We start from the raw sequence: 144,179 nt of genomic DNA, 5'->3' as shown, positions 1-144,179 counted from the left end.
AAGCAATTCATAGTTGGAGAGGAATATTTTGCAAAATCTTCCAAAACATCAAGAATTATACAACCGTGGTGCAATGGTTAGCATGACCGCCTTGCTTACACAAGGTCATGGGTTCGATTCCTGGTTCGACCGAACATCAAAAAGTTTTTCAGCGGTGGATTATCCCACCTCAGTAATGCTGGTGACATTTCTGAGGGTTTCAAAGCTTCTCTAAGTGGTTTCACTGCAATGTGGAACGCCATTCGGACTCGGCTATAAAAAGGAGGTCCCTTGTCATTGAGCTTAACATGGAATCGGCTAGCACTCAATGACTCAATGGACTGAATAGTCTAAGTGAGCCTGATACATCGGGCTGCCACCTAACCTAACCTAATCTACCAAACACACCTAGAGAAGGAATATGACCACCTCAAACATATTTCAATAGCAAAATATTATTGTTGGATGGTGACCATTTAACATGTTTATCGCTCCCATGTTTTTATACCCTCCACCATAGGATGGGGGGTATATTAACTTTGTCATTCCGTTTGTAACACATCGAAATATTGATCTAAGACCCCATAAAGTATATATATTCTGGGTCGTGGTGAAATTCTGAGTCGATCTGAGCATGTCCGTCCGTCCGTCCGTCCGTCCGTCCGTCCGTCTGTTTAAATCACGCTAACTTCCGAACGAAACAAGCTATCGACTTGAAACTTAGCACAAGTAGTTGTTATTGATGTAGGTCGGATGGTATTGCAAATGGGCCATATCGGTCCACTTTTACGTATAGCCCCCATATAAACGGACCCCCAAATTTGGCTTGCGAGGCCTCTAAGAGAAGCAAATTTCATCCGATCCGGCTGAAATTTGGTACATGGTGTAAGTATATGGTCTCTAACAACCATGCAAAAATTGGTCCATATCGGTCCATAATTATATATAGCTCCCATATAAACCGATCCCCCGATTTGGCTTGCAGAGCCTCTAAGAGAAGCAAATTTTATCCGATCCGGCTGAAATTTGGTATATGGTGTTAGTATATGGTCTCTAACAACCATGCAAAAATTGGTTCACATCGGTCTATAATTATATATAGCCCCCATATAAACCGATCCCCCGATTTGGGTTGCAGAGCCTATAAGAGAAACAAATTTCATCCGATCCGGCCGAAATTCGGTACATGATGTTAGTATATGGTCTCTAATGACCATGCAAAAATTGGTCCATATCGGTCCATAATTATATATAGCCCCCTTATAAACCGATCACCAGATTTGAACTCCGGGGACTTTAAGAGAAGCAAATTTTATCCGATCCGGCCGAAATTTGGTACATGGTGTTAGTATATGGTCTCTAACAACCATGCAAAAATTGGTCCATATCGGTCCATAATTATATATAGCCCCCATATAAACCGATCACCAGATTTGACCTCCGGAGCCTCTTGGAAGAGCAAAATTCATCTGATTCATTTGAAATTTGGTACGTGATGTTAATATATGTCCTCAAACACCCATGCAAAAATTGGTCGAAATCGGTCCATAATTATATGTAGGCCCCATATAAACAGATCCCCAGATTTGACCTCCGGAGTATCTAGGAAGAGCAAAATTCTTCCCATTCGGTTGAAATTTGGTACGTGGTGTTAGTATATGGTATCCAACAACCATGCAGGAATTGGTTCCTATCAGACCATAATTATATATAGCTCCTGTGGGTCGCAGGTAAGCAAAGATCACGTGCACAAAGTTTCTTTTTAAAAGAAAAAATTTTATTAAAAAAAAAGGATTGCTAACAAAAATGTACAATTGAAGCTTTTTTGAACAGGAAAAATACAAGGAAAAAAATATTAATGAAAAAGCAAAGGTAAATTGATTTTTTTAAAAACTTCTATATTTTAGAAGTGTGTAGCCAAGGTTGTCACCACACTACCCCCCTTCTAGCGGAAAGCGATTTTTTTATTTCTCATTGGTGTATTTCTCGGCAATATGCTTGAATTTGATGAAAATTCAACTTGATGAACATTTTCATTCTCAATATAAGCTGGTTTGAGGCGATCAATTGATACTGTATCTTCTTTGCCATTTATGAGGATTGTAAAATATTTTTCGTTTCTTTTTATAACTCTAAAAGGCCCATTATATTTGAATGTAAATGGCGTATGAGAAGCATCTTTTCTAATCCAAACAAACTCTGAATGCAGTAAGTCTTTACTTATAAATGGTTTGCATTTACTATGATTAGATCCTTTTTGTGGTTTGAAACTGGAAATGACATTCTTGAGGGACAACAGAAATTCATTATGATCTTTTGGCTTTAAACTATCTTGAAAGAATTCTCCTGGAAGATGTAAATTTTCCCCATATAACAATTCTGCCGATGATGACTTGATATCTTCCTTATAAGAAACTCTAATTCCTAATAAGACAGAAGGCAAAATTCTTGTCCACTGGATATTGTCATGGCATAAAATGGATGATTTCAAAGTTCGATGAAAACGTTCAATCATTCCATTTGCTTGCGGGTGATATGAAGTAGTATGTTGGCATTTGGCACCGATAAATTTACAAAAATCATGAAAATATTTTGATGTAAACTGACGGCCGCGATCACATACAATTTTATTTGGGCAACCATATCTCGCAATCCAGTGATCGTAAACAGCTTTGCATATATTCTCAGCTGAGATATCTTTAAGAGGTATAGCTTCAGGCCATCTAGAAAATCGGTCAATCATTGACAGAATGTATCTGTATCCTTCCGATGGCGGTAGGGGACCAACTATATCAATATGTATTTCCGAGAAACGAACTGAGGTGTAACTAAAATTTGCGGTTGGTGAATGTGTATGGCGCGATATTTTCGACTTTTGGCACGTGATCTTTGCTTACCTGCGACCCACAAATTGGTGACATCTGCTATGATGAACAACCATGAGAATTGTCTTCGTAAACCTAGCGATAATTGGAGTATTACGGTACCATGCGTTTTGATTGGTGTTCCATTGGCAGCAAACAATTCATTGGAGACAGGGAAGTTCGAGTTTGTCATATTGAGATTGCTTGGAATGACAGAAACATCTGCCCCAGTATCAATTAGAAACGTTTTCTTTGTCAGGGGATCATTGATAAAAAGGCGGCCAGATTTGTAAATATTCGAGACATCGGTGGCCGCATACTGCGATGTCGAATCTAGTTTTTTGGATAGGAGCATGGCTCAACACATTTCGTTGCCTTAGCTCCCATATAAACCGATCGCCAGATTTGACCTCCGGTGCCTTTTGGAGAAGCAAAATTCATCCGATTTGGTTTAAATTTGGTACGTGGTGGTAGTATATGATATTTAACAACCATGCCAAAAATTGGTCCATATCAGTCCATAATCATTTATAGCGCCCATATAAACCGATCCCGAGATTTGGTTTTGGAGCCTCTTGGAGGAGCAAATTTCATCCGAGTGAGTTGAAATTTGTGTATGACAGTCTTTCGTAGAAGTTTCTCCGCCATCCATGGTGGAGGGTACATAAGATTCGGCCTGGCCGAACTTACGGCCGTATATACTTGTTTTTTCTGGGAAATTATGTATGTATATGATTTCGGCAAGCATGTTATGTTTAGAGCGAAAACAACATTTTTGCGACAAACATGCTACATGGTCACCATCCAAAAATAACATTCTGCTTTTGAAACATGTTTGAGGTGATCATATTCCTTCTCTGCGTGCAGTAAAAAAATGTCATTTTTGGTATACTCATGTTCATAATTGTATATAGCCCCCATATAAAGCGACCCCATATTTAAATTCTGGCTCTATAATTGCCGCACAAAAGTTCATATCGGTTCGTAATTATTTCTTCCCTATATATACCGCTCAAGGACTGAATATATACGTATTTAATCGACCTTTCTTTGGTCTACTATATATCCCGCATGGACTAACTTACAACTTAGAAGATGATGTTAAGAAGTTTTAAGATGCCTTGCCATCGGCCGCAACCCAAGTAATTTAATTGTGGATGACCATCTTTAGTAAAAGTTTCTACGCAATCCATGGTGGAGGGTACATAAGATTCGGCCTGGCCGAACTTACGGCCGTATATACTTGTTTCATCTTCACTATTTCTAGATTAATTAAATTTATTTTGGAATGGGCAAGTTTGGGCAGACAACATTTATTACAGTACGTAAAAGTATACTTCCTCACGAACAATAATAAACAAAGGTTTTCATTAGCAATCGTTTAAAAATCTACATCTATTCCTCACAAATTTACGTATGTACTAAAATTTTTTCACAAATAAACAGGACTGTTGATGCACAAATACAAGTTAAAAACCAAAAATGTTGTTTAAAGTGTTTACAACATTTTGAACTACTTATCTCTTCTCTTAGAATACATTATTCACTTATATTGCGAAAAAAGTATGCATGTAATTTTTAAATGTTTGTAAACATTGACATTTTTGCTCATAAACAGTTTTGTCAAGTTTTAAGTACGATCCAAGATATTCTAATATAATTTCAATTGGAAATTGGGCCTTTATAAAACCCCTCATATGAACAGACCCAGATTTTACTTCTTGAGCAAATTTCATCTGATCCGGCTAAAATTTGGTACTACTTCTAGTTCTCAACTTCTGGTTGTAAGCTTTTGCGAACTTCTGAAGCCAATGATGAAGGCTGCACAAAATTCAACCAGACTGAATTTTCGACCTTATACATGTCGTACACAGGTTTTAGTATTATTTCTATTATTTAAACTTCTATTTAGAAGACTATTGTCGCTAAAGCTTTTGACACATAAATGCCAGCAAATGGTAGCCTGTAGGGTATGTGGTAACATATAATTTGCCATTCGCTGAAGTTATTTCATGAAATACTAAGTAAATCGCCATTACACGTTTTTCATTTGTTTCTGTGGCATCATTACATACCGTCTTAATGTTTCACATTGGCCGCCTAAACTTGTCAGAATCTCTTGAACTTGTAATCCACTGTAAGTACAGGGTAAAACAAAAAATTTTGTCAAATTATTTTCGCTTAGAAATGCAGGATTTTGAAATATGAAAATAATTAAAACTGATGTTTGGAATCAATTGTTTCCAACAATTTATTGATAAATAACACAGGGGAACAAAATTGAACTTTTTTGTGTTGATTTGAAATTTATATAAAATTTATAGTAATTTGAAGTCGCTGAATCCAAATCTGCACTTGGTTTTTTTTTTCTATCAGCTCAAGTTTGCGAGATTTACCGATATGTTCAAAATTAAGGCACTTCCGCTACATATATTGGAATAACTTGAAAACGATTCACCATATTAAAAAATCCAAAAATTCTAAACAATATTCCCTTTAAGCCGTGCTTACATTGTTTTTCAGTTTTCCAAGTAGCTTTAGAGATATCGTTAAAGTTTTGAAAAAAAAATGGGACGCTGAATCCAAAAAATAGCACAAAAATCACAGTTTTGGTTCAGAAACAGTTAGTTAAATATATTTCGAATAAAATGAGCTTGATTTCATTACAATCGGTGCACACTTTTGATTTTGTTCAAGATTTACTGAATTGATATACATCGCGATTTCCGTACAAAAATAACATTTTCTAATGGGTGAGTGTAACAAGTTAGTTTTTTATGGTTTTGTTGATGAACTGAATATTGTCTTTAAGATTATTTGGGACGCTGAATTCAAATCTGCACTTGCCTTTTTTCTATTAGCTCGACTTTTCGAGATATACCATTATGTTTAAAATTAAGGCATTTGAATCAAATACAAAAATTGTGATTTCAATTATGTTATTTTTGTGTTTGATTTTCAGCTTATGACGAAAATCGTAATTTTTATACCATCCACCATAGGATGGGGGTATATTAACTTTGTCATTCCGTTTGTAACACATTGAAATATTGCTCTAAGACCCCATAAAGTATAGATATTCTGGGTCGTGGTGCAATTCTGAGTCCATCGGTGCATGTCCGTCCGTCTGTCCGTCAGCCTGTTGAAATCACGCTAACTTCCGAACGAAACAAGCTATCGACATGAACCTTGGCACAAGTAGTTGTTATTGATGTAAGTCGGATGGTATTACAAATGGGCCATATCGGTACAATTTTACGTCTAGCCCCCATATAAACTGACAAATTTGGCTTGCGGATCCTCTACGACAAGCAAATTTCATCCGATCCGGCTGAAATTTGGTACATAATTATATATAGCCCCCATATAAACCTATCCCCAGATTTGGCTTGCGGATCCTCTACGACAAGCAAATTTCATCCGATCCGGCTGAAATTTGGTACATGGTTTAGGTTAGGTTAGGTGGCAGCCCGATGTATCAGGCTCACTTAGACTATTCAGTCCATTGTGATACCACATTGGTGAACTTCTCTCTTATCACTGAGTGCTGCCCGATTCCATGTTAAGCTCAATGACAAGGGACCTCCTTTTTATAGCCGAGTCCGAACGGCGTTCCACATTGCAGTGAAACCACCTAGAGAAGCTTTGAAACACTCAGAAATGTCAGCAGCATTACTGAGGTGGTATAATCCACCGCTGAAAAACTTTTTGGTGTTCAGATTTGGCTGAAAGTTGGTACATGGTGTTGGTATATGGTCTCTCACAACCATGCAAAAATTGGGCCACATCGGTCCATAATTATATATAGCCCCCATATAAACCGATCCCCAGATTTGCCTTGCGGAGCCTCTAAGAGAAGCAAATTTCATCCGATCCGGCTGTATATGGTCTTTAACAACTATGCAAAAATTGGTTCACATCTGTCAATAATTATATATAGGTCCCATATAAACCGATCCCCCGATTTGGCTTGCGGAGCCTCTAAGAGAAGCAAATTTCATCCGATCCGGCTGAAATTTGGTACATGGTGTTAGTATATGATCTCTAATGACCATGCAAAAAATGCACCACATCGGTCCATAATTATATATAGCCCCCATAAAACCGATCACCAGATTTGACCTCCGGAGCCCCTTGGAAGAGCAAAGTTCATCCGAATCGGTTGAAATTTGGTACGTGATGTTAGTATATCCAGCAACCATGCCGGAATTGGTTTATATCAGTCCATAATTATATATAGCCCCATATAAACTGATCACCCGATTTGGCTTGCGGAGCCTTTAAGAGAAGCAAATTTCATTCGATCTGGTTGAAATTTGGTACGTGGTGGTAGTATATGTTATTTAACAACCATACCAAAAATTTCATCCGAGTCAGTAGAAATTTGGTACATTGTGCTAGTATATGGCCGTTAACAACCATGCCTAACTAGGTCCGTATCGGTCTATAGTTATATATAGCCCTCAGCTAAATCGATCCCCAATCACACAAAAATTGGTCCATATCAAGTTCATAATTGTATATAGCCCCCATATAAACAACCCCCATATTTCAATTCTGGCTCTCTACGTATCGTGCAAAAGTCCATATCGATTCGTAATTATTTGTAGACTTACCTATACATACCCTTTTTCTCTAATATATACCACGTATAGACTAACTCACAATTTAGAAAACGATGTTAAGAAGTTTTAAAATACCACAACCCAAGTAATTCGATTGTGGATGACAGTCTTTCGTAGAAGTTTCTACGCAATCCATGGTGGAGGGTTCATAAGATTCGGCCTGGCCGAACTTACGGTCGTATATACTTGTTTTGTCTAGCATAGACTCCATATAGACTAACTTACAATTTCTAAGACAATGTTAAAAAGTTTGAGGATAACTTGCCAAGTGTTACCACAACCTAAGTATCGCGATTGTGGATATAGTAGAAATTTCTACGCAATCCATACGCATAAGAACTTACAAAGTCTGAGACCCATCGTTTAGTATACCGATTGTCTTATTTAGAATTTAATTCTGAGTCGATCTAGCGATGTCCGTCTGTCTGCCTGTCTGACCGTCTGTCTGACAGACGGACCGACAGGTCTGTCTCTATATGTAATTTTGTGTGCAAAGTACAACTCGCTGTTTAACTCCGATCATCCTCAAATTTTGGCTCAAAGACAAACGCTATTGATTTGAAAAAAAAAATCGGTTCAGATTTAGATGTAGCTGCCATACATATTTATCACTGATTTGGTAATAATTGACGTATTTATCAAAGTACGTTTAATAGTATCGTTAATTGTGCCAAATTTGGTAGAAATCGGTTCAGATTTATATATAGCTCCCATATATATCATTCGTCCGATTTACACTTATATGGCCTTAAAAGCCAGAAGTTTGCCCTGATTTGCTTCAAATTTTGCATAACGAATACGTTTTATAGTAGCATTAAGTGTGCCAAATTTGGTTGAAATCGGTTCAGATATAGATATAGCTCCCACATATATCTTTCGACGAATTTACACTCATATGACCACGGAGGCCAAAATTATTCTCCCATTTAAAATTTTTGCTGAGATAGCAGGATTATTATTCTAACTATGCATGTCAAATTTGGTCAAAATCGGTTCATATTTAGATATAGCTCATATATATATATATGTACGCCAGAGTAGGGGAAATATATTAGAATGTTTCCTATTTTAGACCCATTTTCAATGGGGGTTTCCTCCAATTGACTCGATAGTTTCCACAGAGAATACACTTAATATCCTATTTAATGATCTAATATGGCCAAAATACCCACATTTTACACAAAATTCTGTTATGATTTCCCCATATCGTAGTCATATTCTACACACTGTAATGCCAAACTTTCCACAGAATGATCGGATTTTAAATAAAGCTCCGACTTGTGGAAAAATCGCCAGAATAGGCCAAATAATATATCACAACCCACAATTGACCACATATCTTGGCGAGATTTAACCAATAGCCTTGTAAAATCGCTACTGCTGAGTAGCAAAAATTGTAATTATTACTCAAATTGTCATATATCTCGAATACATATGTATCGCACGATAAATCATAAATGCTCTTTTGTACAATTACATCAAAATTGCTCTGGCTTTATATTTCCCATATTTTTTTACTTACATTGTGTTTCATCCCAGGGTGTTAGCCGATTTTCTAGCGATTTTGTAGAAGTACAAAAAATTGTCTCCAAATCGTTTCAGATATAAATATATGTATATGGGAATATAAACCTTGATAATAACTCCCAACAAATTTGAAGGAGTTGAGATGGTAACACATTTTGGTCTACATAATGGTAAAGGGTATAATATAGTCGGCCCCGCCCGTCTTTAGACTTTACTTACTTGTTTTATTTATGTATTCCATATTTTGTCCTTTTTATTAATATTTTAATATTAATTTAATTAAATGTAAAATTTATCTTTCCACTATTTCGATTAACCGGGTTAGTCGTCGGTGAGAATATTACAATTATTATTATTATTATCAATATTAAGAACTAATTGCCAGTCGGGAACTACGTTAGTCCATATATTAGAAAAATAAATTTTATATTTTATTCACAACTCTAAAAACATTTATTAAAAAGAACCTCAACCCGTATAGGAAATAAAAAAAAATAAATTTTGAATTTTTTCAACAAATCGTATGGAAAAGTTATACTAGATCCATTTTGTTAACACGTGTTAAAATACTAAAATTGGACCCCTTTAAACCAAAAGGTCCTGCTATGCTATAGGACTAATCCTGGTGCAATTTTCATTCTTGATTTGAAAACATTCATATGTTTTCTACAATATATTTTTGTAAAAGATACAATAAAAAACCTCATCTATACTTTGATATTTAGCACTTAACATAAAATTGTCTACATGTGGGTTCCCCTGTAGAAACATATATTTCATTGAAGACATCTGCATCATGATTTTACAATTACAATACTTTATGATCTGCTAATATGGATTTATAATTAATTACTAATGACAGTTTTTTTGTTTGTTTTTCACATCATGAATACATTTCCATGTAAAAGTGTTGGATTAACAGATGAAATATCCGCAAAACCCGTCGTAAGTGTTAAGCATTTTATTTACATTCCAATAACCCTTAATTGCAGACTAATAACAATTAAACATTAAATTTATATAAAGTCTCACCATTTAAGGTGCACATTTAACGGAGGTGCCTAATCCGAGCTTTTGCATGTCCTATGTAGTTCCTTTGGACAAACCGAAGAACGATTCATCATTTTATGCAAAAATTTAATTTTTAGATAACAACATATCGCCAAAAATTGTAGATGCCGTCGAAAGTACAGCCAGACCAAATCTTATGATGCGTACATTAATTGTGTTCAAAGTTCTACTAGAGACATTTGCCGATGGCGAGGTATCTTAATACTTCTTAACATAGTCCCCTAAATTGTAAGTTAGTCCATATGGAATCTATGTTAGACAGAACAAGTATATACAGTAGTAAGTTCGGCCGGGCCGAATCTTAAATACCCACCACCATGAATCAAATATAATAGTTTCCTTTGAAAACTCTTAGTCGGTGCGGGTATCTTGATAATATACGTAGGATTTAAGTGGGTTTGATAACAGATATTCTGCCAAGCAGATCAATTCAACTAGTACACTTCCCGAAGATAAATTTAAAGATTCTACCTATGAAGACTAGATCAGATTCTGGATTTATAAGAAGCAATTTTGTTTGAATTTTAGAGAAATCATACACATGTCGTGTAAATGATGAAAAAAGCCTTGGTATGAAATCTTAAATCCGTAGATTTTTACCGCCATTATTTAAATGATAACGAGGAGTAAAATCTGGAAAGTTTACTTTTAGTTTCAAGCAATTTTTATGATCAGTGCTCCTGCTATATCCTCAAGAAATGAAATCGGTCGATCGATCAATGTCTTACAAAATGAACTGGTGGAAATACATACGATATAAATTTTTGAGGGTCTAAAATACCAGTATATTTAAATTGTCAGGCAAAGTGGATAAAAACTAAAAATTCTAGCAGCCTAAGAAATAAATCCGGGAGGTAGGTCTATATGGGGGCCACATGGAATAATACTCAAAATTTTCGACACACCTCTTAATGTTCCTAAAATACCTATAGAATTCCAATTTCAGACAAATTGGGTAAAAACTACGAAATCTAAAATCGGCTGATCAGTCTATAAAGGGGCTATACCACAACTTGGACCGATACGAACCATTTTCGACACATTTCTTTATGGTCCTAAAATAACTCTACACAAAAAAAAAAATTCTGATTCAATCACCAAATTAATTGATCCAATTAATTTTTAATTGAAATGTCTTCAATCACAGAAATGATAGTATCAATTAAAAAATGAATTGAAGGTTAATTAAAAAGTTAATTGATCCAATTAAAAAATTAATTGATACTATTATTTTTGTGATTGATTTTTGTTTCAATTAAAAAATTAGTTGAATCAATTAAATTTTTAATTGAATATTTTTTAAAACTCAATTAAAATTTTAATTGGAAAAATTTTCGTGAAATTTTTTTGTGTGTAGATTTATAATATCTGGCAAATTGTATAAAAACTACGTATTCTATAAGTCCAATAAGTAAATTTGGGATATAGGTCTATATGGGGGCTACAACGAAACATGGACCGATACACCCCATTTTCGGTATACCTATTTGTGGTCCTAAAATACATCTCGATTTCCAATTTTAGGCAAATCGAATAAAAACTACGATTTGGGATCGGTTTATATGGGACCGATAGTCACCATTTTCGACACACCTATTTGTGGTCTTAAAATACCTCTAGATTTTCAATTTCAAGCTAATCGGATAGAGAATGCAGTTTCTAGACGCCCAAGAAGTAATATCGGGAGATCGGTCTATATGGGGGCTATACCAAAACATGGACCGATACATCCCATTTTCGGCACACATATTTCTGGTCATAAAATACCTCTATATTCTGTTTCTAGACGCCCAAGAAGTAATATCGGGAGATCGGTCTATAGGGGGCTATACCAAAACATGGACCGATACATCCCATTTTGTGGTCATAAAATACATCGAATTCGAATTTCAGGCAAATCGGATAGTAAATACAGTTTCTAGAAGCCCAAGAAATAAAATCTGGAGATCGGTCTATATCGGGGCTATATCAAAACATAGACCGATACACCCCATTTTCGCCACACTCTTTGTTGGTCCTAAAACACCTCTAGATTTTCAATTTCTGCAAATTGGATAAAAACTACGGGTTTTATAAGCCCAAGACCCAATGCGGGAGGTCGGTTTATATGCGGACTATATCAAAACTTGGACCGATATAGCCCATCTTCGAACTTGACCTGCCTGCAAACAAAACACGAATCTGTGCCAAATTTCAGGACGATAGCTCCATTATTGAAGGCTGTAGAGTGATTACAACAGACAGACAGACGGACATGCTTATATCGTCTTAGAATTTATCACTGATCAAGAATATATATACTTTATATAGTAGGGAGCCGATATTTCGATGTGTTACAAACGGAATGACAAACTTATTATACCACCATCACCATTCTATGGTGGTGGGTATAAAAAGGCAGATTAAAACCTGTTCTCGATGGTTTTATATATAGGAGATATGAGGAATACATACTCAAATTTAATGAACGGTTTATGTAGGGGCTATATAATTATAAACCGATATGGAATAATTTTTGAATGATGGGTAGAAAGTATATATCTACTCTATATCACGTATCAAATTTCAAACGGAACGGATGAAATTTGCTTTTCCAGGAGACTCAAGAAATATAGTCTGGGAATCGGTTTATATGAGGGTAACTATGTACCCATTTTTGCATGGAGGTTAGAGACTATATATTGACATCACGTACCGAATTTCAACCTGATCGAATGAAATTAGATTTCGAAATCAAATCGGTGATCGGTTTATATGGGATGATCGGTTTATATGGGAGTTATATGGATTCAGTTTTGCATGGCTGTTAGTGGCCATATACTAACACCACGTACAAAATTGCAACCGGAACGGATGAAATTTCTCTTCCAAGAGGCTTCGCAAACCAAACATGGGAGACGGTTGATATGGGGGCTATACCTAAAAAGTGGTCCGATATTGCCTATTTCCAATACGATCCGCCCTATATGAATAACTACTTAAGCTAAGTTTCAAGTCGATAGCTTATTTCTTTCAGTAGTTAGCGTGATTTGCACAGACGGCCGGATGAACATCACTAGATCGATTCTGATCTGGAGTCTGAGAGCAGCATAATGATGTATTACAAACCGAATGACAAAGTTCATATACACGGACGAAAAAGACTTTTTTTCATATGTTGGGGTGTAAAAATTATATGTTTGGAATTTAAATTTTTTAACACATTATTTTTAAATGCAATCATATAATGTTCATAAACTAGCATAACATGTTTGCGACATATATGTTAATATATTAAAACATATTTGCCTATATGCAAAACAGTTAATTGACAGATTACACCAGTTTACACTGAAAATGTACATTTGATGAGAGTTGACTTTTCTTATGTATTTTCATCTGCTGAATTCTAAAAAAAATTGGTACGGAACAGTTTTTGAATATCCCGTTATTTTTAGTTTTTCGCTTTTTTTCACTAAACAAATTATATCTCGAGTTAGAAGCAATTATTTTTGAGCGTGTATAGACTGATCTCCTGATTTGAGTTGGTAGGGTTGTATACTGAAAAGACTATTGCCACGAGGCCAAAGATTTCTTGTCCTTTAAATACGAAAGCTTTTTTGCTTAGCATCGAAGCCGTATTTCTCTGATATAAAGATTTTTTCTTGTCCAAAAGTCAATAAACTTTTCAATGAAGTCATTAAGTGGTTCGACTCAAAAATGGGTATCTTTACATGAAAGAAAATTTTGTTTGACAAAGGGCTACTTGGTTAAATATTTCTGCAAAATTCTTCAAAATTCTCTTATTTTTTTGCATCAAGACCGCAAAGCTAAAAAGCGTTTAAAATTAGAATATGTCTTCCAATACTTTATATTAGGGACGGTTTTTACTTGCAACATAGCATAGATTTCACAACAAAGCTTAATTTGTACTTGAAGTCACGCTTTTAAGAGATTTTGATAGCACATGAAGAAAAAGTAGATAAAACCAAAAATTTATTTCCTGGTATTATGTACTCCAAACTCAAATTTAAAATAGATTTATGTCTTAACCCTTTTGACCCCGAATTTTTATAGGTATCGCTAAAATTTTTTTTTACTTTTAATCATGTTGAAGTCATTTAAGAAGCGTCTAGCCAAAATTTCGGGTCGCCACGCCCATTCGTTTAGGCGGTAGAGAATGTTGCCTGTGGGCAACTTTGGGCAATTGTGACTACAAACTAAAGGGTGATTTGTTAAGAGCTTGATAACTTTTTTTTTTTAAAAAAACGCATAAAATTTGCAAAATCTCATCGGTTCTTTATTTGAAACGTTAGATTGGTCCATGACATTTACTTTTTGAAGATAATTTCATTTAAATGTTGACCGCGGCTGCGTCTTAGGTGGTCCATTCGGAAAGTCCAATTTTGGGCAACTTTTTCGAGCATTTCGACCGGAATAGCCCGAATTTCTTCGGAAATGTTGTCTTCCAAAGCTGGAATAGTTGCTGGCTTATTTCTGTAGACTTTAGACTTGACGTAGCCCCACAAAAAATAGTCTAAAGGCGTCAAATCGCATGATCTTGGTGGCCAACTTGCCGGTCCATTTCTTGAGATGAATTGTTCTCCGAAGTTTTCCCTCAAAATGGCCATAGAATCGCGAGCTGTGTGGCATGTAGCGCCATCTTGTTGAAACCACATGTCAACCAAGTTCAGTTCTTCCATTTTTGGCAACAAAAAGTTTGTTAGCATCGAACGATAGCGATCGCCATTCACCGTAACGTTGCGTCCAACAGCATCTTTGAAAAAATACGGTCCAATGATTCCACCAGCGTACAAACCACACCAAACAGTGCATTTTTCGGGATGCATGGGCAGTTCTTGAACGGCTTCTGGTTGCTCTTCACTCCAAATGCGGCAATTTTGCTTATTTACGTAGCCATTCAACCAGAAATGAGCCTCATCGCTGAACAAAATTTGTCGATAAAAAAGCGGATTTTCTGCCAACTGATTTTGGTAATAAAATTCAATGATTTGCAAGCGTTGCTCGTTAGTAAGTCTATTCATGATGAAATGTCAAAGCATACTGAGCATCTTTCTCTTTGACACCATGTCTGAAATCCCACGTGATCTGTCAAATACTAATGCATGAAAATCCTAACCTCAAAACAATCACCCTTTATTTTGTTTTGTAATGATAGACGTATTACGTTTTATTGGATTTTTGTTATTTTACAGTAAATATGTACTTAGATGCGCGCGTGAGTGGAATTTCAATAACGCTCAAACACATTCACGAAGTAATATTTGTACTCACGCATGCCATGTGGGTAGGAATTCACGGTCACGAAATGAAAAGTCATACTCGCACACGCTCAAACATGAACAATGTTTATGTCTCACGCTTTCGCACGATTCACAACAATTTTCGTAATTCACGACAAATCTCGTAAGTCACGAATATTTTCGGAACACAACAATTTTCGTGGCTAAATAAAATTCTGGTAATTAACGAAATTTCTCGTGACTCACGCTATTGAAATCTTAAGCGTGATTAAATATGTAAAGGTGATTAAAATCGGTGAGCTTGAATTTAATCGTGAACGTGAATTTTGTTCGTGATTGTGACTTTTTGTGTCTGTCTTACCGTGAGTGCGAATTTTATCGTGAATATGAATTTTATTGTTAACGTGAATTTTAACTTGAGCGTGAGTTGGATCGTGAGCGTGGGTTGGATCGTGAAAGTAAATTTTTATCGGGAGCGTGATTTCGGAGAAAGTTTACTCACTCACAATCACGAACACAATTTGATTTTTACTCGCGCTCACGCGCCACACATTTTTCTTTAATCCCGTTCACGCACATTCACGAGGTTTCGTTTAAATTTCATTCACGAGATTTCGTTTAAATTTCATTCACGACTTCGCGTGACTCACGAAAATGTTTTGTTTTTTTTTTTTGTTTTTAACCCATGTAAATTTAACTGGCGGTGTAAAAAACCAAAGTATTATAAAGCGTCAATATTCGTGCTAATCCACTAATATGTTGCCAAGAAGTGGCTTCCTCTCTTTTTACGATTCCTTCCAAATTCCCCACTGCACTGCTGATATGTTTTCCACATCATTGCCGCATTTCTCGTCACTGGTACATCCCAATTGAAGTTCAAAATTTTTTCAAAACCATTGTTTTTCAAACCTTTTTTCTCCAGGTCTTATGTTCAAAAATATGTATTTTACTACCACAATTGCCCAAAGTTGCCCACAGGCAACTTTTCAATTTTAACAAGTGTATACGGCCGTAAGTTCGGCCAGGCCGAATCTTATGTACCCTCCACCATGGATTGCGTACAAACTTTTACGAAAGACTGTCATCCACAATCGAAATACTTGGGTTGTGGTATCTTAAAACTTCTTAACATCGTTTTCTAAATTGTGAGATAGTCCATACGTGGTATATATTAGACAAAAAAGTTATGTATAGTTAAGTCTACAAATAATTACGAATCGATATGGACTTTTTGCACGGTACGTACAGAGCCAGAATTGAAATATATACTCAAAAAAAAGTGAACCCTATATTTCACTAAAGCTGGTTTAATTCAATTTAAGTTCATGGAATTTTTACGTTTTAAGAAAGTTTCCATGACGTAAATAATTTTTTGCGTACGTTAGTTAAAATAACTAAAATAGAGGAAAAAATTATACACAAATGAAGCATAAAGATGAACTAAATTCGGGTCTCCCACAAAATAGTTCAGAGTTTCTTAGAATTTGTAAATTTTACCATTACTGCGCCCATCATGAACTTCGTATGGTACTAAAGACATTTTTGCAATTTTTAACTCCAATTTTTTCCTTCAAACTTCGAAATTTTCTTTAACGTTTGAAAAAAAAATGAATTATCTCTAATAAATTTTCTTAAATTTATCGAAAATTATTTACTTAGTTTTGTGAAATCGGTGTGACATCTGCGTTTCTAATACAGTTTAGTTAAAATTTTCTAAACTTAAAATATTTTTTCTAAAACTAACTAAAATTTTCTTTCCTGGTGCGTTCACTGTTTTTTCAGTGTGGGGGTCGCTTATATGGGGGCTATATACAATTATGAACTTGATATGGACCAATTTTTGTGTGATTGGAAATTGCTTTATCTGAGGGATATATATAACTATAGACCGATATGGCATGGTTGTTAACGACCATATACTAGCACAATGTACCAAATTTCAACTGACTCGGAAGAAATTTGCTCCTCCAAGAGGCTCCAAAACCAAATCTCGTACCAAATCTCACGTACCAAATTTCAAGCAGATCGGATGAATTTTGCTTCTCCTAAAGGCACCGGAGGTCAAATCTGGGGATCGGTTTATATGGGAGCTATATATAATTATGGGCTGATAGGAACCAATTCCTGCATGGTTGTTGGATACCATATACTAACATCACGTACCGAATTTCAACTGAATCGTTTGAATTTTTCTCTTCCAAGGGGGTCCGGAGGTCAAATCTGGGGATCGGTTTATATGGGGGCTATATATAATTATGGACCGATTTCGACCAATTTTTGCATTGGTGTTTGAGGCCATATATTAACACCACGTACCAAATTTCAACTGAATCAGATGAATTTTGATCTTCCAAGAGGCTCAGGAGGTCAAATCTAGTGATCGGTTTATATGGGTGCTATATATAATTATTGACCGATGTGGACCAATTCTTGCATGGTCATTAGAAACCATATACTAACACCATGTATCAAATTTCAGCCGAAATTTGCTTCTCCTAGAGGCTCCGCAAGCCAAATCGGGGGATCGGTTTATATTGGGGCTATATATAATTATTGACCGATGTGGACCACTTTTTGCGTGGTTATTAGAGATCATATGTTGACACCATGTACCAAATTTCAGCCGGATCGGATGAAATCTGCTTCTCTTAGAGCCTCCGCAAGCCAAATCTGGGGATCGGTTTATATGGGGGCTATATATAATTATGGACCGATGTGGACCAATTTTTGCGTGGTTGTTAGAGACCATATACTAACACTATGTACCAAATTTCAGTCGGATCGGATGAAATTTGCTTCTCTTAGAGGCCTTGCAAGCCAAATCGGGGGATCGGTTTATATGGGGGCTATATATAATTATAGACCGATGTCAACCAATTTTTGCATGGTTGTTAGAGACCATATACTAACACCATGTACCAAATTTCAGCCGGATCGGATGAAATTTGCTTCTCTTAGAGGCCTCGCAAGCCAAATCGGGGGATCGGTTTATATGTGGGCTATATATAATTGTGGACCGATTTGGACCAATTTTTGCATGGTTGTTAAAGACCATATGCTAACACCATGTACCAAATTTCAGCCGGATCGGATGAAATTTGCTTCTCTTAGAGGCCTCGCAAGCCAAATTTGGGGGTCCGTTTATATGGGGGCTATACGTAAAAGTGGACCGATATGGCCCATTTGCAATACCATCCGACCTACATCAATAACAACAACTTCTGCCAAGTTTCAAGTCGATAGCTTGTTTCGTTCGGAAGTTAGCGTGATTTCAACAGACGGACGGACGGACGGACGGACATGCTCAGATCGACTCAGAATTTCACCACGACCCAGAATATATATACTTTATGGGGTCCTAGAGCAATATTTCGATGTGTTACAAACGGAATGACAAAGTTAATATACCCCCAATCCTTTATGAACAAAAACAACGCTGACAGTGAGTCTCAAAACACAAAAAGTTGCCCACAGGCAACTTTAGGGTCGAAAGGGTTAAATATATCCTTATCCGTTTTTGGTCCCAGAATCAATACCAAAATGATTATTATCTTTTGAATCAGGCACGCTTTTTTTTAGTGTAGACACCGTAACCCGATTTGTCTGAAATTCAAAATCGATAAGTTTGGTTGAACCATAAGGAGATATGTCAAATATAGTTTATAATCCTCATATACACCGGTCTCCCGAGGCTATTGCTTGAGGGGTCTACTATTACGTTTGAATAATCATAGATGCAAGGAATTGTCTCTAATTTTAAGACCTCCGTCAAACCATTATTGATATATTTCTTGGCAATTAACAGAAGAACACTTATTCACTTACATCAACATTTTAAAACGGTGAGCACATAAAAGAATCCCAAATATACTCGAACTTAAAACCTAACATTCCCTGCTTTTACTTCTCCATCCAATGATCATGATATCTCTTTCCAAGAAATATTATGTCAGGCTCAGCACTCAAATATTGAATTCCTCTTTGTTATTGAAGTCTCGGAAGTCGACTTCAGCGACCTGGTCCAGTTACTGTCCAATCAAACATTGTTACAGAGGTATACGTATCCAAAGCTCATCAGTGCTCTTGTCCCGATAACCGCTCTGAATTGAGACATTTAAATTGTAGGAAACTAGAAGCAAAGTTTCCCGATTTTTTTTTTTTTCGTTCTGTGGTTAAAAATCTATAGCATTTAGATTTCAAATCATCGTGTTATTTCATCGAATTTTCTGGTACGCTTGTTCTAAAACTCAAAGCAAAAAATGATTCGTATAAATCTAGAATTTGATGGTGTCTCCACATGTAGAAACTTTAAATTTTAATTTGAAACGATCTGCTTGAGAGAGTATCTGTCATCAAATCAATCTAGAATTGCAGAGTCTTCAAAGGACACTATTATATGTGATTCATGGTGGTGGGTATTTGCAATTCGACCTGGCCGAACTTAAGTCCCTATATAATTGTTTTCAATTCGATATTTGTCTTTCTTATGCCAAAAACTCTCCAAGATCAATTTAGTGTCTACATTGATTCGATGATTTTAGGGTAGACCCATTTTTGTTCACGTTTATGAGACTTTCAATCAGGGGATTATTCTAGTTATAGACTAACAAAAATAATTTAATTTAACCTATTTTGCATAATTATACAGAAGGTGACATCACTGATCCATATTGTATAAAATCCTCATTGAACGTAAGTAAATATATACATTAGACACTTGAAGTGTAATAAATTATGAAATAAACCATTATTAAAGTAATAAAAATATTATTAATGTTTAGAAGCTTAATGTATGTATTTCCAATCGATTTTAATAAGATAGAATGCAATTCTGTTAATAATCGTCGTGTATGTTATTCACTGCTTATGTGTACAGTGGTGACGAAAACTATAGCAATTTTTTTGTTACTTTATGGCAATTTCGATTGGGGAAAAAGGTGCAACACGCAGAGAAGAAACATGATTGCAACAATCATATTCGAAGAGCAAAATAATATGATAGGATCTATTTTTGCGGCGACCATGTAATATTTTCACCTGCACCCATGTTTGCTAAGTGAACACGGTTCTAAGAAACATTAAATTGTCCTCATGTAAAATGTCACTATATTGATAAAAGGAATATAGTTTGAATCAAAAGGCAATGGTTACGATCTAAAATATTAAGGTATTCGTCAAAAATGGTTTTCTTCCAGTTACAAGAACATGGTCACAACCTAAAATGTTTTGATCTTTATGAAAAAAAAAAATTTCGTCGTCGAAAAAAGGACGCTACTTGAGAAAAGAAAACAAAAAATTAACTTTATTTATTTGTTTTAATTTATTTATAAGTTAATTCAATATGTGATGCAAGCAAACATCACATATTTTTACACACTCTATTTTGGTTCAATTTCAACAATAAGTAATCATTCCATATTTACTTCGTGCCCATAAAATGTACAAATCCAGACATCATGTAACTGCAAATAAAAATAAATTATACCATATAGCAAAATGCAGAACAAAAACCAGGTAATTTTTTTTTTCAATTGCACTTTCCTTTTTTGTGTTCACCACGTGCCACCTTTGAATAAATAAATTAACACGAAACACAGTAATTCCCTATTCTCTGTCCATTCCAAACCAAAATCAACACACGACTCACGCGCAAAATGAAAATCGTGTGTACCTGCTCATTGTTTTTTCTAAAATTCTTTTCGCTGTAAAAATTTTAAAAAATTAAATGGTCACGAAAACAATGTACATGGTCTTTATGACCATGTAATGATTCTAGATATGCCTTCACGTAACCTATAAAAATACTTTTTCCCTGCAAGAAATTAAAAAAAATTTAATGATCAGGTACATAACCTTCCCGACCATGTAATGGTCTTAAATTCTATAATTTAAATAATAGAACATGTTTGCGGCATTTGAGAACCATTTAAATGCTTATTGCCAGCATACATTTTTCTCTGCTCGAATATTATTTTTACAAAGACAAAATATATGGTTTTCGCGACAATTACATGCTCTAGATAAGCATTAAATGGATGCGGCAACCATGTCAAAACATTTTTTTGCAAAACGAAAACGTCGCAGATTCCATAAAGTATATATTTTCTTGTTTGGGCTAAAATTCGGAATTGATTGAGCTAGTCCATCCATTCTTATTTTTCAACGCTTTTAATACAAACAATGTAGTATTATTATTATTTTTAAGTGCAAGCATATAATGTTCATAAACTAGCATAACATGTTTGCGACATATATGTTAATATATTCGAACATATTATGTTTAGGACATAACATTTTTCTAATGTAATATGTGTGGATGCAAACATATATTAATTTACATATTGCCTATAAACATATATGTGTTTGGAAAGAGAGACCGAGAGAGTATGATGCAAGTAAAAAAAATGGAAGTAACCAATTGGCGCCTTTAAAGTATGTACACACAAATAAAATTTCATTAAAAGGTTTTTCTATCAGTGTATGCCTAAGGTGAAATATAATATGTTTGAACCGTAAAATTTGTAAGCGCACTGAAAAAAACTGTGAACCCAAAGAAAGTTTTAGTTAATTTTAGGAAAATTGGAATAATTTTAGAAAATTTTAACAACACTGTATTAGAAACGCAGATGTCACGACGATTACACAAAAATAAGTAAATGATTTTCTACAAATTCAAGATAATTTATTAGACATAATTATTACTTTTCATTTATTAAAGAAAATTTCATAGTTTGAGAGAAAAAATTGGAGGTGCAACAATCTTCATACGAAGTTCAAGTTGGAAGCATTATTGGTAAAATTTAGAAATTTTACGAAATTTTGTGGGAGACACGAATTTAGTTAATCTTTATGCTTCATTTGTATAAATTTTTTCCTCTGTTTTAGTTAATTTAACTAAAATACATAAAAAAAATATTAAAGTCATGCAAACATTCTTAAAACGTAAAAATTTAGAATTTAATCGGCTTTAGTGAAATATAGGGTTGACTTTTTATACCCACCACCATAGAATGGGGACGGGGATATAATAAGTTTGTCATTCCGTTTTTACCACATCGAAATATCAATTTCCGACTATATAAAGTATATATACTTGATCCGGGAGAAATTCTAAGACGATATAATCCTGTCCGTCTGTCTGTCTGTTGTAATCACGCTACAGTCTTCAATAATAAAGCAATTGTGCTGAAATTTCGCACAAACTCGTCTTTTGTCTGCAGGCAGGTCAAGTTCGAAGATGGGCTATATCGGTCCAAGTTTTGATATAGTCCCCATATAAACCGAGCTCCCGATTTGGGGTCTTGGGCTTATAAAAACCTTAGTTTCTTTCCAATGTGCCTGATATTGGAAATCTAGATGTATTTTATGACCACAAAGAGGTGTGCCAAAAATGGTGAGTATCGGTCCATGTTTTGGTATAGCTCCCATATAGACCGATTTACCGATTTAACTTCTTGGGCTTCTACAAACCGTAGTTATTATCCAATTTGGTTAAAATTTGAAATCTAGAGGTATTTTAGGACCATAAAGAGGTGTGCTAAAAATGGTGAGTATAGGTCCATGTTTTGATATAGCCATCAGATAGACCGATCTCCCGATATTACTTCTAGAAACCGTAATTGTTGTCCACTTTGCATGAAATCTAAAATCCGGAGGTTTTTAGGAATAACAAGAATATACGGCCGTAAGTTCGGCCAGGCCGAAGCTTATGTACCCTCCATCATGGATTGCGTAGAAACTTCTTCTAAACACTGCATTCCACAATCGAATTACTTAAGTTGCGGTAACGCTTGCCGATGACAAGGTATCTTAAAACCTCCTAACACCATCTTCTAAATTGTATACAAGTCCATACGTGGTATATATTAAATCAAAAAACATCGATCCAATACGTATATAATTCAGTTTGACAAAGTAGACATAAAATTTTGACAAAATTTTCTACAGATATAAAATTTTAACAAAATTTTCTATAGAAATAAAATTTTCACAAAATTTTCTATAGAAATAAAAATTTTGACAAAATATTCTATAGAAAGAAAATTTTGACAAAAATTTCTACAGAAATAAAATTTTAACAAAATTTTCTATAGAAATAAACTTTTGACAAAATTTTCTATAGAAATAAAATCTTGGTAGATTATTTGTGGCTCGACTGGCAACCATGATTATGAACCGAATAAAATTTTAACAAAATTTTCTATAGAAATAAAATTTTGACAAAATTTTCTATAGAAATAAAATTTTGAAAATGATGAAAATTTTATTATGAACGGAATAAAATTTTAACAAAATTTTCTCTAGAAATAAAATTTTGACAAAATCTACAGATGTTTAAATCAAGGCGTTATTTCTTTTCATTTCATTTTCTTGCACACGATGTTTATGATTCCTCTAAAACTCAAACAAATATGGTTCTTATAAATCCAGAATCTGATCCAGTCTTCATAGGTAAAATCTTTGAATTTATCTTCGGGAAGTGTACTGGTTGAACTGATCTGCTTGTCACCAAATCCCCTGAAATTTTCACAGAAAACTATCATATTTGATTCGTGGTGCACGGATGAAAAAGACTGTTTTTCATATGTTTGGCTATAAACATTATATGTTTGGAACACAAATTTTTAAACACAATATTTTTGAGTGCAAGCATATAATGTTCATAAACTAGCATAACATGTTTGGGACATATATGTTAATATGTTAGAATATATTATGTTTGGGACATAAAATGTTTGTAAATATAATATGCTTGGATGCAAACATATATTAATTTAGAAATAGCCTATAAACATATATGTGTTTAGTAGCTTGGAGCGCTATTTAACAGGGAGCGATATTGAATTAAGTTGGTGGTTGTTGCTTGTTATTACAAAATTAACATTTTATTTTTCCTTGGGCAATTGATCAGCTACTTCTTTGATCCTTACAAACTGTGTGGTCCGCTGTTCGAATCCCCGTCCGGCAAAAGGTAAAATTAAAATAAAAAAAAATCATACAATTGAATAATTTCTTCTACAATGTTTGTATTACAGAAAAAGGTGCTAAGAACTAAAAAATCTCGTGGAAGTGAGAAAGATGTGGGGGAATATACAATTGGGCAGAAACAAAATTTTGAGCATTCAGGTCGAAAACCTATGTTGTTAGCACCTATATTACCTGTTTATTTTCATAATTCATTATGATTGTAAATATATAAATAAATAAATAAAATTTTGAGCACAATATTGTTTGGGAGAATTTTTTTTAAGCATATAATATTTTTGGGTGCAAAATGCTTCCAAACATATTATATGTTCACATAATAACATATTGTTTTTTGGAAGACAACATTATTGAATTTGGATGCAAAAATACAAAATGTTTGGAACTTAGGCTACCCAAACATATATTGGTTAGACCAATATGCTTTCAAACATATTATATATTGGAAGAGATCAAACATATAAATGTTTGGGCAATACCCAAAAATGTATATGCTTGAAGCAAAATATATTTGGGAGTATATGTTACAGAAGCGATTTTTTGTGAGCGTGTGGTGGGTATTTAAGATTCGGCCCGGCCGAACTTATTGCTTTATATTCCTGTTTTTTTTTTCTTTTTGCGTGTGGGTATTTAAGATTCGGCCCGCCCGAAGTATATACAGCAGGTATATACTTAAGTATAAAACACTAAAGATTAAAACAATTGTTTTTAATTCCAACACACTAACCAATGGGTAATATAACGAATATTGTCATCATCAATGCACAAGCAACGCATACAGTCAATCAATTCTATTTATAGATCAGATTGTTGGATATATACAAGTCGATCTAAAGAAACTTTATTTAAAGCAAACAAACCGCGTTTACATATATTTCGAAAATTTTCGCAAGGAATTGCATAGTACTATACAGTGCACTCGCGGTAACGTGAACTGCTTTTAACGTCAAATTTCATGTTTTTCAGCATTACGGGGTATAGTGTATGAAAAGGCGTGTTCACGTTATGCGGTGTTCACGTTAAGCGGTGTTTCCGTTATCGCGGGTGCACTGTACTATGTTTCTACTATCAAACCTCAACATGTATCTTATTTAAAATATGAAATCAGAAAAAACAATGCTTGATACAAACGAAACTGTGACTGTGATTTTGGAATAAAAAGTATTTCTTTTATTTCAAGTATAAAAAAAAAATGATCATAAAAATTTGAACTTTTCGAATTCAAATAATAATTCAAAAAAATCTAACAAAATAACAACGCTGGATATACCCGTTTTCCAAACGATTTTGTTTCATTATATGTATCGTTGGTGATACATCATTATTTCCAAGCTGGGTGCAATAAAATCAAAATATAATATTGTTTTGACCACAAGTGCTTATGAAAATAAAATTATTGTATTTCCATATCTAGTGTTCCTGTTCATTTTCCGATTTAGCCAGTTTCAAAACATTGTGACCTTGATAAACCACATAGATAGTATGACGAGACATTGCATTTTGCCTTTTGAGACATTCAGAGATTTGTTTATGAATTTAGTTTTTTGTTCAAATCTACAAGTGAATCTTATTGAAGATACTTGTAAAAATGATTATGTTCATTAACCTGAATGGAATAATCATTTATCATTTAGCATCTCCGTAGACCTCACATAGATAAAATATAAATAGCAAATTTAATTCTAGAATATACACGAATATCTTCACTACATTGAGCCTATTGTCGTATAAATTATGGTTGGTCCACACGCAGGAAGTGAGGAAAGTCGTAATTAAAGACTTATCTTTCTTTTTTAAAAGTTGGAGTTCAATAGACACTCTTATGGCTGAAACTTTTGGTAGTTATATACACGCCAAAAGAATCGAAAAATTTAAAAAAATAACAACTTTTGGGATAACCGATTTCAAATCTTTTGTTGCTTTTTTTTGCGTAGTTTCAATGATTTACATGTTATATTTAAGAAAATGTGATGCCCCAAATATAATATGATCTAATATAGTATACATATCTTTCAAACATGTTAAACCAATTTATGAGCATTATATTCTAGGGCTTAAACATAGTGTTGAAAAAGCTTAGCCTCAAGTTTTTATTCATATAGGTTTCCTTTCAGTCACCCTTGAATGGGGATATAATAAGATTGGCATTGCTTTTGTAACACATTCAAATATTATACTGAAGTTTGCCACAGTTTCAATGTGTGGTCTGCAATTAGATAAAGTTCGAAGACTGCCCAGGTTTTCTTGTGGCTTCAATATAACATAATTCGATTCCTTTATTTGATTTCTTGGGCATATAGACGCCGATTTTCTCGATATTCTTGAGATATTTTACAATTTTTTTTTATTTTACAGTTTATATGGGTCCAAGTTTTGATACACAGAAAAAATATCACCAAAATTGTTCCAATTGAAATTGAATTTTAAACAAGTATATACGGCCGTAAGTTCGGCCAGGCCGAATCTTATGTACCCTCCACCATGGAATGCGTAGAAACTTCTACGAAAAACTGTCATCCACAATCGAATTACTTGGGTTGTGGTATCTTAAAACTTCTTAACATCGTTTTCTAAACTGTGAGTTAGTCCATACGTGGTAGAGAGCCAGAATTGAAATATGGGAGTCGCTTATATGGGGGCTATATACAATTATGAACTTGATATGGACCATTTTTTGTGTGATTGGGGATCGATTTATCTGAGGGTTATATATAACTATAGACCGATATGAACCTAGTTAGGCATGGTTGTTAACGGCCATGTACTAGCACAATGTACCAAATTTCAACTGACTCGGATGAAATTTGCTCCTCCAAGAGGCTCCAAAACCAAATCTCGGGATCGGTTTATATGGGGGCTATAGATGATTATTCACTGATATGGACCACTTCTGGCATGGCTGTTAAATATCATATATTACCACCACGTACCAAATTTCAACCAAATCGGATGAGTTTTGTTTCTCCCAAAGGCACCGGAGGTCAAATCTGGGGATCGGTTTATATGGGGACTATATATAATTATGGACTGATATGAACCTGCATGGTTGTTGGATAACATATACTAACATCACGTACCAAATTTCAACCGAATCGGATGAATTGTGCTCTTCCAAGGGGCTCCGGAGGTCAAATCTGGGGATCGGTTTATATGGGGGCTATATATAATTATGAACCGATTTCGACCAATTTTTGCATGGGTGCTTGAGGCCATATATTAACACCACGTACCAAATTTCAACTGAATCAGATGAATTTTGGTCTTCCAAGAGGCTTCGGAGGTCAAATCTGGTGATCGGTTTATATGGGGGCTATATATAATTACACCCTCAAAAAAAAATAGCTTCTTTAACATATGTTCCAAACATATTTTGCAGGAAGCACATATATTATTGGATACTGCCGAAACATTAATATGTTTGTTTTATGTGAACATATTATATGTTTGGAAGCATTTTGAGCCCAAAAATATTATATGCTTGGAAGAATTTTTCCCAAAGACGATTGTGCTCATTCCCTAACATACTCGTTATTTTCACTTCCACGAAATATTTTAATTCTTGGCACCTTTTTCTGTAATACAAATAATGTTGAAGAAATTATTCACTTTTATAATTTTTTAAATTTTACCTTTCGCCTGCACGGAGAATCGAACCGAGTACCATACAGTTTGTAAGCCAACACACTATCCACTGGGCTACGTAGCTGTCATGGTCACCAGCAGATAATTATCGTTATAAGTTACATTTATATAGCATAGTTTGCAGCGCCCACGAGCCCATGCAAACATAACATTATTTAACAGAAACATACATTTGTTTGCCACGTGGAGCAGTGGTTAGCATGTCTGCCTTGCATGCAAAGGGTCGTGGGTTCAATCCCTGCTCCGACCGAACACTTTTTTTTTTTTTTAATTTACACATTTATATTTATACTATTAAATTTTTATAATGAAACTTCGAAATGTGGGTTATTAAAGATTTATAGTCATTAACAGTGCTTGATATAAACGAAATTGACTGATTTTTGGATAAAATATTATTTTTTTATTGCAAAAATAACAATTTTGTAACAAAAAACTGTTTTTGGTACAAAACTTTAAAATTTGGAAGGGATTCAAAAACTAACAAAAGAAGAACGTGGAGTCGAGTATAAACATACATAAATAATTTTATAATATAAACATAAATTTATTTAGGCGTGAACAGTTTTTTACTAGCATTTAACACCATCGGTCTAAAATGCCTTTTATTTTTCTTTAATAATTAATTCATTTTAAAGAAAATAAACTTTTTAAATTGTTTTAGCTGCAAAACTCGAACTTAATGCCCGCTTTTATATTTGAAGGTGTCCGTCAACTCCTCTTGGACTACTTATTAATAAAGAGGAACTAAACTTTGTTTTTATACATTTTACTGTGTAATTTTTCACTATTTCCTCCTTATTTCATTTTACTGTCCCAACTCTAAAAAGAGTATAGTGCCCTTTCGTTATTTTTATGAAGACCCCTGATTTCTTTAAACGAACCAAGAAAAAAATTGTGCCCATAATGCCAAAATGATAAACAAAACACATGTCCACACATACATAAAATGCTGCTCTCAAGGCGAAAACACAGGCTTTTTTTCAAATGTCTATTCTCTTGGTTCCGAATGTCCATTCTCTTTATTCAAATTAAATAATATTTAGACTTAGCATATCAAATTTTTGCCCTTATCATAAAACAATTTTCCGAAACAACATACCAGCGGTTTCACAGAAATTATTCTCTTTTGATTCTTTCGCTGTGTTATGTTGATATCTTTCGTCAACTCTCCCGGTTTCCATCTTTATTTCTTTCTCTATACTCTCTCTGTCGCTTTGGATAAAATATCACAACATATGTATGTTTAGTCGAAATTTGTAAATTTATATATGTTTGCATTCACACATATGATTTTTATGAAACATTTATGCCCCAAACATAATATATTCTAACATATTAACATAGACGTCCCAAACATTTAGTGTTAGTTTAGGAACATTACATGTTTGCACTTAAATATATTGTGTTTTAAAATTGTGCCCGAAACACACTTTGTTTATATCGGAACATATGAAAAACATATTTTTCTAAGAGTGTATGGACTGATATGGACCATTTCTTGCATGGTCATTAGAGACCATATACTTACACCATGTACCAAATTTCAGCCGGATTGGATGAAATTTGCTTCTCCTAGAGGCTCCGCAACCCAAATCGGGGGATCGGTTTATATGGGGGCTATAAATAATTATGGACCGATGTGGACCAATTTTTTCATAGTTGTTAGAGACCATATACTTACACCATTTACCAAATTTCAGCCGGATCGGATGAAATTTGCTTCTCTTAGAGGCTCCGCAAGCCAAATCGGGGGATCGGTTTATATGGGGGCTATACTTAAATGTGGACCGATGTGGACCAATTTTTGCATGGTTGTTAGAGATCATATGCTGACACCATGTACCAAATTTCAGCCGGATCGGATGAAATTTCCTTTTCCTAGAGGGTCCGCAAGCCAAATTTGGGGATCCGTTTATAAGGGGGCTATACGTAAAAGTGGACCGATATGGCCTTTTGCAATACCATCCGACCTACATCAACAACTACTTGTGCCAAGTTTCAAGTCGATGACTAGTTTCGTTGGGAAGTTAGCGTGATTTCAACAGACGGACGGACGGACATGCTCAGATCGACTCATAATTTCACCACGACCCAGAATATATATACTTTATGGGGTCTTAGAGCAATATTTCGATGTGTTACAAACGGAATGAATCCTATGGTGGAGGGTATAAAAAGTATTCAATTAAAAATTTAATTGGCTTAACAACTTTTTTAATAGAAAATTGAATCAAAAATGACTTTGGCGATTCATACTATCATTTATGTGATTGAAGATATTTCAATTAAAAATTAATTGGATCAATTAAAATCGTGATTGAAAGCAAACATATTTGTTTCTGTGTATTATGAGGTGAGCGTAATACAATTTTATTTAAATCAGTATAGACTGCGCTAAAATCTAAAATAATTTTAATTTATTTTATTTTAATTCAAATTTTGAATGAATATTATATCTTACAATTGTGTTTGACTTAAATTTAGCCTGGCACTAATTTGGATAAAAAAAGTAAGGAAAGTCTAAAGTCGGTCGGGACCGACTATATTATACCCTTCACCACTATGTAGACCAACATTTGTGTTACTATCTCAACTATTTCAAATTTGCTTGGAGCTATATATATATAAAGATTTAGGGAGCCACCTTGGTGCAATGGTTAGCATGCCCGCCTTGCATACACAAGGTCGTGGGTTCGATTCCTGCTACGACCGAACACCAAAAATTTTTACAGCGGTGGATTATCCCACCTCAGTAATGCTGGTGACATTTCTGAGGGTTTCAAAGCTTCTCTAAGTGGTTTCACTGCGATGTGGAACGCCGTTCGGACTCGGCTATAAAAAGGAGGTCCCTTATCATTGAGCTTAACATGGAATCGGGCAGCACTCAGTGATAAGAGAGAAGTTCACCAATGTGAGCCTGATACATCGGGCTGCCACATAACCTAACCTAACCTAACCTATATAAAGATTTGCATTTCCGGATACAAATACTTGTAATGGAGACAATTTTTTGTACTTATACAAAATCTCTAGAATTCAAATTTAAATCCGGAAATATGAAGCGAGAGAAATTTTAATGCAATTGTACAAAAAAGTATTTATGATTTATCAGGCGATACATATGTATTCCAGATATAGGACAATTTGAGTAATATTTACAATTTTTGCTACTTAGCAGTGGCGATTTTACAAGGATATTGGTTAGATCTCGCCAAGATATATGGTCAAGTATGGGTTGTGATATATTATTTGGTCAATTCGGGCGACTTGGAGCCTTATTTAAAACTCAACCCTTCTGTGGAAAGTGTGGCATTACAGTGTGTAGGATATGATTAAGATATAGGGAAATTATCACAGAATTTTGTGTGAAATGTGGGAATTTTGGCCATATGTTATTTGTAAAACTGAAAGAACAAATATGTATATGGAGGCTTTATCTAAATCTGAACGAAATTAGATCAAACTTGACGCACTTAAATATCATATTAAATATATTCTCTGTGGAAACTATCCAGTCAATTGGAGTAAAATCCCATTGAAAATTGGTCTAAAATATGAAATCAAATCCAATGTACATATATATAGGATCTATATATAATCTGAACCAGGGATCCGGAGCGTGGAGCGGAGCAAGCCCTTTTTTTGCCAGAGCGGGAGCGGAGCGGGAGCGGCATTTCTAAAATCCGGAGCGGAGCGGGAGCGGAGCGGTTTCCAAATGAAAAACCGCTCCGCTCCGAATAAAATATTACTTGAATGAAATGTGTAACTTTGAAATTACACTGTGTAGGTAATTTCAAATTTAGCTAGTACTAAGCGTAGTGTGAGTAAACGTTTAAAATGTACGATATGTATTTTTGTACGTACGTACATTGAGGAAAACACAACGTGTTTTTTAGTAATTGTTTTCAAAAACGGCAAATGTCAAAATATATATCTAGTATGTGTTGTAAAAGTAACAACAGTACTTTCGATCAATTTCATCCCGTATTACTACAAAGATGTTTGTAATGAACGTCAAATAAATGCAATTAAACGATCTTATTTATATTTAATTTTTTAGTTTTCTACACTGAAAAAAATATTGTCGTGAAGTCAAAGATTCCATGTCCTTAGAATAAGAATGCAAATTTGCTTAACATGGAAGACGCATTTCTCTAAAATAAAGTTTTTTTTCTTGTCCAAAAGGCAATAAACTTTTGAATGAGGTTGTAATGTCCTTATAATTAAGTGATTTTACTTAAAAATGTGTATCATAACATGAAAGATAAAATTTTTGAGGTAAGGTCAACGTGACTTTAATAATTAAGAAAAATTCTTTAAAATTAATAAAATTGTCTTTAAATTTGTTTCCTTTTTGCATCTTGCCTACAAAGCAACAAATCGTTAAAAAATAAGACATGTTTTTCAACACTTTATTTTAAAGACGCTTTTTACTTGAAACATAGCATAATTTCTACTGGAAGTCGAGTCTTAATATGAAAAAAAAATAACTCGTTAACTCGTTTTTAAAGGATTTTGATAACAACTGACGAAAAAAATCTAAAAAAATGAAAAATTAACATTTGCTTCCTAGAAGCAAGTACATAACCCCCAAATTTAAAAGAGAATTACGTCTGTAAAGTATCCTTACTTGTATTCTCCGCTTCTTTGGCTCGGAATTAATACCCAAACTGTTAAAGTAAAGACAAAATCTTTGGAACCGGGCATGCTTTTTTTCATTCACATTTGCTTTACTATTGTACTATATCCTAGCATTCTCTTATTTCTGATATTAGTTCTCGAAAATTTAATTAAAATTATGGATAGTTTCAATTTTGGTTGAAAAATGTGCGCATATACATTTATTATACAATAAAGGGGAAAAAAGCGAAATTAGGTAACACTAGATCTGAGTAAGAATATTCGTAGGTATACCACGGACTGATGTCGATGGAGGTTGTTTCAAACATAAACATACACACACACATTACAAATATAACAAAACCTCTTCTCTACGTCTGTTGCAAAACAAAAAAAAACTTTCGGAGAGTAGTTACTTCTACTCTGTGTATAGACTTTCAATTCCAATCAGCGTTGCCGTTTTGGTCCGATCGGACCAAAATTGGTCCAAAAGATTTCTAATTTTTAAATTTGGTCCGATGGTCAGACCAAACAGAATTTGGTCCATTTTGGTCCATTTTCATAAATTTGGTTTCTATCACATATTAAATAGTAGATGGTGCACCGCAAAGAATATTGTCGGGAGGCCAAATATTTCACATGCTTAAAATACGAATACGAATTTTGCTTAGAATAGAAGACGTATTTCTCTGAAAAAAAGTTTTTCCTTGTCTAAAAGTCTCTAAACTTTTCAATGAAGTCTGTTTGTCCTTATAGCTAAGTGATTCGACATAAAAATGTGTATCCTAACATGAATGCAAATTTCGTTTTAATGAAGTCAAAATGGATTTAATATTTCTGAAAAAATCTTCAAAATTAATAAAATATTTCAACACATTGTTTTAAAGTCATTATACCCTAAACCACATAGTGGTTAGGGTATAATAAGTTTGATCTGCCAAAAAATGTGCCTACAAGAAATATTGGCGTCCGTCCGTCCATCCGTCCGTCCGTCCATCCGTCCGTCCGTCTGTCCATGTATTTGTTGTTCATAGGATTTCGTTCGCAATTATTAACCGATTTTGATGAAATTTGGTACAGGGAGTTTTTTTGGGCACACGGACGAACGTTATTGAATTTGGAAGAAATCGGATCAAATTTAGATATAGCTCCCATATATATGTATTGCCCGATTTCGACGAATGGTGTCACGTTGCACTTTTTTTACTAACCGATCGTCGTCAAATTTAGCACAAAATAATCTTCTGTATCACCCTTTAAGTCTGAAAATTTCATCGAAATCGGTTCAGATTTAGATATAGGTCCCATATATATGTATCGCCCGATTTTGTCAAATTAGGTCATAAAACCCTTATTTATCAACCGATCTTACTCAAAGTTGGCGAAATGTAATCTTCTATAGCACTAACTATATGTGCAAAAAATCATCGAAATCGTTTCAGATTTAGCTATAGCTCCCATATATGTACCGCCCGATTTTTCTAAATAAAATAAAACTCAATTGAACAAATAATACAATGTTTGTACCATAATTTTCTCGAAGAGGAGCGTAGCGGAGCATGGAGCGGAGCGATTTTTTTTTTCTCGGAGCGGAGCGGTTTTTTTTTCTCCGGAGCGGGAGCGGAGCGGAGCGAAAAAAATGGACCGCTCCGGATCCCTGATCTGAACCGATTTTGACTAAATTTGACATGCATAGTTAGAATAATAAACCTGCTATCTCTGCAAAATTTCACGTAAATGGGAGTATAACTTTGGCCCACGTTGTCATATGAGTATAAATCGGGCGAAAGCACAATTAACGATACTATTTAACGTCCCAGCAAAAAAAAAAGCGTCGCCAAAAAATTAGTGAAAATGTTCTTTTTGGATCCGGAATTGGTGCAAAATTGGCGCAGAAGCGATGATTTTAACATGGGCTTGTCATAGGACGAATGTCCACCATTTCAACAGCCGTTGCACTGAATTTGCATCACTTCTTAAGGTTGATGCGAAACCAGTGATTTGGATGTGAATAAAGAAATTTTTGTGATATTTTGACGAATAAATATTTTTTCAATTTTTTTATGATTTTTAATGCATTATAACGCTTGTCTGGAACGTTTGACATCAAATATTTTTAAAAATTCGCAAAAAAAATTTTCTCGAAAGGATTTAGCAGTTTTCGTCAAAATTTAAATAATTTGCACTATTTTAATTTTTACTTTTTAAAATGTTTTTAACCCATTTGAAACAATAAAATTTTAAATTTCCAATTAAAAATATGAAAAAAGCGAATTATAAAAAAATGTACTCAAATGAACTTCCTGTGCAGTTAAAATAAAGAACATCTTTGGGAGGACATAATTGGAAGTGCTTTTAAAGTTGTGCCTTAAGAAGAACTTCCAAATTGTTTTGCTGGGGTACTCTGTGCAAAATTTGAAGCATGTCAGGGCAATGCTCTGGCTTTTGAGGTCATATAAGTTCAAATCGGGCAAATTTTCTTTAAAGTAAAAGTGATTTGATAAAAAGTAAAGTGATTTAAAGATATCCTACTTTAATTATCTGAAATATTGAATCTTTAGATTTAATGACCTTTGGATCCAAGTAAAGTTTTTTTTGAGTGAACCCAATCGCTGTAGGGGTTTTCAGGCCGCGAAGTAATGTTCCAATCAATGTTGGCATAAATATTTCCTTAGAGTTCCTTAATTCGAAAACGTTCATAGACTTCCGCAAATCTCTCAAAGAGATGGCTACACTGTAAATAATATTGCCGTGATGCCAAAGATTTCTTGTCCTTGAAATTCGAATGCGAATTTTGCTTAGCGAAGAAGTCGCGTTTCTGTGATATAAAGTATTTTCCTTGTCCAAAAGCCGATAAACTTTTCAATGAAATTGAAAAAATTAAAACATTAAGATTTGTTTCTCAGAACTAATAACGCAAAGCTCAAATCTAAAAGAGAATTGTGTCATAAATGTATCTTTACTTCAATTCTTCGTTTCTTTGGTTCAGAATCAATATAAAAATCATTAGTATAAAGACAAAACTTTTGGAACCGGACATTAGCGGTGTGCACGTGACACGAAATTTTCGTGACTCACGAAAATTTTCGTAACTCACGTGTGAATCATGAGTCACGCTGATGGCAACGGCGTGAGTGTGCGTGATTAACAAACCAAATGTCGTGCGTGAGTGTGAGTCACGAAAATAATTTCTTCGTGAAATATATCCCGCCCACGAAAATAATCCCGCCCACGGACATAAAACGCTTACGAGTTGAATTCATTTACAACTTTAGTGGCACCTGGGATATTAAGATTTATTTATTTATATATTTACAATCATAATGAATTATGAAAATAAACAGGTAATATAGGTGCTAACAACATAGGTTTTCGACATGGGATATTAGGAGTTTAATAGTGCTCTCTATATTAATCATGCTCATGTTTTTAGACACGTCTCTAAGGTAAATTACTCATACAATTATGCGTGAGTCACGACAATTTTCGTGAGTGACGATAGTTTCGTGAGTCACGGTATTTTCGTGAGTGGATGTGCGTGATGACAATTTTCTATTCGTGAGTGTGCGTTAACGTGAGTAGAACATTACTCAATAATGACGCAATCGTGCTGAAATTGTATATAGGCTACATCGGTCTATGTAGCCCATTTTTCTCGAGGTTTTTGGTCTGCAATCATGTAAAGATGCGCATTTTGAAGTCGACTCAATAAATTAATTAAGAAATCTTTGGTCTCAAGATATATTGTTTTCAGTGAATGAACAAATTTTAACGGAATTTATATGTTCGTGCCTAGGTTCACATTTTTGGCGAAACCTAGCTTATATCTATTTTGTCTTATTTTACTGCCATGCCTCAGCTGGACAAACATACGAAAAATTTTCTTTCAATGGTATTTATCTAAAGTGTTTAAAACAAACGGATTTCAGTTTCCATTTTTTTCAAAATTTATTTGTTTAATAACAATTGTATGTTTCAATATTGCAAAATAAGAACATATTTGCATCTATTCACACTTGGGTAAATATTTGACAAATAAAAACTACTTAATTGTATATTCAAGAAGTTTTAAATTATTTAACAAGAACTTTTAAGTCAGAGAGGTTCATTTTTTAAATGTGTATAAAACTCAATAATATCAATAAAGAATCATGCACAAATTGTTCAATCATTAGCCAGAGGTTTCAAGACCTTTACTACAAACAAAGTTACGCTGAGAACTGATTGAGATTCGACCTTATTTACAGATCGGACTATGTTGGCTATATCAAAGCAAGTGTATTTACTTAATAAGCAACTAGAATATAGTTGTCTTTATTTTTTATAATTTTTTTAATTAGATTGTGATATTAAGAACAAGTATATACAGCCGTAAGTTCGGCCAGGCCGAATCTTATGCTAAAGAGTGCCATCCAAAATCGAATTAGTTGAGTTGCGGTAACACTTGCCGATGGCAAGGTATCTTAAAACTTCCAAACTCCGTCTTCTAAGTTGTAAGTTAGTCAATACGTGGTATATATTGAACTAAAAAAAGTCCGATTAAATACGTTTGTTATTCAGTTTGACAAAATTTTCTATAGAAATAAAATTTTGGCAAAATTTTCTATAGAAATAAAATTTGACAAAATTTTCTATAGAAATAAAATTTTGAAAAAATTTTCCATAGAAATAAAATTTTGACAAATGTTTCTATAGAAATAAATTTTTGACTATATTTTCTATAGAAATAAAATTTTTACAAAATATTCTACAGAAATAAAGTTTTAACAAAATTTTCTATAGAAATAAAATTTTGACAAAATTTTTTATAGAGATATAATTTTGACAAAATTTTCTATAAAAATAAAGTTTTGGTAGAATATTTTTGGCTCGAGTGGCAACCATGATTATGAACCGATATGGACCAACTTTTTGTGATTGGTGATCGGCTATATATAACTCTAGACCGATATTGACCAGTTTTGGCATGGTTCTTAGCGGCCACATACTAACACCATGTACTAAGTTTCAACCGGAGGTCAAATCTGGGGAACGGGGGGCTATATATAATTATTGACCGATATGGACCAATTTTTGCGTGGTTGTTAGAGACCATATACTTACACGACGTACTAAATTTCAATCGGATCAGATGAATTTTGCTCTTCCAAGAGGCTCCGGAGCTCAACCCTTGGGATCGGTTTATATGGGGGCTATATATAATTATGGACCGATGTGGACCAATTTCTGCTTAGTTGTTGAAGACCATTTACTAATACCATGTACCAAATTTCAGCCGGATCGGATGAAATTTGCTACTCTTAGAGGATCCGCAAGCCAAATCTGGGGATCGGTTTATATGGATGGAAGTTGCGCCCCCAAGAGGCTTCGAAAGCCAAATCTGGGGATAGGTTTAAATCAGGGCTATATATAATTATTGACTTATTTGGTTTTAAGATACCATATACTAATACAACGTACAAAATTTCTACCAAATCGGATGGAATTTCCTCCCCCAAGAGGCTCCGAAAGCCAAATATGGGGATCAGTTTATACACTCAAAAAAAAAGTTTACTTGGATCGAAAGATTTTGACCTTCCTTAAAGATTTTGGTATTGATTCCTAGTCAAAGATGCGGCTTCTTTAAAATAAGAAAATTTTTTAAAATTTTAAATTTTAAATTTTAAATTAGGATACAGATCTCTTTTATCAAATTTTTATTCTCTTTTCGCGGTTCAGTAATAAAGGTACTCACGTACAAACAAATGCCAGTTTAAAAATCCAAATTATAACGCATACTTCAAAATACAAAATGTTTTCTAAATTCAACAAAAAAAAAAACTTTAAATCAAAGGCAATAAATCCTCAAAATAAGTATTAACCTATATATGAAACGTTTTGATCTTAAAACTAAAGTTTCAATATTTCAGTTAATTTAAGGACAATTTCTTTAAACCAAATGTGTTTCTTTACTTTAAGTAAAATTAGCCTTAGTTCAAAGACATGCGGAGGGACGCAAATTTACAGAATTTGTGTCCTAAATTGAATGACAAAAATTTTGAAGCAAAGATTATAAACTTTATTTTAATTAAAATTTTATTATTTTAAAGAAATTTGTCCTTAATATTTTGTAATTTTCGTATCCTAAAATTTAGGTTGCGTAATCTTTAATATCACTTAAATATTTTTTTAGTGAACCAGTGTATGGGGGCTATACGTAAAAGTGGCCCGATATGGTCCATTTCCAAATTCGCCATATGGTATCCTTTAATATCCCCAACATGATGTATGAGAGTGAGAGTCCATAAAGGGTGATACGGTCAAAATATGGTCAAAATAAACTTGACGTATTTCTTTCAATTTTGCATTTAAAAAACCTGAACACACCTCATTTTGAAGGTGTGTGTGTAGAATGTTGCTCCTATTTTGATTTTGGAATTCACTCTTCAGTTGTCAAAATGCCGTCCAAGCAAGAAGAGCAGCGTATTAAAATTTTGCTCGCGCATCGCGAAAATCCGAGCTACTCGCACGCAAAGCTGGCAAAATCGCTAAAAGTTGCCAAATCAACCGTTACAAATGTAATTAAAGTGTTTGGGGAACGTTTGTCGACAGCCAGGAAGTCTGGATCGGGGGGAATCGAAAACCGGATGCCGCTGAGACGACAAAGAGAGTTGCCGGTAGTTTCAAGCGAAACCCTAACCTCTCTCTCCGAGATGCCGCAAATAAGCTGGGTGTATCGTCTACAACCGTTCATCGAGCCAAAAAACGAGCCGGACTACCGACTTACAAGAAGGTAGTGACTCCAAATCGCGATGATAAACAAAATACGACGGCCAAAGCGCGATCCCGGAGGCTGTACACGACGATGCTGACGAAGTTTGACTGCGTGGTAATGGACAACGAAACCTACGTCAAAGCCTACTACAAGCAGCTTCCGGGACAGGAGTTTTATACGGCAAAAGGAAGGGTAGAGGTAGCAGATATTTTCAAGCACATAAAACTGTCAAAGTTCGCAAAGAAATATCTGGTTTGGCAAGCCATCTGTACCTGTGGCTTGAAAAGCAGCATTTTCATAGCTTCCGGGTCTGTCAACCAAGAAATTTACGTGAAAGAGTGTTTGAATAAACGTCTGCTGCCTTTCCTGAAGAAACCCGGTTGTTCCGTACTGTTTTGGCCGGATTTGGCATCTTGCCATTACGTTAAAAAGGCCATGGAGTGGTACGTCGCCAACAACGTGCAGGTGGTTCCCAAGGACAAGAACCCTCCCAACACGCCAGAGCTCCGCCCAATTGAGAAATACTGGGCTAGTGTCAAGCGGAACCTAGAGAAGACAAAAAAAACTGCTAAGGACGAGCAGCAGTTCAAGGCAAACTGGCTTTCTGCGGCGAAGAAGGTGGACAAGGTGGCTGTACAAAATCTGATGGCAGGTGTCAAGCGTGAGGCCCGGCAATTCGGATTTGGAAAAGCGAAATCCTAACTGAATATTTTTCCTGAATTTTATACTAATTGAACTTGAAAAAGAAATTTAATTTGATTTTTAAATAAACGATTTCACCGATTTACACGCGTTTTCCCTTGACCAAATTTTGACCGTATCACCCTTTATTAGAGGCGTGAGCGTGGCACGATATTTTTGAATTTCGTTACCTTTGCACACTCCCGGTTGGAAAATGACGTGAGTCTCGGGAATTTTTCGTGAATCACGTGAATTGTCGTGAATCGTGCGTGAGTGTGATTGGCTACCACACGTATCGTGCGTGAGTGTGTGTGAATAAACATTTTGCTTCATGAATGTGCGTGAGTGAAATTTTACTCACGCTCACACCTCTAGTCCATACGCCTCCACACTCAACAAAAAAGTTTACGTGGATCCAATGATTTGGGCCTGGGATTTTGGTAATGCTTTCAAGCCCAAGTGGTCACTTTTTTAAATAAAGGCATTTTTTAGGGAGTTATCTCTTTTTAACTCTAGGATCTACAAAAATAAAATTTCTCCCTTTTATGGGTTATTTATCTTTTTTATACCCTCCACCATAGGATGGGGATTTATTAACTTTGTCATTCCGTTTCTAACACATCGAAATATTGCTCTAAGACCCCATAAAGTATATATATTCAGGGTCGTGGTGAAATTCTGAGTCGATCTGAGCATGTCCGTCAGTCCGTCCGTCTGTTGAAATCACGAAACAAGCTATCGACTTGAAACTTGGCACAAGTAGTTGTTATTGATGTAGGTCGGATGGTATTGCAAATGGGCTATATCGGTCCACTTTTACGTATAGTCCCCATATAAACGGACCCCCAGATTTGGCTTGCGAATCCTCTAAGAGAAGCAAATTTCATCCGATCCGGCTGAAATTTGGTACATGGTATTGGTATATGGTCTCTAACAACGATGCAAAAATTGGTCCACATCGGTCCGTAATTATATATTGCCCCCATATAAACCGATCCCCAGATTTGACCTCCGGAGCCTCGTGGAAGAGCAAACTTTAACCGGACTAACTCACAATTTAGAAAACGATGTTAAGAATTTTTAAGATATCACAACCCAATTAATTCGATTGTGGATGAGAGTCTTTCGTAGAAGTTTCTACGCAATCCATGGTGGAGGGTACATAAGATTCGGCCTGGCCGAACTTACGGCCGTATATACTTGTTTAAATTTTTCCTTATACAATAATAATTGTATAAAGTATATAAAAATAATTGTATAAAGTATATATAAAGTATATAAATATAAAAATTTTATGATTGCAAATATTGGGGTTTGCTACATACACATCCGTTCTCTGGTACACATGGATAAAATAATATTGCATAATTGAATGAAGTAAATGGACGAGAAGCACTAAAAATCAACAAAATCGGAACACCATGTTCCAAACTGGTAAGAAAGGTTTCGCCAAATAAATCTATGTTACTATTGCATTAACAAACTTTTATTGGAAACATAAAATGTAGAACAGAAAAAGTTAAATTGACAATCACAAGAATACACCATATTCAAACTGAAGATTCAGCAGGAAACTGACATGTTAACACTTGAAGAATTGAAGAGTAAGGCGCCCATTACATTACCACCAACCCCCATGGCCTCCGCTGTAATAACTTCCATGGCCTCCATTCCAGCCACTATTCCAACCGTTGCCATAACCACCACTACTCCAACCGCCATTGTTCCAACCACCATGACCTCCAAGTCGTACAACTTTCACAACTCTAGGATATGAGGAATAGCCACCATTCCAGCCTGAATTCCATCCACCACCGTATCCACCAATGAAACCAGCAGAGGCTACTGCCAACAAAGCACACAGGACAATCAATACTTTCATGGTGATGTAGAGTTTTGTGTATTATTCACAATAATTCCAAACTTATTTAGGGATAATAATAACTTCTTTTAACTGCTCAATGAATGCCGTCGATAGACTGTTGGTTTTATTCACGGAAGTCCAAGTATTTATACTCGATGCTTATACATCCATCTAGTCCAGTATTCACAACGCCCAACAAAGAGTTGGTGAAGAAAAAACTGCATTGATTTCACAAGCCTTCCAAAATGTCAAGCCTACTTAGCCCAAGTCACTCACACCGGTCATTGGTCATACGCAAACAAAAAAAAAAAAAAAACAAGAAGATTCTAGATTTAAAAGCCGACTCATCTCGTTTGCTTGCAACATTCATTCCACTGCATTCGATGTCATCTTAACAAAAGCACTAATACACCAATACCTGACTCTTTTGCTGCACTGAAGGATGAATCAATAAGCGAATGGAAGATGCAACTCTCGAAAAAAATAAACCAGAATGTTTGGGTATAGAACAGAACTGAAAGAAAACCTGTTACGTAGTTGTAATCACTCTTGTTTTCATCTAAATCTTAATCTGAATTTGACCATGGTCAACAAGTCTTCACAATAACTTTATTACCTCGATCATAAAGTTGATGAATGGAATCCGCAGGAGGTATTAATTCAAATATAGGAAATATTACGTCACAAAAGTCAGTACAGTGGTTTTTAAATATTCTCAAATTTGTATTAAAATTTTGGTAGCATTCGAATAGGTACGTGTCCCAGAAGAGTTCTTAAAAAGTAGCCCAAATAGGCTTCCTGTTTCGATTTCAAACCATTCAAGGGATTGCTACAAGAAAATATCTCAAGCGAAGCGATTTACCAAAAAATAATTTCCATACCGAAAAAATTATATTAGTATAAAAGATTACACAACATTTTTGTAGGAAGAAAAATCATATCCTCTAAACTTGCCTCAGAGGGTGGTCTTATAAGTACCCAGGCTACCAAAAATAACATTTGGGAGACTACAGCTAAATTTTTTTTAACGTTGTAACATTATTAGTATCGATGTAAGAAATGGCGTTGAAAATAACACTTAAAATTTCTCTATTAACATTTTTTAATACCCACCACTATAGAATGGTGATGGGGGTATAATAACCCAGCAAAAAAAGCGTCGACAACAATGTAATGAAAATGTTCTTTTTGGATCCGGAAGTGGTGCAAAATTGACGCAGAAGCGACGAATTTAACATGGGTTTGTTATAGGACGGAAGTCCTCCATTTCAACAGCCGTTGCACTGAATTTGCATCACTTCTTTAGGTGTGATCGGAATTCAATGTTTTGGATGTAAATAAAAAAATTCTGTGATATTTTTGTCAGATAAATAATTTTTATAATTTTTAATGGATTCTAACGCTTGTCGGAGACGTTTTACCTCAAATATTTTCAAAATTTCACAATTTTTTTCGACAAAATTTAAATGATTTGTACCATTTTATGAATTCTTACTTTGTTTTTAACCTATTTGAAACAAAAAAAGTTAAAACCACCCATTAAAAGTATGAGAAAACCAAGTTATAAAAATTGCATTAAAATAACTTCCTGGGTAGTTACAATAAAGTACGTCGTTGGGAGTGCATCTTCTAGAAGTGCTTTTAAAGTTGCGCCTTTGGAAGAACTTCCAATTTTTTTTTGCTGGGAAGTTTGTCATTCCGTTTGTAACACATCGAAATATCAATTTCCGACTACATAAAGTATATATATATATTTATATTCTTGATCGGAGAAATTCTAAGACGATATAACCATGTCCGTCTGTCTGTTTGGATATTTTGATGAAATTTTGCTTAAGATCGTCTTTTGTCTGCAGGCAGGTCAAGTTCGAAAATGAGCTACATCGTTCCAGGTTTCGTTACAGTCCCCATATACACCGACCTCCCGATTCAATTTGCCTACAATTGGAAATCTAGAGGTATTTTAGGACAATAAAAAGATGTGCCAAAAATGGTGAGTATCGGTCTGTTCATTTGTTTCCAAAGAAAAGGAAGTCAAATAAAAAATCTATAAATAGATGGAAATAATTTATTTTATTTAGCTTACAAACGTTCGTCCAATTTTCTAATGTTGGCACCCAAAGCAAACCAAAAAATAATGTATATATGTAGAGTTACATGTTTAATAAAAAGAGAAGAGAGATAACTGGAGTTGTGATTATTACATTGTTAAGCATAAAGGGTGATACGGTCAAAATTTGGTCAATATAAACTTGACGTATTTCTTTCAATTTTGCATTTAAAACACCTGAACACCCCTCATTTTGAAGGTGTGTGTGTAGAATGTTGCTCCTATTTTGATTTTGGAATTCACTCTTCAGTTGTCAAAATGCCGTCCATGCTAGAAGAGCAGCGTATCAAAATTTTGCTCGCGCATCGCGAAAATCCGAGCTACTCGCACGCAAAGCTGGAAAAATCGCTAAAAGTTGCCAAATCAACAGTTACAAATGTAATTAAAGTGTTTGGGGAACGTTTGTCGACAGCCAGGAAGTCTGGATCGGGGGGAAATCGAAAACCGGAAGCCGCTGAGACGACAAAGAGAGTTGCCGGTAGTTTCAAGCGAAACCCTAACCTCTCTCTAACAGATGCCGCAAATAAGCTGGGTGTATCGTCTACAACCGTGCATCGAGCCAAAAAACGAGCCGGACTATCGACTTACAAGAAGGTAGTGACTTCAAATCGCGATGATAAACAAAATACGACGGCCAAAGCGCGATCCCGGAGGCTGTACACGACGATGCTGACGAAGTTTGACTGCGTGGTAATGGACGACGAAACCTACGTCAAAGCCGACTACAAGCAGCTTCCGGGACACGAGTTTTATACGGCAAAAGGAAGGGGAAAGGTAGCAGATATTTTCAAGCACATAAAACTGTCAAAGTTCGCAAAGAAATATCTGGTTTGGCAAGCCATCTGTACCTGTGGCTTGAAAAGCAGCATTTTCATAGCTTCCGGGACTGTCAACCAAGAAATTTACGTGAAAGAGTGTTTGAATAAACGTCTGCTGCCTTTCCTGAAGAAACACGGTTGTTCCGTACTGTTTTGGCCGGATTTGGCATCTTGCCATTACGGCAAAAAGGCCATGGAGTGGTACGCCGCCAACAACGTGCAGGTGGTTCCCAAGGACAAGAACCCTCCCAACACGCCAGAGCTCCGCCCAATTGAGAAATACTGGGCTATTGTCAAGCGGAACCTAAAGAAGACCAAAGAAACTGCTAAGGACGAGCAGCAGTTCAAGGCAAACTGGCTTTCTGCGGCGGAGAAGGTGGACAAGGTGGCTGTACAAAATCTGATGGCAGGTGTCAAGCGTGAGGCCCGGCAATTCGGATTTGGAAAAGCGAAAGCCTAACTGAATATTTTTCCTGAATTTTATACTAATTGAACTTGAAAGAGAAATTTAATTTGATTTTTTTGAATAAACGATTTCACCGATTTACACGCGTTTTCCCTTGACCAAATTTTGACAGTATCACCCTTTATTCGTGCTTAAGGATATTTGTGTTGGGATTCTGTCTGTATGTCTGTCCGTCTGTCTGTTCATGTATTTTTTGTGCTCAAAGTACAGGTCGCAGTTTAAGTCCGATGGTCCTCAAATTTGGCATAGGGTCGTTTTGTGGAACAAAGACAATCGCTATTGAAAAAATCGGTTCAGATTTAGATATAGTTGTCATATATATTTATCCCCGATCTGGTCATAATTGGCGTGTTTATCAACCAATGTTCTTCAAATTCCGTACATCCGAATATTTTATGAGTCTTGAAAAACTTGCAAAATATCAGCCAAATCGGTTCAGATTTAGATATAGCACCCATATATAACTTTCGTCCGATTTAGACTCATATAACCGCAGAGGCCAAAGTTTACTACCGATTTACGTGAAATTTTGCATAAAGAGTAGAATTCACCTTCTACCAATGCTTGGTAAATTTGATTGAAATCGGTTCAGATTTAGACATAGCTCCCATATATATCTTTCGTCCGATTTACACTTATATGGCCTCAAAAGCCAGAGTTTTGCCGTGATTTAGTTCAAATTTTGCACAAGGAGTACGTTTAGTAGTATCGGTAAGTGTACCAAATTTGGTTGTAATCGGTTCAGATTTAGATATATCTCCCATATATATCTTTCGTCCGATTTGCACTTATATGGCCTCAAAAGCCAGAGTTTTGCAGTGATTTCAAATTTTGACCGAGAGGTACGTTTAATGGTATGGTTATGTGTGCCAAATTTGGTTAAAATCGGTTCAGATTTAGATATAGCTCCCATATATATCTTTCGCCCAATTTGGACTTATATGGCCTCAATATATATATATATATATATATATATATATATATATATATATATATATATATATATATATATATATATATATATATATATATATATATATATATATATATATATATATATATATATATATATATATATATATATATATATATATATATATATATATATATATATATATATATATATATATATATATATATATATATATATATATATATATATATATATATATATATATATATATATATATATATATATATATATATATATATATATATATATATATATATATATATATATATATATATATATATATATATATATATATATATATATATATATATATATATATATATATATATATATATATATATATATCGCTCGATGTACACTCAAATGACCACGGGGGCCAGAGTTATACTCCCATTTACATGAAATTTTGCAGAGATAGCAGAGTTAGTATTTTAACTATGCATGTCAAATTTAATCAATCGGTTCAGATTATATAGCTCCCATATATATGTACACCAGAATTGGGAAACTATAGTAGACTATTTCATATTTTAGACCCATTTGCAATGGGATTATCCTCGGTTTATACAAATATGGCCAAATTCCCAAATTTTACACAAAATTCTGTGATAATTTCCCCATATCTTAGTCATATCCTACACACTGTAATGCCAGATTTTCACCGAACGGTTCAGTTTTAAATAAGTCGCCCGACTTGACCAAATAATATATCACAACCCACACTTGACCACATATCTTGGCAAGATCTAACCAATATCCTTGTAAAATCGTCATTGCTGAGTAGCAAAAATTGTAAATGTTCCTGAAATTGTCCTATATCTCGAATGCATAAGTATATGCTGGTAAATCATAAATGCTCCTTTGTACAATTGCATTAAAATTTCTCTCGCTTCATATTTCCCATATTTTTTTATTAACATTGTGTTTCATTCCAGGGCGTTAGCCGATTTCAATTTTAATTCTAGAGATTTTGTAGAAGTACAAAAAATTGTCTCCATTATAAGTATGTTATTTGTATCTGGAAATGCAAACCTTTATATAGCCCTCCCAGCAAATTTGATGTAGTTGAGATGGTAACACAAATGTTGGTCTACATGGTGGTGAAGGGTATAATATAGTCGGCCCCGCCCGACTTTAGACTTTACTTACTTGTTTTTTTTTTTAATTTTGTTTAAAAAAATCAGAAAAATAGTGGTGATATATTTGTTTTACAAGTAGAGTTATATATCTCGCATGCGTTTACCTCATGCCCGCAATTTTAGAATAAACACAAATCTAAGAATATAATCCCCTTAAGTCTTAAGTAGTGGCGATAAACACATTTCTGGCGAGCCCCATGGTAAAAAAGATTTTATAATTCCTTTGAACTGTAACATTTCTAGGAAAATGTTTATCCATCAAAATTTTTTCCTATTCTCTTTTGATGCTATTTATTCCCTATATTGTCCAACATGGTCTCGGAATCATGATAATGCTGTTTTGGGATTCTTTACAAATTTCGCACATCTCTACTGTTACCAAGCTAAGATTTCTAGGACAGCTCAGATGTTTCTCACCAATTTTCACTTCAAAATATTCATCAACGGATGAATATTTTGAATTTGAATAATTTAATTTTTGTAATAATACGACTGATTTTGTGGCCCCTATACAAACCTGCATTGAGATACTCAAATTATAAAAACTCGTAACCGAAACCAAACATATCGACAGTTTTTTTTTTTTAATTAAACAGAGATCGAATTAGCTTAAGATGTTTATCTTCAGTTTTATTTATTATCAATTTTAGCTGTCTCTTTGTTTACATTGTGCTTTGCCTCGTCCTTCTTAGTTTTTCTTTTGAGTTGAACATAGACCACAATTTTCGTAACTCAAGTTGCGATTTTTATTACCTTTCACGCCATAGGGAGCTTCGGGCTGAACTTCCATAAAATAGCTTCCCTTTGCTTTTGTGGATGCGGCATAACCCATAGGCACATCCTGTTTAGGACATTTACCCTCACGCAAACGTGTTAATGAGGTACAACGGGCCCCCATGAAATTATTTTCATTGCCTGGATAAACGGTTTCAGCAAAATATTCCCAAGCTCTTGCATGGGCACAAGTAACACTCACACAACCGGGAGGCAAGGGATCCAAACCACCGGGATAGAAGTCGGCATCACCAGTGGGACTGCGTTTACCCAATACACCAGAGTTGCTGTGGATCACATCAATGAATTCAGCATCACCACGCATGAGTCCTGAAAGTGTTTCGCCTTCATTGAAGCAAGGCTTGGCAGGATCTAAGCCCGTAACCCGAGGAATTAATTTTCCAGTTTTTTCATAGAAGAAACGAGCCGCTGCTCCCATAATATGAGATCCCAAACTATGACCGATCAAATGGATACGCTCAAGGGGTACAATTTTCACCAACTGTTCAAGGCCCGCAGCAATGTGCATTCCCAAATCCTCGGTATTGAAAGCAGACCAGGTATAGAGTGTGTCAACAAATGATGCAGCATCAATGGCCTAATGGGAATTCCAAAATATTTTGTGTAACAATTCTGATATATCTGTTTATCGAAACAAAACACTCCACTTACCACAAAATTTACATCTCCTCTGCATGCATAGGCCTTGGCAAAGACATCAATGGCTTCAGTATCATTCACAGTAGTGGTCCATCCTGTGGCAAAAATGACTACCTTCTTATCAGGCTGAAATTCGTGACTAGTCCACATTTCGTTGGCCTTAAGTAAGGGATAACTGTAACGATTACATGCAGTCCTTAGTTGAAAGTTCAACTTTTCAATATTGGGAGAAAATTTCGGCGTTATAGCATTCGATGACAAAGCAGATGCACCTGAAAGGTATAAAGATTTTAATAAATTAAACCCATATAAAAAGGCACAGTTGAAGAGTTTCATATCGAAGATTGGTGGCCGGCAATATCCTATTGCACTGAAAAACAGCAATCCATACTATCAAATATACATCTTGTGCAAAATTTGAAGCAAATCAGAGAAAAAATCTGGCTTCTAGAGCCATATAAGTGCATATCGTGCGTAAGATATATATGTGGGCTATATCTAAATCTGAACCGATTTCAACATGCGGCATGCGTACACCGAAAGAATTCTCTTCGTTAATTTTACGAAGAATTCTTCATTAACTATTCTTCATGAATTCTTCCTTAAAATAACGAAATTTTCATTCATTTTCGTAAATTTTACGAAGAACATTTTACGAATATACGAAACTTCTACGAAACATTCTACATTAACTTTTTCATGAATTTTGTGAAGAAGTTTTTACGAATATTTTACGAAACATTCTGCGTTAAAATTTCTTCATAAAAAGTACGAAACATTTTCTTTGAAATAACGAAGAAGTTTCATTGAAGTTGTAAAATTTCCGTTCGCGGCATTAAATTGTCTTTTATAATGTGCTTGAGTGTATTCCTTTATTCTATTTTTTATGCAAGTCTATGCTACTTCTCATTTGGGTGATAGCTCGCTATGAATAAAAGTGAAGCAATAAAACTAAAAATTATTCAAAAACTTAAGATGTAAAGTAGTGATGTCATTTTTCACACTTGCAACTACAACCAAATGCACTTTCGACTATAATTTTTTTTCTAAAAGTTCGAACATTTTTCAGAAAAAAGTACGAAAGTTTTTCATAAAAAGTACGAACCTATTTCATAAAAACTACGAAAATTTTTCATAAAAAGTACGAAACATTTTCATAAAAAGAACGAATTTGTTTCATAAAAAGTACGAACATTTTTCATAAAAAGTACGAAGATTCTTAATAAAAAGTACGAATTTTTTTCATACAAACTACGAAAATTTTGGAAGAACTTTTCTTCGTAAAAAGTACGAAATATTTCGTACTTTTAATGAAAAGTTTCTTTGGTTGTAAAACAATGACAAATTTCGTACTTTTAACGAAATTTTTCGTTCTTTTTACGAAGAAAATTCTTTCGGTGTAGCTAGAATATTATTTCTGGTACCTGTGCACAATTTCAGGTAAATCGGAGTGAAACTGTGGTCTTAGAGTGAAAATTTAGTTTCCGATGCCCATTTAAGTGTATATCGGACAATAGATATATATGGAAGTATCTAAATCTGAATCGATTTCCACCAAATTTTGCACACTGGACTGAACTACTAATTAGACTCCTCATGCAAAATTTCAAGCAAACCTAAGCAAAACGTTGGCATCTGCAGCAACACCAGATTTTGCCAATATTTTATATGGCCCCAGAAGCCAAAGTTTTGCCCAAGTTTTTCACGAGGAGTCTAATTAGTAGTACAGTCGAGTGTGCAAAATTTGGTGGAAATCCGTTCAGAGTTAGATACTCCCATATACCATTCCCAAAATTGGTATCAAAAATACCCAAAGTGGGGAAATATATGGAAAAAGCGTTATTTTTTCGTAATTTGCATATTTCTCAGCTGTTTACTGGCAGGATGTTTAAACCTTTTACTGTTATTTAGTGAACACATAGGGCTTTTTAGAAACAAATCGGCTTAGCAATCGGTGCTTTGCCGAATGAGAATTTTTGAAAAAAAAAAAATTTCTTTTTGAAAAATTGTCGATTTTGGGCGGAGAATAACTCATATACTACTTGACCAAAATGGCCGATAAAAGCTTAAAACGTATCCCTATATGGTCGCCTATAAGAAAGAAGTAAAAAAAGATTGGGAGAAATCTGTAAAAAAATGTTACGACAGCAAGAAGGTATGTGCTTTTTTCCAAAAAAAAAAAAAAAGGTCAAAATTCGAAATTTTTATACCCTCCACCATAGGATGGGGGTATATTAACTTTGTCATTCCGTTTGTAACACATCGAAATATTGATCTAAGACCCCATAAAGTATTTATATTCTGGGTCGTGGTGAAATTCTGAGTCGACCTGAGCATGTCCGTCCGTCCGTCTGTTGAAATCACGCTAACTTCCGAACGAAAAAAGCTATCGAGTTGAAACTTGGCACAAGTAGTTGTTATTGATGTAGGTCGAATGGTATTGCAAATGGACCATATCGGTTCACTTTTACGTATAGCCCCCATATAAACGAACCCCCAGATTTGGCTTGCGGAGCCTCTAAGAGAAGCATATTTCATCCGATCCGGCTGAAATTTGATACTTGGTGTTAGTATATGGTCTCTAACAACCATGCAAAAAGTGGTCCACATTGGTAAATAATCATATATAGCTCCCATATAAACCGATCCCCAGATTTGGCTTGCAAACCCTCAACGAGAAGCAAATTTCATCCGATCTTGCCGAAATTTGGTACATGGTGTTGGTATATGGTCTCTAATAACCACGCAAAAATTGGTCCACATAGGTCCATAATTATATATAGCCCCCATATAAACCGATCCCCAGATTTGGCTTACGGAGCCTCAATGAGAAGCAAATTTCATCCGATCCGGCTGAAATTTGGTACATGGTGTTGGTATATGGTCTCTAACATCCATGCAAAAATTGGTCCACATCGGTCCATAATTATATATAGCCCCCATATAAACCGATTCCCAGATTTGGCTTGCGGAGCCTCAAAGAGAAGCAAATTTCATCCGATCTTGCTGAAATCTGGAACATGGCATTAGTATATGGTCTCTAAGAACCATGACAGAATTGATACATATCGGTCCATAATTATATATAGCCCCCATATAAACAGTTCTCCAGATTTGACCTCCGGAGCCTATTGGAGGAGCACAATTCATCCGATCCGGTTCAAATTTGGAACACGGTGTTAGTATATGGCCGCTAACAACCATACCAAAATTGGTGTATATCGGTCTATAGTTATATATAGCCGATCCCCAATCACACAAAAATTGTTCCATATCAGTCATAATCATGGTTGCAACTCGAGCCAAAAATAATCTACAAAAAATTTTATTTCTATAGAAAATTTTGTCAAAATTTTATTTCTATAGAAAATTTTGTTAACATTTTATTTCTATAGAAAATTTTGTTAAAATTTTATTTCTATAGAAAATTTTGTCAAAATTTAATTTCTATAGAAAATTTTGTCAACATTTTATTTCTATAGAAAATTTTGTTAAAATTTTATTTCTATAGAAAATTTTATCAAAATTTTATTTCTATAGAAAATTTTGTTAAAATTTTATTTCTATAGAAAATTTTGTCAAAATTTTATTTCTATAGAAAATTTTGTTAAAATTTTATTTCTATAGAAAATTTTGTCAAAATTGTATTTCTTTAGAAAATTTTGTCAAATTGAATTATATACGTATTTAATCGGTATTTTTTAGCTCAATATATATATAGAATGGACTTACTTACAATTTAGAAGATGGTGTTAGGAGGTTTTATGATACGTTGCCACGGGCCATCTTTACCGCAACCCAAGTAATTCGATTGTGGATGGCAGTATGTAGAAGAAGTTTCTACGCAATCCATGGTGGAGGGTACATAAGCTTCGGCCTGGCCGAACTTACGACCGTATACATTTGTTTTCTTTTACGATTCGTAGAATTTTGCAGTTAAGAAGAAAAATTACGAATCCACTTAAAAACACAACTTCTAGGTTCCAATACTGACCCCACTTTGTCAAAATTTTGCAAAAAAAATAAATTGTAGGGAATGCAGTTAAGAAGAAAAATTACGAATCCACTTAAAAACACAACTTCTAGGTTCCAAATACTGACCCCACTTTGTCAAAGTTTTGCAAAAAAATAAATTGTAGGTCCCATATCTTGCAAATTTCATACCCCCGAGGTGACCAATTTTCAACACCTACACGTCAGCTCGTGGACTCACTAGGGACCCACAAATTGGCAAACTTAGAGGAAAACACTTCACCTTTCACACACAGAAAAAAATTATGTTGCTATCTTTATCCGTTCAAAAGTTACAGAATTATTTCCAAAAAATCGATTTGGAAGCACTGTGCGCCGCCTTGAGTTGATCAATCGATTTACAATTTTTTTGTGCCAACTTAACTCTTCAAAATGGTCTAGTCCCACAGATTGAAATCGCGAGATTTTGGTGACCATTGTATGGTAGAAACGAAGCGAGGAACCTCCTTTTTAAGTCATTCTTGGTTTCGTGCGAGCAGACCGAAAAGTGCAAAAGCCATATGTCATAATGCAGCTAAAATACGAACTTGGCTTAATGACGGGTTTCAAAACATTTTCCCAGGACCAAGGCTTGCCTGGAAAATATATACATTATGTAATATGCACATAAGACGGTAGAATAACTTAATGTACAATAGAGGTCAGTACCGACCAAAACGTTAAAAAATTCACAAAATTATTTTGAGTGACTGTAAATTGAAATAGAATATTTGCTTAGGTCAGAAACTCTTACAGTATTGCGAATCAAGAGAATTTCTCTTCATTAAAATTTAACATGACAATAGCGACGAGAATTGCATTAATTTGCTATTTCGGATAGAATATCAGTGCAACGATATTCTGAAGTAGTTTTTTGTAGTGTTCATCAAGGAAATCACATTCACGAAAAACAAAAGACTTGTATGAACGAATTTTAGTGTTTAACAGTGATATTTATACGTGAATTTTCGTTTATGACAGCCTATTCATATCACGAGCTCATCCTTACAAAAAGGGTTTCTTCTGGGTTTTCCCACTTTTCGCCAGACCAAGGCTTTGTTAAAAACTCCTCTACTATTCTCATTACTTACATATTTGATTGATGGTTGATGATACGAATTCAAATGGATATCCAGCAATCAATTGTTTACTGGTCTCAAACAGACCTTTTGGTGTTGGCAATTTATTGCCCACATCTCTGACAACACCTGTGGCAACATCACTGGTTGAAGTTAGGACATTTTTAAAACTCAAATCCACACCATTGGTGCTAATGATAAGGGCACAAAACCCTATTAGAGTTGTTATTGTCACAGATTTCATTTTACAAATCCCCGGCGACACTTAACCACTGCTGAATGTTATTTTCATAAATCAGAGTCCAGAACAATTTTTATTTATTTAATGACCATAGGCTTTCTATCTAGAAGTGAACGCGTTGTGATATATAACGAGACTAAATTGTTATGTGGGAATAAATCTCAGTTTTATACAAAGCGGCAAACAACCAGCCAAATAATGTGGGAATTCTAAAATTAAATCACATAAAGTTGATAAAATTAAAAATCGAAAACAATGAAAAAAGCATTGCATATTATTTATATGTTAATAAACATACTATATATATGAACACTTGTATATATATAGCAATGCGAGCTTTCCACATTCGTTTTGTGCATACAAATAGCTGACGTTGTTGTTTCTTCCCAAATGACTGTTGAACGAGCCTACCTTTTTGAGTCACCAATTGTCAATAGTGTCAAACAATATCGTTCAATTAGAAACGGAACAGAAACGGAAATGTCCGTCTGATCAATGAAACACTTTCTGTTAGGAAAAATTTTCTATTGACATTTGAGATGATTTATTTGTTAGTGTTCTAATCTTAAAGGTGGTCCACATGCATAGCACAGTGGTTCACTACAATTCTAATTTTTGAAAAATCACACTCATAATGAAACCCACGGTCATGATTTGAGTTTTGCCAATTAGCTAATCAAACCTCTTATTTGAATAATTTTTAACGTATTATTTTTGCTCATTCCTGGTTTGAAAATGTCGTGAGTATGTAGTGAGTCGTGAGCAAGCATAAGTCTTTAAAAGTTGTACGTGCATGAGTACGGCTTTTTATTTCGTGAATCTGCGAATGTGTGCATGTTCCTATCACTGGCTAAGTGTGATATATTTGATAAAAATCGGTTCAGAAGTAAATGTAGCTTCTATAAATATTAACGCCCGATATTGAGAAATATAAGTTTTTAAACCAAATGGAGTATTTTCTTAATCTTCTCAGAATAGTAGATTCAATTTTTTAACGATCTACATGGACGAAAAAAAAAATATTTTCATATGTTTGGGTGTAAAAATTATATGTGTGGAACTCAAATATTTAGCACATTATTTTTAAGTGCACGCATACAATGTTCATAAACTAGCATAACATGTTTGCGACATATATGTTTCTATGCTAGATGCTTATATGTTAATATGCTAGAACATATTATGTTTGGATGCAAACATATATTAATAAAGAAATTGCCTATAAACATATATGTGTTTGGAACAAGAGATCGAGAGAGTATGCTCCAAGTAAAAAAATGAAAGTAACCAATTGGTCTTAGAAATATATACACACAAGGAAATTCCATACATTTTTTTTCTACCAGTGTATGCCTAAGGTGAAACATAATATGTTTTAACAATACAAACAATATTTTGTTTGGACCAATCCTGAAAATATACATGCCCAGCAAAAAAAGCGCCCCCAAAAAAGTAATGAAAATGTTCTTTTTGGATCCGGAAGTGGTGCAAAATTGACGCAGAAGCGATGAATTTAACATGGGCTTGTCATAGGACGGAAGTCCTCCATTTCAACCGCCGGTGCACTGAATTTGCATCACTTCTTTAGGTGTGGTTTTGGATGTAAATTAATGGATTCTAACGCTTGTCTGAAGGGAGCCACCGTGGTGCAATGGTTAGCATGCCCGCCTTGCATACACAAGGTCGTGGGTTCGATTCCTGCTTCGACCGAACACCAAAAAGTTTTTCAGCGGTGGATTATCCCACCTCAGTAATGCTGGTGACATTTCTGAGGATTTCAAAACTTCTCTAAGTGGTTTCACTGCAATGTGGAACGCCGTTCGGACTCGGCTATACAAAGGAGGTCCCTTGTCATTGAGCTTAACATGGAATCGGGCAGCACTCAGTGATAAGAGAGAAGTTCACCAATGTGGTATCACAATGGACTGAATAGTCTAAGTGAGTCTGATACATCGGGCTGCCACCTAACCTAACCTAACGCTTGTCTAAACCTTTGACCTCAAATATTTTCAAAAATTCACAATTTTTTCAGATTGGATTTAGCATTTTTTTTTTGACAAAATTTTAGTAGTTTGTACCATTTTATGAATTTTTAAACTATTTTTAACCAATTTGAAACAAAAAAAAGTTAAAATTACCCATTAAAAATATGAAAAAACCATGTAATAAAAAATTGAATGAAAAGAACTTTCTGTGTAGTTAAAATAAAGAACATCGTTGGGAGTACATCTTCTGGAAGTGCTTTTAAAGTTGTGCCTTTGGAAGAACTTCCAAATTTTTTTGCTGAGTGCTTGCAGTAGAATGTGTTTGGGAGTATATGTTAGAGAAGCGATTTTTTGAGGGTGTAGGATTGAAACCAATGTGTTTGTCAAAAAAATGGTGAAGGATGTAATATAGACGAGACGACTTTTTACCAGATCCAACATCCAAATCCACAATGTTACATCATAAGTAAGTATCCAAATCGTCCTATAGCAAACTTATTGATATACAAAATGTAATGTAACGGAGTAATGCGCTATATTTTTATACCCTCCATCATATGATGGTGGCTGATATGTAATCCAACATATCAGCGCTACATATTTATATCCTCTAAGACCCCATAAAGTATATATATTCTGAGTCGTTGTCGCGATGCCCGTCCGTCCGTCTGTTGAAATCACCCTAACTTTCGAACGAAAAAAGCTATCGACTTGAATCTTGGCACAAGTAGTTGTTATTAATGTAGGTCGGATGGCATTGCAAACGGGCCATATCGAACCACCTTTACGTATAGCCCCCATATAAACCAACCCCATATTTACCTAGCGGAGCCTCTTAGAGCACCAAATTCCACCCATCCGGTTGAAATTTGCTACGTATTATTGGTATATGGCCTCTAATGCTCGTGCCAAAATTGGTATACGTTGGACCAATATTACCCAGCAAAAAAAGCGTCGCCAAAAAAGTAATGAAAATGTTTTTTTTGGATCCGGAAGTGGTGCAAAATTGACGCAGAAGCGATGAATTTTACATGGGCTTGTCATAGGACGGAAGTCCTCCATTTCAACAGCCGTTGCACTGAATTTGCATTACTTATTTAGATGTGATCCGAATTCAATGTTTTGGATGTAAATTAAAAAATTCTGTGATATTTTGTCAAATAAATAATTTTTATAATTTTTTATAATTTCTAATGGATTCTAACGCTTGTCGGAAACGTTTGACTTCAGATATTTTAAAAAATTCACAATTTTTTCAGATCGAATTTAACATTTTTTTCCACAAAATTTAAATGATTTGTACCATTTTATGAATTCTTACTCTGTTTTTAACCTATTTGAAACAAAAAAAAATTAAAATTATCCATTAAAAGTATGAAAAAACCAAGTTATAAAAAAATTGAATTAAAAGAACTTCCTGGGTAGTTAAAATAAAGAACATTATTGGGAGTGCATCTTCTGGAAGTGCTTTTAAAGTTGTGCCTTTGTAAGAACTTCTAAATTTTTTTGCTGCCCCCAATAGCCCCCATATAAACCGATCTCCAGATTTGGCTAGCGCAATCTCTTGGAGGCGCAAATTTCACCCGATCCGATTAAATTTCGTACGTAGTGTTAGTATATGCCCTCTAACACCCACGCTAAAATTGATCCTTATCGGACCTTGCTTATATATAGCCCCCATATAAACCGATCCCCAGATTTGGCTTGCGGAACCTTTTTGAGGCGCAAGTTTCACCCGATCCTGTTGAATGAAATTTGGTTTGTGCTGTTAATTTATGATTTCTAATCACCATGCAAAAACTGGTCCACATCGATCTATAATTATATAGAGCCTATATGGAGGCTCCCCATATTTTACTTATTGAGCCTCCTGGATAAGCAAATTTCATCTGATCCGCCTAAAATTTGGTACTAATCAAGCAAACAATGATCAATATTGGTTCATAATTATATTATAACAGGTTTGCTGATAAGTCCCCGGTCTGACACATAGATGGCGTCGCTAGTATTAAATGCATATTATTTTTATATAGTACCAACCTTCAAATGATTCGTGTCAAAATTTGACGTTTGTAAGTCAATTAGTTTGCGATATAGAGCGTCTTTTGTGAATCAACTTTTGTTATTGTGAAAAAAATGGAAAAAAAAAGAATTTCGTGTTTTGATAAAATACTGTTTTTTTGAAGGGAAAAAATACGGTGGAAGCAAAAACTTGGCTTGATAATGAGTTTCCGGAGTCTGCCCCAGGGAAATCAATAATAATAGCACGGAGGACGGTGAACGCAGTGGACGCCCAAAAGAGGTGGTTACCGACGAAAATATCAAAAAAATCCACAAAATGATCGTAAAATGAAGTTGATCGAGATAGCAGAGGCCTTAAAGATATCAAAGGAACGTGTTGGTCATATCATTCATCAATATTTGGATATGCGGAAGCTCTGTGCAAAATGGGTGCCGCTCGAGTTTTTCCGTCGATATGTGACAATGGATGAAACATGGCTCCATCACTACACTCCTGAGCCCAATCGACAGTCGGCTGAGTGGACAGCGACCGGTGAACCGTCTCCGAAGCGTGGAAAGACTCAAAAGTTCGCTGGCAAAGTAATAGCCTCTGTTTTTTGGGATGCGCATGGAATAATTTTTATCGATTATCTTGAGAAGGGAAAAACCATCAACAGTGAATATTATATGGCGTTATTGGAGCGTTTGAAGGTCGAAATCGCGGCAAAACGGCCCCATACACGCAAAAAAATAATTCTTTCCTGCCAAACGAAATTTTAGACAAACAAAGTTCGTTTCTTATTTGCTTTTCGCTGTAAGGAAGTGTATTTGGAAGAAAAGTATATACTTTTTGTGATAAACATTTATTCTTTTCCAGGATGTAACAACAATTTCATAAAGACTAACTAAAAAATTTTTTTTTCTTGCTACTTGCATTTTCCCTCACATCTTTCTCACATCCACGAGTTTTTTAGTTCTTAACACCTTTAGGTGGGTACTATGTTCGGTTTTCGAGTTGAAAATCACTTTATTTTCGCGATTACTTTTCCTGAAATAATCAAAATTATAAATTAAAACCAAAATATTCCTGTAAAGTCTTGTCGAAATCTAGGGGAACAAGAAACTTCGCATCAATTGAGTTAATTTGTCTGCTTCATATTGAACAGTTTTAATAAAGTAACCGCGAAAATTTCAACTCGAAAAGCGAACATAGTACTTACCTTTTTCCTGTAATACCAACAATGTAGAAGAAATTATACGAATTTATAAATTTTTAAATTTTTTTTACCTTTCGCCTGGACGGAGAATCGAACCGCGGACCATGCACTTTGTAAGCCAACACACTAACCACTGAGCTATGTACCTGTTATGGTCACCAATAGATAATTATCCATATAAGTTATATTTATATAGCATAGCTTGCGGCGCCCACGAACCGAATAAACAAAGTTTATTTAACAGAAACAAACATTTCGTTTGGCACCGTGGAGCAGTGGTTGCTACGTCTGACTCTCATGCCAAGGGTCGTGGGTTCGATCCCTGCTTCGACCAAAGTTTTTTTTTTTTTTTACATACATTCCACATATGTTCGGAAGATTCCGAAAAAATGTTCAACATTACATTGTACTATATTAAATTTTGAACTGTAAAATGTGTTTTATTAAAGACCAAAAGTCAGAAAAGAACAGTGTTTGATATAAACGAAATGGACTCTGTTGTTGTTTCAAAAATAACTTTTTTTATTGAAAAAATAAAAACTTTGTAACAAACGAATTTTTTTGGTGATAAAGGTTTGAAATTTTCGAAGCAATTCAAAAAACTCTAACAAAAGAAAAACGTTTTCGGTACACGTTTTCCAAACGTTTTTTTTTTTTCTTTGCGTGTATGAAGAAGAAAAAAGTGTTGTTCCACCAAGACAACGCACCGTGCCACAAGTTATTGAGAACGATGGCAAAAATTCATGGATTGGGCTTCGAATTGCTTCCACACCCACCGTAGTCTCCAGATCTGCCCCCACCGACTTTTTCTTGTTATCAGATCTCAAAAGAATGCTGAGGCAAATCCGAAGGAGTACTACCAAAATGGTATCAAAAAATTTGAAGGTTGTTATAATCGTTGTATCGCTCTTGCAGGGAACTATATTGAATAATAAAAACGAATTTTGACAAAAAAATGTGTTTTTCTTTGTTAGACCGGGGACTTATCAGCCAACCTGTTAGACACGTCTAATTATACCGGTCAAGAATTGTACTGGACTAACTCCATGTCATCTAACTTACAATTTAGAAGACAATGATAAGAAGTTTTTAGATACTTTGTCATTGGCAAGTGTGGCCACAAACCAAGTAATTCGATTGGTGGAGGGTACATAAGATTCGGCCTGGAAAGGTGGACACCCACGGTCGCCTCAATTTTGTCCACATTAGGGAGGTCTCCAGTTATGAGAGGTTAATTTTAATGTGTTTATATGGCATTAGTCCCCATACATCAGTCCTCATTTGGTAGGTGTCCGGTTTTCAGAGTTGTCCAAGTTGGAGATCTTTGATAAAATTTAAAGATATTTTTTGGGACAATACAAATTAATTTTTCACAATTTTATGGTATTTCGTATATCATTATATGCCAATACGTGTAAAAGAGGAGATATTTTCTCATCAAAGAGCTGTTTTGATGATTATTAAGATTAACCGGGAGTCACCGTGGTGCAATGGTTACACTCAAAGAAAAAAAACGTTTGGAAAACGTGTACCGAAAACGTTTTTCTTTTGTTAGATTTTTTTGAATTGCTTCGAAAATTTTAAACTTTTATTACCAAAAAAATTCGTTTGTTACAAAATTTTTATTTTTTCAATAAAAAAGTTATTTTTGAAACAACAACACAGTCCATTTCGTTTATATCAAACACTGTTCTTTTCTGACTTTAGGTCTTTAATAAGACACATTTTACAGTTCAAAATTTAATATAGTACAATGTAATGTTGAACATTTTTTCGGAATCTTCCGAACATATCTGGAATATATGTAAAAAACAAAAAAACAAAAAAAAAACTTTGGTCTAAGCAGGGATCGAACCCACGACCCTTGGCATGCAAGTCGGACGTAGCAACCACTGCTCCACGGTGCCAAACTAAATGTTTGTTTCTGTTAAATAAACTTTGTTTATTCGGTTCGTGGGCGCCGCAAGCTATGCTATATAAATATAACTTATATGGACAAGTATCTATTGATGACCATAACAGGTACATAGCTCAGTGGTTAGTGTGTTGGCTTACAAAGTGCATGGTCCGCGGTTCGATTCTCCGTCCAGGCGAAAGGTAAAAAAATTTAAAAATTTATAAAATTGTATAACTTCTTCTACATTGTTGGTATTACAGGAAAAGGTGTTAAGAACTAAAAAACCTCGTGGATGTGAGCAAGATGTGAGGGAAAATGCAATTAGCAAGAAAACAACGTTTTTTTTGAGTTAGTCTTTATGAAATTGTTTTTACATCCTGGAAAAGAATAAACGTTTATCACAAAAAGTATATACTTTTCTTCCAAATACACTTCCTTACAGCGAAAAGCAAATGAGAAACGAACTTTGCTTGTCCAAAATTTCGTTTGGGAGGAAAGAATTATTTTTTGCGTGTAGCATGCCCGCCTTGCATACACAAGGTCGTGGGTTCGATTCCTGCTTCGACCGAACACCAAAAAGTTTTTCAGCGGTGGATTATCCCACCTCAGGAATGCTGGTGACATTTCTGAGGGTTTCAAAGCTTCTCTAAGTGGTTTCACTGCAAGGTGGAACGTCGTTCGGACTTGGCTATAAAAAGGAGGTCCCTTGTCATTGAGCTCAACATGGAATCGGGCAGCACGCAGTTATAAGAGAGAAGTTCACCAATGTGTATCACAATGGACTGAATAGTCTAAGTGAGCCTGATACATCGGGCTGCCGCCTAACCTAACCTAACCGTTTATTAACAACATGTGTTGCCACCTGATTACTAAAAACGTGTAATAGCTATATTAGTGCTATTAATTATTAATGAATACATATTTTATAAAAGGCTAATAAAACAAAAAGAGTGTGATAGATGTCACTGATTTAAACTACACGTTATTGTTTTTTTTTTATGAATAAGGCCGTAAGTATTTTACGGAGGTTTACGACGTTTTTGAGGTATGATAAAATACGTGTGAAATGTATGTCAAATACCTTACAGTTTACGACAGACCATCTCTGCATATACATATATGGGTCAATTTTAACACATTATCCTCACTTTTAAATACAAACATGGCATTGATTATGTTCTCCCCGTACTTACATATTTGATTGACTGTTGATGAGACAAATTCAAATGGATATCCGGCAATCAATTGTTTACCCTTCTCAAATACTGCCTTAGATGTTGGTAACTTCTTGGGAATATCTTTAAGGACACCTACGGCAATATCACCAGCTGAAGTAACAAGATTTCTGAAACCCAAATTTAGACCATTACATGTAATGATGAGGGAACAAATTCCAATAATAATTTTCAACACCGGTAATTTCATTATTCAAGTACCCGATACAGTGACATACAAGTAATAAAATGTAAGAAATCTAATAAAAGTCCTCTACATTTTTATATCAGATGACCATCTACCACCTTGCTATGTTGTTGTAAAAATCTAATAGTTTTTTCTTAGAATAAAATTTTTCATTTACATCAAACCACACTTGTTGTGGGAATAAATAATATAAACAATAGAAATGTATTTCTTATTATTTATATGTAAGTAAACAAAAATATATACAGAAATACAATTATGTAGTTACGTATATTTTTGCCCACATTTGGAAACCATATGCGTTACGTCAATACAGACGCTTTGTTTTGCAAATATGGCAAGTGGACGAGCCTACCTTTTGCGTTATAAACTATCAGCTATTACAAACATGTTCCTCTAATTAATAAAAACGGAACAGAATCGAAGTCCGTCCGTTAAATAAAGTATTTTCTGCTATTGATAAATAATCGATAATGAAACTTTCCATTGATAGTTCACATTATATACGAGTTATTAGTCTATTGCTATATAAGGTGGTTAACCTATAACCGCACAATGACAATTTACTTCAATAATTTAAATAAACATCGGCCTCACCGAAACTCGTACACCCTTCACTGTAGATAACCTAAAACATATTCTTTTGCGGGTATCAGAAATATGTCATTCAGTTTGCTTAGATAATCATTTGGAGATTTCCGGTTATTTAAGAGGTTGGCTGATAAGTCCCCGTTCTGACACAGAGATGACGTCGCTAGTATTAAATGCATATTATTTTTATATAGTACCAACCTTCAAATGATTCGTGTCAAAATTTGACATCTGCAAGTCAATTTGTTTGTGAGATAGAGCGTCTTTTGTGAAGCAACTTTTGTTATTGTAAAAAAATGGAAAAAAGGAATTTCGTGTTTTGATAAAATACTGTTTTCTGAAGGGAAAAAATACGGTGGAAGCAAAAACTTGGCTTGTTAATGAGTTTCCGGACTCTGCCCCAGGGAAATCAACAATAATTGATTGGTATGCAAAATTCAAGCGTGGTGAAATGAGCACGGAGGACGGAGAACGCAGTGGACGCCCGAAAGAGGTGGTTACCGACGAAAACATCAAAAAAATTCACAAAATGATTTTGAATGACAGTAAAATGAAGTTGATCGAGATAGCAGAGGCCTTAAGGATATCAAAGGAACGTGTTGATCACATCATTCATCAATATTTGGATATGCGGAAGTTCTGTGCAAAATGGGTGCCGCGCGAGCTCACATTTGACTCACATTTGATTCTGAGCGGTGTTTGCAGCTGTTAACTCGTAATACACCCCAGTTTTTCCGTCGACATGTGACAATGGATGAAACATGGCTCCATCACTACACTCCTGAGTCCAATCGGCACGCGGCTGAGTGGACAGCGACCGGTGAACCGTCTCCGAAGCGTGGAAAGACTTAAAAGTCCGCTGGTAAAGTAATGGCCTCTGTTTTTTGGGATTCGCATGGAATAATTTTTATCGATTATCTTGAGAAGGGAAAAACTATCAACAGTGACTATTATATGGCGTTATTGGAGCGTTTGAAGGTCGAAATCGCGGCAAAACGGCCCCATATGAAGAAGAAAAAAGTGTTGTTCCACCAAGACAACGCTTATGCCCGATTTCATGTTAAGCTCATTGAGCTTAACATGGAATCGGGCAGCACTCAGTGATAAGAGAGAAGTTCACCACTGTGGTATCACAATGGACTGAATAGTCTAAGTTAGCCTGATACATCGGGCTGCCACATAACCTAACCTAATACAACGCACCGTGCCACAAGTCATTGAGAACAAAAATTCATGAATTGGGCTTAGAATTGCTTCCCCACCCACCGTATTCTCGAGATCTGCCCCCCAGCGACTTTTTCTTTTTCTCAGACCTCAAAATGATGCTCGCAGGGAAAAAATTTGGCTGCAATGAATAGGTGATCGCCGAAACTGAGGCCTATTTTGAGGTGAAACCGAAGGAGTACTACCAAAATGGTATCAAAAAATTGGAAGGTCGTTATAATCGTTGTATCGCTCTTGAATAACAAAAACGAATTTTGACAAAAAAAAATGTATTTTTCTTTGTTGGACCGGGAACTTATCAGCCAACCTTTTACACTACACGAAAAAACTTTTTGAATAAATTCACACTTGCTCATGAAATTAAACATTCCCGCACTGAAAAAAAGCCTGCCCGGTTCGAAAGATTTTGTATTTACTTTAAAAAATTTGGTATTGATTCCGAGCCAAAGAAGCGGAGAATACAAGTAAGGATACGTTTAAGACACAATTCTCTTTTAAATTTGGGTTTTGTGTACTTGCTTCTAGGAAGAAAATTTTAATTTTTCGTTCTCTCACCTTTTTTCTTCATATGATATCAAAGTCCTTTAAAAACGAGTTAACGACAACTTTATTTTCCAAATTAAGACTCGACTTCCAGTAGAAATTATGCTATGTTTCAAATAAAAACTTCTTTAAAATAAAGTTTTGAAAAACATGTCCTATATTTGAACGATTTTTTGCTTTGTAGTCAATGTGCAAAAAGACAACAAATTTAAAGTCAATCTCATTAAATTTAAAAATTTTTTTTCTGAATTATTAAAGTCAAGATGACCTTAGCCCAAGCATTGTTTTTCATGTTATGATACCCATTTTTAAGTCAAATCACTTAGTATTCACTCAACATTTTTGGAATTTATTTCTTAAAGGTCATTCCAATTTGCCCCAAATCAATGAAAACAAGTAAGGAAAGTCTAAAGTATGGCGGGGCCGACTATACTATACCCTTCACCACTATTTGTACCGAAATCTTTGATACCATCTTAACAGCTTCAAATTTGTTGGGAGCTATATAAAGGTTTATATTCCCATATATAAATATTTAAATATGAACCGATTTGGCAAAACATTTTTAAACTTTCACAAAATTCCTTGACTTTATAAATATTTAAATTTGTTAATGGCCGGGACGGACCACAATGTTAGTAAGGTTAGGTTAGGTTAGGTGGCAGCCCGATGACACAGGCTCACTTAGACTATTCAGTCCATTGTGATACCACATTGGTGAACTTCTCTCTTATCATTGAGTGCTGCCCGATTCCATGTTAGGTTCAATGACAAGGGACCTCCTTTTTATAGCCGAGTCCGAACGGCGTCCCACATTGCAGTGAAACCACTTAGAGAAGCTTTGAAACCCTCAGAAATATCACCAGCATTACTGAGGTGGGATAATCCACCGCTGAAAAACTGTTTGGTGTTCGGTCGAAGCAGGAATCGAACCCACGACCTTGTGTATGCAAGGCGGGAATGCTAACCATTGCACCACGGTGGCAATGTTAGTAAATAATTAAATATTTAAATTGCATCAAATCTGCATTTAAAGGGTGATTCTTTTGAGGTTAGGATTTTCATGCATTAGTATTTGACAGATCACGTGGGATTTCAGACATGGTGTCAAAGAGAAAGATGCTCAGTATGCTTTGACATTTCATCATGAATAGACGAACGATCTGCCACAACGTCGAATTTTCAGTGAATGGGCCCTAGAAAAGTTGGCAGAAAATCCGCTTTTTTATCGACAAATTTTGTTCAGCGATGAGGCTCATTTCTGGTTGAATGGCTACGTAAATAAGCAAAATTGCCGCATTTGGAGTGAAGAGCAACCAGAAGCCGTTCAAGAACTGCCCATGCATCCCGAAAAATGCACTGTTTGGTGTGGTTTGTACGCTGGTGGAATCATTGGACCGTATTTTTTCAAAGATGCTGTTGGACGCAACGTTACGGTGAATGGCGATCGCTATCGTTCGATGCTAACAAACTTTTTGTTGCCAAAAATGGAAGAACTGAACTTGGTTGACATGTGGTTTCAACAAGATGGCGCTACATGCCACACAGCTCGCGATTCTATGGCCATTTTGAGGGAAAACTTCGGAGAACAATTCATCTCAAGAAATGGACCGGTAAGTTGGCCACCAAGATCATGCGATTTGACGCCTTTAGACTATTTTTTGTGGGGCTACGTCAAGTCTAAAGTCTACAGAAATAAGCCAGCAACTATTCCAGCTTTGGAAGACAACATTTCCGAAGAAATTCGGGCTATTCCGGCCGAAATGCTCGAAAAAGTTGCCCAAAATTGGACTTTCCGAATGGACCACCTAAGACGCAGCCGCGGTCAACATTTAAATGAAATTATCTTCAAAAAGTAAATGTCATGGACCAATCTAACGTTTCAAATAAAGAACCGATGAGATTTTGCAAATTTTATGCGTTTTTTTTAAAAAAAAAGTTATCAAGCTCTTAACAAATCACCCTTTATGATTCATCGGTCGATACATACGAATAAGAGTATAAGTACATTTTAATCCTTTTTGCGAGTTTTCGACTTAGCAGTGGCGATTTTACAAGATATATGGGTGCTTTGCTTAAGACTGAGCCGATTTTGACTAAATTTGGCACACATTTCTAAAATTGTAATTGCACTCACTGTGCACAACTTCAAAATTTTCGAAATGAAACTTTGGCCTCCGTGGTCATATGAATACATGGTATATGTAAAAGATATATATGGGAGTTATATCTAAATCTGAATCGATATTGACCAACTTTGACATGCATAGCAAGATCGTTAGTTCTACACTCTGTGCAAAACTTCAACTAAATCGGTGTGAAATTTTGGCCTCGGATAACAGCTATATCTAAATCTGAACAAATTTCAACTAAATTTGGCATAAAAATGTTCCACCCATTCTCTGTGCACAATTTCAAGTAAATCGGAGTGAAATTTTGACTTACGGTTGTCATATGAGAGTAAAACGGGCGAAAGCTATATATGGGAGCTAAATCTGAATCTGAACCGATTTTAACCAAATTCGGCGTGCATACCTATAATGTTAATTCTACTTCGTAAGCAAAATTTCACGTAAATCGGAAATAAAACATTAGCCTCTAGGGCCGTATGAGTGTAAATCGGGCGAGAACTTTATATGGGAGCTATATCTGAATCTGAACCGATTTGACAGATATTCTGCAAAATTTACGAGACTCATGGACACTAAAAGATGGATCTATGACGGCTCCTTCTGAGCGTTACATACAAATGTACAAACTTATTATACCCTGTACCACAGTAGAACATTTTCCCTCACATTTTTCTCACTTCTACGAGGTTGTTTAGTTCTTAGCCTTTTTTTGTACTACAAACAATGTAGAAGAAATTATTCAATTTTATAAATTTTTGAAATTTTGAACCGAGGACCAAACAGTTTGTAATCCAACATCCACTGGGCTTCGTAGCTATTATTGTCATCAATAGAAAATTATCGTTATAAGTTATATTTATATTTATATTGCATAGTTTGCGGCGCCCACGACCCCACGATTAAACAAATTTTATTTAACAGACACATAAATTTTTTGGGCACCGTGGAGCAGTGGTTGGTACGGTACGTCCGCCTTGCCTACCAAGGGTTACTGCTTCGACCGAACACCAAAAAGTTTTTTTTTGTTTTTGTTTTTATTACATATATTCCAGATATGTTCGGAAGATTCCGAAAAGATGTTCAACATTAAAATGTGTCTTATTAAAGACTTAAAGTCAGAAAAGAACAGTGCTTGATATAAACGAAATGGACTGTGTTATTGGTTAAAAAAAAAATTATTGAATAAATAAAAATTTTGTAGCAAACGAATTTTTTTCGTGATAAAAGTTTAACATTTTCGAAGAAATTTAAAAAAACTCTAACAAAAGAAAAAAGTTTTCGGTACACGTTTTCAAAATACCATATACTAACATCACGTACCAACTTTCAACCGAATCGAATGAATTTTGCTCTTCCAAGAGGCTCCGGAGGTCAAATTTGGGGATCGGTTTATATGGGGGCTATATATAATTATGGACCCATTTCGACTAATTTTTGCATGGGTGTGTGAGGCCATATATTAACACCACGTACTAAATATCAACTGAATCAGATGAATTTTGGTCTTCCAAGAGGCTCCGGAGGTCAAATCTGGTGATCGGTTTATATGGGGGCTATATAATTATGCACCGATGTGGACCAATTTTTGCATGGACATTAGATACAATATACTAACCCCATGTACCAAATTTCAGCCGGATCAGATGAAATTTGCTTCTCTTTGAGGCTCCGCAAGCCAAATCGGGGGATCGGTTTATATGGGGGCTATATATAATTATGGACCGATGTGAACCAATTTTTGCATGGTTGTTAAAGACCATATACTAACACCATGTTTATCTTAGAGACTCCGAAAGCCAAATCGGGGGATCGGTTTATATGGGGGCTATATATAATTATGGACCGATGTGGACCAATTTTTGTATGGTTAGATTTTTGTATGGTTAGAGACCATATACTAACACCATGTACCAAATTTCAGCCGGATCGGATGAAATTTGCTTCTCTTAGAGAGTCTGCAAGCCAAATTTGGTGGTCCGTTTATATGGGGGCTATACATAAAAGTGGACCGATATGGCCCATTTGCAATACCATCCGACCTACATCAATAACAACTATGGACGGACAGACGGACATGCTCAGGTCGACTCAGAATTTCACCACGACCCAGAATATATATACTTAATGGGATCTTAGCGCAATATTTCGATGTGTTACAAACGGAATGACAAAGTTAATATGTTATACCCCCATCCTATGCTGGACGGTATAAATATTATGAAATATGTTTAAAGCTAAAACCATTTTTATTCAATTTCCTAAAAGTGCATCTATGATTTATTGGGCAATTAGAGGTATATGAAAATTTAGCGGTGGTGATTTAACAAGGATATGGTCAATTTTGAATTTTGAGATAATATTTGGACAAATCAGTCGAAATTTAAACAAGTCGGTATCTTATATAAATCTTAACATTTCTGTGCAAAGAGCGTGTAGGACATGACCAAAATATAAGAAATCATCACTGAAATTTTGTGTAAAATATGGGAGTTTTGGCCATATTTGCCTAAATCGGAAGAACATATATGGGGGCTTTATCTAAATATGAACCGATTGGCATCAAATTCGACACACTCAAATATAATGTTAAATCTATTTTATGTGCAAAATATCAAGTCAAATCAAATCAGGATTTCGTCAAGACATGGGAGCTATATCTAAATCTTAATCGTTGTGAACCAAATTTGGCACACATACTAAAAAGTTAACTGTACTCTTTGTGGAAAATTGCTAGTAAATCGAAATGGAATCTTGGGCTACGGTGGTCAAATAATTTTTTTAATTAAAAACTTTACTAGTTTCAATTACTTTCTTAAATGACTTACGGCCATTTTCTTGTAGCTCCGCTAGGCTTTAACTGCCAGTTAACAAAAAATAAATTTCAATTATCTTTTCTCCTGTTAACTTTAACTGAAAAATTTCCTGTACACTGAAAAAAAAGCATGCCCGGTTCCAAAGATTTTGTATTTACTTTAAAAAATTTGGTATTGATTCCGAGCCAAAGAAGCGGCGAATACAAGTAAGGATACTTTTAAGACACAATTCTCTTTAAATTTGGGTTTTGTGTACTTGCTTCTAGGAAGCAAATTTTAATTTTTCGCTTTCTCATCTTTTTTTCTTCATATGCTATCAAAGTCCTTTAAAAACGAGTTAACGACAACTTTATTTTCCAAATTAAGACTCGACTTCCAGTAGAAATTATGCTACGTTTTAAGTAAAAAATTTCTTTAAAATAAAGTTTTGAAAAACATGTCCTATATTTGAACGATTTTTTGCTTTGTAGTCAAGATACAAAAAGACAACTAATTTAAGGGCAATTTCATTAAATTTAAAGAATATTTCTGAATTATTAAAGTCAAGTTGACCTTAGCCCAAACATTTTTTCTTTCATGTTATGATACCCATTTTTAATTCAAATTACTTAATTATAAGGACAGTACGACTTCATTGCAAAGTTTATCGACTTTTGGACAAGGAAAAAAACTTTATATTTGAGAAATGCGTCTTCTATGCTAAGCAAAATTTGCATTCGTATTTTAAAGACACGAAATCTTTGACCTCACGACAATATTTTTATACCCTTCACCACTACTGTGGTAAAGGGTATAATAAGTTTGTGTATTTGTATGTAACGCCAAGAAGGAGTAATCATAGACCAATCTTTTAGTATACGGATCGGCTTAGAATTAAATTCTGAGTCGATTTAGCGATGTCCGTCTGTCTGTCTGTCTGTCCGTCTGTCTGTTGATGTATTTTTGTGTGCAAAGTACAGCTTACAGTTTTAGTCGGATTGTCCTAAAATTTGGTATAGGGTTCTGTTTCGGCTCATAGACGATCCCTATTGATTTTGGAAAAAATCGGTTCAGATTTAGATATAGCTGTCATATATATTTTTCACCGATCTGGTCATAATTGGCGTGTATATCAACCGATCTTCCTCAAATTCCGTACATCCGAATATTTTATGTGTCTCGAAAAACTTGCAAAATATCAGCCAAATCGGTTCAGATTTAGATATAGCTCCCATATATAGCTTTCGCCCGATTTACACTCAATTGCCCACAGAGGCCAATTTTTTGCTCCGATTTAGTTGAAATTTTGCACAGGGAGTAGAATTAGCATTGTAGGTTAGGTTAGGTTAGGTTATGTGGCAGCACGATGTATCAGGCTCACTTAGACTATTCAGTCCATTGTGATACCACATTGGTGAACTTCTCTCTTATCACTGAGTGCTGCCCGATTCCATGTTAAGCTCAATGACAAGGGACCTCCTTTTTATAGCCGAGTCCGAACGGCGTTCCGCATTGCAGTGAAACCACTTAGAGAAGCTTTGAAACCCTCAGAAATGTCACCAGCATTACTGAGGTGGGATAATCCACCGCTGAAAAACTTTTTGGTGTTCGGTCGTAGCAGGAATCGAACCCACGACCTTGTGTATGCAAGGCGGGTATGCTAACCATTGCACCACGGTGGCATTGTAGCTATGCGTGCTAAATTTTGTTGACATCGGTTCAGATTTAGATATAGCTCCCATATATATGTTTTTCTAATTTCGACAAAAAAGGTCAAAATACCAACATTTTCCTTGTTAAATCGCCACTGCTTAGTCGAAAAGTTGTAAAAATGACTCTAATTTTCCTAAACTTCTAATACATATATATGAGCGATAAATCATAAATAAACTTTTGCGAAGTTTCCTTAAAATTGCTTCAGATTTAAATGTTTCCCATATTTATACCCTTCATTACTACTGTGGTACAGGGTATAATAAGTTTGTGCATTTGTATGTAACGCCAAGAAGGAGTAATCATAGACCAACCTTTTAGTATACGGATCGGCTTAGAATTAAATTCTGAGTCGATTTAGCGATGTCCGTCTGTCTGTCTGTCCGTCTGTCTGTCTGTTGATGTATTTTTGTGTGCAAAGTACAGCTCGCAGTTTTAGTCCGATTGTCCTAAAATTTGGTATAGGGTCCTGTTTCGGCTCAAAGACGATCCCTATTGATTTTGGTTCAGATTTAGATATAGCTGCCATATATATTTTTCACCGATCTGGTCATAATTGGCGTGTATATCAACCGATCTTCCTCAAATTCCGTACATCCGAATATTTTATGAGTCTCGAAAAACTTGCAAAATATCAGCCAAATCGGTTCAGATTTAGATATAGCTCCCATATATAGCTTTCGCCCGATTTACACTCATATGACCACAGAGGCCAATTTTTTGCTCCGATTTAGTTGAAATTTTGCACAGGGAGTAGAATTAGCATTGTTACTATGCGTGCCAAATCTGGTTGAAATCGGTTCAGTATTGCATATATCTCCCATATATATAGCTTTCGCCCGATTTACACTCATAAGACCACAGAGGCCAATTTTTAACTCCGATTTAGTTGAAATTTTGCACAGGGAGTAGAATTAGCATTGCACATATGCGTGCCAAATTTGGTTGACATCGGTTCAGATTTAGATATAGCTCCCATATATATGTTTTTTCTGATTTCGACAAAAATGGTCAAAATACCAACATTTTCCTTGTAAAATCGCCACTGCTTAGTCGAAAAGTTGTAAAAATGACTCTAATTTTCCTAAACTTCTAATACATATATATGAGCGATAAATCATAAATAAACTTTTGCGAAGTTTCCTTAAAATTGCTTCAGATTTAAATGTTTCCCATATTTATACCCTTCATTACTACTGTGGTACAGGGTATAATAAGTTTGTGCATTTGTATGTAACGTCAAGAAGGAGTAATCATAGACCAACCTTTTAGTATACGGATCGGCTTAGAATTAAATTCTGAGTCGATTTAGCGATGTCCGTCTGTCTGTCTGTCCGTCTGTCTGTCTGTTGATGTATTTTTGTGTGCAAAGTACAGCTCGCAGTTTTAGTCCGATTGTCCTAAAATTTGGTATAGGGTCCTGTTTCGGCTCAAAGACGATCCCTATTGATTTTGGAAAAAATCGGTTCAGATTTAGATATAGCTGCCATATATATTTTTCACCGATCTGGTCATAATTGGCGTGTATATCAACCGATCTTCCCCAAATTCCGTACATCCGAATATTTTATGAGTCTCGAAAAACCTGCAAAATATCAGCCAAATCGGTTCAGATTTAGATATAGCTCCCATATATAGCTTTCGCCCGATTTACACTCATATGACCACAGAGGCCAATGTTTTGCTCCGATTTAGTTGAAATTTTGCACAGGGAGTAGAATTAGCATTGTTACTATGCGTGCCAAATCTGGTTGAAATAATAGTTGTAAAAATTACTCTAATTTTCCTAAACTTCTAATACATATATATCGAGCGATAAATCATAAATAAACTTTTGCGAAGTTTCCTAAAAATTGCTTCAGATTTAAATGTTTCCCATATTTTTTACTAACATTGTGTTTCACCCTAGTGTATTAGCCGACATAAATTTTGAGTCTATAGATTTTGTAGAAGTCTATCAAATTCTGTCCAGATCGAGTGATATTTAAATGTATGTATTTGGGACAAACCTTTATATATAGCCCCCAACACGTTTGACGAATATGATATGGTATCGAAAATTTAGATCTACTAAGTGGTGCAGGGTATAATATAGTCGGCTCCGCCCGACTTTAGATTTTCCTTACTTGTTTTATCTAACATAGGCTCTATATGGACTAACTTACAATTTAGAGGACAATGTTACGAAATAAATCTCTACCTTGCCATCGACAAATGTAACCAGAATTTCAGTCTTTATGCGCAATCCATGGTGGAAGGTACATATGATTCGACTTGGCCAAACTTTCGGCCGTAAATACTAGTTTTTATTTTCGTTTATCTACACACATTATAAATTTTTTTTGGTCACTATTATTCACTATCACATAATCCACAATTACTTTGTATAATGTCATCATCCGGATTTGCATTTCGTCCAAATGGTGATTTTGCATTAACGCCCACTACATAGACACCTTTCACATCTGTCATAACCTCAAAACCCATTGGTATCGCCTCTGTGGAACATTTTCCATTATCCACTTTCCTCAAGGATTTACAACGAGTAGCCATAAAATCCATTTCATGACCAGGATATACAGATTCACCATAATAACGCCAGGCACGTTGATGGGAGCAACTAAAGAGATTACAACCTGGCTTAACATTAGAATAGCCACCAGCATAAAAATCAACATCACCCAAGTTACTACGCTTGCCTAATCCTCCTGGATTGGTATGGATCACATCAACAAACTCGGCATCGCCACGTTGAAGGCCCGAAAGATATTCTCCCTCATTGAAACAAGGATTTGCTGGATCTAAGCCGGTAATGCGAGTAAAGCGTTTGCCAGTAGATTTATAGAAATAACGTCCGGCTGAATCCACTATATGAGCTCCAAGACTAAAGCCAACCAGGTGAATATTTTCCATGGGGATTTTAGTGGTCAGTTTTTCTAGACCTATAGCAACAATACGTCCCATTTCGTCGGTATTGAAAGCAGACCATGTGTAGATGGTGTCAATATAATCCGAAGCATTTACAGCCTATAGAGAAGGGAAAGAGGGGAAACTAATTAAATTAAAATTTTTATTAGTCATATTGAACACTTACTATAAAATTGTAATCACCTCTGCAATTATATGCTTTTGCCAAATGGGCCACGGAACTTGAATTCAAGGTCGTTGTCCAACCACTTACAAAAACAACCACTTTTTTATTCAAGTCAAAGTGAGGGCTCTCTAAAATCTTCTCAGCCTCTTGCACATTGAAACTTACGTTGTGGCATGGTGTTCGAAGTTGAAACCACATGTCGCTTATATTGGGACTTATCCGAGGATTTATTTTGTCTGATTCCAAATAGATCGAACCTAAAATAAAAATTTTTGTATAACATGAATGAACACATATATTAAAATTGCGTTTGTAAATAGAAAAAAAAAGGTTTTGTTTAATCCGAAAAAAGTGTTTTTAGAAACCGGGTTTCGGTTTTTTCTTGTAATAAAATCAAAATTTTAGTTTAATATAAGAAGTAATTCATCCTGTGCTTTCCACGTGACACAAAGAAAGATAGAAATTTCCTTAATAAAATACAGATTTTTATTCTCTAAACGTCAATATTTTATCTACCGATGGTATTCCGGAAGTATTCATGATATCGAATATTTAAGTTGAGTTTTTTATAAATTTTTTTAACTTTGCCCTAATTATACCCATCACCATAAATGATGATGGGCTGTATACTAAGTTCGTCATTCCGTTTGTACTACATCGAAATATCGATTTCCGACCATATAAAGTATATATATATTAAACTACCCCGAGCGAAAATTTAAATAATTGTACTCCAAATTTTGACATTTCCACAAAGCATTGTTAAAACCAGGAAAATAAATGCACTGTTGTACTTTTTAACTGTCCAGTTCACGAAATTACATCCTCTCTTAGAAGAAACAAGTATATAAGGCCGTAAGTTCGGCCAGGCCGAATCTTATGTACCCTCCACCATGGATTGCGTAGAAACTTCTACGAAAGACTGTCATCCACAATCGAATTACTTGGTTGTGGTAATACTTACCGACGGTAAGGTATCTTAAAACTTCTTAACATCGTCTTCTAAATTGTAAGTTAGTCGTGGTATATATTAGAAAAAAGGTATATATAGATAAGTCTACAAATAATTACGAATCGATATGGACTTTTGCACGGTACTTAGAGAGCCAGAATTGAAACACGGGGGTCGTTTATATGGGGGATATATACAATTATGAACTTGATATGGACCAATTTATGTGTCTTTGGGGATCGATTTATCCGAGAGCTATATATATAACAATAGACCGATATGGGCCTAGTTAGGCATTGTACTAAATTTCAACTGACTCCGATGAAATTCGCTCCTCCAAGAGGCTCCAAAACAAAATCTCGGGATCGGTTTATATGTTTATGGACCGATATGGACCACTTTTCGCATGGTTGTTAAATATCATACACTAACACCACGTACAAAATTTCAACCAGATCGGATGAATTTTGCTTCTCCAAAAGGCACCGGAGGTCAAAACTGGAGATCGGTTTATATGAGGGCTATATATAATTATGGACTGATATGGACCAATTCCTGCATGGTTGTTAGATACCATATACTAACACCACGTATTAAATTTCAATCAGATCGGATGAATTTTGCTTCTCCAAAAGGCACCGGAGGTCAAAACTGGAGATCGGTTTATATGAGGGCTATATATAATTATGGGCCGATATGGCCAACTTCCTGCATGGTTGTTAGAGACCATATACTAACATCACGTACCAAATTTCAACCGAATCGGATGAATTTTGCTCTTCCAATGGGCTCCGGAGGTCAAATCTGAGGATCGGTTTATATGGGGGCTTATGGACCAATTCCTGCATGGTTGTTAGAGATCATATACTAACACCACGTACCAAATTTTAACCGAATCGGATGAATTTTGCTCTTCCGCGAGGCTCCGGATGTCAAATCTGGGGATCGGCTTATATGGGGGCTATATATAATTTTGGACCGATGTGGACCAATTTTTGCATAGTTGTTAGAGACCGTATACCAACACCATGTACCAAATTTCAGCAAGATCGGATGAAATTTGATTCTCTTTGAGGCTCCGCAAGCCAAATCTGGTGATCGGTTTATATGGGGGCTATATATATTTATTGACCGATGTAGACCAATTTTTGCATGGTTGTTAGTGACCATATACTAACCACGTACCAAATTTCAGCCGGATTGAATGAAATTTGCTTCTCTTAGAGTCCCCGCAAGCCAAATTTGGGAGGATTTTTCGATTTGAATTCTTGAGCTTCTACACACCGCAATTTTTATCCGATTTGCCTAATATAGTAAATCTATAAGTGTTTTATGTCCACAAATAGACGTTCCTAATATGGAGTGCATAGAAATCTAGAGATATTTTAGTTCCATAAGACGATATGTCACATTTGGTATATATCGGTAAGTAACTATACTGAACAAATAGCATGGCGGGTTCCAAAGATTTTGTCTTTACTCTAATGGTTTTGGTATTGATTCCGAGCGCACTTTGGAGAATTGAAGTAAGGATACATTTAGGTTAGGTTAGGTTAAAGTGGCAACCCGATTAAGATTCACTTAGACTATTCAGTCCATTATGATACCACTTTTAACTAAAAGTGCCTATTACATATGCACTGAAAAAAATTATCGTCGTGAGGTCAATGATTTCAATTCTTTAAAATACGAATGCAAATCTTGCTTAGCATAGAAGACGCATTTCTCTAATATAAAGTTTTTTTCCTTGTCCAAAAGTCAATAAACTTTTTAATGAAGTCGTATTGTCCTTATAATTAAGTGGTTTCGCTTAGAAGTGGGTATCATAACATGAAAGAAAAAATGTTTGTGCTAAAGTCAACTTGACTTTAATAATTCAGAAAAATTCTTTAAATTTAATGAAATTGTCTTTAAATCTGCTGTCTTTTTTCATCTTGAATACAAAGCAAAAAATCGTTCAAATATTTTGAAGACGTTTTTTACTTGAAATATAGCAAAATTTCTACTGGAAGTCGAGTCTGAATTTGGTAAATAAAGTTGTCGTTAACTCGTTTTTAAAGGACTTTGATAGCATATGAAGAAAAAAACTGATAAAGCGAGAAATTAAAATTTGCTTCCTAGAAGCAAGTACACAAAACCTAAATTTAAAAGAGAATTGTGTCTTAAAAGTATCCTTACTTGTCTTCTCCGCTTCTTTGGCTCGGAATCAATGCCAAAATTTTTAAAATAAAGACAAAATCTTTGGAACCGGGCATGCTTTTTTTCAGTGTGGGCACTTCTAGTTTTAACCACTGAACCAGATTGTTTTAAAAACATTAACAGACTGCTTAAGTTAACGTTTTCCAGTTCCGCCAGTAATCTGAAGCTATATGCCCCTAAAATTTACTTACGCCTTACACAAAATGCAGGACACTCACACAATAGGTGTTTTATTGATTCCTTTTCCTCCGCATTATGACAGCTCATACAATAGTCATTATACTTCGCGCCAATAGTTTTTGCAAAATCGTCTATCAGGCAGCGACCCGTTATAGCAGATATCAGAAGTGATATCTGTTGTCTCGAGAACACTAGCATATCTAGTGTGCGGTTTAAGTTTAAATGGAGCCATATTTGCTTGGTGTCGTTACAACCCTTGCAATTCTCCCATCGAACATTTGCCATCATGACAGCCTTCTCACGCAGTAAGAGCTTGCAGGTAGCCAGAGGCATACCAACAGATTCTAGTTCCCCTGGAATATGTAAGGTAGTTCCTAGCCTTGCTAGCTCATCTGCTTCGCAGTTCCCTGGTATGTACCTATGGCCCGGCACCCATATTAGGTGAATATTGTGCTGCTCAGCCATCTCATTGAGAGATTTGCGGCAGTCGATGGCCGTTTTCGGGTTGAGGATACATTTAGGTTTGAGTTTTGCATATTTGATTCTAGTAATCAAAGTCTGTTGAAAGTGTGTTAAAAACAACTTAAATTTCAAAATTCAGACCCGTAGAAATTATGCTATGTTTCAAGTACAAATCATCCCTTAAAGACTTTGTTGATTTGTAGTCTGTTTTCATGTATAATTTTAATGGTTTTGCAACTCGAAACCCGAACATAGTACCCACCTTTTACCGATGGTTACGTTAGGTTAGGTTAGGTGGCAGCCCGATGTATCAGGCTCACTTAGATTATTCAGTCCATTGTGATACCACATTGGTGAACTTCTCTCTTATCACTGAGTGCTGCCCGATTCCATGTTAAGCTCAATGACAAGGGACCTCCTTTTTATAGCCGAGTCCGAACGGCGTTCCACATTGCAGTGAAACCACTTAGAGAAGCTTTGATACCCTCAGAAATGTCACCAGCATTACTGATGTGGGATAATCCACCGCTGAAAAACTTTTGGTGTTCGGTCGAAGCAGGAATCGAACCCACGACCTTGTGTATGCAAGGCGGGCATGCTAACCATTGCACCACGGTGGCTCCCACCTTTTACCGAAAATCCAAATCTTTTTACAATCTGGTTTCGGTTTGGTAACGTAATCTGACTAATTAATCGGTGTCAGTTTTAGATATTCTAGAACATTTGTGCAGCGTTTAATGGCTTTGTCGGCCGTTTGAAGGCCATATTCGTACCAATTCAAACAAATCTAAACAGATTCTAAACTTTGATGTTATTTTCCGCATGTTTTAACAATAAGATAAAATATGTATCAACCACCCTGTCGATTTTGTATACAATTAAAGTTCTAACTTATTTCACGCTATACCGGCCACCAATTTCTTGTCAAAAAATATTGGAAGTTATTCCACAAATATTTCTATTTAAGCAGCACATCATTTCCGAGTTAGAGAATATTGAAAATTCGGTGCGACCGAACTTGAACAACTACAAATACTCACATATTTTATGAAATGCTCCAAATACAGCACGTTCAGGCAAACCAATTAACACTTGCTTCGATGAATGTAGCAATTCCCGTGGGCTGGGAATACGCGACTTCAATGACCTTCCAACACCACTGGCCAAACTTTTCAATTCTTCTAAGACATGATCACTACTAGCAACAAAACGTCCATTAATTCCATAATATCCACAAGCAATTAGAAGTATCGCAACTACTATTTGCAGTTTTAATAGCATTACAATTTTGAGCCAATACCACCTCCAGAAATTTATTTTTTTTTTCGTCCACGGGAGTGTTTACGATATAAACAGCGAAATGTAACTAAAATACGATTAAAAATGTTTCCGTCTTTTTTTCTCGAATGATAAGTGCAGTGATGCTATGATGCTATTATTCCAAAAATTAGACTGTGTGTGCAATACAAACAAAATGGCATAAAAATACTATGAAATGGAACTGTACACATATTGACGTGTATGGTCATTGAACTTTATACCCATGTTTAATTCATAAAATGTATGAGACATACTTAAAAAGAAGAAAATTTCATTTGGCTGTTACTATATGTTAAATATAGGGTTCGTTGAACTATAGATTTTCTTCTTTACTTTTAGCTTAATTTTTCTTATATGAGAGGGTGTGACTTCGTGAATTGCAGTTTGTTAACGCTTTGTGGAAATCTCAAAATGTGGAGTACAATTTAGTTCAATTTTCGTAGTTAAAATGTGGTAGTTAAAATTTCCAAAATGTCGTGAATGGTTTTTTGTTTAATAGTATTTATAATTTATTTTCTAATTATTTATAAAAAAATTATTATTTAGTTATTTATTTGATTTATACTATACAGATAGACTGGTGACGAGGGTATAATAAGTTTGTCATTCCGTTTGTAACACATCGAAATATCGGCTTCCGACTATATAAAGTATATATATTCTTGATCAGGGAGAAATTCTAAGACGATATAGCCATGTCCGTGTGTCTGGCTGTCTGTCTGTTGTAATCACGCTACAGTCTTCAATAATGAAGCTATCGCAAAGCAAATACAAGGATGAGCCTTTTTCGTAGGTAACGCCATATCAATTTGATAGCGAATCCCATCTTCAACATTAATTCAAAAGACCTTGCAAATTGCTTGCTTTCAACAAATTTTCCAATAGGTTTGAAGCATTAAAATGAAATTTAGTTTGAAAAGTTGTTGCTAATATGTTGAGAAATTGTTGCTAACGTGTTGTATTCTACTGTTGAGGGTAATGTCGGTTTTTTGTTGAGAACGCGATTTTCTCAACAATTTCTCAAATTGAATTCTAATCTAATTCTTTGAAAAAAATGTTTGAAAGCGTATTGAATATAAGCATTTTTCCAATGCGTGTGTTTATTGGGTTGATTCATGGTGGTGGGTATTTAAGATTCTACTCGGCCAAACTTACTGCTGTATACACTTGCTTTAATGAACACACAGCGTCACAAAATTTGCTTCAGCAATCAACGAAAGCGATAAAATGAAAACAATCATTGTCTAAATATAAATGCAAATAGTCTGTGGTGTCCAACACTAGTAGAGCTAGATGGTTTGATCCATAATAAAGCGTAAAACAGGTCAACGATATTTAAATTAATTGCTTCTGTTTATGTCGTTGTTGGGTGTACATGGTTCGCGATGTTATGAATTTAAAAATTTCAATAATGACACAGCTATCTTGTTTCTATTGGACACTCCTGCTATTTTCGTCACTAAAAGTGACAACTCATTAGATGCTTAAATTAACATTGCTATTGGATATTGTGGCAAATCATTAATTTTTCTTTCATGAAGTGAAATAAAACAAACTGAAAATAAGACAATTGTTACGCCAATGAGCCAATTTTAAAAAATTCACCGATTTATAATATTCAAACCAAACGCAAGGTTACAACTGTGTAGACGTTTTCAGAAAAAAATCACACTTCCCAGCAAAATCTAGGTAGCCACTTAGTGATTGCTGAGGCACTACCGGTAATCATAATCTTACTACTTGCATCAGTCAAGGGATATAAAATGATAAGCTATACCAGTACTCTAAATCGTACTACTCTTAGCATTACCAAAGTATTTAAAATACTACGATACTACTCACAATAAATATCGGTTACAAATAGCAGACTACGAAATAAATCATATCTTGGTGTCCGTAATAGCATTCTACCGATATCCTCTTGGTCTCAGACCCCATAAAGAATATATGTGTATTCTGGGTCGTCGTGAAATTCTGAGTCGATCTAGTGATGTCCGTCCGAACGAAACAAGAAATCGACTTAGAACTTGGCACAAGTGGTTGCTGTAGATGTAGGTCGGACAGTACTGCAAATAGGCCATATCGGATCAGTTTTAGGTATAGCCCCCATATAAACCAGTTTGCGGAGCCTCTTGGTGGAGTAAATTTTATCAGATCTGATCGAAATTTGGTAAGTGGTGTTAGCACATGGCCTCTAAATACCTTGCAAAAATTGGTCCATATCGGTCCATAATTATATATAGCTCCCATATAAACCGATCACAAGATTTGATTTCCAGAGCTTCCTGAATGTGAAAATCTCATTCGATCTGATTGAAAATTCGTACGTGATGTCAATGTGTGGCATCTAACCACCATGCAATATCCGTCCATAATTATATATGACCCCCACATAAACCGATCTGCAGATTTAATTTTTTCGCTTCTGCAGATTCAAATTACATCCGATCCAGTTGAAATTTGGGCATCTAAGTACTGTGTGAAAATTAGTTCATATATGTTTATATAGAGTAGCCTTTAAATAATACCGACTACTCTACATAAACCGATCAAAAAGTCAATTGGCTTAGATATGTATTTAATCTGGCTCCATACTAAGACTACACCGAAAAAAAAGTAAACTGTTTTACAGGAAGAATAAACTAACTGGTACGAAATGAACTAAATTTTACTCCACACTTTGAGATTTCCACAAAGCGTTGTCAAAACCAGGAAAATTTAATGCCATGTTGGACTTTTTAACTGCAGTTCACGAAATTACACCCTCACATAGAAGAAGAAATAAAGTAAAACTAAAGAAGAAGATCATTGGCGCTAAATCATGACCTTTTTAGCCATACAGTAGTTCATTCCTACTATTTTTGGCAATTGTACGAAAATCTTATTTTGCTTTAGTTCATATTGATCTTATGTTTACGGTCATTGAACTTTATACTCACGGTTAGTTCATTAAATGTTTGAGATATACTTACGAAAACGAAAATTTCATTGGGCTGTGGAAAATTTCGCAAAAAATAATAAAATTTAACTACAATCAAATATGTTTGTTTGCAATAAAAATAAGTTAAACTTAGCTTTAGTTTAACTATGGAAATTTTTTTCTGTGTAGTGTTATTACAACAAGTCATCGATTATAGATGACAGTGTGTAGTATATCTAACTTTCTACGCAATCCATGGTGAAGGGCACATAAAATTCCGCCTGACTGAACTTACGGTCATTTCCAGGTAATATTTAATTTAAATAATTAAAAATGGAAAGTATGGATTTTTTTCATACACCGAAAAAAAAGTTTACTATTGTTTATGAAAAATGAACTAACCCATAGTAAGAATAACCATGATTTGGCGCCAAAGATTTTTTTCATTTAGATAAGTTCATGATTTTCTTATAAATTAGTTCATGTATTGCATCGTATTTTAGTTCATTAATACTACGCTGTGGAAATAATGTACTTATACTCATTCAAAATATACCTGCTATGAACAAGTTTTTGGGAAACCTATATTAAGAAATTGGTTTGAAGTTAACTCTTTTACGGTATAATTTTCAAAAAAAGTAGAGAAATTGAGGAATCAAAGGCACAACAAGCCTGTATGGAAATAAGAAATTTTTCGTACAATACAAGTAAAATTTCTATAACCACCAGTACTTTATTTCAAAAAATTATTATTATATTAAACAAAACTATGGCTTATGAAGGCAGGAAATATTTTTATTCGTACGTTGGATGCAGTTCTTTGTTGTTAGTTAGTAATTCAAAAGAGTAATATTCTATGTTAGTAAGACTAAATTAATAATTTTCACTTTCCATGTTTTCTATCCATATGAAAGATATATATGGTATAAGTTGCTATAACTATTCATTGCATTTTTATCCAATTTCATCGATTTGGCTAGTTTTTGTTGTGTAGATTTGCCCAGCAAAAAAATCTGGAAGTTATTCCAAAGGCACAACTTGAAAAGCACTTCCTGAAGATGCACTCCCAATGATGTTCTTTAGTTTAACTACCCAGGAAGTTCTTTTAATTCAATTTTGTGTAACTTGTTTTTTTTCATACTTTTAGTGGGTAATTTTAACTTTTTTTGTTTCAAATAGGTTAAAAACAGAGTATGAATTCATAAAATGGCACAAATCATTTAAATTTTGTGGAAAAAAATGCTAAATATAATCTTAAAAAATTGTGAATTTTTAAAAATATTTGAGGTCAAACGTTTCCGACAAACGTTAGAATCCATTAAATTTTATAGCAAATTATAAAAATTATTTATTTGACAAAATATCACAGAATTTTTTAATTTACATCCAAAACATTGAATTCGGATCACACCTAAAGAAGTGATGCAAATTCAGTGCAACGGCTGTTGAAATGGAGGACTTCTTTCCTATGGCAAGCCCATGTTAAATTCATCGCTTCTGCGTCAATTTTGCACCACTTCCGGATCCAAAAAGAGCATTTTTATTACTTTTTTGGCGACGCTTTTTTTTGCTGGGATTCTATGTTAGCAAGACTAAAGTTCATATAATGTAAATACATCAGGTAAAATATCAAGAAGAATACAAATTTGTCAAAATTGCCGCAAATCTCTCAACGAGATGGCTGAGCAGTACAATATTCACCTAATATGGGCGTCTGGTCATAGGAACATACCGGGGAACTGCGAAGCAGATGAGTTAGAGTGGCTAGGAACTACCTTACATATTCCAGGGGAACTAGAATTTGTTGGTATGCCCCTAGCTACCTGCAAGCTCATGCTGCGTGAGAAGGCTGTTATGATGGCAAATGTTCGATGGGAGAATTGCAATGGTTGTAACGACACCAAGCAAATATGGCCCCATTTAAACTTGAACCGCACACTAGATATGCTAGTGTTCTCAAGACGTCAGATATCACTACTGATATCTGTTATAACGGGTCGCTGCCGGAAGTGCTTTTAAAGTTGTGCCTTTGGAAGAACTTCCAAAATTTTTTTGCTGGGATGTAATAGGTACTTTTAGTTGAATGTGGTATCTCAATGGACTAATAGTCTGAGTGAGCCTGAAACTTAATATGGCTACCACTTTAACCAAACCTAACCTAACCTTGGACCAATTCTGAAAATATATATGCTTGAAGCAGAATATGTTTGGGAGTATATGTTACAGAAGCGATTTTTTGAGGGTGAAGAGATCGTGCATGAGCGTGAGGCATAAAACCCCAGCAAAAAAATTTGGAAGTTCTTCCAAAGGCACAACTTTAAAAGCACTTCCAGAAGATGCACTCCTAATGATGTTCTTTATTTTAACTACTCAGGAAGTTCTTTGAATTCAATTTTTTATAACTTGTTTTTTTTTCATACTTTTAATGGGTAATTTTAACTTTTTTTGTTTCAAATAGGTTAAAAAAAGAGTAGGAATTTATAAAATGGTACAAATCATTTAAATTTTGTCGAAATAAATGCTAAATCCAATCTGAAAAATTGTGAATCTTTGAAAATATTTGAGGTCAAACGTTTCCGACAAGTGTTAGAATCCATTAAAAATTATAAAAAATTATAAAAATTATTTATTTGACAAAATATTACAGAATTTCTTAATTTACATCCAAAACATTGAATTCGGATCACACCTAAAGAAGTGATGCAAATTCAGTGCAACGGCTGTTGAAATGGAGGACTTCCGTCCTATGACAAGCCCATGTTAAATTCATCGCTTCTGCGTCAATTTTGCACCACTTCCGGATCCAAAAAGAAGATTTTCATTACTTTTTTGGCGACGCTTTTTTTGCTGGGACGTTGTGCGAACGTAAATGTGCGTGTGTGTGAATTCCTACCAACATGTCGCGCGTGAATAAAAATATTTCTTCGTGAATATGCGTAAGCCAATGTCATGATGGTTTTCACTTCACTTTCCAACCCAGCAAAAAAATTTGGAAGTTCTTCTCAAGGCACAACTTTAAAAGAACTTCCAAAAATGCCCTCCCAAAGATGTTCTTTATTTTAACTGCACAGGAAGTTCATTTGTGTCAGTTCTTTTTTTAACTCGCTTATTTCATATTTTTAATTCACACCTTAAAAAGTGATGCAAATTCAGTGCAGCGGCTGTTGAAATGGTGGACATCCGTCCTATGACAAGCCCATGTTAAATTCATCACTTCTGCGTCAATTTGGCACAACTTCCGGATCCAAAAAGAACATTTGCACTACTTTTTTGGCGAGGCTTGTTTTGCTGGGAAGAGCATCTGTAAACAATATTTCCAGTACATACATTTTCACTCAGTCAGATCAATGTTATAATAAACTCACCACTCTCTGCTTTAGAGCATTAAAAGCTTGAATTTATTTTAGCTCCTAAAAGTATGCTGGATATGTACGATTACATTTAGTAAAATGTTTAACATACACGAACAATTCTTTTGTTAGGAATACAAGCGGCCGTTAAAAGATTATGGTTATAAATAATAAACTTTTTATCCATATATAGAAGTATAATTCAATTTGAATTTGTTCAGCTCATTTGTTCAGTTTGAAGTCATTAAAAGAATGTTGATATCTACAACGGAAATAACGAATTAAAAACATCCATGATAGAGCCCATATTGCAATTGGCATATATTTAATTAAATTAATTGTTTAGAACTTACATTTATTGTGTGGTATTCTAAATGGTTATTAGATTATGAAACTGTACAGGCTCGATTTATTTATAAGAGAAACATGACGCGACAATTTTGAAGCCCTTACCAATTAACAAAACAGGGATCGTATCTCAGTCCAGAAGGAGTTTTGGGTGCTCCGTATATTTTCTATCCTCTCAATTATCGGTGAAAATATGTATACCTTCCATCATAGGATGGGGGTATACTAAATTTGTCATTCCGTTTGTAACACATCGAAAAATTGGTCTCGGAATCCATAACGTATATATTCTTGGTCGTGGTGACATTCTGAATATCCGTCCGTCTGTCTGTTGAAATCACACTAACTTCCGAAAGAATAGATCTATGGAGTTGAAACTTTGTACAAGTAGTTGTTATTAATGTAGACAAATGCAAATGGGCCATATCAGACCACTTTTAGATATAGCCTCCATATAAAATGATCCACAGATTTGACTTCCGGATTTTCTGGAAAGAGAACATGTCATCCGATCCGGTAGAAATTTGGTACATGCTGTAAAGTAAACAGCAGTCGGCTGTATGGGCGTTTCAAGACGAGCCAAATTCAACAAAAGTTGCTCGCGCACGAAGCACTTCCAAGCAAATGATCATCTGTTTGTTTGTTTTTTTTTTTTTTTTTGAAAAACTGGACAATTCCTAGCTGTATACAACCATATGTGTGGCAGTTTTATTCCAAGAAATCAGGAGTACCAACCGCCGAAAACGGATCACTCTTCACGACAATGCGAACTTTTGCGCATCGACTCAAACAACTGCATTTTTGTGCACTTAAAACATTGCTGCTTTCATCTGCCGTATAGTCCTGACTTCGACCTGAATGACTTCTTTTTAAAAAATTTCGTTAATAATAAAATAAGAGATCAACGTTTTGCATTCTCTGAAGAAGCGTTTGATGCGTCTACAATGCATATTTTGGAGATATCTCAATCAGGGTGCAAAAGTGCTTCGTAAATTAGTTCAAACGCATGCAAAAGTGAATAAATCCTAATGATTAATATTTGTTTTTGTTCTCCAATCCCGAAATATAAAAAACAATCCCCGTAATAACATAGTGACAATGCTATAAAGTTCATATAAAGTACGATATACATCAGGTAAAATATCCAGAAGAATACAAATTTGTCATAAATGTTTGCATGTAAAAACCTTTAGTTTATCCATTTATTTGCAGATAATAAGAAGTCACAAAAATATTGAGATAAGTTCATTTCAGGTTTATATAACAACTTTTTATATCCATGAAATAAACTCTATTTAATCAACTGAAGTTTTATGGAATTACCTATCGTTAAATAAATATTTGGGATTTGATATTTTAATAAAACGCAAACATATCGTTTAAGTGTCGTTTAAACACAAATATATTTAGACCATTTAACGCAAAGAAACAAACAATAAAACAAATTATTGGTTTGGATTGTGTATTACAGAATCGATGACATAATTACAACTTCAAATTTTATTTACAAAATCAAATTTTTTCCTAGACGCTAATGAGTCTAAAGAATGGATGAAGCATTCTATCATTGGCTGACATTATCATTTGTCCCATGATTAAGCAGTAGCGGGGAATGAATATCCAACAGGGGTTGTAAAAAAGACCACCATTAAAATTGGATGGATTCGCAAAGAAGTTGTCTAATGTTTTATCTGTAAAATATTTCAATCAGTTTTTTTAATAAAATATGATTTATTTTATGTACTACTCAGTAGTATGATTGTCTGTCTGTGAACATTTTTATATCCTAAACCACATAGTGCTCAGGGTATAATTTTGTAATCAAAACTACACACAATTTTTATATCCTCCATCATAGGATGGGGGTATATTAACTTTGTCATTCCGTTTGTAACACATCGAAATATTGCTCTAAGACCCCATAATGTATATATATTCTGGGTCGTGGTGAAATTCTGAGTCGATCTAAGCATGTCCGTCCGTCTGTTGAAATCAAGCTAACTTCCGAACGAAACAAGCTATCGACTTGAATCTTGGCACAAGTAGTTGTTATCGATGTAGGTCGGATGGTATTGAAAATGGGTCATATCGGTCCACTTTTACGTATAGCCCCCATATAAAGGGACCCTCAGATTTGGCTTGTGGAGCCTCTAACAGAAGCATATTTCATCCGATCCGGCTGAAATTTGGTACATGGTGTTGGTATTTGGTGTCTAACAACCCTGCAAAAATTGGTCCACATCGGTCCATAATTATATATAGCCCCCATATAAACCGATCCCCAGATTTGCCTTGCGGAGCCTAAAAGAGAAGCAAATTTCATCCGATCCGGCTGAAATTTGGTACATGATGTTGGTATATGGTCTCTAACAATCATGCAAAAATTGGTCCATATCGGTCCTTAATTATATATAGCCCCCATCATAAGCGTAGGAAGGCCTCTGGGGAGGGGGCTTAGACCCCCCCAGAAAAATGTTAGCCACCCCCAGAATTTGAAAACCAATTTACGACTTTGCATTGTGGTAGCAGTTGCCGATTTTATTTCTTAACATTGTCTTCTAAATTGTAAGTTGGTTTCTTTACTATAAGGTGAATTTTGTGATATTTTCCCGAATAAAAGTTTTTATGATTTTTAATGTATTACACACAAAGAAAATTTCATTAAAATTGGGCCAACGAAAATTTTTCATTGATACAACGAAACATTTTCATTAAGACAATGAAAATATTCGTTAATAGTACGAAACATTTCGTTGACTAACAGAAAATTCGTTACAATAACGAAAAATTTCATTATATCAATGAATTTGTTTCATTGGCTCAATTTTAATGACACATTTCATTAATATAACGAAACTTTTTCTACCAGTGTATAAAGCTTGTTTGTCGAATATTTTTAAAAATTATTAAAATATTACAATCTTCTAGAATGGATTAGCATTTTTGAGACAAAATGTGAAAAATTTGTACCATTTTATAAACTTTTACTCTTTTTTAATCCATTACAAAAAAAAATTACCCATTAAAAACACAACACGTCGCAGAGTTCCTCGATCTGGCCATAAGCTGAATACCAAAGCGTATAACATAAAAATGGATGAAATCACAATAAACTGTTACAACAACAACAACCCATTAAAAACAAAAAAAAAATACCCATTAAAGAAAAAATGAGTTATAAAAAATTTAATCAAAACAACTTCCTGCGTATTTAAAATAACTTCTTTGTGAAGACATTTTTGGAAGTGCTTTTACAGTTGTGCCTTCAGAAACACAACACAAATTTTTTTTTGCTGGGAAAAATTGTGGAACTACTTTTAGTTACTTTTTTATAAATTAATTGTCGAGTTATATTGAAGTCTGATTTTTCATTAATTTTTATAAAATAAAACATGAATCGAAGTGAAGTTCAGTCTATTAATTTTTTTCTAGGGGGCTATAGCCCCCCCCCCACCCCCCCCCCCCCGCTAGGAAAATTGTCTAGCTACGCTAATGGCCCCCATATAAACCGATCCCCAGATTTGGCTTGTGGAGCCTCTAAGAGAAGCAAATTTCATCCGATCCGGGTGAAATTCGGTACATGATGTTGGTATATGGTCTCTAACAACCGTGCAAAAATTGGTCCACATCGGTCTATAATTATATATAGCCCCCATATAAACCGATCCCCAGATTTGGCTTGTGGACCCTCTAAGAGAAGCAAATTTCATCCGATCCGGCTGAAATTCGGTACATGATGTTGGTATATGGTCTCTAACAACCATGCGAAAATTGGTCCACATCGGTCTATAATTATATATAGCCCCCATATAAACCGATCCCCAAATTTGGCTTGTGGACCCTCTAAGAGAAGCAAATTTCATCCGATCCGGCTGAAATTCGGTACATGATGTTGGTATATGGTATCTAACAACCATGCAAAAATTGGGCCACATCGGTTCATAATTATATATAGCCCCCATATAAACCGATCCCCAAATTTGGCTTGCGAAGTCTCCTAGAGAAGCAAATTTCATCCAATCCGGTTGTAATTTGGAACATGGTGTTAGTATATGATCTTTAACAAGCGTGCCAGAATTGGTCCATATCGGTCCATAATTATATATAGCCCCCATATAAAACGTTCTCCAGAATTGACCTCCGGAGCCAAAATTAATCCGATCCGGTTCAAATTAGGAACGTGGTGTTAATATATGGTCGCTAACAACCATACCAAAATTGGTCCAATCACACAAAAATTGGTCCATATCGGTTCATAATCATGGTTGCCAAAAATAGTCTACCAAAATTTTATTTCTATAGAAAATTTTGTCAAAATTTTATTTCTATAGAAAATTTTGTCAAAATTTTATTTCTAGAGAAAATTTTGTTAAAATTTTATTCGGTTCATAATAAAATTTTCATCATTTTCAAAATTTTATTTCTATAGAAAATTTTGTTCAAATTTTATTCGGTTCATAATCATGGTTGTCACTCGAGCCAAAAATAATCTACCAAGATTTTATTTCTATAGAAAATTTTGTCAAAATTTTTATTTCTATAGAAAATTTTGTGAAAATTTTATTTCTATAGAAAAATTTGTTAAAATTTTATTTCTGTAGAAAATTTTGCCAAAATTTTATGTCTACTTTGTCAAACTGAATTATATCCGTATTGGATCGACCTTTTTTGATTTAATATATACCACGTATGGACTTACATACAATTTAGAAGATGGTGTTAGAAGGTTTCAAGATACCTTGCCATCGGCAAGCATTACCGCAACTTAAGTAATTCGATTGTGGATGGCAGTGTTTAGAAGAAGTTTCTACGCAATCCATGATGGAGGGTACATAAGCTTCGGCCTGGCCGAACTTACGGTCGTATATACTTGTTTTTTCTGAATCACGAAATTGAATTGATCCAATTAATTTTTATACCCTCCACCATCGGATGGGGGGTATATTAACTTTGTCATTCCGTTTGTAACACATCGAAATATTGCTCTAAGACCCCATAATGTATATATATTCTGGGTCGTGGTGAAATTCTGAGTCGATCTGAGCATGTCCGTCCGTCCGTCCGTCCGTCCGTCCTTCTGTTGAAATCACGCTAACTTCCGAACGACACAAGCTATCGACTTGAAACTTGGCACAAGTAGTTGTTATTGATGTAGGTCGGATGGCATTGCAAATGGGCCATATCGGTCCACTTTTACGTATAGCCCCCATATAAACGACCCCCAAATTTGGCTTGCGTATCATCTAAGAGAAGCACATTTCCTCCGATCCGGCTGAAATTTGGTACATGTTGTTAGTATATAACAACCATGCAAAAATTGGTCCACATCGGTCCATAATTATATATAGCCCCCATATAAACAGATCCCCAGATTTGGCTTGCGGAGCCTCTAAGAGAAGCAAATTTCATCCGATCTGGCTGAAATTTGGTACATGATGTAAGTATATGGTCTCTAACAACCATGCAAAAATTGGTCAACATCGGTCCATAATTATATATAGCCGCCATATAAACCGATCACCAGATTTGATCTCCGGAGCCTCTTGGAAGACCAAAATTCATCTGATTCAGTTGAAATATAGTACGTGGTGTTAATATATGGCTTCAAACACCCATGCAAAAATTGCTCCACATCGGTCCATAATTATATATAGCCCCCATATAAACCGATCCCCAAATTTGACCTCCGGAGCCCCTTGGAAGAGCAAAATTCATCCGATTCGGTTGAAATTTGGTACGTGATGTTAGTATATTGTATCCAACAACCATGCAGGAATTGGTTCATATTAGTCCGTAATTATATATAGCTCCCATATAAATCGATCACCAGATTTGACTTCCGGTGCCTTATGGAGAAGCAAAATTCATCCGATCTGGTTGAAATTTGGTACGTGGTGGTAGTATATGATATTTAACAACCATGCTAAAAGTGGTCCATATCAGTCCATAATCATATATAGCCCCCATATAAACCGGTCCCGAGATTTGGTTTTGGAGCCTCTTGGAGGTGCAAATTTCATCCGAGTCAGTTGAAATTTGGTACATTGTGCTAGTATATGGCCGTTAACAACCATGCCTAACTATGTCCATATCGGTCTATAGTTGTATATAGCCCTCAGATAAGTCGATCACCAATCACACAAAAATTGGTCGATATCAAGTTCATAATTGTATATAACCCCCACATAAGCGACCCCTATATTTCAATTCTGGTTCTCTACGTATCGTGCAAAAAGCCCATATCGATTCGTAATTATTTGTAGACTTACCTATACATAAGTTTATTGTCTAATATATACCACGTATGGACTAACTCACAATTTAGAAAACGATGTTATGAAGTTTTAAGATACCACAACCCAAGTAATTCGATTGTGGATGACATTCTTTCGTAAAAGTTTCTACGCAATCCGTGGTGGAGGGTACATAAGATTCGGCCAGGCCGAACTTACGGTCGTATATAGTTGTTTTATTATTATTTTTTTTTTTTAATTGTAGTATGAACTTTAACCACACCCTCAAAAAAAATCGCTTCTTTAACATATGTTCCAAACATATTTTGCAGGAAGCACATATATTATTGCATACTGCCGAAACATTAATATGTTTGTTTTATGTGAACATATTATATGTTTGGAAGCATTTTGAGCCAAAAATATTATATGCTTGGAAGAATTTTTCCCAAACACGATTGTGCTCATTCCCTAACATACTCGTAATTTTCACTTCCACGAAATTTTTTAGTTATTGGCACCTTTTTCTGTAATACAAATAATGTTGAAGAAATTATTCACTTTTATAAATTTTTTAAATTTTACCTTTCGCCTGCACGGAGAATCGAACCGAGGACCATACAGTTTGTAAGCCAACACACTATCCACTGGGCTACGTAGCTGTTATAGTCACCAGTAGATAATTATCGTTTTAAGTTACATTTATATAGCATAGTTTGCAGCGCCCACGAGCCCATGCAAACATAACATTATTTAACAGAAACATACATTTGTTTGCCACGTGGAGCAGTGGTTAGCATGTCTGCCTTGCATACAAAGGGTCGTGGGTTCAATCCCTGCTCCGACCGAACATTTTTTTTTTTTTTTTTTAATTTACACATTTATATTTATACTATATTAAATTTTTTTTAAATGAAACTTCGAAATGTGTGTTCTTAAAGATTTATAGTCAGTAACAGTGCTTGATATAAATGAAATTGACTGATTTTTGGATAAAATATTATTTTTTATTGCAAAAATAACAATTTTTTAATAAAAAACTGTTTTTGTACAAAACTTTAAAATTTGGAAGGAATTCAAAAACTAACAAAAGAACGTGGAGTCGAGTATAAACATACATACATAATTTTATAATATAAACATAAATTTATTTAGGAGTGAACAGTTTTTTACTTGCATTTAACACCATCGCTCTAAAATTCCTTTTATTTTTCTTTAATAATTCATTTTAAAGAAAATAAACTTTTTAAATTGTTTTAGCTGTAAAACTCGAACTTAATGGCCGCTTTTATATTTGATGGTGTCCGTCAACTCCTCGTGGACTACTTTTTAATAAAGAGGAACTAAAGTTTGTATTTTTACATTTTACTGTGTAATTTTTCACTATTTCCTCCTTATTTCATTTTATTGTCCCAACTCTAAAAAGAGTATAGTGCCCTTTCGTTATTTTTATGAAGACCCCTGATTTATTTTAACGAAAAATTTTGCCCATAATGCCAAAATGATAAACAAAACACATGTTCACACATGCATAAAATGCTGCTCTCAAGGCGAAAACATTGCAGTTTGTTTTTCAAATGTCTATTCTCTTGGTTCCGAATGTCTATTCTCTTTATTCAAATTAAATAATATTTAGACTTAAGCATATCAAAATTTTTAGCCTTATCATAAAACAGTTTTCCGAAACAACATACAAGCGGTTTCACAGAAATTGTTCTTTTTTCATTCTCTCGCTTTGTTATCTTTCGTCAACCCTCCCGGTTTCCATCTCTATTTCTTTCTCTATACTCTCTTTTTGTCGCTCTCTGAATAAAATATCACAACATATATATGTTTACTCGAAATTTGTTAATTTATATATGTTTACATTCACACATATTATTTTTATGAAACATTCATGCCCCAAACATAATATATTCTAACATATTAACATAGATGTCCCAAACATTTAGTGTTAGTTTAGGAACATTACATGTTCGCACTTAAATATATTGTGGTTTAAAATCGTGCCCGAAACACATTTTGTTTATATCGGAACATATGAAAAACATATTTTTCTAACAGTGCAATTATATGTTTTACACTTTGTTGTATAACCTTTCGCCATCTTTCATGCAAATTAATTATTCTACGTTTATCATAAAGTAAGCTATGACGAAAATGCCATATTAAAATTGACGCCAAATCAACAATAAAAACAATTACGAGTACTTTTTTTCTATAGGAAGCTAAATGCGACAGATAATAACCGACAAAAAAAGAATGCAATTAAAGAGCAACAAATTGTTCAACCAATGTCAACGCCATTGTATGCAAAACCACCGGTTTCTTTTCGACCAAAACAATACTTTTGTTATATCCACCACCAGGTGGAGTTCGAAGATGGGCTATATCGGTCCAGGTTTTGATATAGACCCCATATATACCGACCTCGCGATTTGGCGTCTTGGGCTTATAGAAGGTTAGGTTAGGTTAGGTTATGTGGCAGCCCGATGTATCAGGCTCACTTAGACTATTCAGTCCATTGTGATACCACAGTGGTGAACTTCTCTCTTATCACTGAGTGCTGCCCGATTCCATGTTAAACTCAATGACAAGGGACCTCCTTTTTATAGCCGAGTCCGAACGGCGTTCCACATTCTAGTGAAACCACTTAGAGAAGCTTTGAAACCCTCAGAAATGTCACCAGCATTACTGAGGTGGGATAATCCACCGCTGAAAACTTTTTGGTGTTCGGTCGTAGCAGGAATCGAACCCACGACCTTGTGTATGCAAGGCGGGCATGCTAACCATTGCACCACGGTGGTGGGCTTATAGAAACTGTAGTTTTTATCCAATTTGCCTGAAATTAGAAATCTAGAGGTATTTTAGGAGCATAAAGAGGTGTGCCAGAAATGGTGAATATCATTCCATGTTTTGATATAGCCCCCATATAGACCGATCTCCCGATTTTACTTCTTGGGCTTCTATAATCCGTAGTTTTTGTCCTGAAATTGGAAATCTAGAGGTATTTTAGAACCATAAAGAAGTGTGCCAAAAATGGTGAGTATCGGCCCATGTTTTGGTATAGCCCCCATATAGACCGATTTCAAGATTTTACTTCTTGGGCTTCTAGAATCCGAAGTTTTTATCCTATTTGCCTGAAATTGGAAATCTAGAGGTATTTTCGGGTCATAAAGAGGTGTGCCGAAAACGGTGTGTATCGGTCCATATTTTAGTATAGCCCCCATAAGAACGATCTCCCGATTTAACTCCTAGGGTTTCTAGAAACCGTAGTTTTTATTTGATTTGCCTGAAATTGTAAATATTCTGGTATTTTAGGCTCACAAAAACGTGTATCGGATTAAGCTTTTATCGATCCATTTGGTAATGCCTCCATATAGACCGACTTCACTTCTTGAGGGTGTAGAAGGCGCACTGATCATGAAAATTGCTTGAAACTCAATGTAAAATTTCCAGATTTTACTTCTACAGATTTAAGATTTCAAATCAAGACTTTATTTTATAAATTTCTTGCACACTTACAAGAGATGTTAATGATTCCTCTAAAACTCAAACAAAAATGGTTCTTATAAATCCAGAATCTGATATAGTCCTCATAGGTGAAATCTTTAAATTTATCTTCGGGAATATCCTCAAGCCCTCCTGAAATTTCAAAGGAAACCCTAATATTTGGTTCATGGTGGTGGGTATTTAAGATTCGGCCCGGCCGAATTTAGTGCTGTATATACTTGTTATAATATTAAATTGAGCCGACGGGCTTTTTGGGCAGCAAATAAATCAATGACTTCTTCAGTCGGCACATTTATTCGGCGATGAACCGACATTAATGCCAATCCTTTGAGTCTACTCTCGCTAGTCGAATTTCTAAGATACGTCTTTAATCTCTTCATTGTTGAAAATGAACGTTCGGATGAGCACGTAGTAACTGCAGGGATAGAAAATGCAGTACTATAGTACTTTTTTCAAACCTTTTTCACCCCGGTCAGTACCGTAGTACCGCCGCGAATGATTTAGTACCTTTTGTGTAGACATTTTTGAGTCGATATCAGATTTATGGTACAATAGCTTTGACAAAATATTTTAATATTTTGAGAAAGTCTTTATCAACCTTATTTGCTAATATTCTTTTACAAATATGGCAAAACAGACATGTTCATGTGGGAAGAAAATCTCGATTTTGTAAAAGACATAGTCAAAAACAGGATTTTATTGAACTTCAAGAAAGTTTTAGTCGAAAAAAGAATGCGATTCTATATTATCGATTTTTTATTTCGGTAGAAATAGTTGTCAACATTTTATTTCTATATAGAGTTTTTGAAAAATTTTATTTTTATAGAAAATTTTGTAAAAATTTTATTTCTATAGGAAATTTTGCAAAATTTTATTTCTATAGAAAATTTTGTCAAAATTTTATTTTCTTTAAAATTCAGTCTCTTGACTATAATCTTCCAGTGAAATTTTTGTTGAAATTTAGTAAAAAGTACCTTTCCGCTCAAAAAATACTTTTTTTGTACTTTCTTAAAAATTGTATTTTCCATCCCTGAGTAACTGGCAAAGTGACCAAAATTTTTAAAAGAATATGCTTCCATCGCTGAATTAGGCAGGTTCTTTTCGCAGGTTTGGCGCCATTTCATTTACACATGTGTGTTTGGCTGTTTTGTTGTTGTTGCTATGGCCAAACAAAGCGAGTCATGTTCACAAAAAGAACAACAAACACACATAAAAAGCAGAAATACATTTTCCAAAAATCAAATTTGTGGTGCGAGAACAAAAATAATTTGTTTTTTTTTCGACCGTCGTTTGACGGGCTTTTCAACTAGTATTCTATGATTTGTGCAAGTTTTATAGGTAAGCGTTTTTCAAAATAAAACCTCCAGCTTTTCTTCAACATCTTCGATAAGATTTTTCTATGCAGCTAAAAATATATATTTATTTATATAGAAATATTCATTCATTTCGGGGGGGGGGGGGTTTGATCCCACTCACCCCCCCCCCCCCCACTTGAATACGGCCTTGGCCCCCGTATAGACCGGTCTCCCGATTTTACTTCTTGGGCTTATAGAAGCCGTACTTTTATCCAATTTGCCTGAAATTGGAAATATAGAGGTATTTTAGGACCATAAAAGGGTATGCCGAAAATGTTGAGTATCGGTCAATGTTTTGGTATAGCCCCTATATAGACCGATCTCCAGATTTTACTTTTTGGGCTTGTAGAAACCGTAGTTGTTCTTCGATTTGCCTGAATTAGAAAATCTGGAGGTTTTAGGACTATATATGGGTGTGTACTTCCATTATTTGGGATTCTAGAAACCGTAGTTTTTATCCAATTTGCTTGAAATTGATGGGCTATATCGGTCCAGGTTTTGATATAGTCCCCATATATACCGACCTCGCGATTTGGGGTCTTGGGCTTATAAAAACTGTAGTTTTTATCCAATTTGCCTGAAATTGGAAATCTAGAAGTATTTTAGGGCCATAAAGAAGTGTGCCGAAAGCGGTAAGTATCTGTCCATATTTTAGTATAGCCCCCATAAGACCGATCTCCCGATTTAACTACTTTCTAGAAATCGTAGTTTTTATCCGATTAGCCACGCCATAAGCGTTTTCTTTTCTCGTAAAAAATGTGAATTTTTTTTGGCATTTTTCCCGGAAAAAGTACTTTTTAGTTTATTTTCCAAACAGGCAAAATTGCGAAAAGGCTTCGAATTCTTTTGTGAAAATAGCGCCACGTATAGAGGCAAATTGCGAGCATTTTCAGCACTGCCGACAAACGAGAGTGCTGCGATTGCCCTGTTAACTTCTTTGAATTCTTTTCTGCCCGCTGAAATCATAGCATTTTTTTTAGGTTGGTGGCAACCTAAAAAAATGCACATTCTGTATAGACAATATGAAGGCAAAATACTTTTTCAGAAAAGAAAACACCATTAGACTCACAAAAACGTGTATCGGATTTAGTTTTTATCGGTCCATTTGGTAAGGCCTCTATATAGACTTGAGGATATAGAAGGCGCACTGATCATGAAAATTACTTGAAACCGAATGTAAAATTTCCAGATTTTACTAATCTACAGATTTTATATTTCAAATCAAGGCGTTATTTCATCATTTTCTTGCACACTTTCAAGAGATGTTAATGATTGCTCTAAAACTCAAACAAAAATGGTTCTTATAAATCCAGGATATGATATAGTCTTCATAGGTAAAATCTTTAAATTTATCTTCGGGAAGTGTACTGGTTGAACTGCTCTGCTTGGGAGGATATCTGTCGCCAAACTCCCTTAAAATTTAAAAGAAACTATAGTATTTGATTCATGGTGGTGGTTATTTAAGATTCGGCCCGGCGAACTTACTATACTATACTTATATTATATACTTGTTTTATGTGTAACCTCTTCCATGCAAATTATGTGTAACCCCTTCCATGCAAGGATTACAAATAGTGTTTTAATTTATTGCAAACAATTTTGTTTGATGAAAATTCTGTGTGTACACCCTCAAAAAAATCGTTTCTGTTACATATACCCCAAACACATTATGCTTAAAGCATATATATTTTCAGGATTGGTCCAAACAAAATATTGTTTGTATTGTTCAAACATATTATGTTTCACCTTAGGGCATACATTGGTAGTAAAAAATTTTAATGAAATTTTCTTTGTGTGGATATATTTTTAAGGCGCCAATTGGTTACTTCCATTGTTTTACATGCAGCATACTCTCTACGTCTCACTTTCTAAACACACATATGTTTATAGGCTATTTCAAAATTAATATATTATTATATTTACAAACATTTTATGTCTCAAACATATTATGTTCTAACATTTTAACATATATGTCCCAAACATGTTATGCTAGGTTAGGTTAGGTGGCAGCCCGATGTATCAGGCTTACTTAGACTATTCAGTCCATTGTGATACCACATTGGTGAACTGCGCTCTTATCACTGAGTGCTGCCCGATTCCATGTTAAGCTCAATGACAAGGGACCTCCTTTTTATAGCCGAGTCCAAACGGCGTTCCAAATTGCACTGAAACCACTTAGAGAAGCTTTGAAACCATCAGAAATGTCACCAGCATTACTGAGGTGGGATAATCCACCGCTGAAAAACTTTTTGGTGTTCGGTCGAAGCAGGAATCGAACCCACGACCTTGTATATGCAAGGCGGGCTTGCTAACCATTGCACCACGGTGGTTCCCATGTTATGCTAGTTTATGAACATTATATGCTTGCACTCAAAAATATTGCGTTAAAAATTTTGAGTTCCAAACATATAATTTTTACACCCAAACATATGAAAAACAGTCTTTTTCGTCCGTGTAGAACCAAACTTTAATCAATTCAATAAAATTTCACATTCTTCATTGTGGGCAGCTTCCGCAATTTCCAAGAGAACTGTCACCAACTGCATTTAATCCGTAAGGGCTAGCATCGCGAATTTCTGTATAGAAAACTCCTTTCATTAGGGGATTAGCAGCAAAGCCCATGGGTGTAGAGGGTCCCCAACAGCTCTTATTTTCGAGATCATTCGAGCCGATGCATTGTCTCGCCATAAAATTCATCTCATGATTGACACTTTCAGCATAAAAGAATATGGCACGTTCATGGGAACATAGCAATTCCAGAGGATTACATCCAGGTTTCATTGAATCCAAACCACCGGGAAAAAAGTCGGCATCCCCAACGGCTTCCTCCAAACCCAAACCGGAAGGATTTGTGTGAATAATATCAACAAAACTGGCATCACCTTTACCAACGCGAGGATATACAGGTGTGAAAACAAAACAAGGTCTGGCAGGATCCAAAGCAGTAATGCGAGGTAATTTATTTCCTGTTAACTGTTCATAGTAACGACCAGCACTTCCAGCAATCTGTGCACCCAAACTATGACCAATTACGTAAATTTTTGCAGAGTGAATTGCAGTATTCTGCAATGCCATGGCTATAAGTCTACCCAATTCCCCGGTATGATATGCTGAACTGAAGTATAAATTATTTATAACACCATTAGTGTTAACCAGCTATTGAAAGAAAATGGGGGAAATTTAGGAGTTTGAAAAAAAATTAAAGGAAAACATTTTAAAGTCTCTTTATGCCATACCACAAAGTTATAGTCGCCTCTGCAATTAAAAGCCTTGGCCATATCGTTGATATATTCTTTGTCTGGATTTACTAGCCAACCCGTGATGAAAAATACTGAAGTCCGGTTGCCATTGAATCCTGGGGCTTGTCGCAATTGGTCAACAGAATTAAAAGGGAATTCTTGACGTCCACATGGTGTTATCAATATGAATGATATGTCATCCTCGGTAGCTTCTTTGATGGGATTTCCTTCGACAGTATCGCCCAATACAATGCCTTTAAAATTCAAAAAGCCAAAGTTTAAAACCACGTGCAAAATATTAATTTATTTTTAGGGAAACAAAGTTTCCCTTTGTTGTCAAAGTTGTTTCCATCACGCTAAACAAAATTCGATGGGAACAAACGTGGCAATGGGTATCATAAACAAAGATTTATATGCCTTTGAAAAAAAAAAACAACTTTACCACAAAAAAAAACTCGTTTCGAAGGAATACATTGTTTGTTTTTTTTTTTTTTTTGTGAAGCCTATTTTTTTTTGGATTTTTTTCCATTCCTATAGCTTCTTTTATAACAAACACTCACATCCTGCGTTTGCTACATCTAAGCCCAAACCCATAACGGAACCGACAATTGTGTCCAACGGTTTGGTCACTAGATCTGATAGAAATCCACACGATACCGTATTTATCGCAACACCAAGGAAGTAAAGTTTGATTGCTAATTTCATCTTAGGGATTTCCTAGCACGTTCTACGTTAGCCAATTAGCCCGGATGGAATGTTTTATAAGGGCGGAAAACCCATGAATTTTATCTAAATCCGTTATAATTTTTTTTTCTCTCTTATATTCAACATAAAGATAATTTCAAAAGAACATATTTATTAAATATTTGACTTTTTATCATAACAATATAACCCGCATAATTCGCAAATAGAGACATAGATACTTCAATAAAATGGGTTTGTGTGTAAATTTACTGACAGTGAAAGAAATTTTGACTTAGCTTATATTTGAAGCTTTTTGTTAATTCAAAGATTCAATACTGTAGTTAATCTAAAGATTATCTCTTTGAAGGAGAAATTTGTTTTAAGGAAAAGTCGCTTCAAACTTCACACATATATGACATTAATGGAGGGATGGGAAGTTAAACATTTCCAGTTCTAAATTTAAAGGAAAATCCTTTTCCTTAAATTTTCTTTATTTTAAAGACATTTTTCCTTGGTATTGTGTTAATTGCGTTTTCTAAAATGTAGTTTGCATAATTTTTCATTTAGGTCAATATTTTTTTTTTTCAGTGTATGAAAAGCTTTGCATCGATTGTCTCTATTTTTATACCCTACACCATAGGGGGTATATTAACTTTGCCATTCCGTTTGTAACACATCGAACTATTGCTCTAAGACCCCATAAAGTATATATATTCTAAGTGGTGAAATTCTGAGTCGATCCAAGCATCTCCGTCCGTCTTTTGAAATCACGCAAATTAACGAACGAAACAAGCTATCGACTTCAAACTTGGCCAAGAAGTTGTTATTGATGTAGGTCGGATGGTATTGCAACTGGGCCATATCGGTCCATAATTATATATAGCCCCCATATAAACCGATCCCCAGATTTGAACTCCGGAGCCTCTTAGAGGAGCAAAATTCATCCGATCCGTTTGAAATTTGGTACGTGGTGTTAGTATATGGTCTCTTAAAACCATGCAAAAATTGGTCCATATCGGTACGTAATTATATATAGCCCCCATATAAACCGGTCCCCAGATTTGGTTTGCGGAGCTTATAAGAGTAGCATACTTTATCCGATCTCGCTGAAATTTGGTACATGGTATTAGTATATGGTCTCTAAGAACCATGCAATTGGTTCATATCGGTCCATAATTATAAAGGGTGATTTGTTAAGAGCTTGATAACTTTTTTTTTAAAAAAACGCATAAAATTTGCAAAATCTCATCGGTTCTTTATTTGAAACGTTAGATTGGTCCATGACATTTACTTTTTGAAGATAATTTCATTTAAATGTTGACCGCGGCTGCGTCTCAGGTGGTCCATTCGGAAAGTCCAATTTTGGGCAACTTTTTCGAGCATTTCGGCCGGAATAGCCCGAATTTCTTCGGAAATGTTGTCTTCCAAAGCTGGAATAGTTGCTGGCTTATTTCTGTAGACTTTAGACTTGACGTAGCCCCACAAAAAATAGTCTAAAGGCGTCAAATCGCATGATCTTGGTGGCCAACTTACCGGTCCATTTCTTGAGATGAATTGTTCTCCGAAGTTTTCCCTCAAAATGGCCATAGAATCGCGAGCTGTGTGGCATGTAGCGCCATCTTGTTGAAACCACATGTCAACCAAGTTCAGTTCTTCCATTTTTGGCAACAAAAAGTTTGTTAGCATCGAACGATAGCGATCGCCATTCACCGTAACGTTGCGTCCAACAGCATCTTTGAAAAAATACGGTCCAATGATTCCACCAGCGTACAAACCAGGGATCCGGAGCGGTCCATTTTTTTCGCTCCGCTCCGCTCCCGCTCCGGAGAAAAAAAAACCGCTCCGCTCCTCGCTCCGCTCCGAGAAAAAAAAAATCGCTCCGCTCCGCTCCACGCTCCGCTCCGCTCCTCTTCGAGAAAATTATAGTACAAACATTGTATTATTTGTTCAATTGAATTTTATTTTATTTAGAAAAATCGGGCGGTACATATATGGGAGCTATAGCTAAATCTGAACCGATTTCGATGATTTTTTGCACATATAGTTAGTGCTATAGAAGATTACATTTCGCCAACTTTGAGTAAGATCGGTTGATAAATAAGGGTTTTATGACCTAATTTGACAAAATCGGGCGATACATATATATGGGACCTATATGTAAATCTGAACCGATTTCGATGAAATTTTCAGACTTAAAGGGTGATACAGAAGATTATTTTGTGCTAAATTTGACGACGATCGGTTAGTAAAAAAAGTGCAACGTGAACCCATTTGTCGAAATCGGGCAATACATATATATGGGAGCTATATCTAAATTTGATCCGATTTCTTCCAAATTCAATAACGTTCGTCCTTGTGCCCAAAAAAACTCCCTGTACCAAATTTCATCAAAATCTGTTAATAATTGCGACCGAAATCCTGTGAACAACAAATACATGGACAGACGGAAGGATGGATGGACGGACGGACGCCAAGCGCTAGATCGACTTAGGAGGTGATTCTGAGTCGATCGGTATATATTTTATGGGGTCTAAAATCAATATTTCTTGTAGGCACATTTTTTGGCAGATCAAACTTATTATACCCTAACCACTATGTGGTTTAGGGTATAATGACTTTAAAACAATGTGTTGAAATATTTTATTAATTTTGAAGATTTTTTCAGAAATATTAAATCCATTTTGACTTCATTAAAACGAAATTTGCATTCATGTTAGGATACACATTTTTATGTCGAATCACTTAGCTATAAAGACAAACAGACTTCATTGAAAAGTTTAGAGACTTTTAGACAAGGAAAAACTTTTTTTCAGAGAAATACGTCTTCTATTCTAAGCAAAATTCATATTCGTATTTTAAGCATGTGAAATATTTGGCCTCCCGACAATATTCTTTGCTACTACTATTTAATATGTGATAGAAACCAAATTTATGAAAATGGACCAAAATGGACCAAATTCTGTTTGGTGTGACCATCGGACCAAATTTAAAAATTAGAAATCTTTTGGACCAATTTTGGTCCGATCGGACCAAAACGGCAACGCTGATTGGAATTGAAAGTCTATACACAGAGTAGAAGTAACTACTCTCCGAAAGTTTTTTTTTGTTTTGCAACAGACGTAGAGAAGAGGTTTTTTTATATTTGTAATGTGTGTGTGTGTGTGTATATTTATGTTTGCAACAACCTCCATCGACATCAGGGGCCAAATCACCGCAGTCGAAATCGAGTACTTCATCATCGTATGTAATTTACGCGGATCACCGCAGTCGTTATCGAATTGTTTATACTCGAAGTTGAACACGATAGGTAGCATGCTATCGAAAACAAAGTATGTAGTGATTTTCAAGCAGAAAAAAGGTAAACAAAAAGAAAAAAGTTGGTGAAAATGTAATTATTATTCTATTTTGGCAAAATACATTTAATAAAATATAATATTACTTGCATTTAGGGAAACGGATCAAAGAAAGGAATGCTCAGTAGCCGCTTCAAAAAAACTTATTTTTTCAAGAACTCTTTTTAAATCTATGGATGTTAAAAACACTCACTTCAAAATAGAATCACTTACTCTAATTCAGGCAATGCTAAAGGACTGCTTTTGTCACCAATATTTTTCCTTATTAATGCCCCTTTGTACTCATCCTCTGAAGCCGAAGACGAGGAAAACCAAAAAATACTTGGATTCATAATATATTTTTACACATATATTTTAACACACAAAAGCAACATAAATATCTCAAAAATATCCTAATTTGATAAAAAAAAATTATTTTGAAATTCTACTCTCTTCCAATTTCGTATTACCATATGTTTACAGCAATGTAAAAAAAGTAGTAGACAAAATAAATTTCGATCGAATGCGGTGATCCAAAAATTTAATGCGATCGAAATGTTTCTCTATACGAAACAGAACTCGATGACGAATGCGGTGATTTGGCCCCAGTCCGTGGTATACCTACGAATATTCTTACTCAGATCTAGTGTTACCTAATTTCGCTTTTTTTCCCTTTATTGTATAATAAATGTATATGCGCACATTTTTCAACCAAAATTGAAACTATCCATAATTTTAATTAAATTTTCGAGAACTAATATCAGAAATAAGAGAATGCTAGGATATAGTACAATAGTAAAGCAAATGTGAATGAAAAAAAGCATGCCCGGTTCCAAAGATTTTGTCTTTACTTTAATACCGAGCCAAAGAAGCGGAGAATACAAGTAAGGATACTTTAAAGACGTAATTCTCTTTTAAATTTGGGGGTTATGTACTTGCTTCTAGGAAGCAAATGTTAATTTTTCATTTTTTTTTAGATTTTTTTCGTCAGTTGTTATCAAAATCCTTTAAAAACGAGTTAACGAGTTATTTTTTTTTCCATATTAAGACTCGACTTCCAGTAGAAATTATGCTATGTTTCAAGTAAAAAGCGTCTTTAAAATAAAGTGTTGAAAAACATGTCTTATTTTTTAACGATTTTTTGCTTTGTAGGCAAGATGCAAAAAGGAAACAAATTTAAAGACAATTTTATTAATTTTAAAGAATTTTTCTTAATTATTAAAGTCACGTTGACCTTACCTCAAAAATTTTATCTTTCATGTTATGATACACATTTTTAAGTAAAATCACTTAATTATAAGGACATTACAACTTCATTCAAAAGTTTATTGCCTTTTGGACAAGAAAAAAACTTTATTTTAGAGAAATGCGTCTTCCATGTTATGCAAAATTTGCATTCTTATTCTAAGGACATGGAATCTTTGACTTCACGACAATATTTTTTTCAGTGTAGAAAACTAAAAAATTAAATATAAATAAGATCGTTTAATTGCATTTATTTGACGTTCATTACAAACATCTTTGTAGTAATACGGGATGAAATTGATCGAAAGTACTGTTGTTACTTTTACAACATATACTAGATATATGTTTTGACATTTGCCGTTTTTGAAAACAATTACTAAAAAACACGTTGTGTTTTCCCCAATGTACGTACGTACAAAAATACATATCGTACATTTTAAACGTTTACTCACACTACGCTAAGTACTAGCTAAATTTGAAATTACCTACACAGTGTAATTTCAAAGTTACACATTTCATTGAAGTAATATTTTATTCGGAGCGGAGCGGTTTTTCATTTGGAAACCGCTCCGCTCCCGCTCCGCTCCGGATTTTAGAAATACCGCTCCCGCTCCGCTCCCGCTCCGGCAAAAAAAGGGCTTGCTCCGCTCCGCTCCACGCTCCGCTCCGGATCCCTGGTACAAACCACACCAAACAGTGCATTTTTCGGGATGCATGGGCAGTTCTTGAACGGCTTCTGGTTGCTCTTCACTCCAAATGCGGCAATTTTGCTTATTTACGTAGCCATTCAACCAGAAATGAGCCTCATCGCTGAACAAAATTTGTCGATAAAAAAGCGGATTTTCTGCCAACTTTTCTAGGGCCCATTCACTGAAAATTCGACGTTGTGGCAGATCGTTCGGCTTCAGTTCTTGCACGAGCTGTATTTTATACGGTTTTACACCAAGATCTTTGCGTAAAATCTTCCATGTGGTCGAATAACACAAACCCAATTGCTGCGAACGGCGACGAATCGACATTTCACGGTCTTCAGCAACACTCTCAGAAACAGACGCAATATTCTCTTCTGTACGCACTGTACGCATTCGTGTGGTTGGTTTAATGTCCAATAAAGTAAACTGAGTGCGAAACTTGGTCACAATCGCATTAATTGTTTGCTCACTTGGTCGATTATGTAGACCATAAATCGGACGTAAAGCGCGAAACACATTTCGAACCGAACACTGATTTTGGTAATAAAATTCAATGATTTGCAAGCGTTGCTCGTTAGTAAGTCTATTCATGATGAAATGTCAAAGCATACTGAGCATCTTTCTCTTTGACACCATGTCTGAAATCCCACGTGATCTGTCAAATACTAATGCATGAAAATCCTAACCTCAAAAGAATCACCCTTTATATAGGCCCCACATAAACCGATCCCCAGATTTGGTTTGCGGAGCTTATAAGAGTAACATACTTCATCCGATCTGGCTGAAATTTGGTACATGATATTAGTATATGGTCTCTAAGAACCATGCAAAAATTGGTCCATATCGGTCCATAATTATATATAGCCCCCATATAAACCGATCCCCAGATTTGGTTTGCGGAGCTTATAAGAGTAACATACTTCATCCGATCTGGCTGAAATTTGGTACATGATATTAGTATATGGTCTCTAAGAACCGTGCAAAAATTGGTCCATATCGGTCCATACTTATATATAGCCCCCATATAAACCGGTCCCCAGATTTGGTTTGCGGAGCTTGTAAGAGTAGCATACTTCATCCGATCTGGCTGAAATTTGGTACATGGTATTAGTATATGGTCTCTAAGAACCATGCAAAAATTGGTCCATATCGGTCCATAATTATATATAGCCCCCATATAAAGCGATCCCCAGATTTGTCCTCCGGAGCCTCTTGGAGAGCAAAATTCATCCGATCCGGTTGAAATTTGGTACGTGGTGTTATATGGTCTCTAACAATCATGCAAAAAATGGTCCATATCGGTCCATAATTATATATAGAACCCATATAAACCGTTCCCCAGATTTGATCTCCGGAGCCTCTTGGAGAAGCAAAATTCATCCGATCCGGTTGAAATTTGCAACGTGGTGTTAGTATATGGCCGCATATAACCATGCCAAAATTGGTCCATATAGGTCTATAGTTATATATAGCCGATCCCCAATCACACAAAAATTGGTCCATATCGGTTCATAATCATGGTTGCCACTCGACCAAAAATAATCTACCAAAATTTTATTTCTATAGAAAATTTTGTCAAAATTTTATTTTTATGGAAAATTTTGTCAAAATTTTATTTCTATAGAAAATGTAGTCAAAATTTTATTTCTATAGAAAATTTTGACAAAATTTTATTTCTATAGAAAATGTAGTCAAAATTTTATTTCTATAGTAAATTTTGTCAAAATTTTATTTCTACAGAAAATTTTGACAAAATTTTATTTCTATAGAAAATTTTGTTAAAATTTTATTTCTGTAGAAAATTTTGTCCAAATTTTACTTCTATAGAAAATGTTGTCAAAATTTTATTTTGTCAAAATTTTATTTTTATATAAACTTTTATCAAAATTTTATTTATATAGAAAATTTTGTCAAACTTAATTATATTTAGTCGGCCTTTTTTCGTTTAATATATACCACATATGGACCACCTTGCAATTTAGAAGACGGTGTTGGGAAGTTTTAAGATACCTTGCCATCGGCACATGATACCGCAACCCAAGTAATTCGATTGTGAATGACAGTCTTCAGTAGAAGTTTCTACGCAATCCATGGTGAAGGGTACATAAGCTTCGGCCTGGCCGAACTTACGGCCGTATATACTTGTTTTTTTTCCCTTTTAAATATTTTTTTAGCGGAAAAATAAAGTCTTGTTGGTCTAAAACTTCGGTCATCCGATAAGAAAACACATCTTTCAGTGTGATATGAATTTAAATTTTGTGACTTTTGTTAAATGATAGTAGAAATGCAGTTCGTAAAACGGGGAAATAAAAAGTTATCTAAATGAAAATTATCTTCCAATTTAAATTTTATTAAACTTTTCTTACACCTACCATGGAAATGTGATAAGTTTGCCATTCCGTTTGTAACATATCTAAATATTGATTTCAGACTATATCTGTGAAATTATGAAAAACCCCAAAAGGTGAGATATGAAAAACATTATGTTGTGTATAATTTTTGAAGGCGTATCTTTCTGTCTTCACAGATTTTTGATATCTGTCCTAGATCGGGAGATGCAGAATCGTGAAAATCAACATAATTCTCGAATTTTTAAGTTCAATTTTGACAAAACTACATATCTCATCATATGTTGGCAAATGCATCCGAAATACTTGTATAATATTTCTGACAACACAACATAAGTCCACATAAGGTGTCTGTAATTGAATAATTCCTTTTTTTTCAAAAACAACGTATCTCGAGTAATGGTGTTTTGTCGAATAACAGATCAAAATAAAGACACATTTAGCTTCAGTTGTGTTGTTTTCTTAACCAGGATACAAACGATAAAACACTATAAATAGAAATATGATATTTTTTAAAACAAAATTTCATTTGACACAACAATATAAGTCAGTAATTGTCTGGATCGTGGGTGCTAGGTGGATTCGATAAAGTGGAAAAATAAAGTTTATCATACAATTATTAAACATTTTGCAGATGCTTTCTACAAAAAATTTTGTGACCCCTTTAGTGTGAAATTGGGATTTTACACTTGTGGGGTTTCGTCATAATTCCACAGATATGTGTTCCTGATAAGGGACAATATAACAATGCCGCTCTGTCTGTCTGTTGAAATCAGGCCACAGCCTTCAATAATACTGCCATCGTCCTGTCATAGATTAGGGTTTTGTCTACATTCCCAAACACATTCTGCTTCAAACATATATATTTTCAGGATTGGTCCAAACAAAATATTGTTTGTATTGTTCAAACATAGTTTGTTTCACCTTAGGCTTACACTGGTAGAACAAACTTTTAATGAAATTTTCTGTGTGTTAATCTCTCTTTCTATTTAAATACATATACATATACATAAATATAGGAAATTTCTAAACTAATATATGTTTGCATCCACACATATTATATTTAAAAGAATGTTATATCTCAAATATAATATGGTGTAACATTAACATATATGTCGCAAACATGTTATGTTTTTTTATGAACATCTTATGCTTGCACTTAAAAATAATGTGCTAAAAAATTGAGTTTCAAACATATAATTTTTACACCGAAAAATATGAAAAACAGTCTTATTCATCCGTGTACACGCAGGTCAAGTTCGAATAGGGGCCATATCGTTCCATGTTTTGGTATAGGCCCCATATAAACCGTTCCTCCGATTTGGGTTCTTGGATTTCAAAAAACCGTGTTTTTGAAAGTTGTATTTTTCGGTTTTAAAAAAATACTTTTTCCGGTTCAACGGAAGCTTTTGCACTCTTAGATGATATCCTTAAGATTCCTATAAAACTCAAACTAAAATGATTCATAAAAATATGTAGAAACTTTATCTTTAACTTCGGGAAGCTCACCATTTGAACAGATTTTCTAGAGGTAGTATGCTTCATCAAGTCCACCTGAAATTCTATATATTTTCAAGTAACCCATTACGGTGAGGGATTAAAAAAAACGGCCGTAAGTTCGGCCAGGCCGAAGCTTATGTACCCTCCACCATGGATTGCGTAGAAACTTCTTCTAAACACTGTCATCCACAATCGAATTACTTGGACTGCGGCAACGCTTGCCGATGGCAAGGTTTCCTAAAACATCCTAATACCGTCTTCTAAATTATAAGTAAGTCCATACGTGGTATATATTAAATAAAAAAGAACCGATTAAATACATATATAATTCAGTTTGACAAAATTTTCTATAGAAATAAAATTTTGACAAAATTTTCTATAGAAATAAAGTTTTGACAAAATTTTCTATAGAAATAAAATTTTGACAAAATTTTCTATAGAAATACAATTTTGACAAAATTCTCTATAGAAATAACATTTTGGTGGATTATTTTTGGCTCGAGTGGCAACCATGATTAGGAAACAATATGGACCAATTTTTGTGTGATTGGGGATCGGATATATATAACTATTGACCGATATGGACCAATTTTGGAATGGTTGTTAGCGGCCATATACTAACACCACGTTCCAAATTTGAACCGGATCGGATGAATTTTGCTTCTCCAAGAGGCTCCGGAGGTCAAATCTGGATAACGGTTTATACGAAGGATATATATAATTATGGCCCGATATGGACCAATTCTGGCACTGTTGTTAGAGACCATATACCAACACCATGTTCTAAATTTCAACCGGATCGGATGAAATTAGCTTCTCTTAGAGGCTCCGCAAGCCAAATCTTGGGATCGGTTTATATGGGGGCTATACATAAATGTGGACTGATTTGCACCAATTTTTGCATGGTTTTTAGAGACTACATACTAACACCATGTACCAAATTTCACCCGGATCGGATGAAATTAGCTTCTCTTAGAGGCTCCGCAAGCCAAATCTTGGGATCGGTTTATATGGGGGCTATACATAAATGTGGACTGATTTGCACCAATTTTTGCATGGTTGTGAGAGACCATATACTAACACCATGTACCAAATTTCAGCCAGATCGGATGAAATTTGCTTCTCTTAGAGACTCCACAAGCCAAATCTAGGAATCGGTTTATATGGGGGCTATTTTTGCATGGTTGTTAGAGACCATACACTAGCACCATGTACCACATTTCAGCCGGATCGGATAAAATTTGCTTGTCTTAGAGGCTCCGCAAGCCAAATCTAGGGATCGGTTTATATGGGGCTATATATAATTATGGACCGATTTGGACCAATTTTTGCATGGTTGTGAGAGACCATATACAAACACCATGTTCCAAAATTCAACCGGATCGGATGAAGTTTGGTCCTCCAAGAGGCTCCGCAAGTCAAATCTGATCGTCGGTTTATAGGGGGCTATACGTAAAAGTGGTCCGATATGGCCCATTTTCAATACCATCCGACCTACATCAATAACAACTACTTGTGCCAAGTTTCAAGTCGATAGCTTGTTTCGTTCGGAAGTTAGTGTGATTTCAACAGACGGACGGACGGACATGCTCAGATCGACTCAGAATTTCACCACGACCCAGAATATATATATTTTATGGGGTCTTAGAGCAATATTTCGCCCCTATGGTGGAGGGTATAAAAATTAACCGGGTCGATTTTCGGCTTATCCAGTGTATATAAATTCATCGATTTTCTGGTTATCCAGTGTATATAAATTGATCCCCAGATTTGGTCCCGTGAACATCCTAGGGTCCCAAATTTCATCAGGTTCGCTTTAAATTCGCTGTGTTATGTTAATTACACGCAATCCCCGTCGGTATGGCGTTTCTATTTACCTGTGTTACAACCACACAAAAATATGCGCTTGTTATTATTAAGTAAATATATTTTCAGTGTACTTGGGATATTGGTACACTACTTCTGACACTTTTTAATGATATCTCTATCTTAGAAATCTTATCAACATCAGTAAACCTTATTTCCGTATATATTAAAGTGCTATAGATATCTTCACAATTACCACACGGTTGAAAAAGACTGTTTTTCATATGTTTGGCTATAAACATTATATGTTTGGAACACAAATTTTTAAACACAATATTTTTGAGTGCAAGCATATAATGTTCATAAACTAGCATAACATGTTTGGGACATATATGTTAATATGTTAGAACATATTATGTTTGGGACATAAAATGTTTGTAAATATAATATGCTTGAATGCAAACATATATTAATTTAGAAATAGCCTATAAACATATATGTGTTTAGTAGCTTGGAGCGCTATTTAACAGGGAGCGATATTGAATTAAGTTGGTGGTTGTTGCTTGTTATTACAAAATTAACATTTTATTTTTCCTTGGGCAATTGATCAGCTACTTCTTTGATCCTTACAAACTGTGTGGTCCGCTGTTCGAATCCCCGTCCGGCAAAAGGTAAAATTAAAATAAAAAAAAAATAAAAAATAAAATTGAATAATTTATTCTACAATGTTTGTATTACAGAAAAAGGTGCTAAGAACTAAAAAATCTCGTGGAAGTGAGAAAGATGTCGGGGAATATACAATTGGGCAGAAACAAAATTTTGAGCATTCAGGTCGAAAACATATGTTGTTAGCACCTATATTACCTGTTTATTTTCATAATTCATTATGATTGTAAATATATAAATAAATAAGTAAAATTTTGAGCACAATATTGTTTGGGAGAATTTTTTTTAAGCATATAATATTTTTGGGTGCAAAATGCTTCCAAACATATTATATGGTCACATAATAACATATTGTTTTTTTGGAAGACAACATTATTGAATTTGGATGCAAAAATACAAAATGTTTGGAACTTAGACTACCCAAACATATATTGTTTAGACCAATATGCTTTCAAACATATTATATATTGGTAGAGATCAAACATATAAATGTTTGGGCAATACCCAAAAATATATATGCTTGAAGTAAAATATGTTTGGGAGTATATGTTACAGAAGCGATTTTTTGTGAGCGTGCATAGATTTAACATAACAAAATGATAAGAACATCTGGTATTGTATATTTTACAACATAAGTCCTATGTTACAAATTTAATCACATTTCCAATTTCACTAGAGACTAATAAATTACAATTTATTTACACTGTAAATTTAGTTACTTGAAACAATTCGTACACGTGTATGGTACAAAGACATCATCAGGCCTTGCGTTTCTTCCATATGGCGACCTACTATTCACCTCAAGGAAATAAATACCTCTTAAATTCGATTTAGCATGATAGCCCATAAAAGCCTTAGGTCCCGAACATTGCTTGTATTGTAATTCCGCAAAATTTCTACATTGAGTCGCCAAAAAGTTGCCTCCTCTTGTGGGATAAACACTTTCTATGTAATAACGCAGAGAACGTTCATGAGAACATAATATGGGAACTTTTCCACAGCCCGGTTTGATAATATCCAATCCACCAGCATAGAAATCAACATCACCAATAATTTCTTCCGAACCAAATTGATATGGATTCGAATGAATTATATCTACGAAGTCAGCATCACCGTGCCCCAAACGGGAAAAGACCAGGGGTCTTTTAAAACAGGGTCTAGCCGGGTCTAAGCCAGTAATGCGTGATAGTCTGCGACCTGTTATCTTCTGATAATAACGACCAGCTGCACCAACGATTTGAGCACCCAAACTATGGCCAATAAGATGTATACGTTTTGGATGAATTCCCAAATTCTTTAAACCAATGGCAAATAATTGTCCCAATTGTGTTGAAATTGAGGCTGCATTGATATAGAGATTGGTAGTAAATCCTCCAGTATTTACAAACTATTGAAAATATATATTTTTCTTGTTAAACAAAAGTATTTTGGATTTAAGCCCTATAATTCAACTCACCACAAAATTGTGATCGCCTCGACAATGATAGGCCTGTGCAAGATCTTCAATATAGTCCATATCTGGTTCTACAAGCCAACCAGCAACAAAAAATATTGTCTTCTTATTAACATCAAAATATGGTGATTGTCGTAGGTTCTCCGCATTTCTTAAGGGAAAGTCAAATTGTCCGCATGGTACCCTCAATTGAAAAGACATTCTCTCTATTGTAGGTATCTTCAGCGGGTAACGTCGAACTTTGTTGGCAAATAATTGGCCTAGAAAACTAATAAATTAGAAGTGTCTCACATCACAGAAGATTCGATTTATAAACTTACAAGCTGTATGGGCTGCATTTGATGTTAATCCTATAACGGTGTCCGTCAATGGATTCGATGCTGTATCAAATATGGTCATTGCTGTTTGTGCTGAAGATATAGTCAATAAGCTTCCAAAAAATAGTGCTATTATCAGCAAGTCCATTTTGCTTTACTAGTTACCGATAAACATTCGCATAGTATTAGATTCCAAGCTGATGTGATTACACCACATGTTAACGATCATGGTGGAAACAACTTTTGAAAATCAATTTAAAAACGTGTATAAACTTAGCTTTTCACCAAGGTCAAGTTCATGTAAACACATTTAATTAATCTCTAATTAGTTTAAGCAATTCTACACTCTCAAAAAAATTGCTTCTCTAACACGTATATGTCACAAACATATTTTGCAGCAGGCATATATATTTGGGATACTGTCGATACATTATGACGTTTATTTTACATGAAAATATAATATCTGTAGAATTATGACAAAACCCCATAAGTCGGGATAGGACAATTTATAACAAATTTTATGTTGTGTATAGTTTTTGAAGACGCATTTTTTGTCTTTACAGATTTTTGATATCTATCCTAGATCGGGGAATATTGAATCGTTAACAACAACATAATTCTCGAATTTTTAAGTTTAATTTTGACAAAACAACATATCTCTTCATATGTTGTCAAATACATTCAAAATACTTGTATGATATTTTTGACAAAACAACATACATAAGTCCACATAAGGTTTCTGTAATTGAAAAATTTCTTTTTTTACAAAAAAAAAAAAAAAAAACAATATATCTCGAGTAATGGTCTTTCGTCGAATAACAGATCAAACTAAAGGCAAATTTAACTTCAGTTGTATTGTTTTCTAGTCAGTATTCAATGCGACAATATGCAAAAAACAAGTAAAACAAGTATATACGGCCGTAAGTTCGGCCAGGCCGAATCTTATGTACCCTCCACCATGGATCGCGTAGAAACTTCTACTAAAGACTGTCATCCACAATCAAATTACTAGGGTTGCGGCCGATGGCAAGGCATCTTAAAACTTCTTAACATCATCTTCAAAATTGTAAGTTAGTCCATGCTGGATATATAGTAGACAAAAGAAAGATCGATTAAATACGTATATATTCAGTTCATGACCGATATATATAGGGAAGAAATAATTACGAACCGATATTAACTTTAATGCTGTAATTATAGAACCAGTATTGAATTATGGGGGTCGTTTTTTTATGGGGGCTATATACAATTATGAACACCAGTGTACCAAAAATGGCAGATTTTTTACTGTTTGGTAGATTGGTAGAATTCTTAATGTTTTGGAAGATTATAACATGTTGACAAAATTTTCTACAGAAATAAAATTCTGACAAAATTTTCTATAGAAATAAATTTTTGACAAAATTTTTTATAGAAATTATATTTTGACAAAATTTTCTATAGAAATAACATTTTGACAAAATTTTCTATAGAAATAAAATTTTGAAAAAATTTTTTATAGAAATAAAATTTTGACAAAATTTACTATCGCAATAAAATTTTGGCAGATTATTTTTGGCTGGAGTGGCAATCGTGATTTTTCTGTTATTGGGTATATGTTTATTTGGGGGCTGTATATAATATAGATTGATACGGACCAATTTTGGCAATTCTGCCATACACTACACCCAGAGAAGGAATATGATCACCTCAAACATGTTTTAAGAGCAAAATTTTATTTTTGGGTGGTGACCATGTAAGATGTTTGTCACTAAAATGTTATTTTCTCCTCAAATATAGCCTGCTTTCCGAAATCTCGGAAGAGAAGCAAATTTCATCCCATCCGGCTGAAATTTGGTACATGATGTTGTTATATGGTCTCTAACAACCATGCAAAAATTGGTCCACATCGGCCCATAATTATATATAGACCCCATATAAACCGATCTCCAGATTTGGCTTGCGAAGCCTCCAAGAGAAGCAAATTTCATCCAATCCGGTTGTAATTTGGAACATGGTGTTAGTATATGATCTTTAACAACCGTGCCAGAATTGGTCCATATCGGTCCATAATTATATATAGCCCCCATATAAAACGTTCTCCAGATTTGACCTCCGGAGCCTCTTGGAGGAGCAAAATTCATCCGATCCGGTTCAAATTAGGAACGTGGTATTAGTATATGGTCGCTAACAACCATACCAAAATTGGTCCAATCACACAAAAATTGGTCCATATCGGTTCATAATCATGGTTGCCACTAGAGCCAAAAATAAGCTACCAAAATTTTATTTCTATAGAAAATTTTGTCAAAATTTTATTTCTAGAGAAAATTTCGTTAAAATTTTATTCGGTTCATAATAAAATTTTCATCATTGTCAAAATTTTATTTCTATAGAAAATTTTGTTCAAATTTTATTCGGTTCATAATCATGGTGGCCACTCGAGCCAAAAATAATCTACCAAGATTTTATTTCTATAGAAAATTTTGTCAAAATTTTTATTTCTATAGAAAATTTTGTGAAAATTTTATTTCTATAGAAAATTTTGTTAAAATTTTATTTCTGTAGAAAATTTTGTCAAAATTTTATGTATACTTTGTCAAACTGATCGTATTGGATCGATCTTTTTTGATTTAATATATAGCACGTATGGACTTACATACAATTTAGAAGATGGTGTTAGGAGGTTTTAAGATACCTTGCCATCGGCAAGCGTTACCGCAACTTAAGTAATTCGATTCTGGATGGCAGTGTTTAGAAGAAGTTTCTACGCAATCCATGATGGAGGGTACATAAGCTTCGGCCTGGCCGAACTTACGGCCGTATATACTTTTTTTTTGTATTTATCTTCATAATTTATTATGATTTTAAATAAAGTAATAATAATAAATATAAAATCTGAATCAGCTTTCACATCTAGAAACTTCGGGAAGTTCACCATTTGCTAGGGGGAATATCTGTCATAACCAGCTATGTTGATGAGTTTTCAAAGAAAACTATTATATTTGATTCATGGTGGTGGGTATTTAAGACTCGGCCGGCCCGAACTTAATGACATATATACTTGTTTAAAATCAAATTTCATTTGTTCTGGATCAGGGGTGCTAGGTGAATTTGGTGAAACGGAATAATAACCCATTGAAAAGGTCTATCACACAATTATTAAACATTTTCCAGATGTTTTCTATAGAAGCTTTTGTGAGTGAGTGAGTTTTTAGACTTATAACCCTCGCCACTACTGTGGTACAGGCTATAATAACTTTGTGCATTTGTATGTAAGGCCAAGAAGGACCAGTCGAAGACCCATCGTTTAGTGTACAGTTCGTCTTAGAATTAAATTCAGAGTCGATTTAGCGATGTCCGTCTGTCTGTCATCAGTTCATGGATTTTTGTTTGCAAAGTACAGCTCGCAGTTTAATTGTGATAGTTCCCAAGTTGGTTATTTATTTTGGAATAAATCGGCTCAAATGTAGATATAGCTCCCATATATATATATATATATATATATATATATATATCTATATATATATATATATATATATATATATATATATATATATATATATATATATATATATATATATATATATATATATATATATATATATATATATATATATATATATATATATATATATATATATATATATATATATATATATATATATATATATATATATATATATATCTTTCTCCCGATATGCACGTATATGGCCCCTGAGGGCAGAGTTTCATATCGATTTGCTTCAAATTTTGCACAAGGAGCACATTTTGTACTGCAAGCAAGTGTGACAAATTTGGTTTAAATCGGTTCAGATTTAGTAATAGCTGCCATATATATCTTTCGCCTGATTTACACTCTTATTACAGCAAAGACCAACTTTTTACTCTGATTTACATGAAATATAGTAGAATTAACATTCTAACTGTGCATGCCAAATTTAGTATAAATCGGTTCATATTTAGATATAGCTATCATATATATCTATCGCTCGGTATGAAAGCAAGATTGATTGATTTGCTTCAAAGTTAGCAAACATAATTTAATTGATGGTATCATAAAGTACGGCAAATGTGGTTGAAATCGTGGTTAAGATTTAGAGCTCTCGTTTATATGTACCCCAGATTTGAGAAATATTGTAGAAAATTATATATTTTACTGTACACCGAGAGTAGATTTAACATTATATTTAAGTGTTTCGGTTCAGATTTAGGTAAAACCCCATATGTAATTATAATTATAATTCTAATTTACGGGTATTTTCATAATTTATTATGATTGTAAATTTATACATAAATAGAATAAATAAATATATTATAATTTAGGCAAATGCGGGTGGAATACACACACTTGTAAGTCAAGATATTATATAGAAGTGTATAACATTTTGTCCAAATCGGTTAAAATTTAAGCATACATATCAGGAAATATAAACCATTATTTAGCTCCCAATAAATTTGAAAGATCTGAGAAGGCATCGATGTTAATATTATTCTACAAAGCGGTGAAGGGTGAAGTCGGCCCCGCCCGACTTTAGACTTTTCTTACTTGTTTTTTATATAACACCCATAGAGATAGATATCAGTATTTAACTTCTTAAGCCATATTCCAAAGTGTGTTACAGAGTATAATATGCCAACATTAACCACTATTTCGATTTTCTGGCCCCCCAAAAAAAAAACCTACCATCCAAATGTTCGTCAAATCGAATGAATATGTGGACTTTTATGCGTTAAAGAAACTGTTTATGTAAGGGTAAATCAAAATCTGACAAAAGCCATATTTTGCGTATTTCTTTAGCGATCCCAAATTCTGGAAAATCGTATGGAAATTTCAGGCTGGGTAGACCTTTTAGCAAAACCAGACTACCCTAACCTAACCTTAGCGTTCACGAAACCTAATCGAAAGATCGGTTTATATGTGAGATTGTACGTATACAGACAGACGGACATAGCTATATCGAAACCAGCTCAAAAACATAGTTTTTACACAGGAACATATGAAATACTTACTTTTTTATCCGTGTAACAACATTAAAATAAATTGAGATTTTATGTTTTGCTATTAGTTTTTTTGTAGAAAATATTCTTGGACTTGATTTTAATTGTATCGATTAGATTTAAATTGCTAACTATCCGCTATTTGGTGGGCAGTATCTTGCTAACAAACTATGATCACTTCTTATTAAAACACGCTTTAGTTTCTGAGACTCAAGCATGTTGATATCTGGATAAAAGCTTGCCTGACAAGATTTGACATAGTATCAAGAGAATGCTAACATAATAACAGACATTGGTTATGTTGTACTCACTCATAAATAGATCTCCCAAATTTGGTACTGAATATTGTCTCTATATACACTGAAAAAAACCAGCCTTTCTTAAATTATGTTGGTATTGCCGCTATCTTAATTTTTTTTATATTTTCTTTTTAATTGTATGTCAGTTCATATGGAACCTATGTTAATCAGTATATATAGAAAAGTCTATATAATCATTATGAACCAATTTTCGTTTGGTAGTTAGAGCACAAATACTATATACTGACATTGAGCATGAAATGTAAACCGTATGAACTTTGCTCCTCCCGGAGGCTCCAGTACAATATTGCAAATTTGCTATATCTAACTTTTTTATACCCACCACCATAGAATGGTGACGGGGGTATAATAAGTTTGTCATTCCGTTTGTAACACATCGAAATATCGATTTCCGCCTATATAAAGTATATATATATATATATATATATATATATATATATATATATATATATATATATATATATATATATATATATATATATATATATATATATATATATATATATATATATATATATATATATATATATATATATATATATATATATATATATATATATATATATATTCCTGATCAGGGAGAAATTCTAAGACGATATAACGATGTCCGTCTGTCCGCATGTCTGTCTGTTGTAATCACGCTACAGTCTTCAATAATGAAGCAATCTTGCTGAAATTTTGCACAAACTCGTCTTTTGTCTGCCAGAAGGTCAAGTTCGAAGATGGGCTATATCGGTCCAGGTTTTGATATAGTCCCCATATAAACCGACCTCCCGATTTGGGGTCTTGGGCTTATAGAAATCGTAGTTTTTATCCAATTTGCCTGAAATTTGAAATCTATATGTATTTTATGACCATAAAGAGGTGTGCCAAAAATGGAGAGTATCGGTCCATGTTTTTGTATAGCCCCCATATAGACCGATCTCCCGATTTTACTTCTTGGGCTTATAGAAACCGTAGTTTTTATTCAATTTACCTGAAATTTAAAATCTAGAGGTATTGTAGGACCACAAATACGTGTGCCAAAAATTGTGAGTATCGGTCCATGTTTTGGTATAGCCCCCATATAGACCGATCTCCCGATTTTACTTCTAGGGCTTATAGAAACCGCAGTTTTTATTAAGTTTGCCTGAAATTGGAAATCTAAAGGTATTGTAGGACCACAAATACGTGAGCCAAAAATTGTGAGTATCGGTCCATATTTTGGTATAGCCCCCATATAGTCCGATCTCCCGATTTTTTTTCTTGGACTTATAGAAACCGCAGTTTTAATCCAATTTACATGAAATTGGAAATCTAGAGGTACTGTAGGACCACAAATACGTGTGCCAAAAATTGTGAGTATAGGTCCATATTTCGGTATAGCCCCCATATAGACCGATATCCCGATTTTACTTCTTGGGCTTATAGAAACCGCAGTTTTTATCCAATTTAACTGAAATTGGAAATCTAAAGGTACTTTAAAACCGTAAAGAGGTGTGCCAAAAATGGTGAGCATCGGACCATGGTTTGGTATGGTCCCCATATAAACCGACCTCCCGATTTGGGGTCTTGGGCTTATAGAAACCGTAGTTTTTACACAATTGGCCTGAAATTTAAAATCTAGAGGTACTTGAGGACCATCAAAAGGTTTGCCGAAAATGGTCCGTATCGTTCTATGTTTTGGTATAGCCCCCATATAGACCGATCTCCCGATTTTACATCTTGGGTTTATAGAATCCGTAGTTTATATACAATTTTATATACCATAGAAACCGCAGCGATTTACCTGAAATTGGAAATCTAAAGGTACTTTAAAACCGTAAAGAGGTGTGCCAAAAATGGTGAGCATCGGTCCATGTTTTGGTATGGTCCCCATATAAACCGACCTCCCGATTTGGGGTCTTGGGCTTACAGAAACCGTAGTTTTTATCCAATTTGCCTGAAATTTAAAATCTAGAGGTAGTTGGGGACCATCAAAAGGTGTGCCGAAAATGGTCCGTATCGTTCCATGTTTTGGTATAGCCCCCATATAGACCGATCACCCGATTTTACATCTTGGGTTTATAGAATCCGTAGTTTATATACAATTTACTTGAAATTGGAAATGTATAGGTATTTTAGGACCATAAAGAGGTGTGTCACAAATGGTGAGTATCGGTCCATGCTTTGGTATAGCCCCCATATAGACCGATATCCCGATTTTACTTCTTGTGCTTCTAGAATCCGAAGTTTTTATCCAATTTGCCTTAAATTGGAAATCTAGAGGTATTTTCGGGCCATAAAGAGGTGTGCCGAAAACGGTGAGTATCGGTCCATATTTTAGTATAGCCCCCATAAAAACGATCTCCCGATTTAACTGCTTGGGTTTCTAGAAACCGTAGTTTTTATCCGATTTGCCTGAAATTGTAAATATTCTGGTATTTTAAGCTCACAAAAACGTGTATCGGATTAAGTTTTTATCGGTCCATTTGGTAATGCCTCCATATAGACCGACTTCACTTATTGAGGGTATAGAAGGCGCACTGATCATGAAAATTGCTTGCAACTCAATGTAAAATTTCCAGATTTTACTTCTTGGGTGAAAGTCTACAGATTTAAGATTTCAAATCATGACGTTATTTTATAATTTTCTTGCACACTTACCAGAGATGTTAATGATTCCTCTAAAACTCAAACAAAAATGGTTGTTATAAATCCAGAATTTGATATGGTCCGCATAGGTGAAATCTTTAAATTTATCTTCGGGAAGTGTCCTCAAGGAAACCCTAATATTTGGTTCATGGTGGTGGGTATTTAAGATTCGGCCCGGCCGAACTTACTGCTGTATATACTTGTTGTGTAATACTAACAGCGTAGAAGAAATTATACGATTTTATAAATTTAAAATTTTTTTACCTTTCGCCTGGACCGCGGACCGTGCAATTTGTAAGCCAACACACTATCCACTGACCTATGTAGCCGTTATTGTCATCAATAGAAAATTATCCATATAAGTTATATTTATATAGCATAGCTTGCGGCGCCCACGAGCCGATTAAGCAAAGTTTATTTAACAGAAAAATACATTTAGTTGGGCACCGTGGAGCAGTGGTTGCTACGTTCGACTTGCTTGCCAAGGGTCGTGGGTTCAATCCCTGCATCGACCAAAGTTTTTGTTTGTTTTTGTTTTACATATATTCCAGCTATAGTCGGAAGATTCCGAAAAAATGTTCAACATTACATTCTACTATATTAAATTTTTACTATGAACTGTAAAATGTGTCTTATTAAAGACCTACAGTCAGAAAAGAACAGTGTTTGATATAAACGAAATGGACTGTGTTGTTGGTTGTGTTGTTTTATTGAAAAAATATAAATTTTGTAACAAACGATTTTTTTGTGGTGATAAAAGTGTATACTTTTCGAAGCAATTCAAAAAACTCTAACAAAAGAAAAACGTTTTCGGTACACGTTTTCCAAACGTTTTTTTTCTTTGCGTGTAGTTCCTAGCCTTGCTAACTCATCTGTTTCCCCCTTCCGAGTTTTACCCTAATTTGCTTAAACTTTTGCACAAGAAGAACAATTAGTGCTATAGTTCAGTGTGCCAAATTTTATTGAAATCGGTTCAGAATTAGATATAGCTCCCATATATATCTTTCGCCCGATATGGACTAATACGGTCCCAGAAGCCAGAGTTTTATCCCAATTCGGTTGAAATTTTTGACCACTTAGTAGTGTAGTCAAGTGTGCCAAATTTTATTGAAATCGGTTCAGATTTAGATATAGCTCCCATATATATCGTTCGCCCGATTTACACTCATATGATCACAGTGGCCAATCTTTTACTCCGATTTAATTGAGTAGAATTAGTATTGTAGCTATGTGTGCCAAATTTGGTTGAAATCGGTTCAGATTTAGATATAGCTCCCATATATATGTTTTTCTGATTTCGACAAAAATGGTCAAAATACCAACATTTTCCTTGTTAAATCGCCACTGCTTAGTCGAAAAGTTGTATAAATGACTCTAATTTTCCTAAACTTCTAATACATATATATCGAGCGATAAATCAGAAATAAACTTTTGCGAAGTTTCCTTAAAATTGCTTCAGATTTAAATGCTTCCCATATTTTTTTACTAACATTGTGTTCCACCCTAGCCGCCAAAAATTTTGAGTCTATAGATTTTGTAGAAGTCTATCAAATTCTGTCCAGATCGAGTGATATTTAAATGTATGTATTTGGGACAAACCTTTATATATATCACCCAACACATTTGACGGATGTGATATGGTATCGAAAATTTAGATCTACAAAGTGGCGCAGGGTATAATATAGTCGGCCCCGCCCGACTTTAGACTTTGCTTACTTGTTATACCCTCCACCATAGGATGGGGGTCTATTAACTTTGTCATTCCGTTTGTAACACATCGAAATATTGCTCTATGACCCCATAAAGTATATATATTCTGGGTCGTGGTGAAATTCTGAGTCGATCTGACCATGTCCGTCCGTCCGTCTGTTGAAATCACGCTAACTTCCGAACGAAACAAGCTATCGACTTGAAACTTGGCACAAGTAGTTGTTATTGATGTAGGTCGGACGGTATTGCAAATGGGCCATATCGGTCTACTTTTACGTATAGCCTCCATATAAACGGACCCCCAAATTTGGCTTGCGATTGCTCTAAGAGAACCAAATTTCATCCGATCCGGCTGAAATTTAGTACATGCTGTTAGTATATGGTCTCTAACAACCATGCAAAAATTGGTCCATATCGGTCCACTTTTACGTATTGCCCCCATATAAACGGACCCCCAAATGTGGCTTGCGATTGCTCTAAGAGAAGCAAATTTCATCCGATCCGATTAAAATTTGGTACGTGGTGTTAGTATATTGTCTCTAAAGACCATGCAAAAATTGGTGCACATCGGCCCATAATTATATATAGCCCCCATATAAACCGATCCCCAGATTTGACTTCCGTAGCCTCTTAGAGGAGCAAAAGTCATCCGATCCGATTAAAATTTGGTACGTGGTGTTAGTATATTGTCTCTAACTACCATGCCAAAATTGGTCCATATCGATCCATAATTATATATAGCCCCCATATAAGCCGATCCCCAGATTTGACCTCCGGAGCCTCTTAGAGGAGCAAAATTCATCCGATCCGGTTGAAATTTGGTACATGGTGTTGGTATATGTTCTCTAATGACCATGCAAAAATTGGTGCACATCGGCCCATAATTATATATAGCCCCCATATAAACCGATCCCCAGATTTGACTTCCGTAGCCTCCTAGAGGAGCAAAAGTCATCCGATCCGATTAAAATGTGGTACGTGGTGTTAGTATATTGTCTCTAACTACCATGCCAAAATTGGTCCATATCGATCCATAATTATATATAGCCCCCATATAAGCCGATCCCCAGATTTGACCTCCGGAGCCTCTTAGAGGAGCAAAATTCATCCGATCCGTCTGAAATTTGGTACATGGTGTTGGTATATGTTCTCTAATGACCATGCAAAAATTGGTGCACATCGGCCCATAATTATATATAGCCCCCATATAAGCCGATCCCCAGATTTGACTTCCGGAGCCTCTTAGAGGAGCAAAATTCATCCGATCCGGTTGAAATTTGGTACGTGGTGTTAGTATATGGTATCCATCAACCATGCAGGAATTGGTCCATATCGGCCCATAATTATATATAGCCCCCATATAAATCGATCCCCAGATTTGGCTTGTGGAGCCTCTAAGAGAAGCAAATTTCATCCGATCCGGTTGAAATTTGGTACGTGGTGTCAGCACATGATAACGGTTCATAATCATGGTTGCCACTCGAGCCAAAAATAATCTACCAAAATTTTATTTCTATAGAAATTTTTGTTAAAATTTAATTTCTATAGAAAATTTAGTCGAAATTTTGTTTCTATAGAAAATTTTGTCAAAATTTGATTTCTATAGAAAATTTTGTCAAAATTTGATTTCTATAGAAAATTTTTTCCAAATTTTATTTCTATAGAAAATTTTTTCCAAATTTTATTTCTATAGATTTTTTTCCAAATTTTACTTCTATAGAAAATGTTGTCAAAATTTCATTTCTATAGAAAATTTTTGTTAAAATTTTATTTCTATAGAAAATCTTGTCAAAATTTTATTTCTATAGAAAATTTAGTCAAAATTTTATTTCTATAGAAAATTTTGTTAAAATTTTATTTTTATAGAAAAGTTTGTTAAAATTTTATTTCTGTAGAAAATTTTGTCAAAATTGTCTATAGAAAATTTTGTCAAACTGAATTATATACGTATTTGATCGATCTTTTTTGATTTAATATAACCACGTATGGACTTACATACAATTTAGGAAGTTTTAAGATACCTTGCCATCGGCAAGCATTACCGCAACTTAAGTAATTCGATTGTGGATGGCAGTGTTTAGAAGAAGTTTCTACGCAATCCATGATGGAGGGTACATAAGCTTCGGCCTGGCCGAACTTACGGCCGTTTATACTTGTTTTTTACTAACATTGTGTTCCATCCTAGGGGGCTAACACCCATTTAATTTTTAATTCTAGCGATTTTGTAGAAGTACAAAAAATTTTCTCCAAATCGTTTCAGATATAAATATTTGTATATGCGAATATAAACCTTGATAATAACTCCCAACAAATTTGAAGGAGTTGAGATGGTAACACAAATTTTGGTCTACATAATGGTGAAGGGTATAATATAATCGGCCCCGCCCGACTTTAGACTTTACTTACTTGTTTTATCATAATAATATGACACTACAGAATTTTGAATACTAAAAAGTCTGTGAGTTCTAAAATAATATTAAAAGACATGGACTGAATTACCTTTTATTGTCGTTTTTATGCATTTCCGATAATGTCCGATTCCATGTGTAGCTCAATGACAAGGGCCCTCTTTTTTTTATAACTGGGCCCGAACGCGGTGAAACCCTCAGAAATGACACCAACATTGCAGAAATGGGATAATCCACCGCTGAAAAACGTTTCCGTGTTTGATCGAAACTGACTTTAACAACCCTGTGTAGGCAAGGCGGGCATGCTAACCATTGCACCATGGTGGCTCCCTTGATATAAACGAAATGGACTGAGACTTTGTAACATTTTTTTATTGCAAAAATACAAATATTGTAACAAAAACATGTTTTTGTGATAAAGCTTTGAACTCTTCATACAAATTCAAATAACTGTAACAAAAGAACTACGTTTGCGGTAACCGCTTTTCAAACTTTTTTCTTTGCGTGTAGGTGAGATGGTTAAGATTCCTCACAATCTCAAACAAAATGGTTCTTATAAATCCAGAATCTAGTGTAGAAAATTTAAATTTAGCTTCAGGAAATATACTATTTGAACCAGTTACTGTGGAGAGTAACTGTTATTAAATCCACCTGAAATTCTATATATTTTTAAGTAAGCCGCTACGACAAAGAGTTTAACATTTATATTTGATTCATGGTGATGGCTATTTAAGATTCGGTCCGACCGAACTTAAAACCATATATACTTGTGTATAATTATTAGAGAACTTTGGCCATTCTTCATAGTTTCTTTATTGAGTATCACAGTTTTCAGTTTAAAAAGTCACCTACTATAGAACCTCTACGATTTGCAACGTCCACAGGAATTGAAACGATAGGAGTCATCACTATTACCATTTGACCCAAATGGTGACTGAGGCCTGACGGGCACATAATGAATACCTCGCGAGCGACCACCATTGGCAAAACCCATTATCGATCTAGGGCCCCTGCAAGTCTGTTGCTCCAAATCCTCATAGCTGTCACATTGATAACCAACAAAATTCAATTCATTTCCAGGATAAATCGATTCAACTAAATATTGTATGGAAATTTCATGAGAACAACGAATATTTATGCCACACCCCCTTCTTGTGGGTGAAAGGCCTCCGGCGAAGAAATCCACATCACCAATTGCCTCCTCAGTACCCAATTCATAAGGATTTGAATGGATGATGTCAATGTATCTGCCATCTCCCCGTTTTAGACTTGGAAATATGGAGGGTGTTCGAAAACAAGGACGTGCCGGATCTAGACCAGTAATTCGATCTATTTTTCGTCCAGTTAATTTGTAGTAATAACGTCCAGCTATACCCACAATATGAGCACCCAAACTATGACCAATGATATGTAGCCGATCGGGTGGTAAACCAAGATTTCTCAAGCCTATGGCTAAAAATCTCCCCAGTTTATCGGTATTGTAAGCGGTGTTGGCATATAAAGTGGCCAGATAAGTTCTAGTATTATAAAGCTGTATGAGAAAAGGCGAAGAAAAGGAAATTCGTAAGAAAACTACTAAACTAAAGCTGTTAAATTAATTTACTAACCAAAAAATTATAACCTCCTCGACAATTGTAAGCCTTCGCCATGTCTGCAATGAAATATATCTCTGGGGGAGCAAAAAATCCTGCCACAAACACCACTGTCCTCTTCTTGGGATCAAATTGAGATACGTAACGAAACATATTCGACTGACCCACTGGATATTCAATTGTTCGACAAGGTAGTCTCAATTGAAACGAAACCTTTTCTATGTTCGGTTCATTAAGTGGAAATCGACTAACTGCATTACCTACAGCTTTACCTAAAAGAAATAAATTATTAATTCCATTTTTTTTTGTATCCATTCCAACATACATGCCAGATCGACTTTATTTGAAAGCATCTTCAATAACGGATCGGCGAAACCATCCTCAGCAGTTGAGACAATAATAAGAGTTCCGATCAAGGTTAAGATTTGAAAGAACTTCATTTTGAATTGCTCTCTATCTATTTTTTTTTTCATCGAATATTATTTAGTGGAGACATTGACGTCTTAAAACCTAGCATTGCGAAACAGCACTAATCTCATCTGGCCCAAATGAAAAACTAATCTTGCCTTTTTATAATTTAATGGGTCTAACATCTATAATTCTTCCATTATAATAACCTGCTTACTAGCCTCATTTAATTCTAATATTGATGCAGCTAGAATGTTTTTCAGAACTCTAACAATGCGGCTAACCTTTAGATACTTAAATGTTTATTAGAAGGGGTAAAGATGCATTATTTCACTTGGCATTTTGCATAGTTGATATAGGTCAGGCCAGGAGAACTGTGAAATAGTGCCGTCAGGTATTTAGAATTTTGTCAATATATCGAAAGGTTATGACCATAACATATATAAAATTGTGTCAAAAATGAATGAAAAAATTCCCAAGGTTGTTGGTGTTTGTGCAAATTCAAAAATGAAAATTTCAGAAAACTTGAATTTTGTTGAGAATTCTATAAAAATATATATCTCAAAAACACCTCAATATAGTATACTCATATATAGAATTAAATTTATATATAGAATTAAATTTGAGAAAAAAAATTTAAAGTATAACAGGTTGGCAGATAAGTCCCCGGTCTGACACATATTTAGATGGCGTCGCTAGTATTAAATGCATATTATTTTTATATAGTACCAACCTTCAAATGATTCGTGTCAAAATTTGACGTCTGTAAGTCAATTAGTTTGTGAGATAGAGCGTCTTTTGTGAAGCAACTTTTGTTATTGTGAAAAAAAATGGGAAAAAAGGAATTCCGTGTTTTGATAAAATACTGTTTTCTGAAGGGAAAAACTACGGTGGAAGCAAAAACTTGGCTTGGTAATGAGTTTCCGGGCTCTGCCCCAGGGAAATCAACAATAATTGATTGGAATGCAAAATTCAAGCGTGGTGAAATGAGCACGGAGGACGGTGAACGCAGTGGACGTCCTAAAGAGGTGGTTACCGACGAAAACATTAAAAAAAATCCACAAAATGATTTTGAATGGCAGTAAAATGAAGAGCAGAGGCCTTAAAGATATCAAAGGAACGTGTTGGTCATATCATTCATCAATATTTGGATATGCGGAAGCTCTGTGCGAAATGGGTGCCGTTCGAGCTCACATTTGACCAAAAACAACAACGTGTTGATGATTCTGAGCGGTGTTTGCAGCTGTTAACTCGTAATACACCCGAGTTTTTCCGTCGATATGTGACAATGGATGAAACATGGCTCCATCACTACACTCCTGAATCCAATCGACAGTCGGCTGAGTGAACAGCGACAGGTGAAACGTCTCCGAAGCGTGGAAAGATTCAAAAGTCCGTTGGCAAAGTAATGGCCTCTGTTTTTTGGGATGCGCATGGAATAATCTTTATCGATTATCTTGAGAAGGGAAAAACCATCAACAGTGACTATTATGGCGTTTTTGGAGCGTTTGAAGGTCGAAATCGCGGCAAAACGGCCCCATATGAAGAAGAAAAAAGTTTTGTTCCACCAAGACAACGCACCGTGCCACAAGTCATTGAGAACGATGGCAAAAATTCATGACTTGGGCTACGAATTGCTTCCCCACCCACCGTATTCTTCAGATCTGGCCCCCAGCGACTTTTTTTTGTTCTCAGACCTCAAAAGGATGCTCGCAGGGAAAAAATTTGGCTGCAATGAAGAGGTGATCGTCGAAACTGAGGCCTATTTTGAGGCAAAACCGAAGGAGTACTACCAAAATGGTATCAAAAAATTGGAAGGTCGTTATAATCGTTGTATCGCTCTTGAAGGGAACTATGTTAAATAATAAAAACGAATTTTGACAAAAAAAAAATTTCAAAATAATGTATCAACATTATCAAAGCTTAAAATCGACCAGTTTGATGTATAAGCAAAAGTTTTATTCTTAGATTTACCAGCAAACTACATTTTACCGCTCTCAGAATCACAAAAAAACTTTAAATATACACTGAAAAAAGGCATACACGGTTCCAAAGATTTTGTCTTTACTTTAAAAAATTTGGTATTGATTCCGAGCCAAAGAAGCGGAGAATACAAGTAAGACACAATTAAGCCACAATTCTCTTTTAAAATCGGGTTTTGTGTACTTGCTTCTAGGAAGCAAATTTAATTTAATTTTTCGCTTTTTCAGCTTTTTTTCTTCATATGCTATCAAAGTCCTTTAAAAACAAGTTAACGACGACTTTATGTTCCAAATTAAGACTCGACTTCTAGTAGAAATTATGCTGTGTTTCAAGTAAAAAACGTCTTTAAAATAAAGCGTTGAAAAACATGTCCTATATTTGAACAATTTTTTGCTTTGTAGTAAAGATGCAAGAAGACAACAAATTTAAAGACAATTTCATTAAATTTAAAGATTTTTTCTAAATTATTAAAGTCAAGTTGACCTTAGCCCAAACATTTTTTCTTTCATGTTATGATATCCATTTTTAAATCAAATCACTTAATTATAAAGACAATACGACTTCATTGAAAAGTTTATCGACCTTTGGTCAAGGAAAAAACTTTATACTAGAGAAATGCGTCTTCTATGCTAAGCAAGATTTGCATCCGTATTTTAAAGACATGAAATCTTTGACGTCACGACAATATTTTTTTCAGTGCAATAGATTACCTGTATTGACAAAATCAATTTATTATTTTTTTTTATTATTATTAAGTCTATAGATTAAATAATCCTTACAGACTAATTCTATAAATTCATATTTACAAATAATATTATGAATTTAAAAATAGTATTATTTTACTCTTAAGTGTGGTATGATCTTCAGATAGGTCCAGTAAGAAGAAATACTTATTGAATTGGGAGAACAGACGAAGTATTGGGTTATTTTTCTCATAATTTGACCTAGAACAAGGGATTTTGAGCAGCTGGTAGTTTCGTGACGGCCTCAGAGGAACATTCACAACGATCCGATTCAAAATATAGACACAATCCGTTCGTCCGTGAATAACATTAGACAAGAAGCTAATATTTAGCATTGTACGGCGACTCTTTAAAGTTGGGAGTTTGATTATATTCAGCCTGTATTCATAACTGGGAAGGTTATTAGAATTCCACCCATACCTGCGAAGACAGAACAAAAGAAATTGTTTCTGAACCGATTCTATTGAATTGGGGTGTATCACATAAACAGGATCCCAAATTACAGATGCATATTCAGGTATACAGCGCACAAACGAAATATATAACAGTTTTGTTACAACCGGATCAATATTCGAACTATGGAACCTTTTGGGAGAAATAGGGCCAATAAATAAATACACGAAACATTATTTTTGAGATATCAGAAGTAATGTGAAAAATTTGCTGTTTTTGGAGAACCAGAGCTGTGGAATCGAACCATAACATAAAAATTTTGTTCGACTCCGACTGCGGCCAAATCAGCATCGAGAATCTCGGTCCATATGAACCGATCTTCCCATTTTAGTTCTTGAGTGTATAAAAGTGACACCTTTTATACATATGAGGTGGGCATCGGTAGTGCAAGGATTAAACGAGTGTTTTCTGTTCTCAGATCTCTATACAAGCTAGCTATACGTAGCTAGGAAAACAACTTAATCGAATAGAGGTGTGATCAAGTTCAGTTACTTGATTTGTTTATTTATTTTATATACTTGATAACTTAGTTTTTCTAAAAAACACCCAAGCTTATATAAAGAACGCTATCAACTTAAATAGTTTACGCATAATTGTAGTTTTCTAAAGTCAAAGTATTCTATAAAGTTTGTTACACTGATCATCCAGATTTTTATTGAAACATTTCTCTCTAGTTAAACATTGTACAAAAAGCATTATACCCTTCACCACTACTGTGATAGGGTATAATAAGTTTGTGCATTTGTATGTAACGCCAAGAAAGACCAGTCCGAGACCCATCGTTTAGTATACCGATTGTCTTAGAATTAAATTATGAGTCGATTTAGTGATGTCCGTCTGTCTGTCTGTATAAGTAATTTTGTGTGCAAAGTACAGCTCGCAGTTTAAGTCCGATCGTTTTCAAATTTGGCATAGGGTCCTTATTTGGGTTAGAGACAATCGCTATTGACTTTAGAATATATCGGTTCATATTTAGAATTAACTGTCATATATATTTATCACCGATTTGATCATAATTGATGTGTGTATTAACCGATCTTCTTCAAATTGCGTATATCTGAATGTTTTACGAGTCCTGTAAAACTTGAAAAATCTCAGCCAAATCGATTAAGATTTAGATATAGCTCTCACATATATCTTTCGTCCGATATGCACTTATATGGTCTCAAACGCCAGAGTTTTGCCCTGTTTTGCTTAAAATGTTGCACAAGGAGTACACTTGATGGTATCGTCAAGTATAACAAATATGGTTGAAATCGACAGAGGAATTTGCATTCTAACTGTGCATGCCAAATTTCAAAATTGGTTCAGATTTAGATATATCTTCCGTATATATGTACGCCTGATTCGCAGAAATATGTAGAATATTTCATTTGTTACACCCATTTTCAATGGGATTTTACTCCAATTGACTTGATATATTACATAGAGAATAGATTCAATATTCTACGGGCGTACGTGCGTCGAATTTGATCCAATTCGGTTCAGATTTACATAAAGCCTCAATATATTTATTCTTCCGATTTAGGCAGATATGACCAAACACCCACATTTGAGAGAAGAAATTCTGTGATCATTTCTCCATATTTCCACAGAACGGTTGAGATTTAAATAAGGCTCCGAAATATCACCCGACTTGGCCAAATAATATATCACAACTTACAAATGACCACCTATCTTGGCTAGATCTAGACAACATTCTCGTAAAATCGCCACTGCTAAGTAGCAAAAATTGTAAAAATTACTCAAATTGTCCCATATCTCCAATACATATTTATCGCCCGATAAATCATAAATGCTCTTTTGAACAATTGCATTAAAATGGCTCTAGCTTTATATTTCTCATATTTTTTACTAACATTGTGTTTCCTCGTAGAGCGTTAGCCGATTTAAATTTTAATTCTACAGATTTTGTTGAAGTACAAAAATATTTCTCCAAATCTGTTAAGATTTAAATATTTGTATATGGGAATCTAAACCTTTATATAACTCCCAACATATTTGAAGGAGGATATGGTACACGCAGAGAAGAAACATGATTGTCACAATCATATTCAAAGAGCAAAATAATATGGTATGAGCTATTTTTGCGGCGACCATGTAACATTTTCACCTGCAACCATGTTGGCTCAGTGAACATGGTTCTAAGAAAAATAAAATTGTCCTCATCTAAAATGTTTTTATATTGATAAAAAATTTTGTTTCCATCAAAAGACAATGGTCAGGATTTAAAATGTTATGGTATTCGTCAAAAAAGTTTTTCTTCCAGTTAAAAGAACATGGTCACAACCTAAAATGTTTTGATCTTTATGAAAAATCTTTTTTCGTCGTCGAGAAAAGGACGCCACTTGAAAAAAAACGCAAAATTAACTTTATTTATTTATAAACTAATTCATTGTGTATTTGTATTTATAATGTCGTGCAAGCAAAAATCACATATTTTTAAACACTCTATTTTGGTTCAATTTCAAAAATAAATAATCATTCCATATTTACTTCGTGTCCATCAAATGTACCAACGCAGACATCATGTAACTGCAAATAAAAATAAATTATACCATATATCAAAAAGCAGAACAAAAAACAGGTACATTTTTTCAATTACACTTCCCTTTTTTGTGTTCATATAAAACCATGTGCCACCTCTGAATAAATAAATTAACACCAAACACAGTAACTCCGTATTCTCCGTCCATTCCAAGAAACAATCAACACACGACTGAAGCGCAAAATGAAAATCGTGTGTACCTGCTCAATGCTTTTATAAAATTCTTTTTGCTGCAAAAAAGTTAAAAAATTAAATGGTCACGAAAAAATTTACATGGTCTTTATGGTTCTAGACATGTCTATACGTAACCCATAAAAATACTTTTTTCCCTGCAAAAAAGTAAAAAAATTGGATAGTCAGGTACATGATTTTCCCGACCATGTAATGGTCTCAAATTCTATCATTTAAATAATAGAACATGTTTGCGGCATTTGAGTACCATTTAAATGCTTATTGCCAACATATATTTTTCTCCGCTCAAAAATTATTTTTACAAAGACAAAATACATGATTTTCGCGACAATTACATACTCTAGATAAGCATTAAATGGATGAGCCAACAATGTCCAAACATGTTTTTCTGTGCGGGTAGTGAAGGGTATAATATAGTCGGCTCCGCCCGACTTTAGACTTTACTTACTTAGTATACCCTCCATCATAGGATGGAGGTATATTAACTTTGTCATTCCGTTTGTAACACATCGAAATATTGCTCTAAGACCCCATAAAGTATATATATTCTGGGTCGTGGTGAAATTCTGAGTCGATCTAAGCATGTCCGTCCGTCCGTCCGTCTGTAGAAATCACGATAACTTCCGAACGAAACAAGCTATCGACTTGAAACTTGGCACAAGTAGTTGTTATTGACGTAGGTCGGATGGTATTGAAAATGGGCCATATCGGTCCACTTTTACGTATAGCCCCCATATAAATGGACCCTCAGATTTGGCTTGTGGAGCCTCTAACAGAAGCATATTTCATCCGATACGGCTGAAATTTGGTATATGGTGTTGGTATATGGTCTCTAACAACCATGCAAAAATTGGTCCACATCGGTCCATAATTATATATAGCCCCCATATAAACCGATACCCAGATTTGGCTTGCGGAGCCTCTAAGAGATGCAAATTTCATCCGATCCGGCTGAAATTTGGTGCATGGTGTTGGTATATGGTCTCTAACAATCATGCAAAAATTGGTCTACATCGGTCCATAATTATATATGGCCCCCATATAAACCGATCCCCAGATTTGGCTTGCGGAGCCTCAAAGAGAAGCAAATTTCATCCGATCCGGCTGAAGTTTGGTACATGATGTTGGTATATAGTCTCTAACAACCATGCAAAAATTGGTCCACATCGGTCCATAGTTATATATAGACCCCACATAAACCGATCTCCAGATTTGGCTTGCGAAGCCTCAAAGAGAAGCAAATTGCATCCGATCCGGCTGGAATTTGGTACATGGTATTGGTATATGGTCTCTAACAACCGTGTAAAAATTGGTCCACATCGGCCCATAATTATATATAGCGCCCATATAAACTGATCCCCAGATTTCGGTTGCGGAGCCTCAAAGAGAAGCAAATTTCATCCGATCCGCCTGAAATTTGGAACTTGATATTGGTAAAGGGTGATTTGTTAAGAGCTTGATAACTTTTAAAAAAAAAAAAACGCATAAAATTTGCAAAATCTCATCGGTTCTTTATTTGAAACGTTAGATTGGTCCATGACATTTACTTTTTGAAGATAATTTCATTTAAATGTTGACCGCGGCTGCGTCTTAGGTGGTCCATTCGGAAAGTCCAATTTTGGGCAACTTTTTCGAGCATTTCGGCCGGAATAGCCCGAATTTCTTCGGAAATATTGTCTTCCAAAGCTGGAATAGTTGCTGGTTTATTTCTGTAGACTTTAGACTTGACGTAGCCCCACAAAAAATAGTCTAAAGGTGTCAAATCGCATGATCTTGGTGGCCAACTTACCGGTCCATTTCTTGAGATGAATTGTTCTCCGAAGTTTTCCTTCAAAATGGCCATAGAATCGCGAGCTGTGTGGCATGTAGCGCCATCTTGTTGAAACCACATGTCAACCAAGTTCAGTTCTTCCATTTTTGGCAACAAAAAGTTTGTTAGCATCGAACGATAGCGATCGCCATTCACCGTAACGTTGCGTCCAACAGCATCTTTGAAAAACTACGGTCCAATGATTCCACCAGCGTACAAACCACACCAAACAGTGCATTTTTCGGGATGCATGGGCAGTTCTTGAACGGCTTCTGGTTGCTCTTCACTCCAAATGCGGCAATTTTGCTTATTTACGTAGCCATTCAACCAGAAATGAGCCTCATCGCTGAACAAAATTTGTCGATAAAAAAGCGGATTTTCTGCCAACTTTTCTAGGGCCCATTCACTGAAAATTCGACGTTGTGGCAGATCGTAAGTCTATTCATGATGAAATGTCAAAGCATACTGAGCATCTTTCTCTTTGACACCATGTCTGAAATCCCACGTGATCTGTCAAATACTAATGCATGAAAATCCTAACCTCAAAAGAATCACCCTTTATATAGTCTCTAATAACCATGCAAAAATTGGTCCACATCGGTTCATAATTATATATAGCCCCCATATAAACCGATCCCCAGATTTGGCTTGCGAAGTCTCCAAGAGAAGCAAATTTCATCCAATCCGGTTGTAATTTGGAACATGGTATTAGTATATGATCTTTAACAACCGTGCCAGAATTGGTCCATATCGGTCCATAATTATATATAGCCCCCATATAAAACGTTATCCAGATTTGACCTCCGGAGCCTCTTGGAAGAGCAAAATTCATCCGATCCGGTTCAAATTAGGAACGTGGTGTTAGTATATTGTCGCTAACAACCATACCAAAATTGGTCCAATCACACAAAAATTGGTCCATATCGGTTTATAATCATAGTTGCCACTAGAGGCAAAAATAATCTACCAAAATTTTATTTCTATAGAAAATTTTGTCAAAATTTTATTTCTATAGAAAATTTTGTTCAAATTTTATTCGGTTCATAATCATGGTTGCCACTCGAGCCAAAAATAATCTACCAAGATTTTATTTCTATAGAAAATTTTGTCAAAAGTTTATTTCTATAGAAAATGTTGTTAAAATTTTATTTCTGTAGAAATTTTTGTCAAAACTTTCTTTCTATAGAAAATTTTGTCACATATGGACTTACATACAATTTAGAAGATGGTGTTAGGAGGTTTTAAGATACCTTGCCATCGGCAAGCATTGCCGCAACTTAAGTAATTCGATTGTGGATGTCAGTGTTTAGAAGAAGTTTCTACACTGTTAGAAAAATATGTTTTTCATATGTTCCGATATAAACAAAATGTGTTTCGGGCACGATTTTAAACCACAATATATTTAAGTGCGAACATGTAATGTTCCTAAACTAACACTAAATGTTTGGGACATCTATGTTAATATGTTAGAAAATATTATGTTTGGGGCATGAATGTTTCATAAAAATCATATGTGTGAATACAAACATATATAAATTTACAAATTTCGACTAAACATACATATGTTGTGATATTTTATTCAAAGCGACAGAGAGAGTATAGAGAGAAATAGAGATGGAAACCGGGAGAGTTGACGAAAGATATCAATATAACAGCAAAAGAGTCAAAAAAGAACAATTTCTGTGAAACCGCTTGTATGTTGTTTCGGAAAACTGTTTTATGATAAGGCCAAAAATTTGATATGTTTAAGTCTAAATATTATTTAATTTGAATAAAGAGAATATACATTCTGAACCAAGAGAATAGACATTTGAAAAACAAACAGCTTATGTTTTCGCCTTGAGAGCAGCATTTTATGTATGTGTGGACATGTGTTTTGTTTATCATTTTGGCATTATGGGCACAATTTTTTTCTTGGTTCTTTAAAAGAAATCAGGGGTCTTCATAAAAATAACGAAAGGGCACTATACTCTTTTTAGAGTTGGGACAGTAAAATGAAATAAGGAGGAAATAGTGAAAAATTACACAGTAAAATGTAAAAAAACAAACTTTACTTCCTCTTTATTAAAAAGTAGTCCACGAGGAGTTGACGGACACCATCAAATATAAAAGCGGGCATTAAGTTCGAGTTTTACAGCTAAAACAATTTAAAAAGTTTATTTTCTTTAAAATGAATTATTAAAGAAAAATAAAAGGAATTTTAGAGCGATGGTGTTAAATGCTAGTAAAAAACTGTTCACTCCTAAATAAATTTATGTTTATATTATAAAATTATGTATGTATGTTTATACTCGACTCCACGTTCTTCTTTTGTTAGTTTTTGAATTCCTTCCAAATTTTAAAGTTTTGTACAAAAACAGTTTTTTATTACAAGATTGTTATTTTTGCAAAAAAATAATATTTTATCCAAAAATCAGTCAATTTCGTTTATATCAAGCACTGTTACTGACTATAAATCTTTAATAACGCACATTTCGAAGTTTCATTTAAAAAAAAAAAATAATATAGTATAAATATAAATGTTAAATTAAAAAAAAAAAAAACAAAAAAAATGTTCGGTCGGAGCAGGGATTGAACCCACGACCCTTTGCATGCAAGGCAGACATGCTAACCACTTCTCCACGTGGCAAACAAATGTATGTTTCTGTTAAATAATGTTATGTTTGCATAGGCTCGTGGGCGCTGCAAACTATGCTATATAAATGTAACTTAAAACGATAATTATCTACTGGTGACTATAACAGCTACGTAGCCCAGTGGATAGTGTGTTGGCTTACAAACTGTATGGTCCTCGGTTCGATTCTCCGTGCAGGCGAAAGGTAAAATTTAAAAAATTTATAAAAGTGAATAATTTCTTCAACATTATTTGTATTACAGAGAAAGGTGCCAATAACTAAAAAATTTCGTGGAAGTGAAAATTACGAGTATGTTAGGGAATGAGCACAATCGTGTTTGGGAAAAAGTCTTCCAAGCATATAATATTTTTGGCTCAAAATGCTTCCAAACATATAATATGTTCACATAAAACAAACATATTAATGTTTCGGCAGTATGCAATAATATATGTGCTTCCTGCAAAATATGTTTGGAACATATGTTAAAGAAGCGATTTTTTTTGAGGGTGTACGCAATCCATGATAGAGGGTACATAAGCTTCGGCCTGGCCGAACTTACGGCCGTATATACTTGTTTTTTTTTTTTTTCAAACATTGAAAACTTCTTTATCAAGGGAAAAATTATGTCTCATAAATTTTCTTGAATGTATTGAAATATATTTATTTATTTTAGAAATCGGCGATACATCTGCGTTTGTAATACAGTTTTGTTAAAATTAGCAAAACACACACACTTGTTTTTTTACTCACATTGTGTTTCGTTAGTCGCTTTAGTTTTTAATTGTGGAGAATTCGTAGAAGTGAAAAAAAAATTGTCCAAATCGATTCAGATTTAAATCCAATTTTGAGCTTTATAAAGTTTCCAAAAAGTTTTATTGATTTAAGATGGTACCAAAAATGTTGATCTACATTGTGGTGAAGGGTATCATATAGTCGTCCCGCCCGACTTTAGACTTACTTACATGTTTTCGTTTACAATTGACGGTAATACATTTGGATCAAATATTATGAAGAAAAAGTCCCGCACTAAAGTCTCTGGAAAGAGGAGCGGAAATATGGTGAAATCTTGGAAATTCCTGGGATCCCTTGATGTTAAGGTTATGAGGTCATATAGCTGCACGTGTCGCCCGCAAATTTTCCCATTCAACTTTTTTGACATATCATCTCTAGCACAACGATTTTCCCACTGATAACAATGTTTTGTTGCAAAGTGTTATTGGTAAATCAAAAGTTATAGGTGATGTGATTGAAAAATATTAAGAAAATGTGCAAACACACAATTTCTGTAATATTTTATCAATTAAACATTTTCTAAGTTATCGTGAAGGTCAGATAGCTACAATTACAACACCTGACATCCGTACAAATCAGCTGCTTAAATGGTTACTATAACCCACTTTATTATCAGCACTGTGGCAAAAATTATTAAGATATAGTGCACATGCTTAAAACATGTGGAAGATGGAGAAACATTTTCTATTTCGATTTTACACACTGACAAAAAACGTTTGCCCTGTTCCAAAGATTTTGTCTTTATACTAATGTTTTTGATGTTTATTCCGAAACAAAGAAGTGAAGAATTTAGGTAAGGATAATTTGTAGGCCACATCCTCTTTTATATTTTAGTTTAGCGTAAAAGCAAATAAATTAGAATTCAATCGTTTTTTTCTTCATGTGCTAGTAAAGTTCATTAACGACAACTTAAATTTCCAAATTCAGTCCTGACTACAAGTAGAAATTAGGAGATATTTTTCACCAATTAATTTTAAAGTGCCGAAAACTATCTTCTATTTGTTAAAGCTGTTTTTTGCAGTCAAGCTACAAAAAGTCAACAAGTTTAAAGACGGGTTTATCAATTCTGATGCACATTTTTATGTAAACAAAATGGTTAAAAATGTGCTATGCATATCTTCTATTTTTACCATTTTGCATATTATATATTTTTTCGGAGGAATCGGTGTTCATATAAGTGTTAATTATTTCCCCAGCCCAATCAAATTTTCTTTATTTCGAACCATACTTGAAATAAAGAAAAAAAAAACAAGTATATAGGCCGTAAGTTCGGCCAGGCCGAAGCTTATGTACCCTCCATCATGGATTGCGTAGAAACTTCTTCTAAACACTGCCACCCACAAGTGGCAGTTAAGTTGCGGTAACGCTTGCCGATGGCAAGGTATCTTAAAACCTCCTAACACCATCTTCTAAATTGTATGTAAGTCCATACGTGGTATATATTAAATAAAAAAAGATCGATCCAATACGTATATAATTCAGTTTGACAAAGTAGACATAAAATTTTGACAAAATTTTCTACAGAAATAAAATTTTAACAAAATTTTCTATAGAAATAAAATTTTCACAAAATTTTCTATAGAAATAAAAATGTTCACAAAATTTTCTATAGAAAGAAAATTTTGACAAAAATGTCTACAGAAATAAAATTATAACAAATTTTTTTATAGAAATAAACTTTTGACAAAATTTTCTATAGAAATAAAATCTTGGTAGATTATTTTTGGCTCGAGTGGCAACCATGATTATGAACCGAATAAAATTTGAACAAAATTTTCTATAGAAATAAAATTTTGACAGTGATGAAAATTTTATTATGAATCGAATAAAATTTTAACAAAATTTTCTCTAGAAATAAAATTTTGACAAAATTTTCTATAGAAATAAAATTTTGGTAGATTATTTTTGGCTCTAGTGGCAACCATGATTATGAACCGATATGGATCAAGTTTTGTGTGATTGGACCAATTTTGGTATGGTTGTTAGCGACCATATACTAACACCACATTCCTAATTTGAACCGGATCGGATGAATTTTGCTCCTCCAAGAGGCTTCGGAGGTCAAATCTTGAGAACGTTTTATATGGGGGCTATATATAATTAAAGACCGATATGGACCAATTTTTGCATGGTTGTTAGAGACCATATACCAACACCATGTACCAAATTTCAGCCGGATCGGATGAAATATGCTTCTCTTAGAGGCTCCACAAGCCAAATCTGGGGATCGGTTTATATGGGGGCTATATATAATTATGGACCGATGTGGACCAATTTTTGCATGGTTGTTAGAGACCATATACCAACATCATGTACCAAATTTCAGCCAGATCGGATGAAATTTGCTTCTCTTTGAGGCTCCGCAAGCCAAATCTGGGGATCGGTTTATATGGGGGCTATATATAATTATAGACCGATGTGGACCAATTTTTGCACGGTTGTCAGAGACCATATACCAACACCATGTACCAAATTTCAGACGGATCGGATGCAATTTGCTCCTCTTTGAGGCTCCACAACCAAATCTGGGGATCGGTTTATATGGGGGCTATATATAATTAAGGACCGATATGGACCAATGTTTGCATGGTTGTTAGAGACCATATACCAACACCATGTACCAAATTTCAGCCGGATCGGATGAAATATGCTTCTCTTAGAGGCTCCACAAGCCAAATCTGGGGATCGGTTTATATGGGGGCTATAAATAATTATGGACCGATGTGGACCAATTTTTGCATGGTTGTTAGAGACCATATACCAACGTCATGTACCAAATTTCAGCCAGATCGGATGAAATTTGCTTCTCTTTGAGGCTCCGCAAGCCAAATCTGGGGATCGGTTTATATGGGGGATATATATAATTATGGACCGATGTGGACCAATTTTTGCGCGGTTGTCAGAGACCATGTACCAAATTTCAGCCAGATCGGATGAAATTTGCTCCTCGTTGAGGCTCCACAAGCCAAATCTGTGGATCGGTTTATATGGGGGCTATATATAATTAAGGACCGATATGGACCAATTTTTGCATGGTTGTTAGAGACCATATAGCAACACCATGTACCAAATTTCAGCCGGATCGGATGAAATATGCTTCTGTTAGAGGCTCCACAAGCCAAATCTGAGGGTCCCTTTATATGGGGGCTATACGTAAAAGTGGACCGATATGGCCCATTTTCAATACCATCCGACCTACATCCATAACAACTACTTGTGCCAAGTTTCAAGTCGATAGCTTGTTTCGTTCGGAAGTTAGCGTGATTTCAACAGACGGACGGACGGACGGACGGACATGCTTAGATCGACTCAGAATTTCACCACGACCCAGAATATACATACTTTATGGGGTCTAAGAGCAATATTTCGATGTGTTACAAACGGAATGACAAAGTTAATATACCCCCCATCAAAAATATATACCCCCATTTCAAAAACTATACAAATAAGATCAAGGCCTACTAGAGGAGAAGAAATTTTTCGTACAGTTATCAAAAAGAATAAGAATAAACTATGATGTAGTTAATATGGCAATTATTTGTGGTCAATGGTATTTCGTAGCTTTGGGATCATTTATGTTTTTATGAGACTGAAGTAATTCGTAAATGGTAGTAGTTAGAAAATCAAAAATTTCCGTACATTCTGAATGAATGGAATACAAATTTTAACATGAGGTCGTTCATTGTACCAAGTACCCTCAAAATATATGATTTGCATATTTTGGCAATTAAAAATGTTTACAAGTTTTTATATTACCTAATTATGAGATATTACTAAAAGTATTGCAACATATCATTTTAAACTTTCTTTCGAATAAATATAAAAAAAAAATTTTTTTTATACTAAGAAAAATAAGCCGCATCTTTGGCTCGGAATCAATAGGGATGGTCAAAATCTTTGAATTTAAGAAAACTTTGTTTGAGTGTACTTTTCAGTAATTTCGGTTAACGTTCGAAAATTGTCAGCTTCGTCCGCATTTCCCTCTTTCACACAAAAAAATATTTTTTGCCTTCAATCACGAAATTAATTGATCCAATTAATTTTTAATTGAAATGTCTTCAATTACAGAAATGAAATTAAACAAGTATATACGGCCGTAACTTCGGCCAGGTCGAATCTTATGTACCCTCCACCATGGATTACATAGAACCTTATACG

At 34.7% G+C, this 144,179-nt stretch overlaps 6 protein-coding genes and 1 long non-coding RNA gene across 8 annotated transcripts; 1 reads left to right on the top strand and 6 right to left on the bottom strand.

Moving 5' to 3' along the window:
• Positions 1-41,464: 41,464 nt before the first annotated feature.
• On the bottom strand, positions 41,465-41,994 carry LOC142230575 (uncharacterized). The gene has a single exon (XM_075301216.1). The coding sequence runs from the start codon at positions 41,874-41,876 to the stop codon at positions 41,616-41,618; it is 261 nt and encodes an 86-aa protein (XP_075157331.1). The 5' UTR covers positions 41,877-41,994; the 3' UTR covers positions 41,465-41,615.
• A 5,974-nt stretch (positions 41,995-47,968) lies between these two features.
• On the bottom strand, positions 47,969-62,704 carry LOC142228602 (vitellogenin-1-like). 2 transcript variants are annotated; one of them, XM_075299069.1, is made up of 3 exons: positions 62,423-62,704; positions 48,811-49,070; positions 47,969-48,736 (listed from the first exon to the last, which is right to left on the bottom strand). In XM_075299069.1, exons 1-3 carry the CDS (start codon positions 62,652-62,654, stop codon positions 48,053-48,055), a joined length of 1,176 nt encoding a protein of 391 aa, XP_075155184.1. In that variant the 5' UTR covers positions 62,655-62,704; the 3' UTR covers positions 47,969-48,052. The 2 variants fall into 2 exon arrangements, with proteins under 2 accessions (XP_075155184.1, XP_075155185.1); XM_075299070.1 differs by lacking the exon at positions 62,423-62,704 and adding an exon at positions 53,901-54,263.
• Positions 62,705-73,914: 11,210 nt separating this feature from the next.
• LOC142229532 (vitellogenin-1-like) lies at positions 73,915-79,905 on the bottom strand. Its single transcript, XM_075300095.1, has 3 exons — positions 79,574-79,905; positions 74,741-74,997; positions 73,915-74,673 (listed from the first exon to the last, which is right to left on the bottom strand). Exons 1-3 carry the CDS (start codon positions 79,812-79,814, stop codon positions 73,999-74,001), a joined length of 1,173 nt encoding a protein of 390 aa, XP_075156210.1. The 5' UTR covers positions 79,815-79,905; the 3' UTR covers positions 73,915-73,998.
• A 20,159-nt stretch (positions 79,906-100,064) lies between these two features.
• LOC142229927 (phospholipase A1-like) lies at positions 100,065-101,551 on the bottom strand. Its single transcript, XM_075300523.1, has 3 exons — positions 101,372-101,551; positions 100,809-101,065; positions 100,065-100,728 (listed from the first exon to the last, which is right to left on the bottom strand). Exons 1-3 carry the CDS (start codon positions 101,514-101,516, stop codon positions 100,069-100,071), a joined length of 1,062 nt encoding a protein of 353 aa, XP_075156638.1. The 5' UTR covers positions 101,517-101,551; the 3' UTR covers positions 100,065-100,068.
• Positions 101,552-109,067: 7,516 nt separating this feature from the next.
• LOC142231930 (uncharacterized) lies at positions 109,068-109,560 on the top strand. Its single transcript, XR_012720963.1, has 2 exons — positions 109,068-109,228; positions 109,292-109,560. It is a non-coding gene; the product is annotated as an uncharacterized LOC142231930 (long non-coding RNA).
• A 4,139-nt stretch (positions 109,561-113,699) lies between these two features.
• Positions 113,700-115,548, bottom strand: LOC142230637 (vitellogenin-3-like). Its single transcript, XM_075301280.1, has 3 exons — positions 114,858-115,548; positions 114,541-114,797; positions 113,700-114,471 (listed from the first exon to the last, which is right to left on the bottom strand). Exons 1-3 carry the CDS (start codon positions 115,000-115,002, stop codon positions 113,800-113,802), a joined length of 1,074 nt encoding a protein of 357 aa, XP_075157395.1. The 5' UTR covers positions 115,003-115,548; the 3' UTR covers positions 113,700-113,799.
• A 12,126-nt stretch (positions 115,549-127,674) lies between these two features.
• LOC142230069 (vitellogenin-1-like) lies at positions 127,675-129,021 on the bottom strand. Its single transcript, XM_075300697.1, has 3 exons — positions 128,803-129,021; positions 128,493-128,749; positions 127,675-128,416 (listed from the first exon to the last, which is right to left on the bottom strand). The coding sequence occupies exons 1-3, from the start codon at positions 128,948-128,950 to the stop codon at positions 127,748-127,750; spliced, it is 1,074 nt and encodes a 357-aa protein (XP_075156812.1). The 5' UTR covers positions 128,951-129,021; the 3' UTR covers positions 127,675-127,747.
• Positions 129,022-144,179: the final 15,158 nt, after the last annotated feature.

Source organism: Haematobia irritans, chromosome 3 (genome assembly GCF_050003625.1).
Source record: "Haematobia irritans isolate KBUSLIRL chromosome 3, ASM5000362v1, whole genome shotgun sequence".
Lineage (NCBI taxonomy): Eukaryota > Metazoa > Arthropoda > Insecta > Diptera > Muscidae > Haematobia > Haematobia irritans.
Note: the sequence above shows the minus strand (reverse complement) of the source record. Positions and strands in the feature narration are given on the sequence as shown.

Bases quoted from the DNA above. Each gene is read 5' to 3' on its own strand.
- LOC142229927 (XM_075300523.1), bottom strand. From the start codon at position 101,516: ATGAAATTAGCAATCAAACTTTACTTCCTTGGTGTTGCGATAAATACG. The intron at 101,066-101,371 runs GTGAGTGTTTGT...TGAATTTTAAAG, and splicing joins AGATGTAGCAAACGCAGGAT to GCATTGTATTGGGCGATACT. The intron at 100,729-100,808 runs GTATGGCATAAA...TTCTTTCAATAG, and splicing joins GAGGCGACTATAACTTTGTG to CTGGTTAACACTAATGGTGT.
- LOC142230637 (XM_075301280.1), bottom strand. From the start codon at position 115,002: ATGGACTTGCTGATAATAGCACTATTTTTTGGAAGCTTATTGACTATA. The intron at 114,798-114,857 runs GTAAGTTTATAA...TTAGTTTTCTAG, and splicing joins AAATGCAGCCCATACAGCTT to GCCAATTATTTGCCAACAAA. The intron at 114,472-114,540 runs GTGAGTTGAATT...TATTTTCAATAG, and splicing joins GAGGCGATCACAATTTTGTG to TTTGTAAATACTGGAGGATT.
- LOC142229532 (XM_075300095.1), bottom strand. From the start codon at position 79,814: ATGCTATTAAAACTGCAAATAGTAGTTGCGATACTTCTAATTGCTTGT. The intron at 74,998-79,573 runs GTGAGTATTTGT...TTTTTATTTTAG, and splicing joins TGGAGCATTTCATAAAATAT to GTTCGATCTATTTGGAATCA. The intron at 74,674-74,740 runs GTAAGTGTTCAA...CCTTCTCTATAG, and splicing joins GAGGTGATTACAATTTTATA to GCTGTAAATGCTTCGGATTA.
- LOC142230069 (XM_075300697.1), bottom strand. From the start codon at position 128,950: ATGAAAAAAAAAATAGATAGAGAGCAATTCAAAATGAAGTTCTTTCAA. The intron at 128,750-128,802 runs GTATGTTGGAAT...TATTTCTTTTAG, and splicing joins AAATAAAGTCGATCTGGCAT to GTAAAGCTGTAGGTAATGCA. The intron at 128,417-128,492 runs GTTAGTAAATTA...TTTCTCATACAG, and splicing joins GAGGAGGTTATAATTTTTTG to CTTTATAATACTAGAACTTA.
- LOC142228602 (XM_075299069.1), bottom strand. From the start codon at position 62,654: ATGAAATTACCGGTGTTGAAAATTATTATTGGAATTTGTTCCCTCATC. The intron at 49,071-62,422 runs GTAAGTACGGGG...TATACCTTTCAG, and splicing joins ATCAACAGTCAATCAAATAT to GTGCATCTGCTTTGTCATCG. The intron at 48,737-48,810 runs GTAAGTGGAGTG...AATTCCCATTAG, and splicing joins GAGGAGATGTAAATTTTGTG to GCCATTGATGCTGCATCATT.
- LOC142230575 (XM_075301216.1), bottom strand. From the start codon at position 41,876: ATGAAAGTATTGATTGTCCTGTGTGCTTTGTTGGCAGTAGCCTCTGCT.